Source organism: Caretta caretta, chromosome 9 (assembly GCF_965140235.1).
Source record: "Caretta caretta isolate rCarCar2 chromosome 9, rCarCar1.hap1, whole genome shotgun sequence".
Taxonomy (NCBI): Eukaryota; Metazoa; Chordata; order Testudines; family Cheloniidae; genus Caretta; species Caretta caretta.
Genome location: NC_134214.1, coordinates 6,298,689 through 6,442,867, shown reverse-complemented (window position 1 = coordinate 6,442,867; position 144,179 = coordinate 6,298,689). Strand labels below are relative to the sequence as shown.

The window sequence follows — 144,179 nt, the reverse complement described above, 5'->3', positions numbered from 1 at the left end:
TTGGGGTTGGTTACGATAGGAGCTTTGGACTCATAGGGCTCAGGTCACATGGAGCCAGGGGGATCAGTGAGTCTGAGGCTAGGCAGAAGGCATCAGGGCCCGGCACAGCTCATGACTGCTGCCTGGCTGGGTGGAGGGAGGCCACTGGACCAGCGTCGGTCCGCCTCCCTCCCCTTCACCTACGAGGGTGAACGAAAGGCCACTTCCATGCAAGCAGCCAACACTGAGGCCTAGGGACGGGGGCCAATAAGAAGGTCTTTTGGGGTGGTCTGGCCCACCCCAAAGCAAGGACATACGCCCCCTTCTGCAGCAGTGGTGGTTGGGCTCTGACCCCACTCTCACTCCCATGCTGGCCCAACTCATTGCCCTTTGCCCTCCCAGAGCCCTCGGCCAGGGCCCTCTTCACTGATCCGCTCTTTCCTCCCAAAAGGGCAGATTGCTCAAGCCAAGCCCTAGAGGCCAAACCTTCTCTCCCCCCATGCCCTGGAGGGGGGGGATATCACGAAACCAAAGCAAGCCCCCCCTCCTCCAGCCAAATTCCAAGAACCCTTAGAGGAGCCTAATCAGGAAATTCCCCCCTGGCCTGTTCAACCAGCAAAGGGAATAGAAATCCAGGGGAAGAGCTCTCAGGCCTATGTGCAAACCACCCTTGTCTGCAGGCTTGGAGGAGATCCTATTAGCATGTCCTGATTGTGCCCCTAGGCATGGGCAGGTGGGATAATGCTCCTTCAGCAGCATGGAGCCCTGACCTCATACATAGATTTCTCCCCTGGGGCAGGTGAATGAATGGACCTTATGCAAGAGTGAGCTGTCCCAGGCATTCCTGGCCTGTGAGTCACTCAGTAAGTACTTGTTCCTGAGCAGTCAAAGAATGGGGAAGACCCCCCCTGAATATCTAGGGGCTGCTGAGCCATGATGGGGGGAGATGGGGATTGACTACATAGTTCTAGGGAGGGGCCCACACACAGTAGCAGCGATGCAAGAGGCGTGACAGATCTCCAGCCTGTCACAAACTAGACAGGAGCTGGCAGTGCAGTGTCACTGCAAAAAAATCCATCTTAGCATGCGAGGGACACCCTTGGTCAGCAGAGTCGTGGGGAGAGCTGTAATAGTCTCCTGCAGACAGAAAAGTCTAGAGGACATATAAAGCAGGGAACTCAAATGAGAGAGGGATGGGAGGAGAAAATACCCATGGAAACACTGAGGGAGCTATCTGGATAGAGACTGGTCAGGATCACAATGTCTGCCTCTAAATGCATTCAGGCTAACAATGAACTGGTGGGTACGTTACTGCTGCCCTCTGCTGGGTAGAATCAGAACAGCTCAGCTGTGTGTCATAGGCCCTGTACTGCTAACAACTAATGGTGATTCTCCTTTAGCCTGAATGGGAGGGATCATGTTTAGGAGGTATTCAGGAGGCCGGCTGGTGGGAGAGAAGGCAATGCATTCTTGGAACAGCATGAGCAATCAGCTCAGACAGACTGGGGCTTCTAGAAACATCTAACTCACATCGGGCATGCTCAGAGGCTGAACGGCCACTGGCATAGCCACACCTAGGGTGGCCACCTCATGCATTCCCAGCATACAGGACATGCCAGTATTTCTGGGATTGGTGTGGGCCCACCCCCGCCGACATAACCCCCATTCCCAGCTGCGTGACTGAGCACGCATGACAGCACTAGTAATGTGAGTGAGGGGGCCTGGGCTTGTAGAGCAGTGCCGGGGAGCTGAGTTTGAATACTGACGCCCCAGAGAAACTTAAGCCATAAACTTCCTACACAGCCACCCTGTCCTAGGAAAGAGCCTGCTCAGAAGGTTGTCGCCCAAGCAGCCATGGACTGAAGCATAGACATGGAAATTCAAGGCTACGCATCACAGACAGGGTGGCAATTAACCCCTCTCACTGCAGTGCAGGGAATTCATCCCCTGAAAGCAAGAGCTCAGGCTGGAGGAAGCTCAGAGAGGAGCAAGAAAAAATTCACACTGGCTGGCATGGGGGCACGGCGGAAGAGAGGAATTGTTTAGGGTGCTTGAATGCGATGCAGGGAGGACTAAGGGGACGAACTGATGCCAAGGAAAACGCAGACAGGGTTTCTGGGCAAAGCTGCTAAGGGTGAGCACTGTCAGATGGGGGAAGCCCCCTTGCTCGAGATGTTTAACACTGGACGGTACCATGTGTAACCCACAGGCCTGCTAGGGGTGGCGTTCTGTCCCGTCTGTACCGAGACCACTTAGAGAGAGAGAGAAAATGAGTCTGCTCTACAGCCTTAGCGAACAGCCGGTTGGCTTTTAGCTCCTGCGGTCCCCGGTTTTAGCCCCAGAGGTCCCCGGTTTGATCCCACCCGCCGACGACCGGGGTCTGTCAGCGTTACACATGCACTATTAGGAGCAGTTCTGCACGGGCTGGCAGAGCGAGGAGGTGGCACTTGAGAGCGATTGAAGAGGGAAGAGACAGGATTAGTCACCGTCAGAGCAAGTGGGCTTCAGAAGAACCAAACACAGGAGTCAGTACAGGTGCTCCCAGCATGGCAGAGGTTTGAAAGCAGGTCAGAAAGGGCCATGGCAACAGCAACTGTGCGGTCGTCCGCGCTGCCTGACAAAGCTGACGAGAAGGAGTCGTGTCCTAGGTGGGGCATGATGAAGCAAGCAGTTCCGAGCTTATAGATGGGTTAACATCACATCCCACCCCCCACCCCCCCTGCATTTAGCATCACTCGTCCCCTTTGGATCAGACTCAGCTGAGAGGCCAAGGACCAAAAGGGCCCGTGAAAGCGGAAGTGCCCCCCTCCCATTGAGGGACGGCCCTCCCAGGTCTGGGCGGAGGCTCCGGGGGCGAGGCGGTGTGTGGACAAGGTTTGCCCTGCTGCTGCCCAGGCTGGGACTGAAGTCCCAGGTCTGTCGGTCGGGCACCTTTCTCTTCCACCACAGCACTGGAAGGAACGGCCAGGTTTGCAAGTGAAAATCGTGGCTCCCAGCAGAGCCACTGGGCCCCGATAGCCAAGGGGGCAGGGCTGACATCACCTGGGCCTTGGACCTCCCAGCTGCAGCCGCATGAGCAGAACCCCCATACCTGACAAAGGAGCGGGCCTGCAAACCCAATGCAAAGGCGGGGACCAAAGCTGTGGGGTGCTGTCTGAGGGGAAGGGCACTCCGCTTGACTTTGTCTCTCCTGAAGCACTTACATCCAGGGGTTTGGCTTGTCCTGCGCAGATCCTGGGGCAGGATGAGGAGAGGGGAACAGGAGTCTCCTCCCTGCCCATGCAGATCCCAGACAGAATGGCCACCCTAGAGCTCCCCAAACATTTGGGGGGATGGGGAGTAGTGCCCGAGCTATGCGCCGTGGCTGGCTTGGGGATTGCACATAGTGACTTTCCAGCAGCAGGTGCAGGGCACATTATACCGCAGGAGCAGGCCTGCAGCCACCCCACACAGGCGGAAGCCATCCAAGCTCCGTCACACGGCTGGCGCTCCTCCCCAAACCCACTCCGTGCTCTGGACAGAGGCACTTTGCCCGGGCGGGACTGAACCTGGAATGTGGCCACCACCGGCCTCGCCTCTTCAGAACTGGTTGGAGTGGTTCCTCCGTCCTTCACTACTCAAAGCAGGGGCAGTAAGTTTCCATGCAGGAATGTGGCCACCACCAGCTTTGCACAAACAGAATTCTTCTAAGTCACTTATTTAACCTCTTCCTCTGTGGGTCACCAGCACAGTCCCTTGGCCTTGGGGCCAGAGCTCGCTCTCAGGTCATGGCAGATGACGGACATACCAGAGTGAAGTGGCATTTCAACAGGTTCGCTTTCTCATGTAGCTCAAGCCCGCGCCTTCCACTTGGGCTAAAGGAGCTATTGGCAGTATAGGACCTATGACACATGGGTGAGCCGTTCCGATTCCATCCAGTAGAGGGAGGTAATGGTGTACACACACAGCTACAGATGCGCTCTCTCTCCGGTCTAACATGCTCTGGTACATGCAAGCATTTTCCAGCGTTTATGACCATTTTAAACTCCATTTATGTTTTCATTAATTAAAAAATGTTGACCTGGGGCTCTGCGATTTTTATCCACTGCCTCGCATCTTGTGGCACATGAGAGCTCTGAATTGGGCCACCCCTATTCCTGGGCCTAATTATGTCTTGCTTAATTTAAGTCTTGCTCTCCTTTCTAACATGGCTGGTGTTTTACGGGCACGCTCCCAATATTTCATACACTCTCGCATGCCCACCAATGTCCCTATTTATTTAGCTAATGCAAAGACCCGCATATCTGGAATTTAGACTTACTTTAATGTGTCTTGGACCTTCTGCAACCAGTGGCAATGAAAAGGCCTAAGAACGCCCCCTTGTATCAGCTTTATAGTTCTTAGTCTGGGCACCTTGTCAGCTGGTTCCCGGTTCGTGATGGCAGTGCCATGGCCATAGGTCCATGCTAAAAGCACAAGAAGAATAAATCTCTACATCTTTGTGCCTTTAGGGCAACACCTCACACTGTCCATCAGGTTCAAGCCTGTATCGGTTTCTTACAAGCCTCAGTGTAACTGAGATTCTCGATCCAAACCCGGACCTGGGAATCTGACGATTTGGGTTCTATTCCCAACTCTGCCTCTGTCTTGCCGCATGACCTTGGGCAAATCACTTCCCCGCTCGGTGACTCAGTTTCCCCATTTGCAAAACAGGGCTGGTGGTGCTCATCTTCCATTGCAAAGCACGTTGTGCTCTGGGGGGTGACAAGCCCTAGATAAATGCTCAGCAGCATGATTACTAGCTCAGGTTTGATTGTTACCAGGGGGCTCAGACGCCTTGGAATAACATAAGAACATAAGACCATAAGAATGGCCATACTGGGTCAGATCAAAGGTCCATCTAGCCCGCTGTCCTGTCTTCTGACAGTGGCCAATGCCAGGTGTCCCAGAGGGAATGAACAGAACAGGTCATCATCAAGTGATCCATCCCCTGTCTCCCATTCCCAGCCTCTGGCAAACAGAGGCTAGGGACACCATCCCTGCCCAGCCTGGCAAACAGCCATTGATGGACCTATCCTCCAGGAATGTATCTAGTTCTTTTTTGAACCCTGTTATAGTCTTGGCCTTCCCAGCATCCTCTGTGGCAAAGAGTTCCACAGGTTGACTGGGCATTGTGTGAAGAAATACTTCCTTTTGTTCGTTTTAAACCTGCTGCCTGTTCATTTCATTGGTTTCAGAGTAACAGCCGTGTTAGTCTGTCTTCGCAAAAAGAAAAGGAGGACTTGTGGCACCTTAGAGACTAACCAATTTATTTGAGCATGAGCTTTCGTGAGCTACAGCTCACTTCATCGTGAGCTGTAGCTCACGAAATCTCATGCTCAAATAAATTGGTTAGTCTCTAAGGTGCCACAAGTACTTCATTTCATTGGGTGACCCCTGGTTCTAGTGTTATGAGGAGGGGTAAAACACTTCCTTATTTACTTTCTCCACACCAGTCATGATTTTATAGACCTCTATCATATCCCGCCTTAGTCGTCTCTTTTCCAAACAGAAAAGTCCCAGTTTTATTAATCTCTCCTCATACGGAAGCTGTTCCAGACCCATAACCATTTTTGTTGCCCTTTTCCGAACCTTTTCCAATTCCCATATATCTTTTTTGAGATGGAGGGACCACATCTGCACGCAGTATTCAAGATGTGGGCGTACCATGGATTTATATAGAGCCAATATGATATCGTCTGTCTTATCTATCCCTTTCTTAATGATTCCCAGCATTCTGTTCGCTTTTATGGCGGCCGCTGCACACTGAGGGGATGTTTTCAGAGACTATCCATAGTGACTCCAAGATCTCTCTCTTGAGTGGTAACAGCTAATTTAGACCCCTTCATTTTGTATGTACAGTTGGGATTATGTTTTCCAATGTGCATTACTTTGCATTTATCAACATTGAATTTCATCTGCCATTTTGTTGCCCAGTCACCTGGTTTGGTGAGATCCTTTTGTAGCTCTTTGCAGTCTGCCCGGGACTTAACTATCCTGAGTAGTTTTGTATCATCTGCAAAACATCCTCCTGGAAATTGGGTTAGACGTCACCCTTGAGCTGGTTCTTCTATAACAGTCAAGAAGATAGATAAATGTTTCAGAAAAGATGTATGTATCTGCCAACCATTAAGGGCTCCATCAAACAGAACCAAAGCATGAGGGCCCAGTGCCAGCACCTCGTCCTACCAGTCCCTTCAGTCTTTGGCAAGGAATTATCTCAGGTCACAAGGCGTTGGGGGATGCATTTTTCTGAGTTTGGGGTGTTTCCATTCAAGCCCAGCTTGTAAGTGGCAGCAAGTCACTCGGAATTCCTCAAGCTGCATTCGGAGCAGGGTGTGGCCTGCTGAAAATCAAAGCAAAACCTAGCTGAAACCAACATGTTTTGCCCACTTTGGGATAGCCCCCCCCCGCCCTGAGTTTCTCAAAGGTTCCTCACAAAACGGATCAGAACTGAAACCTCCCTCAAACTCTGCTGCTTCGGATAAACCAGACACCCAGGAACAGACCCAGGCCTGGCTTGGGGTTGCCGTAGGCCAGGAGGGAATGTTACCGGCTGCGGAGAAGAGGGGAGGGGAGGGGTGAGGATGTTGCACTGCCAGGGGATGGGAGGCAAGACAACGCAATGGTGCTGTGCCGCAGGATCGGGGGGAATCGCACCGTCACAGGACAGGAGGAAGAGGGGGGGACATTGTGATGCCACAGGACTGGGCGGGAGGGGAGGGGATGTCATGCTGCCATGGGCCCTTCCTGAAACAAGAGCCTGCTGCAGACCGGTACCGTAAAACCCGTGTTATCCAACACTTTACCAACCAGAAAGTTCTAGAAACCGGCATTTCTGATCTTCATTAAAAGTCCGGTTGGTGCGGGGCCAGCATGCTCCCTACCTGGCTCCACATGGCTCCCCGGAACTGGCTTCCTGGCCCTGCTGCTCCGAGGCAGAGGAATGGCCATGGGGGCTCCATGTGCTGCCCCCAGCGCTGGCTCCACAGATCCCATTGGCCGCGCCTGCGGGCGGAGGCAGTGCGCAGAGTCTCCTAGCCGCGCCGCCGCCTAGGAGCAGTAGAGACAGGTCACTGCTTGTGGGGAGCCGCCCGGCCTGAGGTGAGCACTGCCCGGGTCCAGCACCCCGCCTGCACCCCCTCACATACCCCAACCCCCTGCCCTGAGCCCCCTCACACACCCAAACTCCCTCCCTCCATTGGTAAGTATAACTCTTACTGAACTGGAATGTTTGACTAACCAGCACCCCCCATTCCCGTAGCATGCCGGATAACAAAGCTTTTACTGTACTAGGAAACCTTGGCTGCTTCCCAAGCATTCACAGGAGATGATGAGCCCCAGGGGCCCCAACAGGATCTCCTCCCCAGTGGCTGGGCTCTCAGGCACTCCGTGTCTTGGCCCAGACCACCCCTTAACCTGAAGTGGCAAATGAGTTTCCCCCACTCCAGCATCTTGGGCAGCTGAGCAAAGCTCAGCAGGGACCAGAAACCTGACCCAAGACAGGATCTGCTCTGGCAAGGCAAGCCCATGGGAGAAGAGGTACCACAGAGGGTCGGGGCCGAGCTAGCCCAGCCCCCTCCTCAGGGAATGAGGTGTCTCGGGGGTTGGTTCTCCTGCATTCCCCCATTAGGGTTCCCCCTGATGGCAGGTGTGTTGGGGTTCCCGTCAGCATGCCTGCTCTCTGGGGGCGTTTCCCTTTGGGACACTGAGAGCCTGAGCATGTGGGGCCTGGCTTCCTCTCAGGGGGCCATTCCCCCTCTGCCTCCTTGCTCTCTTCAGAAATACTGACCCGGCAGCATTGTCCCTTTAAATCCCCAGCCTGGTCTGCAGCTGCGACTGCCAGCGGCCCTTGCAGCATACATTACGGACTCCTTTTATTCATTTTCCAGCGGCTCGCGGGCAGGGGAAATTGGACTCACATTGGCTCTTGGAGCACACACATGAAGCACTTCCCCTCAGACGGATCAAAATCAGCCCCGTGCCAGGCTAGTGCAGTGGAGAGGCAGCAAGGGACCGACACTCGGAGCAGCCATGGGAGCGCTGGATGTCAGCAAGGCCCAGTGCTGAGCCTAGAATGGATTCAAGCCAGGAGTTCTGGGTTGTCTTACCCGACTCACTGTGTGACCTCGTGCAAGGCAAGTGCCTCAGTTTCCCCCCATACAAGAAGGTTAACACCTAGAGCACCCCATGGGGGAGTTGTGAGGCTCAGCTCACTGGTGTGGGTAAGGTGCTTTGAGATCCTCTGGTGGAAAGTGCTCAAGCCAGGTGAAGCGTGGGACAAAGTAAAAGCCTTTCACCCTATAGAGGGGGTCCACTGACTCGTGTTTCAGCTACTGTGCGTATCTTGAGCCTCCTTCAACAAGAATACTGCATGCTCACTGGGGATATGTATACTGGGAGCTGGGGGGTGTTTCCCTGGTAAAGGACAAGTACCCACATGAGCTCTGATGGAGTAAGTTCTCTAAAAATAGAGCGGAGCGGGAAGGGCTGGGCACCCTAAGTACATACCCATCAGAGATGCTAGCTGTACTTGGGGCTGGCAGCCCGTTCCGCAGCTTCCAGACAGAGGGATGGGGCTGTTAAATACGACATTGTGGGCTCCCTGGAATGCAAAGAGCCAAAGCAATTGCCAGCGTGGCTACACACAGGGCAGGGTCCCCCAGCAACGGGAGGGTTTAGGCTGACCCCAATTCCCGGGGCTACAGCAGGCGAAGAAAAATATTCCTTCCAGGCTGTGCCATGCGCATAGTTCTGTCCTAGCCCACAGAACGGTTGGGGGTTCTCATTTTGGACTCCAGCAAAGAACAAGCTCGTGGGAGGCGTCAGGAGAAGGGAAGCCGAGAGGAACCACTTGCGGGTGTTTGTTAAAGAGTTGGGGCCCTGGGGAAAGGTGTTGAATCCACGGCCCTGGAATTGGAGTCTTCTGCATATGCACAGAATGACATCAAGCCAGCAATGGCAGCGCAGGGACCAGCCCCGGGGAGAGAGGGGAGTCCATTCTCCCTGGCCCATTCAACCACTAGCCGCTCAGCTGAGCCTACCAGCCATTGTGGTTGAGGGATTTTTGTGATGTTAGATCACTCTAGACCCTGGATCGAGACTTACCAAACGCATCATACACACATCGTTGAACAGCCAGCAAATGCTGCTGCCTTTTGGTCACTCCCTTCCAGGGCTGGCACTGAACCGCCGACCGAGGGATAAGGGATGATGTATTTCCATCGGGCAAGGGAGAGTGTGCAACTTTCTCATGAGTCAGACGGAAAGCCGGGCTCGCAAGTCACCTGAGCACCAAGGGGCAGCTGTGCATGGCCAGCTTTCCTAGTTAAGCGGAAAAATATACAGACCCAGCGGAGTGCCACTTCTGGCTGGGCCCCAGCCTCCCATGGCTGGGCCCCTTCCAGCTCCTTAAAACACAGAAATCCTTACCCTCCGCTTCCTTATTTGGCCAGATCGGTTTGCGAGAGAGGCGCGGGCAAGCAAGGGTACGTCCAGACGACAGCAAGCAGGAGCCGCAGCAGCGCGGGTCAGAGCCTGGGTTTACGGACTCGGGCTCATGCTACGGCACGCAAAATAACAGTGTAAACGTTGCTAATTTTAGTGCTGTCGCATGAGCCCCGCAAGACTGGGCCCTGAGACTCGCTGGCGTGGGAACTCACTTGCTGTGTAGACTTTCCCTGCGGCATCCCTGCGCACACACTGTATGGGGGAGCGGGGGGGCTACTCTCATTTAATTATCTTCACAGCTAATGCTCCGGCAGCCTCCTAGTGCCCGCGGCATGACACACCAGGCATCAGGAGAGGAGGTTACTTACCTGTAACTGGAGGCTCTTCGAGATGTGTGGTCCCTATTTGTACTCCAAACGCGGGGCCGCATGGGCCGGAGCCGGACGTTTTCAGCAGCCGTGTGCATTGACCCACACGGGTGCCTTGCGTTTCCACGAGCTCCAGGCGAGGTTATAAGAGGGCGTGCGGGGCAACGCGCCCTTGGTCTCCCTTTTACCACTGAATAGAGAGTCTGTAGCAAAGGGGATGGTGTGCAGGATAACGGCAGGGTTCGACACCCCCACCAAGGCCCGCTTCAACTGATGGCCTAGTTTTTGGATGGGGCTCGCATGTAGACAACGCCTGTTTGCCACCTGTCCGCCACATGCTTACGCACAGCGGACGGGACTCCCCGTGAGCGCTTCACTTCCTGGGCGCAACTCTACCACCTTCCCTTCCAGACCAGCTCCGTGCCCGTCATCCTGAACTAGAGCTCAAGAACTCGGGCCTTGCCCTCAGGTCGATCCGTGTCCACCTTACAGCACTTAGAACCTCCCTCCCTCCAATGGACGGACGGTTGGTGCTTACCCGCCCTAATACTACCCACTTTCTGAAGGGCATGACGAACTGCTTCCTGACAGTCCTTACCCCTACCCCACACACCCCCAGACCTTAATCTGCCCTCACCAGGCCTCCCTTCGAACCACTGGCCACATGTTCCCTTGCCCACCTATCCATGAAAGTCCTCTTCCTTGTGGCCATCACGCCACCGGGCAGGTCAGCGAATTGACGGCCACGGTGGCTGGCCCCTCTCATATATGAAATTCCATAAGAACAAAGGTTTCAGAGTAGCAGCCGCGTTAGTCTGTATTCGCAAAAAGAAAAGGAGTACTTGTGGCACCTTAGAGACTAACAAATTTATTTGAGCATAAGCTTTCGTGAGCTTATGCTCAAATAAATTTGTTAGTCTCTAAGGTGACACAAGTCCTCCTTTTCTTCATCAGAACAAAGTCTCCCTGTGCCTTCACCTCAAGTTCCTCCCAAATGTTGTTTCCAAGTTTCATCTCAACCAGTGCATCCATCCCCCGTTCTTCCATTCGAAGCCACATGCCACTCCTGAGAACAGGACATTGCACTCTCTGGATGTCCGCAGAGCACTGGCCTTCTACCTGGACAGGACCCACGCATTCTGCAACTTCCCATGCCCCTTCGTGGCCATTGTGGAACGGTCAAGAGGTCAGGCCCTCTCCTCCCAGCACATATCCAAATGGATCTCTAAATGCATTACAGAATGCTATGCACGCTCAAATGCTGCATCACCCTGCAGGATCACGGCTCATTCCACGAGGGTGCATGCAACCATCTCTGCCTCCCTGGCGGAAGTCTCCGTCCTGGCACAAGATCTGCCATGCGGCAATCTGGTGCTCCATCCACACCTTCACAGCGCACTAGGCCATCGACCAGTGGGCAGCCGCGGCCGTGGGCCAGGTGGTCCTGCCGCAGGCCTTACCTATCGCATCTTTGCATCCAGCTCTGAGCTGATTGCTGCTCTGTACTCAACCGCGTTTGGAAGACATACAGGGACCATCACTTGAAGAAGAAGGTATTTTGCTGCCAGGATCCTAGGCTGATGTTTGAATCGCTCCTGGAGCTGGAGAACAGCAGTGGGGTGGATCCACTTTGGATTGAAGGAGAGGGGCCTTCCATTGGGGTGAAGCCTTTGCAATGGTCACCCTTTTTGTGCCCCTTTGAACAGAGAGTGATCTACAAGAGGAAGTCTTTCCTTCACTGCCACAAATGGAGGCTCTCCAAGGGCAGAAGCCCTCAGGGAGGGAGAACAGATCCCCCAAGAGATCATGCAGCACACAGCTTTGAAACCCTGAAGGTTAGGGACAACCCCTCTCCCTCCCAGTAGATGAACCCTGGGAGGGCGGGGGGTGTGTTGTACTTGTGCTGAGGAAACTCCTGATTCCTCATAGTGGATCATGGAAGGAGGTGCAATGACAAACAACTAGCCTGTGATCTTCTAAATTCTTTCAGCCCTGAAGAAACCTTCAGGAGGGGAGAATGGAGACGCCGCACGCATCTGCATTCCTGAGGCTTGGTTTCCAGGGTGGGATTTTTCCTGTTGGCCTGGCCATGCAGTGAAGTCATAATGTGGGCTGAGACGGCCAGTGAGTTCATGTATGGACCCGATTCCTCCAGTGAGTCACTTCAGGCCTCATTTACCTCAGTTTTTATTTTTTTGCTAACATTGCCCGTGGTTGCTACCATGAATTCGGCCCAAACACTGGTAGCCGTAATGGGAGCTCTAGTCCAGACAGGGCGTCAGGTGGCTGCCAGCTTCTTACGTACTGTGTCAGCTAACCCTGCTCTCTGCAACACGGTGCTCAAAAAGCTGGTAGACGGCAGGCCCCGGTCCAGGCCATCATTGCTAAAGCCAGAGGAGCAACAACCGTGAGAAAATGTCCCTGTGCAAACAAGCCTTGGAGATGCATCCTGGTGAGAGAAAGACCCCAAGGGGGCGGGGACAAGAATCTCAGTAGTTCAATAAGAGCAGAATAAGGAGCGCGATGGATGCAAAGATTAAACCGACGCCGTCCTAATAGGCGAAGGAACAGAACATCAAGGAGGACGTAGTGTCTCACTGTGGAAGTTCCCCTGCCAGCTCACTAAGGAGAAACCTTCACACCCAGCCTACTCCACCCCCTCTCCAGGAGCCACCCCGATGTGCAGGCAGTGGGGTTACTTTGGGTTAGCTTCTCGTTGTTGTCCTCTTGGCTTTGCAAATGCTGCTGCTTTCCCGTCAGGGATCAGCCCCACCGGACTCACAACTCCGCGTCCGTCTCCCTCTGGCTGCCGAGGGCTGATGCAGTCAGGCGGTGGCTCCTTGGCTGGCAAACTCAGACCACTGCACCTCACGTCTCCTCTGCGCCAGCTGCCCAGTATTCGAATAACCAGCGGCCATCCTTGGCCCCATAAGGAAGCCATAGGCTTAGTGATGTAACGAAACAAGCTGATCTAGCCCTACCATGTTGTTAGGAACTAAACCCATTCCATCGTCTTCACAGTGAGGCATTGGCAGACCCAGAGCTTCTCTGTGCTCACTTCATCCCACTCGCTCCTCCCTCTTTAGTCCACTCATTCCCGATCCTATTCGGTGTTTCCCGAGCATAAAAACAAGGAGACCAAGTGGCATTGGTTGTGATGTGGACACTGGGACTGAGGTCAATAGAACAACAAGCTGACGCTGGATGGTCGTGACCTTTGCTCACCACTTGCTCAGACTGAATGAGAACAAGTGCCCTGGAAAGGAAAGATTCCCTGCCAGCCACCCCGTCTCTGGGGTAGGTCCAACATCAGTCTTACATTGCTCACCGCAGGGCATCTGCAGAGTACTTTAATGCTACCCAATGTGCCACGGTTGCACTGGCATTCTGAGGTGTACATTATCAGGGAGCACTCAAAGCCACAGAGAGGTATTTGGAGGTGCCTCTGGGGTTATTCTGATCTTTCCTTTGTCCCGTCCCCTAAAAACACTGGGCTGAGTTTGGCAAACAGACCCGTCCTGCTTTTGGAGGCTGGGCCATTTTGAGCACAGGATGCCTTTGGGACACCGCACTGGAGGCCAAGGTTAGGAGCACTGGGAGTTTAGCAAACTGGGCAGTGCACAGTTGTCTCTCAGCTCCCCCAAAGCATTCTCCCCGAGGGGGCTCACTCTGCCCTGCAGAGCGGCCATGCAAACCTGGCCATGCAGATAGGAGACCAAGTGCAAGTCACAAACACAGCTCAGCGAGTCAAACCCCAAAATGCCCCAGGGCAGAGCATGGGCCTGATCCTTCATCCACTTACTCCACTGGCTCCTGGTTTACACCAGTGTAAGTAAAAGCAGAGTTTGGCTCTACAAGGCTGAAGGGTTGGGACACGTGCAATAGATGTGGGGGGGGGTGTGTGCACGAGAGGGGGCGTGTAGGAGGCAGCTGTGTCACAGAATGCTGTTTAGGAAGCAGCTCCCACTCCCAGGGAGAACACAAATCCGTCTATCACCAGCGTGATGTCTTTGGTCCCTTTGGGAAAAACTTTAGAGGTACTGCTCTTAAAGGTATAAGCTGTGTGCTGTGTAGCCTAGCCACCGGTCAGCTGAGGTGCAAGAGCAACCAGAGAAGGGTGGAAACCGTCGAGCTCAGATCGGAGAGGGGCTGGGTGGCCGAGTCTCATGTGCCTGGGAAAAGTTCCTGCCCCTCCTAGAAATGAACAGGGAAAAGAAGTGAAGGTCGGCAGGCTGGGGGATGCCCAGCCCAGGTGACCTCTGCTTCACTAGACAGGGGATATTCAAGTCCCACTGGTATGACTGGAAAGCAGCCCATGGCATGGCATCTCCCTTATCCCAAGGCTCAGAGCACCCACCCTGGGGGGACATTTAGCAGAATCGCTGCTCTTCAATCCCTTTGACATTTAAATCTCCTGCAATCTGGAGTAATGGGGCTACAGGCAACTGGTTGCTGCGGGAGCCAGACTGCTCAGTGACTGAGCCGTGGGAAGAAAAAGGGTTTCTTGGCCTTTCCAGCCAGCTCCCTCTCACTTGGTCTTGACTCTAGGCCAGTGGTTTGGCATCAGCCACTGGCATTCCATGAAGCACTCTCCTGAGCTCATCTGCACTGCTCCCTTGGCTGAATGCTGCTTCTTCCCCCCCACCCCCACCAGCTCCCTGGCTCTTGCGGGGGCTTGGTGTCTGAATTTAGGTGCAATAGACGGGCCAGAGGTGTTAACATAACCCAGTCACTGGCCAACATTAAACTAGGGGTGGGGTTCGGTACCCAGAGACCCCAGCTGGTTCAGGAGTATGGCAAACACCTCACTAAAATCCCTTTAACCTTTTATTAAAGATAAAGAAAAGACGGAAACAGCAGTGAAAGCATTTGCAATGCAAGGCACGGAATAAAGTGAACAGTGTCCCTCGTTCCCAGTCCGTTCAGTGGGGAAGAGCTGTGGGAAGGAACTCTCCCTTGCGTGACAGTCTGTTCGATGGCCATAACTGTCCTTTTGGGGGAAAGAGAAGCCGTTCGGTGAGGCGGGTTGGAGCCGTTGTTATTGCTGCTAAAGTCCGACCCGTTTCATCCCCGGGGGTAGCCGGGATTCAGCAGTAGCATGCAAGTGTCGGAACCACCTGGGTCCCTCTCTCTGGCCTGGTCTGGCCTGGCCCTTGCTCAGGATCCAGATGACGAAGACTCGGGGTCCTAGGAGATGGTGGGGATGGCAGCCATGATGGTGAAGTTTGCACCAGTAGCCAATTCCCTTTCCCCCCGTGTCTTCACGGACCCCCAAAGGGAGTGGTGGGTGGAAGAGCCCATCCCCTCATTAATTTTCCACCAGTGAGGCCTAGTTTCTGACACACCAACTTTGGTTCACTGATTTCGGGTTCCACACTTTTCTTGCTGACCAGCCAGGACTGTAACCTAGGCCTTGAGTTGTACAAGGATGCCTTTTTGTTTGGACTAACTCCGTCTCTTGCCTCCCTGTTGTACCTTTCCCCAACTCTTGCTGTTCGATGAACGTTCACTCCCTCCTTCCCGCTGAGCTCCCAAGCAGGGGAAATGCGTAGGCCCAATGACCTGGCAGAGCTGATCTGCGGTGAGCATCAGGTGGGACGCCTTCCCTCCACGTCCGCTTTGCAGTGCACGCTGAGAAAAGTATGGGGGTCACGACTGACCCCTTGCTTGGGGCCACACATTGGCGGCTGAACACCAGAGTCAAATTAACCAGGTCCTGGAGCGTCCCCCAAGCCAGCTGCTGCACTCACCTTGTCCCCTCTGCACGGTGCCCAGCTGGGACCAGAATCAAACTCCTCCTTGTCCAGGGCAGCAGCTCTGCCTGACGAGCCCGGATGGAGCCCGACGGGTGGAGCTGGGCTGAATTTCACTCAGCTCGTGGCGATTCTTTGCATCACTCTATGGACTCTGAAAACATCCGTTTTTTCAATGAAAAGTCATTTTCAGTGTCAAACGGCTGACAGCTGCCTTGCACATCTGTGATGTGGTCCCAGGACCCCATGGTACTCGGCGCTATACAAATATATAACAAAGCAGCATTGGCCCCTGCCCCGGGGGGGACTACCGTCTAAGCACAAGATTATAGACAAGAACAGGACAATACTCATTAGCAAGATCAGGCACAGCGCACCAGCTGCCTGGCTATATGGGGGCCTGATTTGAAATCCAGTTATCAGAAACACAGACCCCAAACAAACATGCATTATACATCTGGGCCGGGATTTCTCTGCACAAGAAGCCCTATGGGATTGGCATTAGCTGGAAAGTCAGCCATAAGGAAGGGGTGGCAAAGGAAGAGGAAGGCAGCCTTCCCGAATCGTCAGCATTTGCCACTGCTGGGTGGAATTCACGGAAATCACCCCGCTGGGCAAAATGAAAGACTAGATCTAATAGAAAAGGAGTACTTGTGGCACCTTAGAGACTAACAAATTTATTTGAGTATAAGCTTTCGTGAACTACGCTCACTTCATCGGATGCATTCAGTGGATCCAATAGGTCCCAAGTCACCATGGGGTGGAGAACTCTTACCTCAGCTCCCTGCATGTCAGGTCACCGAACCACCACACAGCAGTGTCTGACTTTCTGAGGAGAGGAAGGATGGTCCTGAGGCTAAGTCACTCACTGGGCCAGGACCCGGGCCCGGTGACCTGTGCTCTGTTTCTGGCTCTGCTATGGATTTCCCTGCGTGACCACGTACAGGCCACTTTCGCTCTCTGCATCTCCGCTCCCTACCTGTAAAATGTGGGGGAATGATCCTTCCTGTTTCCATCTTACCTGTAAGCTCTGTGTCTCTGCCGTGCCCAGCGCAATGGGGCCCTGATCTCAGGTGAGACCACTAGGTGTCAGCTGCAAAGCAAACATCAAATAATGATGCTAATCTAAGCCTAGAACTGAAAGGCTTAACAGCCTGTGCTTATGTTCGGGGAACGTGTTTCATAGGAGACACCATGACTGGAAGTCCCCCACTAGGGCTGGAGAAGTCTCCACATTACTAACACTCCTTACTGCTTTTTGTCCATAGTGCTTCACGAAGGAAGGCAAGTATTACCCCCTTCATATCGCTGGGGAAACTGAGGCACAGCAAGGTTAAGCGACATGTCCTACACCACCCAGCAAGCCAGCGGCAGAACCAAGAATAACCCCCACCCCCTGATTCACAGCCCCGTGCCCCACCCATTGTACTGTGCTGCCTTCCAAAGCATGTGCCTTAAAAGTATTTGTTCCCACTCTCTTCATGCCCCTTGCCTCCCTTAATGCCATCTTCCTCCACTGGAGACTAATGATATTTGTTTCCCTGCAATTTCCTTGGGCTCCATTTCTTGCCATCCCTGCAGTGCTGCTCTGTTTCTCTGGCTCAGAGCTGGCTCCTGGCGCTCTCTGGATCTCACGCTGGCCTCGGTGACTCATGCGGGAACCCACACACTACATCCTTTCAGGCACAGTCAGCTCAGAACACTGCCCCAGTCTTCAGACTACAAGACCCTGGGGAGACACAAGCACATAATTCACACTAAGCCCTTTTTTCCTCCTTTCCCCAAGCTCAGCAATCCAGGGACTCCCTCCCTCCCCAGCCCTTGCTCACTTGGAACCGGATCCCATCCAAGAGGGCACGTGTGCTTTCCCAAAGAGTGCAGCTTTTATACCAGAGGGTTCAAAGCCCCTCCTGGTGCATTCTGGGTCGGGGCAAGCATCAGCCAGCCAGCCAGCCAGCCAACTAGCTTGCAATCTCACAGATCAAGGTACTTGAGCAAAAACCAAAAGTCTGTGAAAATATAGATTTTATAAAATCACATGCTCCGAATGGGACAATTCTTGGCTCAGGTAGGTGAAACGTGCCAGGTTCCCTTTCCATTCTTCTTCCTTCACCAAACTTTCTCTGGTCCATCCTCAACAACAGGGCTCTGTTCCAATTTTTGAAATCTGGGAATTCAGAACAGACTCTTCTGTTTCCCCTCTCCCAGCTGGCAGATGGATGGATGTCTCTGGTACAAACTGCCCCTCCTCCTCAAGGCAGAAAGCGATCCTAAATCCAAAGGGCAGCTGCAAAATGAGCTCATGGAATTAGTGATTAGGGGCCAGATCCGCAGCTGCTGTAAATGGGTGTAGATAAACCAACTTCTCTACAGCAGCATCCCTTGGACACCAGCTGAGGATCCAGTCCTCGGACGCCAAAGACCTGGGGTTTGCGTGATGCAGCTGGATCAGACAGGGAGCAATGGTGTCCTGGCAACCCAAACTGTTCAGCATGGTGCTCTTAGTGCGAAGAGTGAAACTGACCAGGGAGAAAAATAAAACTGAGTGGCCTTTTCCTCTGTCATTAATGTGCAACAAATAAGGAACCATCATGAGGGGTGAAAAGTCAAAATGTTTTTTTTAAGTTCTTCCATTTTCAATAATCGCAGCAGCTGACACTAATCAAGGGCAGGAAATGTGGCTGGTTTGGGGGAGGGGGGGCTATGATGTGTGTTTTAATCTGACAGGGACCTTCTAAGCTCCTAAAAGGGTGAAATGGGTACAACAAACTCGCCTTATCACATGGGACTCGATAGCTTTAGATGGGCAATTTGGGGTTATACGACCTGCAGTTCAGACAGCTTTGCTAGGTTTCAGAGTAACAGCCGTGTTAGTCTGTCTTTGCAAAAAGAAAAGGAGTACTTGTGGCACCTTAGAGACTAACCAATTTATTTGAGTATGAGCTTTCGTGAGCTACAGCTCACTTCATCGGATGCATACTGTGGAAACTGCAGTAGACATTATATACACACAGAGACCATGAAACAATACCCCATCCCACCCCACTCTCCTGCTGGTAATAGCTTATCTAAAGTGATCATCAAGTTGGGCCATTTCCAGCACAAATCCAGGTTTTCTCACCCTCCGCCCCCCCACACACAAACTCACTCTCCTGCTGGTAATAGCCCATCCAAAGTGACCACTCTCTTCACAATGTGTATGATAATCAAGGTGGGTCATTTCCAGCACAAATCCAGGTTCTCTCACTCCCTCACCCCCCTCCAAAAAACCACACACACAAACTCACTCTCCTGCTGGCAATAGCTTATCAAAAAGCTGGGAGAGTGGTCACTTTTGATAAGCTATTGCCAGCAGGAGAGTGAGTTTGTGTGTGTGGTTTTTTGGAGGGGGGTGAGGGAGTGAGAGAACCTGGATTTGTGCTGGAAATGACCCACCTTGATTATCATACACATTGTGAAGAGAGGTTTCAGAGTAACAGCCATGTTAGTCTGTATTCGCAAAAAGAAAAGGAGTACTTGTGGCACCTTAGAGACTAACCAATTTATTTGAGCATGAGCTTTCGTGAGCTACAGCTCACTTCATCGGATGCATACCGTGGAAACTGCAGCAGACTTTATATACATACAGAGATCATAAAACAATACCTCCTCCCACCCCACTGTCCTGCTGGTAATAGCTTATCTAAAGTGATCATCAAGTTGGGCCATTTCCAGCACAAATCCAGGTTTTCTCACCCTCCACCCCCCCACACACAAACTCACTCTCCTGCTGGTAATAGCCCATCCAAAGTGACAACTCTCTACACAATGTGCATGACACAATGTCACTTTGGATGGGCTATTACCAGCAGGAGAGTGAGTTTGTGTGTGTGGGGGGGGTGGAGGGTGAGAAAACCTGGATTTGTGCTGGAAATGGCCCAACTTGATGATCACTTTAGATAAGCTATTACCAGCAGGACAGTGGGGTGGGAGGAGGTATTGTTTTATGATCTCTGTATGTATATAAAGTCTGCTGCAGTTTCCACGGTATGCATCCGATGAAGTGAGCTGTAGCTCACGAAAGCTCATGCTCAAATAAATTGGTTCGTCTCTAAGGTGCCACAAGTACTCCTTTTCTCTTTGCTAGGTTACGTGCTGCTTATTTATTATTTGTATTCCAGTAGCGCTAGCAAGCCTATCTGGAATCAGGGCCCCAATTGTGTGAGGTGCCATCCATATACCTGGTGAAAAACAGAACACAAAGCTGGGGAGAAAGCAAGGATGATCATCTCCAGGTTACAAGGGAATGGAGACACACAGATCAAGTGACTTGCCAAGGGACACACAGGAAGTCTGTGTCAGAGGTGGGGCATGAACTCAGATCTCCTGAGACCCGGACCAGTGCTTGAATCACAAGACCATAGAGCAGTAGCTGTAGCAGGATCCAACCTTTCCCTCTGTTTGCAGGGGTTCACCCCTGAGATTCTGGTCTGAGCCCCTCTCTGAGTAACAAAGCTGCCCCAGTGTGCTGTGCTGTGGCCTTGCCCCCCAAGGAATGATGCTGAGACCCCACAGTCAGGGGCACAGCATTCAAAGTAGACACCTGGCCATCATCAGTGTTCTAGAAAATCATCAGACAGAGCAAAACAACAGGCCTGATCTTCCCCCAATGTGCCAAAGCTTTGTAATGGCCTAAAGTACAGTGCTTAAAAATGGGCACAAGCTTGCATATCTGAGGCTAAACATTCCATGGTAAACTGAGAGCCCAGTAAGTGCTCCGACTGGCCCAGATGTGGAACCACACTTTAAGGGTTCAGTTCCCGACACTCCGCCCAGCCCATGGTTCTGTACTGGCGACCTGCTTTGCCGATTTTCCAGGCTGACCTTCACCTGCATTGCTTCTCCGCTTCCCCCAAGGTGTCTTCAGGCAGGAAAGGAGAAAAATCCCTCTTCAGCGTTTGTGTTCTTTACTCACTTGAGAAAACCCTGAACAGGGAGGGTGGGGGGGAAGAACCCAGAGAATCTCTGGGTAGAGAGGTTTGACACAATGGAGCGTGCAGGATTCACAGGGGACGAACACAGCGCCGGGGGAGGGAAGAGCTGGAGGAGCAGGATGGATACTATGATGAAGAGCAGGTGTGTGGGAAGAACCCAGGCGTGTGGGAAGAGTCCTGGCAGATGGACAAGATTTTAAAAAAGAAAAAAAAGAAAGCATGGCACATGCCAGCCACAGAGCCCCCCACCCAGGATCTGCTCCCATGTGACATGCCAGCCACAGAGCCCCCCAGGGGTCGAATCCCACCCCACACGCCAGTCCCAGAGTCCCCCGGGGGTCAGGTCCCATGCCACATGCCAGCCACAGAGCCCCCTGAAGCAGGTTCCTCACCACACGCCAGTCACTGAGCCCCAGGTGGGTCCCTCACCACACAGTTCACATATTCCTGAGCGGAATTACCTTTAATTACATCCTGCTAACTACTTCCTTTGGGTAACAAACTTCTCTACAAGGGACTAGAGGAAAGATCTTCTCTTTGCTTTCCTTTCCTTTCCCTTTGAGACATGTTGTACCTAAGAGGCAGGAGGGGAGAAGATCCCTGCCCCCAGTTTGCAGAGCTTGATTTTTAATTTATTTCCTGTTAACTCTGCCAGTTGGCACCTGCTGTAACCCCCTCTCCTTCGCTGACCTGGGAATTACTCCCAGGGGGATTTCTCTGACTGAGAGACCAAGCAGCCCCACGGAAAGGAAAAGCTCCCAGAGCCAGCGCGCTTGTATCATTTCAGCAATCCCCCAGCAACATGCCTCAGGATTTCTGCTGTATCCCAGTGATTATCAGAAGAGGTGCTGCCAACTGCCCTGGTGAGCAACAATGAGCTGTTTTCCCAGACATGCGTCCTCCTTGTGCAAGGGCGAGGAAACCATCCTGTTGTATCCTTCCCTCTGAGGAAGGGAAAAAAAAGCTTAAGCAGTCCCAGAATTCTCAAATGAGTTCAATCCAAATGACCGGGTGCGGTGGAAGGGTCAGGTTCCCAGCTGGTGTAAATCAGCATAGAGCCATTGACTTCAGAGGAACGATGTTGATTTATGCTACCTGGGGGGCTGGCTTTACGGATAGTCTATTTACCTGAGGGTAGTGGTTCTTAACGCTTTGAACACTCAGGGACAAGACAGTGGCTACGCTTACACACCACAAACTCCTGTGATTTGACCACCAGTCTCTTGCTATTTGGGTTTTTCTGAAAGCCCCAACTCCTGGAGTCAGGTGATTACATGAGACTCACAGCTTTCATTAAAAAAGAAAAGGAAGTTTCTAGTCCTCGTGGTCAGGAATAAAAGCTTGAAAATATGATCCTTAAACTCAACAACCAGAAGGCAAACAGACAGGACCCGACCTTGGTTATTCTAGAAATTTCATGATTTTAAGCCAGTCTCCTGATTTGGCAGGGTCTGGTTTAGGAGTTTTGAACCTGAGGGATTGGTGATACTGCAGTCATAGCACGGAGGCTGTTTACTCTACAGCTCACATTGACATAAATCACCCACCTGAGTGATACAAGTTACATAAGCACTGGTGTGGACAGGACTCCAGCGCTGCTCTCACCAGCTCTCCGGCCAGGCTGCTCCTTGCATCTTAACGCCACCCTAAAAACATGAATACTTTTGAGAGGTCATGTGACAATCAAAGGATCCCTGAAAGAGTCGCTTTCTTCAAACACAACAAGGATACTTAGTAGATGCAGCCGATGAAGTGGGTTTTAGCCCACGAAAGCTTAGGCCCAAATAAATTTGATAGTCTCTAAGGTGCCAAAAGTACTCCTCGTTTTTTTTAGTAGACCAAGGATTTATTAAAACAGGATTATCCCTTCAACTACGTCACTCTTTGCTTTTGTGCAGGGCTTGTGTGCCTAGAATCTTTCCTATCCCCCTGGCTTCCTGCTACAGATTTATAAAGCACAGTTCACATATCCTCCTGATGTACAGAGGGGATCCCAGAGTCATCACACCCAGCCACATCCAGGTGCCAGGAACTAAATGGCAGCCATTTTAACCCATTGCATTTGAAAGGAGCATTTGCATTTGAGAAAATTGTCTCACCATGTAGTCTGTCCTCTACTTAAAAGTGACCAGTGAAAGGGTGCAGGGGGAGGGCGAAGTGTTTGCACTCTTCTTGGCTTTTTTATGATTTATAAAGGCGGCCTGGGAGGCAGAGGGGGATAGAGGGAGAGAGAGTCAGGCATGTGTTTCAAGATTTCTATTCTGCTTGCTTCTTAGGCCTGGTCTACACACAAAGTTGTACCATAAAACTAAAGGTGTGGATTTTATACTGGTTTAATTAAACCAGTTTATTTTTGTGTGCAGACACTTATGTTGGTTGCACCCTGCCTTACAGCAGTCTTATGCATGTAAATTCACAGATGTGGAAGCTAAACCAATATAATCAATTTTAAACCAATATAACAGAGTCCACACACAAATTTGCAGCAGTTTAACATACCATTTTAAGCTCATCTTCCATGCAGACAAGCCGTTCCAATAGGAATTTGGTCTTTTGACTTCCTTTTTCTTTTCTTTTTGTTGAGAGCTGGAGGTCTCTGTGGAGGACTGGAGAACTAGTGAGACCGTGGCATGGCAAGAGACTGAAAATGGAGGGACTGTGAGTGAAGGAAGGTTTAGACAGACTTATCCTTGTTGTAGCACCAACTGCTGCCAAAGATTCAGGAGAAAAACTCCCTTCAATACTCTGCCCTGCAACTCAGGGCTGAAAAAGAACACATGCCAGCCCTCCAGCAAAACAGGGAAAGGCAAGGATAGATAGAAGACTGAACAGACAGAGTTGATGGAATAGTGGAAACAGTTTTCTGTTGAGCTTTGCTGGAAAGTTTATTTCCTTTGATGTTTCTTTTTGACTTGGTTTTTTCTTGGTTTCTCCCCAACCATAGGACAAAATGAACAAGGAAATGAACCCCCCCGAAGATGCTGAATGGCAGATGAAAAGGCTGCCCCAGCTTTGCTCAGAGAACAGAAACACCAAAGGGCCCTAGGCTCTGTTCAGAGGTGCTGGATGTGGTTCCTTTCACACCTGCTGTTTGAATTGCTTAGGGGTTTAGAGAAATGGTCGGGCACCATCAGCCTTGCTGCCGGTCACTGGGAAGTCGGACTTGGGAAAGTGATAACTCCTGGTGCTCAGAGTCAAAGTGGAAGGAACAGAGTGAAGCCATGTTCTCTCAGGGCCCTGCTGAAGGAGGCTGAGTGAGTGCAACATTTGCTTCTTTTTCCATAACGCCAGGGCCCTCCACTGCTTGCACTCAGCGACCCAGAAAGCTATTGCGCCAGTTTCCATTTCAATAGACTCTGCTTCCATCCATCCATTTCCTTCAATGACGCTGAAAACCAGCTGTCCCCCACAGCGCAGGACGGACAAGCCCTCCTCCGCAGGATTTACTGAGCCCCCTCAGCATGCTCTCTGCATTGTCCAAATTGGGGGTGGCATTTCCCCCCTGCTCCAGGAACCTGATTTTCTAGCAAGGAGACACAATGCGTTCCAGGTACATAATACACCCATTGAGCAGAGGAAGATCACGCTCAAGGCAGTGCCGGCGTTCTCTGCATTGGCAAATCACACTGCTAGCCATTTTCGTAATGTTCAGTATCCTAATATCCATGTGCCACATGTCGCAGGCTTAGACAACATGATTTACAGTGAAAGACTCAAAGAGCTGAATCTGTTTAGCTTAACAAAGAGAAGGTTAAGGGGGGACATGATCCCAGTCTAAGTATCTACCTGGGAAACCAGTAATGGGCTCTTTGATTTAGCAGAGAAAGGTCTAACACCATCCAATGGCTGGAAGTTGAAGCTAGACAAATTCAGATCAGAAATCAGGCGTACCTTTTTAATGGAGAGCGTCATTAACCACTGGAACAATTTACCAAGGGTCGTGGCGAATTCTCCATCATGGACAGTTTTTAAATCACGATTGGATGTTTTTCTAAAAGCTCTGCTCCAGGAATTAGTTGGGGGGAAGTTCTCTGGCCTGTATTTTACAGAGGTCAGACTAGATGATCACAATGGTCCCTTCTGGCTTGGAATCTATGAATCTATATTGTCCATGGTCATTCTTAGGCTAACTGCTAAGGTCTCCCTGAGACATTGTCACATGGATGTATCATTTTAAGGTTAATGATTGAACTGCTAAGTATTTCTCAAGGCTTTAGAAACAATATTCAGGTTTCAGAGTAACAGCCGTGTTAGTCTGTATTCGCAAAAAGAAAAGGAGTACTTGTGGCACCTTAGAGACTAACCAATTTATTTGAGCATAAGCTTTCGTGAGCTTATGCTCAAATAAATTGGTTAGTCTCTAAGGTGCCACAAGTAAACAATATTCAGAGACTCTAAACAGGTGCTGTAAATGACTTTCAATCAAATGTTGGCATCAGAGATTAACAAAGGCTAATGAGACATTCCTATCTTTTCAGAAACACAATAAAGGAATGAAGGAGTGTGTGGGGAAGAATCTTGCACAATACTGTCTTGAAATAGAAACGCATTAGTTACGTATGAGGTTGCAGGGTTCAGATCTCAGCCCTGCTGTGAAATAGGTGTGAGCTGGGGTGCATGTTGGGTACTGGTGCATGCAAATGACACACTAAGCACCCCCCTTTGGCGCAGAAATTGTAGATCCAGGGTCTGTCATAGTCAACAACTTCTGCACTATCCTTAATCCAGGTGCTGGGCACATCAGCATGATGCAGCTCCTTGGAATGATAAAGGTGAGAGGAGTGGGAGGGAAGTGGAGGCAGGAAATGAACAAGAAGGAGGCACTCACCAAAGACTCCACTACAGAACCAAGAGCCAGATTTTTACAAGAGCTCAGCACCCAGAAGCTCCCATTAAAAACAGTGAGCACTTGTAAAAATCCAGCCTTACCTGCAGGCTCTGACTGGTGGAGAGCAAATTCTCTTCCGCCTGCCCCAGACTGAACAGAAGCACATGCCCTGGTGTGAACTTGCTCTGATCAGAATAAATACTGCAAAAGCAGGAGTGCCGGGAGTGAAGACGAGAGAGGAAAAGAGTCTTACATTCTGACAGAAGGATGAGGAGAGGCAGCAAAGTCCAATGACTAAGGCACTGCTCTGACACTCAGGAGACCTGGGCTCTATCCCTGGCTCTGTCACTGACCTGCTGGGTGCTCTTGGACAAGTCAAGTCCCCTTTCTGTGCCTCAGTTTCCCCTCCCACCCTTTGACTTGCCTATTTAGATTGTGAGCATTTGGGGGCCAGGACTGCCTTTCCCTAGGTGTTCAGGCAGCGCTCAGAACAATGGTGCCCTGATCTCAGTTGGGGCCTTAGTCAGTATTGGAATATTAATAACAGCCGCAGTAAATCATTAGCCAGGCACAAAGCGGGACACTGGTTCTTGAAAGCCGATTGGCAGACAGTCTGCACGCGGAAGTAATGTCCAGCTGGCGCAAGCAGCTTATCAAGTTTTACAAGTGGGAAACAGTTGCGTAAGCCACATGGACACATCCTTTAGATAAAGGTGTTGAGTGCTGGCTTCCACTTTAGATATCATAGATAGCGAGCCAGAGATTTTAGACACCAGCAACTCTTATTGATTTCAGGTTTCAGAGTAGCAGCCATGTTAGTCTGTATCCACAAAAAGAACAGGAGGACTTGTGGCACCTTAGAGACTAACAAATTTATTTGAGCATAAGCTTTCGTGAGCTATAGCTTATGCTCAAATAAATTTGTTAGAATCTAAGGTGCCACAAGTACTCCTGTTCTTTTTATTGATTTCAGTGGGAGCAGTGATTTGCTCAGCACCAGCCTCCATCAAATAGCCAGACTGGATGTTATGTGAGTACAGAGAGCAGTTGCATCTTCGCAGACGGAAATGTTTCAGAATCACTGGGGTAATGACCCCCATCAGAGAGAGAGAGAGAGAGATCCTTGTGAAGTTCCACCCTTCCCCTGTAAAGAATGGTCTTAAATTGTGATGTGTGTGATGGGTATTTAGCTACTGGGGGGGGGGGGTTAACCCTATGCGGAAAATTATTAAGAGCAAACATTATTGGGGTGTCAGAGACCCAGATCCAAATCTTGCAGTTTGATCTCTAGCGTATCGCAAAACCGACATAACTAAGAGACCACATGGCCCTTCAGTTCAGATCTGCGTTATTTACAATTATTTAAAATTCAATCACATCACTTTTAAAGGGTCAGAGGCCTGGAGTGGAATTAGGGGGTTTCTGTGAGAGAGGAAGTATGTTCAGTTTGACTTTTGGCCTGGCAAGCAGGGCTGGTCCTGGTCCAGTTTATCTCTGCTTGGATGGGATCTCTTTTAAGTCCCATTTTTGCCATATATCACCTCCTCACTTGGGCTGGAGCTGGGGGGTGGATGAGGAAGATGGTGGATGGGAAAATGCAGGGTGGGGTGAATGGATGGACAATTAGAAAGGCTACATTTTGCCCCAAGAAAACCTATGAGGATCAGTGATATTCTGTGCTGCAGAGGGAGCTCTATGGGAAAACACAGAGAAATGCGCGTACACAGGCTTTGCTGTGAAGCTACAAAAAGTCAACATCAGGTCATCCGCTTTCTAGGCGGAGATGCTCCTCTGGTGACTAAATTTAAGTTGGTCAACAATAAAGACCCACAGTCTCATGGTAAGAATCTCACTGAAAATAACAGCCCAGCTAGGAAGCGCGGGGTGGGGAGAAGAAGCCCAGTGAGAGGAGCTACCTGGCAGAGATTTCAGGGCCTTTCAGTCAGAGCTGACAGTCCTGTTTCCTGCTATTGAGATGAATTCCAAAAGCCAACGAATGCACGGACATTCACATAACAGCAGTTTGTTTTTGTTCTCAGGAAGCATTCTGCCTTTGCCAAGGTCAATCGACCTGCCAGGTTTCAGTTAAGGTCTTGGGCAAGGGCCCAAATGTGGCACAGTGCTGCTGTCTTCAGTCCTCAAGTCAGCTTGGCCTTATCTCACCAACAAGCTGGTCCCAGTAGCACTTACTCACATGTCTTTGTTCTTCTGAGGCTGAAGAAGTGAGGGAGGGGGGAGGGAAGAACATGGGGATAGGTTACCATCAGATAACGGTAGCCTTGGAGGAATTGAAAGGACCATTAGTTGGAGACATACATTTGCAGGACACCACTTCCAATGCAGTTTTATATACACTTTCAGTGCATGTGCACACACACACACACACACACACACACACACTTTCAGAACAAATAACATAGCCACATGGTAAGGGAAGAATTACTTACCATTACCCGTTTTTTGTCGCTTTCCTTTTCCATCAGCCTAAAAAAAGGAAAAGCATCCCAAACACTAGAATTGCAGAGGTCCGACAATACAATAGAATTCTATCTCGGGCTGTGGGGACAAATCAGTCCCCAGTGTTGTGGTTTATGAGGGCAATGCATCCTTGGATGACATGATTTCTTCAGAGGAACCGTGTTAGTCTGTATCAGCAAAAACAATGAGGAGTCCTTGTGGCACCTTAGAGACTAAGGGTAAGTCTACACTACGAAATTAGGTAGAATTTACAGAAGTCATTTTTTTAGAAAGTGATTTTATACAGTCGATTGTGTGTGTCCCCACTAAGCGCATTAAGTCGGCGGAGCTCTTTTGGGATTCTGGCACTCCATGGTCACCTCTGCTGACGAGATCTTCATGGTCACCTGTGCTGATCAGCTTGCCACAGTGGCCAAGCAGGAAATGAAATTCAAAAGTTTGCGGGGCTTTTCCTGTCGACCTGGCCAGTGCATCCAAGTTGAGAGCGCTGTCTAGAGCTGTCACAATGGAGCACTCTGGGATAGCTCCCGGAGGCCAATACCGTCGAATTGCATCCACACTACCCCAAACTCGACTGGTGATGTCGATTTCAGCCCTCATCCCCTCGTTGGGGAGGACTACAGAAATCGATTTTAGGAGCCCATTAGTCAATAAAAATAGCTTCGTTATGTGGACGGGTGCAGGGTTAAATTGATTTAACGCTGCTAAATTCGACCTAAACTCGTAGTGTGGACCAGGGCTAACAAATTTATTTTGGCTTTCATGGGCTAAACCCCATCATTTACCCAGTACATTGTATGCATAGATTGTATATTGAGTGTGTTTTACAATGCGCCCTCTCCAGCTTTAATGCTTTGCCTGCACAGATCACCGCTGGCTTCAGTTAGCTGAAGGATAACTGTCTTGGAGTTGTTTCCCCTGATAACCACTTACATCGTGACAGGAGGATCCATTCATCCACAGAGAATGCTTAGTGGTCTAACTACAAGTTGTATTTAGAAGCAATTGCCAGGACCAGCACTGACATTTTCTGCTCCTATACAGGAAAGACTTACATTTAATTTGATGTAATTTGATAAAATTCTCAAAGACCTTACTCCAGGGAAACAAACCAAAGCTGATGGTCAGTCAAAAAGAACAGGAGGACTTGTGGCACCTTAGAGACTAACCAATTTATTTGAGCATGAGCTGTCGTGAGCTACAGCTCACTTCATCGGATGCATTCAGTGGAAAATACAGGGGGGAGATTTATATACACAGAGAACATGAAACAATGGGTGTTACCGTACACACTGTAACCAGAGTGATCAGTTAAGGTGAGCTATTACCAGCAAGAGAGTTGGGGGGGGAACCTTTTGTAGTGATAATCAAGGTGGGCCATTTCCAGCAGTTAACAAGAACCTCTGAGGAGGGGGGAGGTGGGAATAAACACGGGGAAATAGTTTTACTTTGTGTAATGACCCATCCACTCCCAGTCTTTATTCAACTTAATTGTATCCAGTTTGCAAATTAATTCCAATTCAGCAGTCTCTCATTGGAGTCTGTTTTTGAAGTTTTTTTGTTGAAGAATTGCAACTTTTAGGTCTGTAATTGAGTGACCAAACAGATTGAAGTGTTCTCCAACTGGTTTTTGAATGTTATAATTCTTGACGTCTGATTTGTGTCCATTTATTCTTTTACAGTCTCTAGTAGAGACTGTCCAGTATGGCCAACGTCCATGGCAGAGGGGCATTGCTGGCACATGATGGCATATATCACATTGGTAGATGTGCAGGTGAACGAGCCTCTGATAGTGTGGCTGATGTGATTAGGCCTGATGACGGTCAGTCAGAGGCCTTATAATTATTATTGCTTAATGACTCCCACGTTTGAAATTCCTCACGTCTTTGAAACCCCAGCCCACATGAACTCACCCCACCATACATCCTCAGTAGATATAACTGAGTTCCACGCAGTTTGCTGCATGTGAATTTTTCAAATAGTGCCCGCACAAAACTACAAGATCCCAGGCCACTTAGAAAGAAAAAGTAGAGATTTGTTCCCATGTCCTGGCCAAAATTTCCTCTCCCTTGGCTACTACACAGGGTGCTGTGTACTAGTTCTGTTTCTGGCTACTTCAGCAGTCTGATGTTTAGAGGCGCTGAGTATTCAGTTCCCATTTGAAGTCCATCATTTAGGCTACAGTCTAAAATGTGTTACAATTCTTCCTAATGAAAGAGTATTCTTCCAGATGTTCCCAAGTGAAGTATTATTGCCAGTAATAATCCTCAAGATTATTTATTATTATTTATCCTCTAAAGCTTCATTCCCTTTATTCAGCAGTATTATAAATTAAATTATCATAGGTATTGTCACTAAACAACAAAACCAAATGGCTAACAAACCCTATTAAGCCAGGATGGGTAAGGAATGGTGTCCCTAGCCTCTGTTTGTCAGAGGGTGGAGATGGATGGAGGAGAGAGATCACTTGATCATTACCTGTTAGGTTCACTCCCTCTGGGGCACCTGGCATTGGCCACTGTCGGCAGACAGGACACTGGGTTGGATGGACCTTTGGTCTGACCCAGTATGGCCGTTCTTATGTTCAAATGAAACAATGACTGTCCTTTTTAAGATGAAAAACTTCAAGACAATGTGGAAGTCATTTTTTAAAATTAAATACATCTTCATACAAGTCAGGCCTCCCACTGAATAAAATAATTTACATTCCTTAGAATTGTGTAGTGTACATTTATTGATAATCATAACAGAGCAGCATTTCCACTCTATAAACACAAAACAGGCATCTCATGGTATCAGGTGGGTTTCCTGACATTTACATTTAGAGCCTTAGGATTTTCACGTTCCTGGGTGTAAATCAATACTCTGGAATTGTGCAAACTTGAGACATGTGCAAGAAGCGCTGATGGAATGTGGAACTTGTAGGAGGGAGTAACAAACTTTTCTGAAGCTCTAGAATGTGCCCATCAGAGCAAAGTTTGGAAGGCATGAGATCCTTAAAGGAAAACAGTTTGAATCAGGATGCTACATTAGACATGATATAAATGTATAAGGAACACAAACCCTCATGCTTCAGGGCATAAAATAATCTTTAACTTCCTGGCATTAGGAAAAATCTTCATTTGGAGCATCAGGTACTGACCGCTGACAGGACACTGCACTAGATAAGCATTGGTCTGATCAGGAACGGCAATTCCTAGGCTTTTGATCAGGGTAAAAGTGTAAAGCTCCGACTGAACTCCAATTCTGCTCTGGGTTGCAAGGATGGAGGTCTCACTCACACGGTTTAATGATTATATTTAAAACGAATCTCTGCACAGATCATGTAGCTGTTTACAATTCATCCCCCCTGCCCCGCTGAGAGGCACAATACAAGAGCCTGAATAGACAACAACTGTAACCCTGGGCCACCTGACAACTTACCAGGCACACTTAATTAACACAAAGTGAAATAGATGGTTGCCACTCTTCTTTTCAATACAGTAGGTGGCCCAAGGCGACTGGATGCCTCAACAAACAACACTCCATCCTCCAGTCTCCGGGGGCTGCACCTCCACAGGGAAGATGAGTGTGGCAACGGGCTGATGATCACCTGTAGCCCAGCAAGGGCAGGAAGCAAATCACCTGCATGGGCAGATGTTAAAGTGAGGTTCAAGGGAGCAGAGACACATCAGAGGCTTGTTGTTTCTTCATTTTTCCGCCTGCTGCCACAACTCGGTAGCAGATTTGAAACAAGACACTTTGGCCAGAATCATCAGATTGTATTTTTGTTTTTTTTTTTAGTCTCCCCAAACACACTGTGAGTTTCCCCCACCTCCACTCCACCAAATACCCTTAAAGCCACAGTCCCTTTGAAACACACATTTATAAACAGAGAATGGGGATTGGGTGGGGGCAGAGTTAACCGGGTTTCTATTCAGTAAGTATCAGTGCTGCCTGAAGAAGTCTGCATGTCTCTCTGAGGCTATTCAAATGCAACTGTAAAGAATGTGGCACTTCCTTGTGAATGGGAATGTGGCACTTCCTTCATCCGCATACTACGCCCTATGCCATGACTTACAGTATGAAGTGTGAAAAGAAAAGGAGGACTTGTGGCACCTTAGAGACTAACCAATTGATTGGAGCATACGCTTTCCTGACCTACAGCTCATTTCATCGGATCCGATGAAGTGAGCTGTAGCTCACGAAAGCGTATGCTCCAATAAATTGGTCTCTAAGGTGCCAAGTCCTCCTTTTCTTTTTGCGAATACAGACGAACACGGCTGCTACTCTGAAACCTGTCAGTATGAAGTGTGGTGGAATGTTCCCGATCACCTTGCTTCAAAAAAGTCAGCAGGACGGGAGGTAAAGGCTCAAAATACAGGCAGCAAAGAACAGTCCCCCAAATTCTCACTATACCTCTAATTTCTAAATCCACCATTCTGCTACCAAGAAAATAACCTCCCTGACAACAAACTCATGCCATAAATGGCTTGCAGTACAACGGCCCGGAACTGCCCCACTGATATACCAAATTCCCCCTGCCGGTGCTCACTTCAGGAATGCTGCTGCTACAGCGACTAAGGGCATGTCTACACTACGGGCGCAACAGGGGCACAGCTACAGCAGTAATGTCATACTGTGAATACGTTCTATAGTGATGGAAGGGATATTTCTGTCAATACATGTCATCTACCTTCCCAAGTGGCAATAACTAGGTCAGTGGAAGAATTCTTCTGTCCACACAGCTCTGGCTAAATGGAGGACTAGGTTGGCTTCACTGTGGTGCTCAGGGTTTGAATTTTTCAAGCCCCAGAGCACAATAGCTATGTTGATCTAACTCTTAAGTGTAGACGTGGCTTAAGAGCTAAATAAAAGGGGGCCATGTTTGTCACACAGATGGTGCAAAACACAGCAGGGAAAGTGGTTTTCTCAGCAGTGAAATGCAGGGAAATGTAAAAACAAACAACAGAAACTGACCAAGCAAACCAACAAAATGAATTAAGACTATCCATTCAGAGGTGAACAGCTGTTTTCAAAACAAGTGTAAATCCAGAAGCCCTCCATGCAGAATTTAAACATTATAGACACACTGTTTTTATTGTATATCTATATACACACACACATATATACACTCTCTCTCTCTAATGATAAAATTAGGCTGAAGCTATAACTTAAAGGTTTCAGAGTAACAGCCGTGTTAGTCTGTATTCGCAAAAAGAAAAGGAGTACTGTGGCACCTTAGAGACTAACCAATTTATTTGAGCATAAGCTTTCGTGAGCTACAGCTCACTTCATCGGATGCATACTGTGGAAAGTGTAGAAGATCTTTTTATATACACACAAATCATGAAAAAATACCTCCTCCCACCCCACTCTCCTGCTGGTAATAGCTTATCTAAAGTGACCACTCTCCTTACAATGTGTATGATAATCAAGGTGGGCCATTTCCAGCACAAATCCAGGGTTTAACAAGAACGTCTGAGGAGGAGGGGGCGGGTAGGAAAAAACAAGGGGAAATAGGTTACCTTGCATAATTGTTTTTTCCTACCCCCCCCCCCCAAAGGACGTTCTTGTTAAACCCTGGATTTGTGCTGGAAATGGCCCACCTTGATTATCATACACATTGTAAGGAGAGTGGTCACTTTAGATAAGCTATTACCAGCAGGAGAGTGGGTTTGCGTGTGAGGGGTGGGGTGGGGTGAGAAAACCTGGATTTGTGCTGGAAATGGCCCCACTTGATTATCATACACATTGTAAGGAGAGTGATCACTTTAGATAAGCTATTACCAGCAGGAAAGTGGGGTGGGAGGAGGTATTTTTTCATGCTTTGTGTGTATATAGAAAGATCTTCTACACTTTCCACAGTATGCATCCGATGAAGTGAGCTGTAGCTCACGAAAGCTTATGCTTAAATAAATTGGTTAGTCTCTAAGGTGCCACAAGTACTCCTTTTCTATAACTTAAAGTAGACTCACAGCCTTTTGACCCCAGAACGCTTTCCTCTTTTCATATGTGGAACTGCTGTATTAGCTTCCTGTAAACAAGAACACAGCTGGTTTAACTAAGCAATGAAGCACTCAAGCACGGTATTCTCCACTGTTCTGATTATGGATTTATCGTGGGCATGTTTTACCAACCAGCAGCCTTTCGAGAGCATGTGAAAGTGACTAACTTCCTTTAGGCATGAGGTGCAGAATTTATTGCATGCACGTTATCCTGTTCCCTCTTTTACTATCTGGCTACTTGTAACCCTTTATCAACAGCAATACTTACATTTATGAGACTGAAAAAGTTCTGCCTGCATGATTGACATTCCAACTTTTCCACAGAATAAAGGTACTTTATCAGCCTTTAATAGGAATGGCACTGCTGAGAATGTAGTTTAAACACACACACGGTTTCATTGCAAAAATGGATGGAAAATTGTCATATCTAGTCAATTACTTAGGTGGACTGAGGGTAGCACAAAAACAGTCTGATAAAGTCTGCAAATTATAGATTGACACTCCAACATGTCTAGTGGCTCAAAGTGGGGAAAACTCCATAAAGTCCTCACTTGTAAAGGCCCCTGTAAGAAAGAACTATTTCTCCCCTCCCCGGCTTGTTGATTTGGGCCCAATTCTGCAAGGTGCTCTGTGCCCTCAATTATCCTGACCCTTAGTTGGTGTAATTCAGAGTAACTCCACTGACGGTCATCGATTCCAAGCTAGAAGGGACCGCATTCTGACCTCCTGCGCAACACAGGCCTCAGGACTGTGAGTTACTTTCTGTTTGAACTACAGCATATCTGAGACACGCAAAGTGGGTGTGGTGATATCTTTTACTGGACTAACGTCTGCTGGTGAGAGACAAGCTTTTAAGCTTACACAGAATTAAGATTGAAACTTCTCTCTTTCACCAACAGGAGTAGATCCAAATAAAACGATATTAACTCATCCACCCTGTCTCTCCACTATCCTGGGACCAACACAGCTACAACAATACTGCAAACCATAGATCTTTTGAAAGACATCCAATCTTGATTTAAAAGTCGCCAGTGATGGAGAATCCACCACAACCCTGGGTAAGTTGTTCCAATGTTAACTGCCTCATTGTTAAAAATTCAAAGGCGTTACACTAGATTTCTGCACCAGCAAAGGATCGGGCCTGTTAAGTTTAATAAAATACAGAGTGCTCAACCCTTCACAAAAGCTGCTCGCATCTCACAGAAGCAGGCCCATTCTTTCTAAGGTCAACCCCAGCACTGCTGTATAATAAAAAAACGGAACTGAAAGGGAATTCTGGGTATCAGGAAATGCAAATGCACATACCTAGCACCCCATTTGTAACAAGTAGTCTTGATATTTTACATTGGAAAAAGATAATGCTTAAGAGGAAAAAGCAAAGCTAGCTAGACTGACACTTAACCCCATCAAACCTCCACAGAGCCACCCTTGGGATGTTAATATTCTGTCTGTCGCAGCCTTCTTAGGAATCAGCAGGAATTTTCACCTGATGGCATTTGCCTCTCCCAAGTAAAGATGGGGAGATCTGCATAAGGAGTTGGATCTCCCCCTCCCCGAGTTTTTTCTCTGGCATAAAGATTTTTAAAGAAAGTTTTAAAATGATAGAGGACAGAGGTCAAAGAGGACCCACAATCACTTTTGGTCCTATGCAGATATGGAACTATGTAAGAACGGCTGATTTCCTGATTACTTTACCCTTCCTGTGGACAAATTAAAATTACAAAGTGATCTGGTCTTTGTAAATTGCAATATTTCAAACCCATCAGTATTTGCCCAATTCCAAAATGAAGTCTAATGTCCAAGGGTTTGGGTTTGTTCCTCAGCCCCATTCGCAGTAAATCGGCACAGTTTCACTGTGCTCAATGGACTTAATGCCAATTTGCACCAATTAAGAACTGACCCTGACTATTTAATATCACCCTAGGCTGAAATTTGCCACCCAAGGTCTAAATCCAAGTGTAAAACTTTCTTTCCGTTCAGTATAAGCCATCAATGACAATTCAACCATTTCTTTCCTATGGGAAAGTGATGACATTTTTGTTTCAAAGGCAGTGGGCCATTTAAACCACCATCAGGTTCATTCTAATTTGCAAATGCTCTCAATTCAGTGTTGCTTTATCATGTCTAAGGTTTTCGACTTGCTTTCCTCACATGCAGTAATCCCAGCACAAAAGGCCTCAACTCCCCTCTCTCTCTCTCTCCCTGCACCCCGATGTTTGGTTTTGAAAAGTGAACATGTAAAAAAGTGAAAAAGCACTGGCTGTCCCATCCCTCTCCCCCAGTCAGCAGCCAGACTACAAAGGCAGATTGTGCAGGATTTGGAAGAGGGCTTCTTGTTTTTGTTTCCATCAGTGCTGACACCTGACGGGATATTACTGAAAAGCCAGTCCCGGTGGCTATTGCAGTGTTTCCTGATCGCTGCTACATTTAAAAGAATGAACAACAAAACAAATTTCTGCATCATAAATCACTGCTAGGATTAACTGCTCTAGTTCTTATTCAGTGATTGACCCACTCACCTTCCATTTTACATTTACTGAAGAACAGCTCAAGTCTATTTTGAGAAAACCGGTTCCTGCTAAGATTTCACAAGAAGATGTAACAGATCATTGTTCAAAGTCAGATGTAAGGAATGTCACAGAGGGTGACAAAGGGTCAAGGAAGGATACCCAGGTGCACTTTGGAGGGTTGTGTTAAGGAAGAATTGCTCGAGACTGGCTCAGGGACTCACAAGGAGAAAACAGTTCTTCATCCCGAGTGAGAAAGCGGATTATTCATTCAATGGGTTTTAAAAACAGGATGCATGCTCCGCAAGGGTCGGTGCCCTCAGGGAAGGCTGCTGAGCAGATCCCTACTGGAAAGCACTGCCACGCATTTGGGCAATGGTGAAATATTGCTTCAGTTGCCACCGGTCGCTCCTTTGCCCATTTTATATTCTTCAGCAGAATGGAGCAGGTCCACACGCACCTTCCCGGTGGAGGAGTCGGAACACTGCCTGCTGAGTACACACCAACTAATACCTGCAAAAGATTCCCCCCCATACCTCAGACTCACACTTCTCAAATAAGGTGGATGAACAGGGATCCTAGAAATCCATTTGCCACGGAAAAACGCACAATTGGCGTTTTTACAGAGAAGCTTCAGCTTTTACATTTTGTGAAAAAATAAAGACATACACTTTAGCGGAGCCTCCATTATCCAGCTGTCCATCATAACCAAACTGGAGCTGTCAGCCCCGGGCGGCAGAGCTTGGGCTTCAGCGGATCTGCCACCATTCCAGTTAGATCAGATAAATGGGGTTCCACTGTATAGAATACAGACATAGATGTATCTGGTATATGCAAGAAATACAAATTGCAATTCTATTCATTTTATTTTATTTTAAGGACTGATGGCACTGGTAGGCTTTGAACTCGCTTACAAATTGTAAATATACCAATAAAACATCGTGTTCAATTGATACCTATAGATATGGTGACTTGGGAAACGAAAGTTCTGTGTTTCATTTTCATCACCTAAAAAGGTGGATTTTTAATTTTTTTTTATAGGAGAATTTTGGGGTTTTCATCACAGAAGACTAGGATCCCTGTTGATCAAGCACCCAGCACACATCTCAGCGGGCCAAATTCAGAGCTCACTTACATGCATGTAAGTCCCATGAAGTGAACATGATTGCATGAGGTGTTAGCCTGCGCAGAACCAGACACATGGTCTTTCTTGGCTGCTGAAGTTTCCCTGTACGTAGATGTTCCATCCCCTCAGCTCATAAACCAAGGGCCAGTTTAAAAAGCAGGTCCAGAAATTGGTCTAGCGAACAACATGTAAACAGTACACTTCAGCAAGCTCATTACATCAGCCCTATGGACCTTCTCCCCAGGGCAGTCCCTAGGTGGAGTAGGGGGAAGGCACACATACACACACTATTTAATGCTATTCAGCAATGTCGCTTCAGGAATAGTTGGATTGCGTACATCTACCCAACCAGTCCTCGTCTGCTGCTGGAGCGGTGCTGCTACCCGAATCGTGATTCCTGAGAAGGTCTCTTGTTTTAACCAGGAGGGGACACATCCCATCAGATAATCCCTGAACCACGTGCAAGGCATATGCGGTGGAGTGTTGATAACCTCACTCTCCTCTGGGGCCGCTGCCAGTGAAGCTAGGAGTCTTGTTACAAGATGCTACCTGTGTCCTTAAAGGATAAGCCAGGTGGTTGCTGAAGAAAGGAACTGTTCTCACTTCCTAGAGGACTGGCTGCCTGCAGAACGGAAGTAAGAAAGGGAATGTCAGCTGAAAGTAGAACTGATTATCGGATGGTCTCTGCCTGTGGGGAACACCTGTTCAACCTGGACACCAGCACAAACAGCACAGCAAAAAATACACAAAGGAAACTTAAATCACAAATGTTACAACTTGAAAATGTGGGTTTAGTCTTGACAGGCATTTACACTTTATCTGAGCTTTCACCTATTTGCCAGATATTACTGTCACCACTTCTGGACAATGGGATGCTGTTTCAAGGGCTGGTGTTTCCACAGATAAAATAACCCTTTCCTCCTCTTCTTTTTGTATTACAGTACAGTAGTATCCAGTTGTCCCAGCCAAGATCAGGTGCAGCACATATACATAGTCAGAAAGCCCCAGTCCCAAGGAATTCACACTCAGAATAGCCAAGACAGACACAGTGGAAGAAAGGAAGGAAGGATTCTTCTCCTCATTTTACAGAGGTGGAGCTGAGAACAGATTCGGTGAAATAATTTACTCAGAGTGTCTGTGGCAGATCTGGGAACTGAGCACAGATCTTGAATCTCAATTCAGTGCCTTAACTGCAAGCCCATGTGCCCTCTCTGTACAAGCCTGTACAAGAAGGAAACTAGCAAAAACCCCAAAGCTGTTGGCTTTACTCTGAGGGGGCCTAGTTTTGCTTTATGTTATATATGTGCAGTGAAGTCCCAATGACTTCACTACTGATGCAGGACTCAAAATGAGGGTGGAATTTGGCCGAAGGTGTGTAGATACCCCCTTGCTACCTGTGCATACATAAGACAAAGTCCACGTGCCCTCAGTCACCCCAAAAAAGAAACCCATCTAGTCAAAGGGTATGTCTACACTAGGAACTCAGCTAGGGATAGGAGTCACAGCTTGTGCATCCACATGCTAAAAACAGTCGTGTAGCCAGAGTGGCACAGGCCAGCCCCCTCAAGTACGTAGCCACAGCAGGGGTCAGGAGGGTTTGTATTTGAAGCGGCTAGCCAATGCCACCACTTGCTGCTGTACGGGCTACCGTGGCTATACTGCTATTTTTAGTACACTAGCTCAGTGAGATTTTTAGTACACCGGCTCAGTGGGTAAGGAATGGTGTCCCTAGCCTCTGTTTGTCAGAGGGTGGAGATGGATGGCAGGAGAGAGATCACTTGATCATTACCTGTTAGGTTCACTCTCTCTGGGGCACCTGGCACTGGCCACTGTCAGTAGACAGGAGACTGGGCTGGATGGACCTTTGGTCTGACCCAGTATGGCCATTCTTATGTTCTTATGTTTCTCCATTAGCTGGGAATCACACCCCTAGCTCCTAGCGTAGACGGAGTCTAAACTGGATTTCTTGAAATGTGTTGCTGTTTTCCATAAAATACTAGTCATATCGTTAACAACAGGCTAGAGACTCCAGTCTACGGGATTACACTGGCTATATAAACCGTATCGGACAATCATCTTTCTCTCCTCATCATGACCAGTGCTTGGCGCTCATAAAATCTATATGTCACCAAAAACTTGCGACAGACAGACAAACAAATCAGCCTGACCCACAGGTGTCTGTTGGGGGGAACTATAGTCCCCCTGAGCATGCAAAAATGAACAGGCCTAGAGGTCTGAGCAGAGGACTGGGAAACAGGAACTCCCATGCCCTCATCACAGTTGCCAACTTTCACATGGTAAATAAGCACCCCGACTTTCACAATAAGCCAAAAATCAAGCTAATCCCATTTCAAAATAAGCCAATCCCCAAGAGCCGCAACACTCTATGTGACTAGATCCCCCGAGCGTGCAGTCTAGGACTGCGGTGCACCTGCTGTGCACCCCTGACTCTCTCCCCGCTCTTGCCCCTGCTTGCCCCCCCTTGCCTCTGCTTGCTGGGAGCCGATAAAAAAAAAAAAGACGCAACAAGCTACAACAAGCAACAAGCTAAACAAGCAAACTACAAGCCAAAAACTAGCCAACAAACAACTCACAAGCCAATTAAGCCAAAATTTCTGTGGTTTTTTTTTCACAGGTTTAGCATGGCTGGCCCTTATCCTTGCTGACTCACACTGTGGGTTGGTTGCTCATTTAAGACCAGATTTTTAAAGTATTTAGGTGCTTCAGAAAATCCCAGCAGACACCTATCTGCCTCTTCAGACACGTTGGCCCTTAACCTATGTACCTCAATTTTCCCCTCTGTAAAATGGGGACAAATTTTGCGAATGCAAAATGCTGTACAAATGACAAACATATTGAAAGTAATGTTTATGGAAGACACCGGTCTAAAGCCCCTAGACTGCTTTGAAATCTCAGCCATTACTAACAAGATAATACAGTAAACAGTGAAGAGTCTCCTATTAATAGCAAATATGTGATCAGATGTATCCATTGTGCACATAATCTTAAGATGCACACCCAGGGCAGAATTAATAGATCTACGTCCCGGTGAAGTCTGAAAGTTCAAGTAGCCCAGGAGTCTGGGCTTGTGGATGCACATACCGAGCCTATAGAGAAACCCCAGTGACTTAAATCTCTGATCACATTCGGTTTTAATGTGATATTGATACAAGCTGCACTGTACACTGTTTCTTTGGATACGGGACTCCCTTCAAAGCCCTCACTGAGCACTTAGCACAAGACTGGGTGTAGAGAGCACGGATCAGGACCGATCTTTCATCAAACACATGCACCTAGGAGCATGAATTCACGCTCAGCTCCATGCTCCCTGGAGAAACTGGACATGTGGACAGCATTTCCTTTTGTGTGTGCATGCTGCACTTTTGCCTTTTTCAGCAGCGCTTCCCTTTAAACAGACAGTGAAACAGGAACCAGGGAAGGATTCTTGGCTATTAACACCATTATCGATCCAGTCAGGACAGTGCTCGTATTACAGGAAACAGCAAGCACTGATGTCAAAGCTAAAGAGAGGGTGTATGCAGCAGGAATACAATGGGGTCAAGCTAACAGACCTGGCAGCATGATCTAGGGAGGGATGAACATGGGACTCCTCTCCAGAAACGTACTCAGTTCTAATCCTGGCTCTGACTGACTCACTATGTAGAGTCCCAGCTCTGCCACCGATTTGCTATGTAACCACAGCCAAGTCACTTCACCTCTGGGCCTCAGTTTCCTCTTCTGTAAAATGCGGTTAATGATACTTATGTACCTGATAGTGGGTGAGGCTTAGGGGCATTGTGAAGCTAATTAATGCTTGTAAAGCACTCCAAGATCTTCAGATAAACTGCTACAAAAATGCAAATTCCGATGATGATTATGACACGCTTGTAATAAGTACACAGCTAGCAGGTGCTTTCATATTTATTCATGCTGGCTCCAAAAATAATTGCCTGCATATAGTTGAGTTTTGGAAAAAATGTCTAAAAACGTCAGGCCTTGTCTTCATTGCAAAAGACAGATGTGTTCCTGAGTTAAAATCCTAACAAGGACAAGGCAGTTTGTAGTTTTCACATGAGTTAGCAGGTGGAGACACAGAGAAGGATCCCCCATCTTCAACTCAACCTGCGGACTCGTATGAAAATCACAAAGTGCCTTGTCCTCACTAGGATGTTAACTCGAGTCAAGAACACACCTTTTCGCCGAGTGAAGAGACTGCCCTTGGACTCCTTTACAGCTGCTGACAGGCCCTGACTGCTGTGTGAGTATTGGGGACGTCAGCTGAGGCACTTACAAATTGAGAAGTCAGAAGGGCTAAGAATATTATAACAGGCTGGAAGCATCTTTCACTTCCACCTTCTTGGCCATCACACCCCTTTTCTAGCTCTCCTTCTCTCTTCCAGAGCCTGGGCAAGCGACACCAGCTTAGACTTCGTTAGGCTCACCCTTGGTAGGCCAAATTCAACAATGATTCACAGATTATAAAGCCGGAAGTGATCATTTAGCTGGCCACGCAAGTTACACATAAAGTGGGTGCGAGCCACAGGAAGTCTAAAGGATTAGACCGAAAGTCTAATTTGGGGGCTGGAAGAAGGTTTAAGTGTCACTAACTTAGATTCACCTCTGAAATTGGGCCACCTTCTATACCAAAAGCAGGAAGGATGTTGGATCTAAATGCTGACACGAGAGTCTAGAATTATGAGAAAAGGAGTACTTGTGGCACCTTAGAGACTAAAAGGTGCCACAAGTCCTCCTTTTCTTTTTGCGAATACAGACTAACACGACTGCTACTCTAAAACCTAGAATTATGAGCAGTGTGTTCAGCAGGATAGAATTTTATGTGTGCGTATCCAGCAGTGGATAACTACATAGTCATACAACAACATTTACAGCACAGAACACCATTCATGGAGACTGCTGTAAAGCTTCCTTCTTTCCTCCCTTAACACAGACAACTTGAAGAGTGAAAGTTTTTCACTTACTCTGCCTGCTTCTTGTAGATGATCCCGAAGAGCTAGGCCGGCTTGTTTGCTGCGGTCCAGACTGTGAGAACTGTGGTGCAATGGTTGGGATCTTTCCCTTTCGAGGGCTGGGACTCTGCACTTCGGGAGTGCGGGGGACCCTACGTTTGCCAGTGAAGGCAGAGGAAAACTCGCTGCTGGAAGAGAGATGGAAAGAGTTAGAATGTTCATGTTCATGGTTTTACATCAAGGGACAAAACAGGCTGCAGAACATGGGGGAAATCTAACAGCCATTTGGACACCTACAATCAACCAAATCCCATTGCACATCCTCACCAACACAGTGTTACACACACTGGCCAAAGTCTAGGGAGGTCACGGATGGAAATGAACATTGTACTCCCTCAACTGTACCTTACAAAACACACACCTCATTAAGGACCCACATTCCCTTCTGTTTCAGAGTAGCAGCCGTGTTAGTCTGTATTCGCAAAAAGAAAAGGAGTACTTGTGGCACCTTAGAGACTAACCAATTTATTTGAGCATAAGCTTTCGTGAGCTTCTTTGGATCTTACAGTCTCCACTGTAAGAGCATAAGAATGGCCATACTGGGTCAGACCAAAGGTCCATCCAGCCCAGTATCCTGTCATCCGACAGTGGCTAATACCAGGTTCCCCAGAGGGAGTGAACCTAACAGGTAATGATCAGGTGATCTCTCTCCTGCCATCCATCTCCACCCTCTGACAAACAGAGGCTAGGGACATCATTCCTTACCCATCCTGGCTAACCGTCATTAATGGACTTAACCTCCATGAATTTATGTAGTTCTCTTTTAAACCCTGTTATAGTCCTAGCCTTCCTAACCTCCTCAGGCAAGGAGTTCCACAGGTTGACTGTGCGTTGAGTGAAGAAGAACTTCCTTTTATTTGTTTTAAACCTGCTGCCCAATAATTTCATTTGGTGACCCCTAGTTCTTATATTATGGGAAGAAGTAAATAACTTTTCCTTATTCACTTTCTCCAAACCACTCATGATTTTATATACCTCTGTCAAAAAGAAAAGGAGTACTTGTGAACCTTAGAGATTAACAAATTTATCGTAGCTCACGAAAGCTTATGCTCAAATAAATTGGTTAGTCTCTAAGGTGCCACAAGTCCTCCTTTTCTTTTTGCAAATACAGACTAATACGGCTGCTACTCTGTAACTAGTGTTGGTGGACACTCTGGAGGCACCTGGCCAGTGACCCAAGCGTTGATCCATGGAGTATTCTTGCTTTTGGATCTATATTCAGTTATTACTCTAGCCAGCCATACCTTTCCTAACCAGAAAAGACCAAACTGAAACAATTTCAGCATGAAAAGGACAATCACCTTTAGGAGGAAATAAAATTAGAGTCAAGAGAAGAGACCCAAAAAGTGCCAACCAGCAATAGGTAATTAAAGTGGTAGCCAGAGGGCCTCTTTTGCTTCATCAAAAGAAGTCATTGTGACTGGTAGGAAGAGTGATTAGGAGGATTTGAAGACATCTAATCTTCTACTCTGGATGGAATGCTGCTGGGTTGGCAATGATTAACTGCTGCTTCACCTTTTGCACAGCTACCTTAGCAAACATTTCTTTTATTTTTTAAATTACATTAATTGTCCAGGATTTTGCTTTTGGAAACACTAGCTGTAAGTGACACAGACTTGTGTTAAAAGTCTGCTCTGAACCATCTTTATAGCAAGATCTCTCTCAGGTAGTTGTTTACTTGCCTCTCTTTTATTATTCTTCCTTATCATTTCAAAAGATCATGCAGATGATATCCAGTGTAGGGAAAAGGCATTTACAAAAGAGGAATCCGACTGGCCAAAACAAAATTCCAAGCCATGGTACTATTACAAAAGATCACAGGGATTTAGAACCAACAAAAGCGATTTAAATGTTTCTGTCCACAAAATAGTTTCACTGTCATCTGCTGTTTGCAATTTTTATCACTTGGTTTCAACTTCTTTAGTTTTTGATATTCTAGTGATGTGCTTCTTACAGTTCTCAGATGTAGATAAAATGCTAATGACTACCAAAAACAATCCTTAAACAAGCTTTGCACCATTTGAGCAGAAAGTGAGCTTTCCTATTCCTCAGTCCCACATACTTAACAACAACAATCTGGATCTAAAATTCTGCATGTTAAAAAGCCATTGCATGGCTAGTAAGGATCTCCCTGAAGATTAGCTATAGAAGCCTAAATAGCTATACTGTAAAAAGCATACTTAGAGACAAAGTAAAACAGAGCAATCAGAATTCAAGTCTTTGCAAAAGCACAAGTGCAGGAGGACAGGGAATAAACATGAAGTGAGCATAGTACCTAAGGTACAAAATCTCCCATGTTGAAGGTGAAATACATGGAGCATACGGCAAGTGTTGATAGTAGACCCCTAGGTGCCCAATTGTACCTCAGCCATGTATCAAATATCAAATATCCAAAACACAATGAAAACAGAATTGGCCAAAGATCTCCCGTTGTCTAACATAGCAACCGGCTGCTGTGTGTAAAATAATTAGAAAAGGAGTACTTGTGGCACCTTAGAGACTAACCAATTTATTTGAGCATGAGCTTTCGTGAGCTACATGCTCACGAAAGCTCATGCTCAAATAAATTGGTTAGTCTCTAAGGTGCCACAAGTACTCCTTTTCTTTTTGCGAATACAGACTAACACGGCTGTTACTCTGAAACCTCTCAAAATAATTAGAGTTTAACTAGAGAGGTGCTGGAGACAAATATGTCATGGGAAAATATTCAGCAGTGCTGCCTCTTTTGTCCTATAACTCCAGAGTTGTTAACTGGCCTCTTCACCTTGAACAGTCTCTTACAATGTGTGTTAACTACTTATGCTAAACAATTTGTTCCACCTTGTATTTAGCTGCGACACCCACCCTGAGTGCCTTTTCCAGACCTCATGGAAGAGCTCTGTGTGAGCTAGAAAGCTTGTCTCTTTCACTAACAGAAATTGGTCCAATAAAAGATATTACCTCGCCCACCTCGTCTCCAATAGGAGGAGTTATTTATGACAACATGCTGCCATGCCCAGAGAGTGTTCATCACCCTTAGCATTACATCAAAACTTAAATCTTTATTTAGAAGAAACAAAACCATTTGCTTTCCCAGTAACAGGTGGCCTGAAGCCAGAGACATAACTGGAGAAGAAAGACTGCATAATACACTTAATGGTCAACCAAGTGATGTGATAGGGTTTGAATGCAGAAGATTAATTAGGACCTTGTTTTCATAGATTCATAGATATTAAGGTCAGAAGGGACCATTATGATCATCTAGTCTGACCTCCTGCACAATACAGGCCACAGAATCTCACCCACCCACTGTCAACATCCGTGAAAGCTGCTCCCTAGATCACTTTCCAAAAAGAAAAAGGAACTCAACTGACATCCAGAGAGGAAGTGCACCTAGCTGTTCTTGTCCAATCTAAGATATTACCTCACCCACCTTGTCTCGCTAATATTCTGGGACCAACATGTCTACAACAATATTGCATATAAGTCTGCCATAGACACATATACCCTGAATATAGCACTCCCGAGGAACTACAGTTGAATTTTTAGATAATTTCACTAGATAGTTAAAAACATGACATTAGGGAGGTATCCAAACTTTCTCTCTTTTCTGCAGGTGCTGAATGAAGCGCCTGAGATATTAAAATACTACTGCACTTGCTCTTAACCAAATATAAATATCACTTCAGCCAGTCAAAAGCCAGCTTATTTACAAGTGTTCAGTATACTACTCAATAAAGACAGGCTTTATTATACATCAATTAGTTTTTGATTGGCTAAAACCACAACAGGCCTGTACTCGGCCAATCAGAATGCTGCAGATCAATAAAAGTACAATGGGCAATTGTCACTCCATCATTTACTAGCTAAAATGATAATTTGTTGCAGCGGAAATAAAGTCATTGCAATATGAACTGTCAGAGTCAGTGGGACTCATTCGTTTCTCAGTTTGGTTTAATACCAGTGTAAATTCAGTGACTTCAATGGAGTTATTCCAGATTTACATTGCTGTGAGCAAGAGAGGGATCAGGCCCAGGGTCCCTGGCATTGAACCAAAACAATTCTGCTTCACCTCAGTACATACTTTCCATATGCGCAGCAGGGAGAAGATTGCTTACAGTGGGCAAAACTAAGGTGGAAGCAACAGTCCATTCGCTCTGTTGTTCATTGTCGGAACTAGTTCATTTAAGTATTTATCCAACAGAGGAAATGAGACATTGGAACAAAAGGCACGCTTGGCTACTGTAGAAGCACCATATTGACTTAGCACCTCTGATGCAGAAAATCCAGTACATTGTTTGCTTTGCAAATGGCTACATTCCAATAGAATACCTTTAGAACAGAGAAAACCTTTTGTAGTTGTAAACACCCATTTTTTCATGCTTTGTGTGTATAAAAAGATCTTCTACACTTTCCACAGTATGCATCCGATGAAGTGAGCTGTAGCTCACGAAAGCTTATGCTCAAATAAATTGGTTAGTCTCTAAGGTGCCACAAGTACTCCTTTTCTTTTTGTGAATACAGACTAACACGGCTGCTACTCTGAAACCATTCCAATATCCATAACTTTAGGCAGCTTTTGTACATTCAAATCACTGCAAACATGGGGAAAAAAGAAAAATCGCCTCCTGGGTGAGATTTCACTTTCCTATCTCCATGTAGAGACTCCTCTGAAACAAGAGCGGTACATCAGTGAAGAGAGGAATACCCTAGTATTACAGATCATAAGCCACTATACGGAGCTGGAGAGTTATTTCTGGTGACTCAGTAGACCAGGTGAGCCCTATTAGCTTCAACCCAAGAGGATAAAAAGGGGCCAGGTATCCCATAGAGGCAAAGGAAGCTCAGGAAGAGGTTTGCTTTTTTTTTTCCTGGTTATTTATCAGTAAATGCAAATCCCAGGAAGGGGTTAAGTTTGGACATTAACACAGACCGTGCGCACGTGTGTGCGTGTACACATTGTGCTGAGAATGGGGTGGGGATGCTGCCAGTTCACAACTAGCTGCACTCCAGAGTGACTGAGAAACAGCCAGCTCTGTCTGACACAGGGGAGGAAACAAGGATCCTCTCACATACTTCTGACCTACTGTTCGTGTTTGTAATGTTTGCTTAGTTACCATGGAGATGGGCAATTCAGAAATAATAATTTTATTAAGATAATGTTGAAATAAAAAGAAAACGGTACAGAGTTTAAGCACAGAAGTTTCTGGTTATCAGGGAATAAGGTACAGATTATCAAGGGGTGCGGAATTCGGTTTAGGAATGGGTGGCGTAAGGGATACATAATCTGCAATCTCCCCGATTGGGCGTAAAAGTTTAACCAGTCAAAGTACAGACATTGAGATATGGGGGTATGTTGTCCATATAATGGCTATGTTCAGGTGTGGAGTATAATGAGTGGATATGATGATGGGGATGGATCTACCCTCATTTGGTGGGATTTAATGTTCAGTGAGTTTATGGTTCCAGTTCATATGGTCCAATGGAAAAAGTCTCTCAGTCCCTTTCCCATAGTGGATGCACGATGTCGTACCGGCTCACACCTCCTGGTACTGTCGGTGGCCGGTGATCTGTTCGATGTAGATGTCCCTGGACCATCGGATGGTGTCCGAGACCAGCAGGCGCCGCATGAGCGCCGCATGAGCCTATAAATAATGCTGCTGCTGGACCACTACACCCCTGTCCCAGAAGTGCTAACTTGTTGGCAACACATAATTTCTCATCTCGCAGCAGGGGGACAGTGCAATTGAGAAACTGGAAACAATAGGGAGATGTATGCAACAGAGAAACAGAAATCTCTAGCCATGGAGCCCAATTCCCAGAAGGGTGAATACCTGCAGCTTCAACTGAGGTCCACGGGACCTGAAGGTCATCAGAACCTCTGAAAGTTGGGTCCCGATAGGCTTGGTATATCTTCTCCCCAACACATCCACACCCGGCCCCATTAAATTAGGCTTGAATAAAGACTGGGAGTGGATGTGTCATTACACAAAATAAAACTATTTCCCCATGTTTATTTCCGCACCCCCTCCCCCACCATTCCTCACACATTCTTGTCAACTGCTGGAAATGGCCCACCTTGATCATCACTACAAAAGGGTTTGTTTTTGTTTTTGTTTTATTTCCTCTCCTGCTGATAATAGCTCACCTTACCACTCTCATTACAGCGTGTATCGTAACACCCATTGTTTCATGTTCTCTGTGTATATAAAATCTCCCCACTGTATTTTCCACTGCATGCATCCGATGAAGTGATCTGTAGCTCACAAAAGCTTATGCTCAAATAAATTTGTTAGTCTCTAAAGTGCCACAAGTCCTCCTTTTCTTTTTGCGGATACAGACTAACACTGCTGCTACTCTGAAACCTATCCTCATCCACTCCATAGTCTCTTTTGTTTCTGAGTCACTGCTTCAAATCCGCCCCAAGTCAGACATCAGCAAAAGTTGTTGCCACCCAATGGTTATTTGAGGGAATCTGAAAAAAGAGAGTGGGTCTCGGGGTCCAGTTCCTAGTAGACAAGGATCCTCAACCAACAAAACAGCATCACAATTGCAGTTCCATGACAAACCCTTGTGGGGAGGCCAAGCAGTAGTGATCCCTTCGGGTTAGGGATGGAGCACACCGATGGAAGAACTTGTCCTGCTGCTGTCTTTGGCTATCCCTCAATGCGAGGATGGTGTCTGCCAAGGGGGTTCATTGGTGCGTTTTTAAGTGGCTGAGGAGCCCAATTCATGCCCTACAGATTTTGCCACAGAAGTTCTCCATGGATAACTCAAGGACTTGATCCCTGTCATGCTCCCAATGGCTCTGGCTCCTGATCTATGTAATAAATGTTTTTTTTCTGCACAGTAAGTCATCTAAGGAAGCGATCAGGATTTTTTTTTGCAGCTGACAGTCTTGAGGCTTATGTATGATGTTCACTAATGAAATCTGTTTGCTTTAGATTTCTTCTGTTCTGGCCCAGATTTTTAAAAATTGAATAGCTGCCACTGGCAGAGCTAAGAGTATTTTGTTTGGCAAGCATCATCACAGCTATGTCACACCACACTACATCATACATCAATTGGCTTCACAGTAGTATGGAATTAGCTGGTAACCACCTGGACTACTTCCCCGTTTCCTGATATTCAGCACTTTAAAAATCATACCTGTCTGATTGCCCATTAATTTTGTCCTGGACAAAATCAGTGGATCGGGCACACAGGACTTCAGTAACTTCTGAGACGTGTTGATCCGTTCTGAGACCCACTGAGAACACCTGGGATGAGTCTGTTTCAATTGCTGTTTGAAAAGAGGTAACGTTTCAAGGCAGAGATGTCACTTTACAAATTACAAGTAAACGCTGTTAGTCTGTTTGAGTCCCCCTCACATATTATGAACCAGGCCAATGGGAAGTCACTGGTGACAAGGAGCAGCCACTCAAAGACCCCACTGTCAGTATCATGTTATGACATTTGCTCATGAGATCAGATTGCCCACCCGCTGCCTAGCACTAGTGTAGAATGTATAAATCAGACTTGTGCATGAAAGGATAAGTCTGCTTTCTGAAAGGGGCACCGGGGACTAAGACACGCGAATCCAACTGGAGTGAGCAGACACTGGTGGCTAAGTTCCCTCACTTAAAAAACATGCCCCTGAAGCATTTCCATTTGGTGCTCTCATAAAAGTGGACTACTCTCATGTGCTGAAACACGGACACAGACTGGGACACTTTCAGACAAGCACCAGACCAGCTGGAAAGAGCTTTCTATTACTGTCTCATGTTCTGTGAAAGAAGTGCAATGATCAGACCTGGAGAGATCACAGGGTCTTCGCTTGAAGGTTGCAAACAGGTGTCAGAGGGTCCTGGCCACCTTGTCCTTACCATATTGCTAAATGGAAGGGTGGTGGTCCGAACTAGATCCTAATTAGATAGGAGTGGGATTCCCAGGTGGGTGAAGGTCCAGGTATGGAAGAGCATGAGAGGCTGCTTTAGGTTAAGAAAGTGGTCAAAGGTTTGTTGGGGCAAGGGCAGGCACTTCCTTGTGACTCTGATTTGAGAAGCTGGATTACATTGATCCAACTATTCATCTGAAGCTTTTGTCTCACCCAGCCCTTCACTCCTGGTCAATCCCTGATCATTTTAGAACTCCATTGCATCAAACCCAATGACACCCCCAACTCTGGGCTGTTCAAAATGAAGCTGGAAAATGACCAAAACTAACATGATTAGGTTTCCAGTACACCAAGGGCAAAACTTAACTAACTAAATGCCCTACTGCAGAACAATATTATTGGGTGACAACAAAGCTTCTAGAGGGAGCACAATTTTTATCACACACACATGGAAAAGTGTTACAGGGGAAGGGACAGAAGTGTTTTGTACACTAAGATTTGTAGGTTGTTGTTTCATGTGATTATTCTACATTCTGAATCCCAAAGATCAGGGGAGAAATGGATGAGCAATCATTTATTTTGCAAGATCTGACACCTCAGGCAAACCACTGGCAACCCTTATCACAACAATATTGGACTAGTTGCATGACTATTAAAAAGAACCATGTCTTGGCTACACAAAAAGGAATTACTTTGCCCGCAAAAGTATATTATACTTATAATATATGTGCATAGATATATGTGTAACACGTTCCCATTTAGTGACCTCCCCTCCTACAAAAAGAGATGCTGCATCTCATGTAGTCCTCTTGATAAGCCCTATATTAAATACAGTCACATACACAATCTGGATAGAACCTACTCGTAGATTTTGGCTTAGATGAGACACAGTACCGAGGCGATACTTATCTGTGATGATTAAAGCGTTAACAGCACTTTTTCCAAGGGTAGGGGCATTAATTCCATTATCCTTATCAAATTAAAACAATAGCATTTACATTCTGCTCTTCCCTAAATTTCCTGTTGTTTACCATGTCCCTGTTAAACTGCTGTATAGCATCACTGGCAAGGAATGGCTGCTGCATTTCCACGCCAGAGGTGGCTGCATTTCAGGGGTGAGATAATATCTAAACACACAGTTTATAAGACGCTCTGGGCTCCTTCGGACTGAACTGTCCCTTAGAAATAGATGGATTATTTCTCAGAAACTGTATCCAACAGAGGGTTTCATCCTACCAGACATTTAAAATCAGAAAACAGCAGCACTTTCGATGTCTGATTTGCTTAATCTCCTTTACGAAGTTTGAATATTTAAAAGATTGGTTTTTCCTCAATATAGGAAAACTGCAGAGTCAGCAGGTTTCCTATTAGCTTATAACGTCTGATGTTCTGAGCCACTGTTTCTGGCCAGCTGATCTCTTCAGAATGTTTTTGTTCTGTTCCTATGTGCTATTGTGAAATCTGAGGCTTGAAGACCCTGCCTCTTATTATGGCAGAATATACGGAGTGATCAAATGCTTGCCTTGAGCTGGAACTTCATCTGCTCCTATTGTACCCCTTGCCTTGGGTTAAGCCTATTATATCAGCTCCACACATTATGCAAGCAGATTCTTGTCTGTGAAACCTAGGTTACTCTTCTCAAAATCCCTTTCATTTCCTTTTGGAAATTTAAAAAAATATGCCATTTCTTTACTGATTCAAAGCATATTTTTTTAGCGAAGCAAAGACATCTTAGTCTTTGACTTCCTAAATAATTCTGCACTGCCAGCTGCAAGACACTTTAACTGAGATCCCAGCACATTTTGCTGTTAATCCTTAATTTACACTCTTGAATTTACCCCTGCAAATAGGCTGGTACCCCACTACCTTGGTCAGTAAGCTGCGTGCCCTTCCCCTTCTCAAAGGCAGGCCCGGATGAGTTTGTGCTAGCTTCCATTCAAGTTGCAAGGAAAGAATCTCTAGTAGTGCCTTCCATGCTGTTGTTCTCTACACCAGGGCCCTTGAAATGCTGCCCAGCTGAGGGCGGCTCTGGCAACTTGCTAGGGACCTAAGGGCCACAGATAATTTAAATAATATGGAACAGACATACAGGTGTACCCACAAGGGAGGAGATGAGGGGGATATGCTGCCCTCTGCCCTTCCAAACTATTTTACTATCCTGTTTATGTCCCTCCCACTCTGCAGCTATAAACTTAATGGGTTCCCATCCTCAACCACATTTTATCATTTCAGAGTAGCTGTGAAGGTGACTGCAGCTGCCTTCCATTAGAGAGGAGACGACAGATCCCAGCAACAATTCATTTAGGCCCAAGCAAAGAGCTTATTTGAGGACAATAATAATTGCCTGCTGGAAACTGTAGACTCTGTGGATGGCAGTTCCATTTGATTCAAGATGGAGCATGGCTTTCTGGGACCTGTAGTCTGTAGAGCACAGCTTTATCCAGCTCAAGATGCCACAATGCATACTGCGTTTTTGGGCCCCATCTCTTTGGGTTGCAGCTCCGCTTGGATCAAGATGGAGCACTGAATGCTAGGGGCTTGTAGTCTGCTCCCGCATACCAAAGAATAAGTCAGCGGCAGACCATATTTTAGAACTCCACAGCCCAACCACAAGGCATCCCCTTCTCCAAATGCCCGACCCAGTTAAGGAACAATTAACAGCAGCATTCTCAGAATATCCTTACATGCAGAGGAAATGTAAAAGTCAGAAGTGCTGGACCTGCTACCGCTCCGAGTGGGAGGACGACAGTTCTGCATAGACTGGAATTTGCCATCCCTGCCATGTGAAGAAATGGCATCATTTTCTGGCCTGGAGGAGAAATGAGAATGCAGGGTGATAAATACTTACAGCCTAAAAAAGCTGCATGAGAATTACCATATAATTTCCTGGAAAGGTACAGAAGAAACAGAAAAGTGTATTTTATGTTGCAAGCTAGTGCCAGGGGCACAACTTAGTAGCATTTTGACTGTACAACTCTACCAGGTTCCCCACATTAAGCTTTTTCAGGAGCGTAAAATTTGTTTCTGAATATTATGGGGGTTCCACATGATGCAAGATCAAAACAAAACACAGTATTTTAACTTAACAGCTGTAGAACTAGTTCTCTTAACTTCTTGGATAGGGCTGGTTGTCAGGAGGCAAGACTTGCTGAAAGAGAGAAGAGAGGATAAGATTGCTTGGTAATTCAGATGGGGTGAGAGGAAGCAGTGAGGGTGTCTTACGTGGACAAAGCAGGGGGCTGGGAGGAAAGTTACCCTGAGCTGAGAGTTTCGTTGAATATTCATGGCAAGATCAGGCTAAGAAACATCTAGTTAGAAAAGGGCCTTTCCAAGGAGGTGGTTAATAATTAGACCACTAAATCAGTTTCTAAGGGAACAGACAGAGGAATATTAAACAGTTTGTCCCTCCTGAGTGATCTCATAAAGTAGGAGGTCTTTAAAAAGAGCTCTCCAGTATTTCCTGGCTAGAGCATCCCCTTACAGTGTAGACTGAGGGCTTGCCTACGTGGGGACAATCAGGAAAATTAATCCAAATTAACTAAACACTTAAAATTAAGGACGATTGGTTAAACTGTATTAAGTCCCTATAAGTACATTCTCTTTCAGAATTAAAGTGGTCTTAATTTGGTTTAGTTTAATTCACTTCCAAAGGCCACTTTAATTCTGAATGGGAGGGTCCATATAAGCGTTCAATGCAGTTTAACTAATCCACTTTTAATTCACACCTTTAGTTAATTGGAGGTAATTTTCCTGAGTGCCCCCCGCTCCCAGCCAAGCTGTAAACTGAATGAAGGCCACACTAATTCTGAATAAGAGTGTCCAATTTTAATGCCATTTAATCCACTTTAAATTTATACTTTTAGTTAATTTTAATTAATTGTCCTGAGTTTTCCCATGTAGAAAAGCATCAAGGGGTAAAACTTGTCATATTCCACAGCAGTTTGATACAATGCAGTCACTAGTTTACTTAAGTGATTTATAATCAAATAAATATAGCTCAAGCCTTTCTCTTCATGTCTGGACTGCTAGGATGTGATCTGTGAGCAAAGCAATATAACTGAAGGGCATCCTATTAGTTCTTATCCACTAGTAATCAATTTCATTTGCTAAAATAAGCTAGCTGGGTATAAACTCCATTAGATCTTGCCCTTTTCTTCTGTAAATCCACTTTTCTGGTTATTGTCTTTCTACTCTAGTTGTTTTCTTGCACAGGGAAGTTAGCTATAGAGGGTTTCACTGTCAAATGCAAACCTCTCATGCATGCTATTAACGCCTGCTTTCCTATTTAACTTGGTTGGCGCTTAATAGTGTTCACACTGGTTTTACCATCTGACTAAAATAGTGAAATTTAAAGTTCACAGTTTTTAAACCAGCAAAAACCTACAGAAATTATTTGCAGTTTTGCAACATGGGGCAAAGAAACAATCTGCAGAGGCTGCTTTGCATCCTCATTATTCCAGTGCAGGAATAGGTCCCTCAACTATCGTAGCTGCCTGTACTCAGTGGGTTTCTGAGCAATCAGTCATTTAGTTACATTGTGAGACAGGAGCAGGCTGCAAGGCACAATTCACACTGTGTCACAGTCAGCCCATGGCGTGGAATCAATATCAGGTAGAGAAGCCTGGGAAGCCTTGATGAAATCTTTAGAAAGGAATCAGTTCTGGGGTATTACTTTTGTAACGGACATGAGTTATTTAACCTCATCTAGGGAACAGCTGTGGCCTCGAGAGGAGTGCAGTGGAATGGAGTCAGGAGACCTCAGGTCTATTCCCAGCTCTGCCACTGATTTGTTGCATGGCCTTGGGGCAAGTCATTTCACTTTTACATGTTTCATCTTTCCCATCTATAAAATGGGATAGTGAGGGTCAGCCACCTTTGTGGCATTTGAGAGCTACAGTTGAAAAGCACTAAATAAGCATTACATTACAATGACTGTAGACTCCACAGAATGAATCCAGGTTTTCTAGCTTCCTGCAGGTAGCAGAAATTACAGGGGAAGGGGAAACCTTGAAGGCATTTGATGGTGTTGGCCAGTAGCAAAGTGGCTTTGGTCTGATGTTCAGCAACATGTTCGATAGATTCCATCATTTGGGTCTGTAGCTCTTTTGGGGAAGTGCAAGGAAACCAAGAATAAAAAGATCTGTGCGTTACTGATAGCAGCCCCACATTATTACTTGGTCACTCCTCTCCAGCCATATGTAGATGGTTTGCTAAGATTTGGGATTTTATGGATATGGAAAAATGGACCATGCTGAAGAAAGGTTCTTTTACCATATGCTTTAAAATCTGTACCCCACTTATGCTGTGAAGAGGAACTAGATTCTATAATAACACCTCAGCCATTTTCTTCATAAATTTACCAATAATAGTATATAGGCAAAAATAGGACCTTGTAGGCCAAATTCTTCCCTGGGACACCACATACATTTCCCATGTCAGAACTGGGGTCTGCTTGCTTTATATACCATGCTCAATTTTTACATCCTGAAATGGGGAAAGTGTTATGCACTCAACTAGAAACTGATTTTGTCAAGGCTCTTGTTAGTGTCTTTGTAGATATACAATACATGTACAATAAATGTTGTCCTCTACCATTTTCCCCTACTTTCTGCTTTCATATTTTACCTTTGTAACTGCATTTTGTGACAGTTTGTATAAAAGAAACTATACAAAAGTCATATTATAGTCAAGTATCACATGGAACCTACAAAAATAATTTGTATTAAATGAGGCTTTAGCTCATACCAAAGTGATTTTGACTTTTGGGCTTGGTGCAGTACAGATATTGCAAATAGTCTTGTTGCTTATTGAAAAGGCAATTTTCTCACTGGATTCTATGCAGTAAACCATTCTCTGTATACAGAAACTCAGTGTAAACTTGTCAATCTACGGATATTACTCCCCAAACTTTGTGAGTGTAAAGGCAGCTTTAAAAGAAGTGGTCACACCTTGTCTGAAAATGCTACCTATTTTTACAAGTAACACCTAAGTTCACTGTAAATGAAATATTTTCTCTGTAATTTCTCTGTTTGTTTACTTTGTACATTTGGCAGCTCTTTGTGTTTAATCAGTTCCACTGTTTGCCAATTCAGAGTCAGTTTCCCTATTTGTGTGGGTCTTCCACATGTAATGGGAAAGAAAAGCATTTTAAGAAAGATGCGCAAGTAAAACCAAAAAAAAGGACTGGAGAACTTAAAGGCAGATATAGAACCTGAAACTGAAGGTAAGTCATTTTTTAAGAATGCCCAGATTTCAACCTGACATTTTTTCTTTTTAATTTTTGAATAAAATAAAGTAAGTAAAAAGATATTTAACTATGTTGTTGATCTAGTGGCTTTTGAGGTACCATATTCCATCCTAATAGGAATGGTTGGTAGTCTCTCAGTTTGAAAAGTGCACACAGAAATGGATACGAGAAATCCTCAAGACAGACTACTCCTCAACCCTGCACCATGGCTACTTGGATTTGGTACAATCCAAGACTGCATGCACCTGAAAGAAGAAAAATTGGTTAAACTGGTTCTTTGTTGTATGATAGGACAGTGTCAAATACTCTACCTCCCCCATAATGGAGATGAAGAGGAGAAATCCCATCTCAAGAATGAACTAGGTAAGACTTATTTTGTTTAAGAACAGAAAGCTTGATAAATACCATGTCTTTAGGGTTCTGGAAGTCTCTTATTTCCAATTGCAAAACAATATCCTACCACTGACTTCAGCTACACGTAGAGCTGCAACCAGAAGTCATAGATCTCCCTTTCACAAGATCCCTTTTAGTTATCATTTTAAGTAACTAGCGCATTTATCACATTTGTAATCTTTGTCTGTCTCAATTTCTGCTTTCACGTGAGGGTAGCAACTGTCCCTAGAGGAGATTACATTTTCTGGTTTATGAAGTGGAAGATCCACTGGTATGTCAACTGCTGCAGGGACCTCACCCACAGAAATAAAATTTTTATTAAAGCTAATGTTAAAAAAATTATATAATACATAGATTGAGAAAAGAGTGTCTGTACATCTGCGTATAGTGCTTAGATTATTCACAGATACAAAGTTTGTTTTTAACGTCATACGATACATAGAGTAGATAATTAGCAATAACCCATATTTAGGTGAATAGATTTAACAACACAGTTTAGATATTAGAATCTGAATATTTGGGGTGGAGAATATGGACACACAGGATTTACTGCAAGCTTAAGCCAAATGACTCTGTAAACTTTCATTCCATTATCCCAAGTACATGACTTTGGTCAATGGACCCGTCTTTGACTGCAGTTTTCCTTCCCTTTCTTTTTCAAACATCCATTATTTTAGGTAAAAAACCTGTAAAGAATGACAATGGCAATGTACTTTCCAATATGGAGGTTTTATTTTTTGTATATTCAAGTTACATTATTTTGGAGTAAAATTCAAAGTTAAGAACAAAAAATCCAACTTTTTGCCTCATTTGCCCAGACTTACGTTGGGTATGCAGCTCTGTGATAGCTTGGGGTGACTGGTCTCTGGAGAGGCTCATCTATGCTCTGATGGACACCAGGAAACAGCTTCTTCTTCACTTTTGGTGTATGGGTCATTATCTAATACACAGAAGGAGAAAGAGGAGGAAAGAGAGGGGAAACTGAAGTCATTGGAACAGAGATATGAAGACTATCTGAGCATCAACCTAGATTTGTATCCTAATGTTACTGAACAGGATTTGCCATGCTTTACCGCATGTCTACACTACAGCTCTTTCTGTTCCGAGCCGGCTCAGTAAGGATGCCAGTTTGCCTTTCCCAAGCCCATCTTATTTCTGCTGGATAGAAGTTCCTCAACAGATAGTAAGGGATTGGGGCTGAGTAGGTAGGTAAAGAGTTGAGTCTCAGCCAGCCTTATATGTAGCACACAGAAAAAGACAGCTGTTATAATTAAACCTCTGGGTGTTATATGTCGATTGAAATGTTGAAATTAAATACCTAGCCAAACAAATTCAGTATTTTAGAATCCCAACGAGTGGTACTTACTCCCAAATACTCTGTTGTCAGCAGCTTCTCTCCTGATAGCTCTCCCAGCTGAGGTTGTAACACCTCATCTTTGTCCAGATCAGCCTCCATTGTATGACGGTCCTCCTGTTACAATAATATACCTCGATTATTTGAACACAGACCCTTGGGCAGCTTTCAGTTCCAGTCTAAGCATTTAATTTTCATTCCGGCAGTCACTTGTGCAATACGCATTTAAAACATAAATGACTCTTGCTACTAGGGCTGCACATGTGAACTAATGTTTGTGTGAATTTTTATGTGTGTGTGTGCACATGCGTGTACATACACCCTTGTCCAAGCATTTGATTCAATCAGAAATAAATACAAATAATTCCTCCCAGTAGCTGCATAACCTTAGCAAGGCTGAAGGAAAAAAATTATAGCCCTGACGGGCTGGTTGCCTTGAAATCTCAAATCCCCAAGTATTCTATGCAGGCTCAATAATAAAGAACATGGTGTTAATATTCATTACTTTCTAACGAGAATAGTTCTACTCCATCCTCCAAAGAACATGACAGATGAGCACCACACTAGAACTAAAGGAAAGGCAGTTTTGTTTTTTAAAAAGGTTGCAACAATAAAACATTGTACGGAAAAGTAAATTAATCATTCTAGGAGAGGTTACTTACTTTCTATCCTAACTGCAGTTCTTCAAGGATGTGTCCCCCTATTGGTGCTCCACATTAGATGTGCATGTGCCCCATGTGTCTTTGATCAAATATTTTTGGTAGCAGTGCCTATTCAGCCTGCACGCACACACCAGACCTCCTTCTGTCCCGTACTGAGGATATATAGAGCTGTACAGGCAAAACACCCTCGGTTCCTTCTCCATTGCTAAGAGCCGTGAGACGAGACTCAGAAACAGAAAGGAAGGAGGGCATCTAGTGGAACACCCATAGGGGAACACATCTCAAAGAACTACAGTTACTGTACAAGGTAGGTAACCTCTCCTTCTTCTTTGAGTAGTGTCTCTATGGGTGCTCCACTTCAGGTGACTCCTGAGCAGTACTCCTGGAAGGAGAACAGAGCTTCAGAGTTGTATCTAAGACTGAAGATAGGACTGCCATGCCAACAGCAGCATCTGACTTGGAAGTGTGCATCAGGGCACAGTGTTTGGAAAACATATGAACTGATGCCCAAGTTGAGGATTTGCAAATTTCTGCAGTTTTCTGCAGTGCCATGGATGTACATTGGGATCTTGTAAAATGGGTTATTATTCTAGAAAGAGGCTGATCATTAGCAACCTCATAACAAGAAAGAATACTTGTTTGTCTGTAGGCAGTACAGTAGCTGGAGTCTGCCAGATGATCTTGGCAGGTTCAATTAGAGCCTTATTCACCGGCAAGAGCACTTGACCAGAAGTTGTCACGTGCAGAATGTCTAAAAGCTTATGCTGCAACTCTTGAACCGCCTCCAAGGGGATCTGGAGAGTGTTAGCAATCTGTTTCATAAGTTCTTGAAACTGTTTAAAATCATCAGCATAAGAAGGTGGGGAAGGCATTACAGCCTCATCTGGTAAAGATGAGGAGATACTGGTTTGTGGTGTCACTTCCTTGCCTCTTGCTCCTTGAAAGCAGGCCGAGGTCTCTGTATACCAAACCCCAAACCTTGTTTAGTATTTTTAATGTTGGGCAATGACAGGGTCATGTTAATACCTTTGAGGTTTTGGGTCCATATCTGCCATCTAAATTAATACAACAGATATCCCTGCCCAGAAATCTGGGAATCTGAGGAGATGTCTTCAGCATAGTCCAAGGGAGGAGCAGACTGAAGGCGGAAACAATGTTTATCTGCCTCATCCTGAAGGTACCGGAAGACTAGGGGATACTGAGGAAGGGGAAGGTCTCCGTGACCTAGAAGATCGCAGTATTGACAGTCCTTTGGTATCCATTAAGAAAGGAGACTGTGGCTTATCTGAGACAGACAAATCTGTAGAGAATCTAAATTCCTGCCATACCAGGTGATTGTGTGCTGAAACTGAATGAGGTTCTGCAACAGTCAGCAGCGGTACCAAGGATACTGTTTGCTTCACCGATATTTGTCTAGCAGACAGAGATGATACAGAGGATGGTGCTAGCTTTGGAGGAACCAATTAATAATCTGAGACACCTGCTTATGTACTAGCCATAGCACAGAGAGCTCTGTAAACAGTACCAGCTTCCTTGACGCAAAGTGTTTACTTACTCTCTGTGGTGCAATCTGCTTAGACTGTACTGGAGATGGGTTTGGTACCAAGGCATGCTTGGTACTGTGATTCTTGAAAGAGCCCGAAGTCTTTGACTAAGACTCCAGGTATTGGAGAAGCCTGGAGCCTCAGCAGTACCCTTTCTGGAACACGGGGTCTCTGAAACAGTCTATTTCTACAGTGACTGAGGTCGATGGGGTACCGTGGTCACTCAGCAGCTGATGTACAAGGCAGGCATCTGGGCCTGAATCCAAGGCTGGTCACAAGGAGGGCTCCATCATGAGAAGCCTAAGTTTAACCTCCCTATTTTTCCTAGATCTACTCCTGAAGGCCAAGCAGATCTTGCACTTACACAGTATGTGCGTGTCTCCAAGACACGCTGGCAATGGACATTGCTGACTGGCATAGATTAACGGCAGGTGAAGCAGTGCTTGAATTCCAGGGATCCCAGAACACCATGCAGACGACAATCCCGGAGGGAGAACCCCTGGGATGGGGGTGGGAGAGGAAGGGATGTCTAACGGAAACAAACTCTTAGTTAACTAGAAGAACTACAAAACTATACACCCAAAAGGAGCAAACTGAAGTAGACTTAGAACCCAAATGAGCTAAAAGCTAAAGGTTAAGCTTGAAGCGGGAACCTATAAACTCCATCTCAGGCCACAGGGCAGTTGAGAAGGAACTGAGGGCAGTTCACCTGTACAGATCCATATCTCCTCAGTACAGAGCACAAGAAGGTCTGGAGCACATGTGTGGAACAAACAGACCCTGCTACCAAAAACCTACAATCAGAGGTACATGTGCTTCTGAAGTGGAGTGCCCACAGGGACACTACTTGAAGAAGAACTAGCTACTGTTATGAAACATAAAAAGCCTGATCCAAAACCCATTAAAGTCAATGGTGACTATCTATTGACTACAGTGGGCTTTGGATCATTCCCAAAGAGCATAAAAGGAGAAAAAGGACAGGACAAGCACCTTTACATGAGCATGACATAAAGTGAGGGAGTAGGCTTCAGTCAAGCTGGGAAATAACTGTCATGGGATGGCCCCAACAAGAGCACCCTCCTGGGTAGGCTGTGGCGCAGCAGACATGTCTGCCTCAGTTTTCCCTTTCAGGGGCCCCAGAAATAGTCCGAATGGTCTTCCTGAGTATAAAATATAACCCTTGGGGAATTTATTTTAGAAGTCCAATGCACATAAGCCATAACAAAATAAGTCCCAATACCAAGCCCCGCAATCATAGTCCAGACAGTACATCAAGCAGAACCCCGGCGTCCCTCATCACACCCCAGCTCTCCAGCCTTCTTCCTTCTCTGGCCCTCTGGCTTCAGCTCTCCAGCTCCAAGAGCCAGGAGGCACCTCCCGCTGCTGCTGTCAGCCTTCAGCCCTCTCCAGCCTTCTTTTCCTCTGCCTCAGGAAGGACAGCTGGCTACCCCCCTCCCCTGACTTCCTAGCCCTCAGTTCTTTTCAGCCTCCCAGCATCAGCTTTGACTCTTGAAAGTCAGCAGGCTAGCCTCTCCACTGACTACCTGGTAATTCCTCCCTCTTTCCAGGGAAGGCCTGCAGACTTAACTCACCAGGTTGTTCTCTCACTGGGTCTCTCTCCTCTCCGATTCTCCCTGGTCCTTTATAGCCTCCAACAGATACTACCATCCCCCTTAAAAGGCCAAATGGGAACAACTGCTCTGGCACAGGGGAGCTGGACCTACTTCATTTAATGGGTCAGCCACCTTATGACACTTGGCGACAAAAATCATCCAAATGTCAGATGCTTATGCAATCTCAAAACAGGTTTAGAAAGAATATGCTTTATAAGTGTGCGTATGGGAGAGATTTCATGTGGCACATGTTGGCTACAGATACCACCACCACCCTCAGTAGGCCTTGACTTAATGGAGCTTCGCGGATTCACAACAGCTAAGGATCTGACCCTATATTTTTCTGCTTGCACCTTTATCTATTTAGCACTTATTTAATATTTTAAACAAAACCATAATCTTTGCTCTGATATGGCTATTTTGTTTCTTACTAGCCCTGCTACCATGGGCATCAGGAGCATGTGAACATACTTATGTTACAGGCGTTAGGTTATAGACATATTGCTTATATGCCACAAAAATATTCTATGGTTTAAAGGAAAAGCCTTGGAATGAATTATTGTTTCATGCAGGGAATTAAGAAAGCACCTGTTAACTTAATCATCTGGGATGAATTCCAGTTTGCAATCACTAAAAAGGAAGTGGGTTTAGTCTTTACTCATTTTACTTTCTTAATTATATTTCCCCAAAATAATTCCAAAAAAGACCAACACAGTCATTTTTCTCAACAAATTGGAGACATCATTCTTCCTACCCCTTTCTAAAATGGTTGCATGGCACTTCTAGTATAGAATGGCTGCTGTATTATAAGAACTACATATCAGTGGTAGGCGTGAAAAGCTCAAAAGGCTTACCTCTCTCACCAACAGAAATTGGTAAAATAAAAGACAGTACCTCACCCACCCTGTCTCTGTAATACCCTGGGACCAACAAGGTTACAACAACACTGCATATATTAATTTTAATGAAAGATACAGTACATGTCTAAAACCCCTAAACTGCATTGAAAATATCAACCATAGTCTATAAAGCAATTTTGCAATTATTCTGGATGAAAGCAGCAAGAAAAATGTACCATCAGTGGCTTTCCTGTTATTTATCTTATAGATTCATAGATTCATAGATTCATAGATATTTAGGCCAGAAGGGACCATTATGATCATCTAGTCTGACCTCCTGCACAATGCAGGCCACAGAATTTCACCCACCACTCCTAAAAAAGACCTCACACCTATATCTGTGCTATTGAAGTCCTCAAATTGTAGTTTGAAGACCTCAAGGAGCAGAGAATCCTCCAGCAAGTGACCCGTGCCCCATGCTACAGAGGAAGGCGAAAAACCTCCAGGGCCTTCCAATCTGCCCTGGAGGAAAATTCCTTCCCGACCCCAAATATGGCGATCAGCTAAACCCTGAGCATATGGGCAAGATTCATCAGCCAGATACTACAGAAAATTCTTTCCCGGGTAACTTGGATCTTACCCCATCTAAAAACCCATCACAGGCCATTGGGCCTATTTACCATGAATATTTAATTACCAAAACCATGTTATCCCATCATACCATCTCCTCCATAAACTTATCGAGTTTAATCTTAAAGCAAGATAGATCTTTTGCCCCCACTACTTCCCTCGGAAGGCTATTCCAAAACTTCACTCCTCTGATGGTTAGAAACCTTCGTCTAATTTCTAATCTAAATTTCCTAGTGGCCAGTTTATATCCATTTGTTCTTGTGTCCACATTGGTACTGAGTTTAAATAATTCCTCTCCCTCTCTGGTATTTATCCCTCTGATATATTTATAGAGAGCAATCATATCTCCCCTCAACCTTCTTTTAGTTAGGCTAAACAAGCCAAGCTCCCTGAGTCTCCTTTCATAAGACAAGTTTTCCATTCCTCGGATCATCCCAGTAGCCCTTCTTTGTACCTGTTCCAGTTTGAATTCATCCTTCTTAAACATGGGAGACCAGAACTGCACACAGTATTCCAGGTGAGGTCTCACCAGTGCCTTATATAATGGTACTAAAACCTCCTTATCCCTACTGGAAATACCTCTCCTGATGCATCCCAAGATGACATTAGCTTTTTTCACAGCTATATCACAGTGGCAGCTCATAGTCATCCTATGATCAACCAATACTCCAAGGTCCTTTTCCTCCTCCGTTACTTCTAGTTGATGCGTCCCTAGCTTATAACTAAAATTCTTGTTATTAATCCCTAAATGCATGACCTTACACTTCTCACTATTAAATTTCATCCTATTCCTATTACTCCAGTTTACAAGGTCATCCAGATCCTCCTGTAGGGTATCCCTGTCCTTCTCTAAATTAGCAATACCTCCCAGCTTTGTATCATCTGCAAACTTTATTAGCACACTCCCACTTTTTGTGCCCAGGTCAGTAATAAAAAGATTAAATAAGATTGGTCCCAAAACTGATCCTTGAGGAACTCCACTGGTAACCTCCCTCCAACTTGACAGTTCACCTTATTTATCTTCTTTAGTATGCTTACAACGTAACAGCTAGACACATGCCAGGAGTTAAACTGGATGATCATAACATCCTTTTTTACTTTTTCCATTGGCCTGACAACAGTTTCACTTCTAAAAAGCTTTAAAGCTCTTCACAGATTGGCTCTCTTCATCGTGTTATCTATCTTAACTAGATATCTAAGGTCCTCCAGTTGAGGCTTCTATTTCATTCTGCACACAAAGTTCTAGGCTCTGTTGGAAAGTGGGCATAAGAACATAAGAACGGCCATACTGGATCAGATCAAAGGTCCATCTAGCCTAGTATCCTGCCTTCCAATAGTGGCCAATGCCAGGTGCCCCAGAGGGAATGAACAGAACAGGTAATCATCAAGTGATCCATTCCCTGTCGCCCATTCCCAGCTTCGGGCGAACAGAGGTTAGGGACACCATCCCTGTCCACCCTGGCTAATAACTATTGATGGACCTATCCTCCATGAACTTATCTAGATCTTTTTTGAACCCTGTTGTAGTCTTGACCTTCACAACATCATCTGGCAAGGAGTTCCACAGGTTGACTGTGTGTTGTGTGAAAAAATACTCCCTTTTAGTCTCCATTCTAAATCTTCAGAATCTCACAACTGCCTGAATATTGCTTAATGTACGAGGTATCTGGATCCAAACATATCCACATTCTAGTCCCTTGTACGGAGTACATCCCTTACCCAAACATCATTCCACTACAACCACAACGCAATGATGCCCTGTTCTACCACCACACAACAGCTGCAGCAGACCACAGCAGTGAAGGTGTTAATGGCTTGAAGCCTAAGGCTTGGTCTACACTGGAAATTTAGGTTGGTTTAACTATGTGAGTCAGGGATGTGAAAAATCCACACCCTTGAGCAGCGTTCCTAAGTCCCCATGTAGACAGTGCTAGGTAAACTCTCCCATCTACATAGGTAGCATCTACACTGAAATGTATCAGCTGTGCCACTGTAGCACAATCCCGAAGATTAAGCTCTTTTCTTTTGATGTTGCTTCTAGCTGAGCTGTATTTTCACACTGAAGGGAACTGATTTTATTGCCAGGTGCCGAGTGACAGGTGGATCAGAAGGTATCCTATAAATGTCTGTTGTCCAGTTATCTAATAAATCTCAAATTTACAAATTAATTTAGAATTAGAGCTAGTATATCATGTATTTACTTTTACACACTGCTTTTAAAGACTGTCCAAACCCAATTAAAACCACATTTAAAGATTAATTATTTAAAAATAAATACTTTATCATATCTGCTACTACAGGGCATAACAAATACACTTTTGTGCTGACATGAGTATGCTTTGCTGAAATAGGTGATTTACTCTGTTCTTAAAATAATAAGGGGCATATAATCTGTCTCTTAAGCAATAAATCCTGCAGTCTTTATTTCTGTGGGGAGTCATATTGACTTTAATGGGGGTCCTGATGGGAGGGTGCACTGCAGGAGCAGGCACTAAAGATATATTAAAGGCATAAACTTTTAAATAATGATTTGTGCCTGAATAAGATAGGAAGTAACATGACATGGTATGCAGTTAAACTAGGTAAATTCACAGTTTGGGTGTGTTGTGAGACCACCTATTAGATTATCTGGTAAATCTGTACTAATTAAAGAGTGCTGCTGTTTTCAGTAAGTGTTCTTTCAAAACATGTACATAAAATGAACCAAATAATTGTATTGCAAGAAAGGCTCTGTGTAAAGATACTTTAAAGATGTGTAGACTTTTCGTATTTTTTTCTTGGAGAATTACAGACTTTTGGATTCCTAAAGCGTGCCAATATTCTTTGTTCTCAGCCGGTAGCCAGCTATTGAGTCTGGCAAGTCATAGTTCTAACTCCCAGATGGTGACGGACTTTCAGCTCCTGTTTCTGTGGGAAATGGCTGATGGAATTGTTGAAAAAAAGGTCTGAACGTTTTGAGATCAGCCACCATGTACCTTTTTTCACCCTTGCTTTGCATCTGGTGAGCCGCTGTCTACTTCCACCGAGAAAAGTAAAAAGTAGGCCAGCACACAAGTAAGACTCCCACTTAACGAAAGGTGCTGGAGACAGCCAAAGCCCCTGCTCTGTTCTCCCAACAGGGACCACAGAATTCAGAAGCCCAGAAGACTCTAACATCTGCTGTACTTACAGTTTGAGGGGAAATGCAAATTAGACTCTTTTGCCTACTATTTTTATTTATTTATAATTTTTTTTAAAGTTTCCTTTTCTCAATAGGCAGATGATTTCAGGGAGGATGTACTGACAAATGAAAAATCGAGTTTATTACACTGGAGGCCTGCACAACTGGAAGCTTTTCCAACCATTGAAATGTCCACATTTCACAGTGTCTATATCATTTTATGACGTGTAAGACTGTGATGGAATCCACACCTATGAACACAAATAATGGTGCAATTTACTGTAATGAGAACAGGTTTTATTGCAGTGAAAAATAATTTTTTTTAAACCCATCTGTTTTTTATAAGAAATGTAATTCCTAAGAGCTGGACAAAACCCAGCAGTTTGGTTAAAAGCTTGGAGTTCTGTTTGTTTATTTTAAAGAAACATGAGCACGTGACAGGGTTTAAGATGCTACAAGAGGCTAAAGCCTATTGTTGTTATAGCTTCTCAGACATGGGCTGTTATAAAAGGCCTTTCAGAAAAGCTGCATGCAATATCTGGAAAGCTACTTTAAAAAAAAAATGATCAGACACAAGGCTTTGAAACAGACACACAGCTCCAGCTTTTCTGAAAAGCCCAGATATTCCTCCATACCGCAGTAGCATCTACCAACTCTTAGCGGAGTAGTTTAGTCTTAAGTGGTCACTACCGTGAGATCTGCTAAAAGCCAACAAAAAATCAGATTAATTTAAAATTAAATACAGAAATAGCAAAATATAGAAAGCTAATGGTAATTGGGGGAAATCTTTGCATAAACATATTGCTATAATGGAAGGCGATAGGGATGTGCTGAGGAAAATGGGTGGTGAGCCAAAAAAGCCACTTCCCTACAATGCTTTTTTTGGTGTTTGTTTTTTTTAAATAGCCACTAAGCTATACACATTTGCAGCACGATGGTCACTAGCATATTATAAAACAGGCAGTCTGTGTTAACAAACAGCTAATATGTATATACCCTGAAATGCATCGATTTTGTGACAGTTTGTAAAGTTACTTCAACTGGCACTGTTGATTTGAGTGTGTACTAATAGACTTTCTGTGTATAAAACTTTTCCAAACTCTCCCTTAAGTTGGTTTGCCAGACAGCTCTGTAAAATCAGATATAATCATGGAACTCCATCTCACCATGGAGAACAATTACATTCTGCATTCCATAAATACAAAGGTCTATATCTGTGAGGCAGTGAGTGAACAAATCATTGGTTATTTACAGAAACAATAACCTGCATGAAGTTAGCATATCATTTTATTGCCATTTATTTTGGCATATATCTTTGATACCAATTTTGTAATCAAGGGACTGGAATAGGCCTCCATTTGATAACAGAATAAAATTACAGTTATCCAGTGGCAATGATCTAGCTAAGGGCCTGGCAGTATGTCAATAAGCCCCTGGAAATAAAGATTTATAACTTACCCTTAACAATTAGGATTGACTTGAAAGTTGGCTTGCCTGGAAGCAAGTTTTTAAAAAATGGTCTTGGGAGTTTTTTCTTTTATATAAAGGAAAGGCTTATGTAACACAAAAATATAGATCTTTATTTGTTTCAAAGATGGAACAGGACATGGAGAATTAACTCCCCTTTTACTCCTGAGAGCGGCCCCTGAAGAACAGAGTGCTCAACACTTATGAAAAAAGAAAAGGAGTACTTGTGGCACCTTAGAGACTAACCAATTTATTTGAGCATGAGCTTTCGTGCCACACCGTTCTTGAAGTGGTCTCTGCATCACTATACATCACAAAAGATCAAAGCCATATCAAAGTATCCCTCAGAAACAAAAAATGCCAGAGACCAAAGGAAGATTTCGCCATCTTGTGCTGTCACAGCGGACGCAAGGCAATCACTGTCACAGAACCTCACCTCTAGCAATAGCTGCTCCCCTAATAAGGGGTTTTATAAACAAGTGATGTAGGTAGCAGTGAGAGGTCATAAAGATGAGCTCCTGAAATAGGGTGACCAGATAGCAAGTGTGAAAAATCAAGACGGGGGGGGAAGGGGAGGGGGAATAGGTGCCTATATAAGAAAAAGCCCCAAATATCAGGACTGTCCCTATAAAATCAGGACATCTGGTCACCCTATCCTGAAATACCCTGAATGTGCCACATCCATTGCTTTGAGGGCAGATTACTGGACATTCATGTACTTAAAGATAACTGGAAATTAAGTAGTTATAATAACTTCATCCTATAATGAATCAGTTCTTTGCACCACCTAGGGGCTAGACAGCTGAGAATTAACATTCTTGCAAATGTAGATTCAAATATGGGGAAGGTCAAAGGTGGAATCAGTTTGCTGGGTTCAATCTAGTTCCCAGTGGACATATGTTCATCACCATCTCATTAATCCATGGTATGGACATTGGCTACCAGAAACCCAATCGCTTCAGAACTACCCAACCACAGAAAACAATGCTACGAAAGGCCAGATGCTGTGAGATGCTGAAGTCAATGGGCTCTGAGGGTGCCCAGTAGCTCACAAGTTTGGGACCTTTGCAATGTTTTTCTAACTTCACAATGAATCAAATATGGGGTAGGGACCATCTTTTTGTTCTGTTTCTATACAGTGCCAAGCACAGTGAGGTCAATGACTAGGTTTCATAGGCAATATGGTAATACAAATAAATAATAATATTATTCATTATTATTATTAAAAATAAATTACTTTGAAATGTACATTCAGCTGTTGTTACCCTGTAGTAAATAGACTATAAAGGGGAGTTTGGTTTGTAGCAAATAAGTTCTCTGCAGGAATACCCACCTGTTCATTGGTGTCTGTTTTCTCCTTTAAATTCCATATGATTTAATTATATTGCACTCTACATTTCTTAACACAAAAAATTTGCAAAAAAGTTGGTAATTTTTTCTCATTTAAAAATAAAAGAACAGCTCTGCTAAAGTGCTATAGCGATACAATTAAGCACAACTGCTGTAGTAGAGAACAAAAGGAGTGCCTTGAAGTTAGCCCAGTATCTGCATGACTTGAGGGATAACAAAACATCTGTCCCTGGACCTGGTGAATACAGGACTAAGTGGCATGCTGAACTTTGAATTTCCTACTTTTTGCAGGTTTGGGTCATATACTTAGGTGTTGTCCATAGCTATTCTCCAGGAATTTTCACAGTACAAAGTGAATTTGTAAAGAAAGACTAAGCATGATTGCTAGCTAGCAATACCAAGGGCCATTTTAGAACATATATATATACACACACATACACACACAAAAACATATATACATACAAATATATATATATACACACATATACATACACACACACACTTGTCTATTGCACTATATAGTATAAGCCTATAAAATATCTTCTAGCTGTCCCTTTAAATTGCTCATGCATGCAGCACTTTTTATGTAATAAGGGTGCTCTATGGAGGAACTCCCCTCTGGCTGTCTACAGTATTTTTCCAGGAAATCTCCTACTGTTGCACTTGCACAGATGTTGCAATGGCAGCAGTGCTAAGAGCAAAGGCATTTTTACCACCACACCATTCTATTCTGCTGGTTTGTTTAGGTAATAAAATGGTTAAAAGGCCTATGTGCTGTCTACATGAGGGCTCCCCCTTTTGCTGTGTAGGAGGTTTCCTGAAAAACACTAGCATAGAAAAAGCTTAAATTAGCAGAGATTGCAATGCACACCTGACTAGTTCTTATCTGCCCAAATTGCAGGCTGCCTGCACATTCTGTCCACTATTCTGATTCAACTTTTTAAGGGGACTGATTTTCCAAATCAAGAACCACATTTGTTCTGAATACATCCGATGAAGTGAGCTGTAGCTCACAAAAGCTTATGCTCAAATAAATTGGTTAGTCTCTAAGGTGCCACAAGTCCTCCTGTTCTTTTTGCGAATACAGACTAACACGGCTGTTACTCTGAAATTTGTACTTACTGGTTTGCTAATTTTACATTAACAGAGTTAATTAAAAAGATTTTAAAATTTCGAAGTAAGAAAAGAAGTCACACCTTAAACAGCTGATGATGCCTCAAAGAATAAACCGGTAAACATTCAGTTTACACACTTCTGCTGGTGTTTTTGGTCATTTGCTTCCTTTGTTTCTAATTATAAGGACATCTGCATGAAAACAGGATCTCTGCTGATATAACAGCTCCTCTGTTTTCCTTACTTTAAATTGTAATCCTTTGTTATGTCATCATAGTTTATTGTTGTGATGATTATGATGCCATAAGAAAAGGATTAGGACTTCAAATGAGGAATAAGCAGCAGGAGCAGAGGTCCTCTTTTTATGCAAATATCCTTGGTAATGAAATTTAAAACACACCCCACAGAAGAACAGACATACAAAATCCCCCACAATCAGCACAACTGTTCCTGAATAGAATGTTAATCAGTTTCCCAGGAGATGTCAGCAGGCCTTTATACTTACTTCATCATCTTCATCCTCCTCTTCATCATCAGACTCAACACTATCATCCAATGGCTCTTCTAGAAAGAAACAAAAGAAAAAATACCAGCGTACGTGACCAAAGATGAATTAGTCTGTGTCCATCCCATCAGAAACTCTAGCTATTATCCTCCGTCCTGAAAAATTTAGCTTGACAATATTTATTATGCTAGTTCTTTCTACAGCAGCTCTTGGACTTTGTGCTAGTATTCTGAGAACAGCAACATTTTTAGAATCACCAAAAATCATCTCTTAGATTCCCCGAAGAAGGCAGAAGCAGAAATACTTAGGAATAGTTACTTACTCATGATTATACCCAGCTAGTTAAATCCTCATATTTACAGTATGATGAGGGGATAGCAGGCACACAAAGAATTAAACAAATAGTTTTTGAATAATATAATTTAAAGATGCCCCCACAAGTAAATTACAAAATGAATGTTATTATCGGAGAGGCATATTTCACGAGAGCAAACCTACACCACGGTATTGAAAACAATCTAAACTCTCAGGCTCTTCCTGCAGATCTTCACACTCAGAAATGTTGCCCAACAGTCACATATCCCCTTTCAGAATGCCATTTTCACAAACAGAGCAGCAAAATATTTTTCTATATCGACAACACCTTAGCCCAGCAGTTCTCAAACTGTGGGTTGGGACCTCAAAGTGGGTCATGACCCCATTTTAATGGGGTCACCAAGGCTGGCGTTAGACTTGCGGAGGCCTGGGGATGAAGCCCGAGTTTCTCTACCTAGGGCGAAAGCCGACCCCCACCACCAGGGTCCAAAGCCGAAGCCCAAGGGCTTCAGCCCTAGGTGGTGGTGCTCAGGTAACAGGCCCCCCAGCCCTGCCCAGGGCAGTAAGGCTCGGGCTTTGGCTTTGCTCCCTCCACCCAGGGTGGTAGGACTCAGGCAGTCTCAAACTTCGGTCCCCCATCCTGGGGTCGTGTAGTAATTTTCATGGTCAGGGGACGCGGTGCAATGAAGTTGGAGAACCCCTGCCCTAGTCAAACACTAACTGCATGATACTCAATTTGTTCTTTTCCACATTGTGGCCATGTCTACACTAGAAAGCTTACAGCGGCACCGCTGTCGCCATCCAGCTACGCTGCTGTAAGATCACCTGTGTCACCTCTCTATGTCGACGGGAAAGAACTCTCCCGTCGACATAATTAAACCACCCCCAAAGAGCAGCGCTGTCCCCACTGGCATTCTGTCGGTGTAACTTATGTCGTTCAGGGGGGTGTTTTTTTCACACCCCTGAGCAACATAAGTTATACCAACAAAAGTGCTAGTGTAGACATAGCCTAAGACAGGAAGATTCATTGCCACCTCTGCTCCTTTCCAAAGTACAAGAAGACAACTGAACAAGAATTATTTTTAGTTAGCAGGAGGATGCCTCCTGAATTCACCCTTGTTTGCTATCTTTATTTCTTCTCTCTCCAGCCACTTCCCTCCAGCCACAAAGGCCAGAACATAACTTGTCAATTCCACTTCAGGTTTGGATTGGGATAAGGAGAGGTCACAGACACCAAGAACTTCCTGTCCTTACCCAGCTATGAAGCAAGAGAAGAGCAAGACTGAACCCTGTGCCACTGTACTGTGCTACCAGTAAAATCGCCAGCTTATTCAAGCATTGTACCTTTGTTTCTGGGAGGATAATGCCCCAACATAACCATCCAACGTCACGCTGCACATGGTCAGAAAGCTTTGGAATTTAGGTCCAAATGTTTCTTTTTGAAACACAAAGGAAATTTTAAAACACATTTGACACTGAAATCCTCACGTTCCCTCTTTGAGCTCTCCCAGTCCATCACCCCGTTGTCATTCTTTGTAAGTTCCCAGTGCCATATAAAAACATGAGCTTTTTTATGGGCTTCGTGAAAGATTTACAGCCTGGATAATAGCTGCATCTGTTCCCCTGACCTGAATTGAGTTGCTTGATAATGAATTCAATTTGCCGGATCATCTCGGCGTTTCCTTCCTTGATGAAGCACCGCAGAATTTCTTCCATTCCCTGGATACATTGGAAAACATTGCTAGGTGAGTGTTTCATGCCACTAGCCCAGCACAGGTCATCTCACTGGCTAAAATTATTGTTTTGTTGGGAAGAGAAAATGTATAGTGAAACTGCTGTGTACAATTATAAATATTCCATTCTGTCCATCAACTGCCCAGAAATTAAGGAAATCTGCTACCACACTTGAACACAGAAGCCTTCAGTACACGCAATATTCACAAATTTCCATAGGAGCTACTCCTCTGCTTTCTAAACTCAATACATACTGGTTCATTAAAAACCTCTCTCTGTAAGGAAAAAGTATGAAAAGATTTGTGCAGGCTTCAGAGGAAAGTGGGAGGTGAGGGGGGCCTGATTTTCATTCTCTCCTTAAACCCACACCATCTCTTTTAGCAACTGTGGGATCTGTTTTGTGTCTGTAATCTTTTAATGCCATTTAATGTCCAGCTCCATATGTTGGGTAGCAGCTCACGGATTCGTCAGGGCAAGGCACCTAAATGACAATAATTGTGCCTGCAAATAAATCAGTAGTGAGGAATGAAAGTGGCTCAGCTCCCTCGTACCAACTTTCTTTGTCCTCAGAGACCCTACTCCCTGCTTCTCTCCTCTATTACCGCACTCATACACGCCAAATGCCCTCCTTGGCTTCACATAAACTAGGATAAAAAACATGTTTCAGAGTAACAGCCATGTTAGTCTGTATTCTCAAAAAGAAAAGGAGTACTTCTGGCACCTTAGAGACTAACCAATTTATTTGAGCATAAGCTTTCGTGAGCTACAGCTCACTTCATCGGATGCATACTGTGGAAAATACAGAAGATGTTTATATACATACAAACCATGAAAAAATGGGTGTTTACCACTACAAAAGGTTTTCTCTCCCCCTACCCCACTCTCCTGCTGGTAATAACTTATCTAAAGTGATCACTCTCCTTACAAGGGGGCCATTTCCAGCAGAAATCCAGGTTTTCTCCCCCCCCCATCTTTTTTTTTTTTCCCCACACACACAAACCCACTCTCCTGTTGGTAATAGCTTATCTAAAGTGATCACTCTCCTTACAATGTGTATGATAATCAAGGTGGGCCATTTCCATCATGTGCCAGCAATGCCCCTCTGCCATGTACTTTGGTCAAACTGGACAGTCTCTACGTAAAAGAATAAATGGACACAAATCAGATGTCAAGAATTATAACATTCATAAACCAGTCGGAGAACACTTCAATCTCTCTGGTCACACGATTACAGACATGAAAGCTGCGATATTACAACAGAAAAACTTCAAAACCAGACTCCAGCAAGAGACTGTTGAATTGGAATTCATTTGCAAATTGGATACAATTAACTTAGGCTTGAATAGAGGCTGGGAGTGGCTAAGTCATTATGCAAGGTAACCTATTTCCCCTTGTTTTTTCCTCCCCCCCCCCCCCTTCCTCTGACCTTCTTGTTAAACCCTGGATTTGTGCTGGAAATGGCCCACCTTGATTATCATACACATTGTTAGGAGAGTGATCACTTTAGATAAGTTATTACCAACAGGAGAGTGGGGTAGGGGGAGAGAAAACCTTTTGTAGTGGTAAACATCCATTTTTTCATGGTTTGTATGTATATAAACATCTTCTGTCCTTTCCACAGTATGCATCCGATGAAGTGAGCTGTAGCTCACGAAAGCTTATGCTCAAATAAACTGGTTAGTCTCTAAGGTGCCACAAGTCCTCCTGTTCTTTTTAGGATAAAAAAGTGCGTTGTTAGAAGGTGTTAGCTAATACTTTCTAACTAAGGCCAGGTCTACACTACAGACCTATATTGGTATAACTACAACAGCCAGGGATGTGAAAAATCCACCTCCCTGAGTGATGCAGTTACACCCACCTAACCCCGTGCAGACAGCACAACAACAGGAGAGCTTCTCGAGCTGACATAGCTGCCATGCAGATGGGAGAAGCGCTCCCGTCAGGGTAGCAGCGACTTCACGAAAGCGCGACAAGAGGTGCAGCTGCACCGGTACAACTGCACCGCTGTAGCACTGTACGTGAAGAGAAAACCTAACATTTGAAAAGTCTGTCTTCACACAAGCTAAACCTGTCAAGTTAAAGCCTCGAGGCAGCCTATGGTTAACATGATCAGCTTAGCGTGTGTGAACATCTACACCGCCTTGTCTATGTTCACTTTTTCAAACATGTCAGTTGGATCGTGTTAGCTAACATGTTCTAAATAACACCTTTAAATCCTAATTTAGACAAAACCCTTGAAACCCAAGACCCTGTCCCTTCCTCCTTAGTTGGCCACCACAATGGGTAGAAGACTAGCAAGCTGCTACCCCCATCGTATATGTGAATACATGGGAGACACCCACACCCAAAAATTGTGTGTATTAAGGGGGAGATTTTCCAAGGTACAAAAAGCAGTTGTGTGTCCAACTCCTACTGACTCTGAAAAATCAAACCCAAGTTGTCCTTTAAAATAGATCGCCAGTGCGGGCTATTCCTTAGGAGCCTTGCAGATGCAGGGAAGCGGCCTCTCATCCTAATTATTACGAGTATTATTTAATGTGGTATCACCTTCCCCAGCTAATGCTGGAAGAGCTGATAATGAACAGCTATTTTTAAACCAAACGTTTAAACATGAAAACGCAGAAAACGGGGTCTTCAGAGATGCCTTTTGAATAGACTTAGTAAGAAAAGAATGGCAGGAAAGGAGACATGCTGCCCAGGTTTACATTTAAATTGATTTCACATAATAAAACAGACAATGTGAGCAAGTACAAATTAGACCAGATACAAGCCTCTGGCTGCTGGCTTGTGATGGTGCATTGTTATCTCCTCCAAAAGATAGTGACAGCTCTGCAGGAGACCATTCATCACCTCAATTCCTTCATCATCACCGGCTACAGGGATGGCAAATTCCCTCTTTCAGAACATCCAGCAGTTCCATTTTGACCATAATTTCTCACAGACTACTTCATAATTGATGGAGCAGCTCAGCCTAGACCACACAGCTTTGTAGTAGTCAATAGGAACCAGTGATTCAAACTCAGCCTGGGTATAAGTGGATGCAACTCCACTGACTTCAGTCACGTCAGAGCAGCTTGCATCAAAGTGGAATTTGGCCCAATATCTTCCCAAAATAACATGACATACTCTGTGACACAGCCCAGACAATAATGGAAAATGTAACATTACCTACAGTTACTGTAATGAAATTACATATGGGGAGGGGAGGGGTTGCAGAAGTAAAATGAGAACTCCAAATATGCATTTACAGCATGGTTTGAAGTGTAGGTGTCAGAAATATGTCTATGTAGATATGTTACTTCCTTACTCAATCCATTTCTTCTGATTTCTTTTCTCTGTATAATCCGATGTTCCTTACCATTGCTCTGGCTTCTTCTCGTATAGAAGGGATAGCAAGAATGCTGTACAGCGCTCCATTCACATAGGGCTGTATCTGAGAAGGAAGAAAATGTGCCAATGGTCAGTGCACTTTTAATGATTCCAACTCTTGAATTCTATCCAATTGCCAACAGGCGAAGCCTAGGTGGAAAGGAGCCACACACATGGACTCTGATGCCACTCACACAAAAGTTTCCCTGCTTAGGATAATGCCACTTGGTGACCAGTAAACTTTTAGGAAGGTGATCAGAAGGCCAGCTGGTAATCAGGAGCCTTGTGTGGGGGCCAACTTTAGCTACATGTGGATTCCACGGTTTTTGGCGCTCTCTGCATCCCCTGAAGAATATAAACAAGGTGGCTCATGTAGATTTAGACCAAGAATGCAACAAATATGTGAAGGTCCTAAACACTGTTCCTGGCAAGACTTGCTGGTTCTGTTTACTGTCATGGGGGGTACTGGATAGTTTTAAGGAAAAGTAAGCTAAGCTAAAGTCATATATCAAATTTCTTGAGACAAGAGGTGACCCAGATGATCCCAGAGGTCTCTTCTTCAGCCCTACCACCTGATTTTGTTAGAAGGATTTTTGTAGGTAGGTCCAGATAGTGCAGGTATATGCAGGAAACTACCTACCATGACCCATAGTTGCCTCTCATGATGAAGAAGGTTGGGTCTCGCTGTTCTACGCATCTACTTTAAAAATCCATGAGGAATCTCTTCAACACAGGACATTATAACATAGTATATCTAGATCTCCAAGACACTTGTGACTACTAGTTTGAGAAAACTTCAGAAAACTCTCCCATCATCCAAGGGCCTCATCCTACTGCCATTGACTTCAATGTCAAAACTTCTATTGACTTAAATGGTGCAGGACTGGGCCATAAGTGGACATCACCATGCACTGTACAAACCACCTTCAAATTCACATTGGTCACAAAAACAAGGCTAACAATACAGTCCAACAAAAGGTTTCAGAGTAACAGCCGTGTTAATCTGTATTCGCAAAAAGAAAAGGAGTACTTGAAGTGAGCTGTAGCTCACGAAAGCTTATGCTCAAATAAATTGGTTAGTCTCTAAGGTGCCACAAGTCCTCCTTTTCTTTTTTAGTCCAACAAGAGACTCCCAAGATGAATCTTAATTAAAATAAAGTAGTACAGACGTGCTGAGCCACATCACACCGTGGATTTTTATAAGACACAGAAGAAACACACACGTTGCTCAGGAAAATTGTCTCTACTTTCAGTTTCAATAAGGTAATAAAAATAAAAAGATGTTTAAAACGTAGCTCCCATTGCAGAATGGGATATAAAACTGTGGGCCCAACCACTGGTGCTCATCTAAGGTTCTAAGACATTTTCCATGAGAGTCAGGGACTGAATCCTGATGTTCTCGCCGAAATCCCCAGTCTGATAAATGACATTCTGCCTCCCCACACTCCCTTTAAAATTCACACTGAAGGCAAATGCTGTATCCACTTTCTCCTGCCCTGAACTGCTGGGCGTAAAATGGCAGCCCACACGAAGCAGCAGATGGAGAGATATTTGGAGCGAAACACTTAGGGCCACCCAGCTATTTTTATAGTATTCTTTTTAAAAAGAAAAAAGAAAGAAATACTGGTGGAGGTGACTTGTTTGCACCTGATGCTTCGCATATGTCTGCATCACAAACAGTTTTGTATCTCCCGATGTAGTAAGGCTTGGAAAGATTTGGTTTTAGATTACTTTAAAATAATCCCAGGAACCTGCAGTTTGGAATGTGAAAACCATACTGCTACCAAACATTCATTTTCAAATTACCAATCATACAGTTGAAGAGAGAGAACAAAATCTCGAGGGAAAAACCCCCATAGCATTCACTGAGCCCAGATGAGTTTACAGGACTGTGAACTTCACTGAAATTCCATGTGATTTATTGCCAGGGTACAATAGCAAAGGACCAAGCAAAACACACCTTTTTTTTTTTAATCATCAGCTTTACCCTTCCCTTGCCCAAACAGAGGAATATTTGCTGTACAAGTACCTCATGGTTCTCATGGCCAAGGAGATCAGAGAGAACTTTGAGCACGTGGTTTGCAACTTTCGCACACATTTTCTTCCCTGCAAAGGCATAATTTTTTTTTTCAAATACAGAGAAGGAAATTAAAAGAACCAAACTCTTCTTTCTTTCCTAAACATTAATACAATGCAATATGCAATGGACGGCTCCCCACTCCTGCTAAATTCTGCTCTCAGAATAACTCTACTGAAGTCAATTGAATTACTCTGGTTTTAGACAGGTACATCTTCTAAAATATTTACTTTCAAAGTCTGAGACATTGATCCCACAACAGTTTAACAAAGTTACTTTGATGATCCCAATTGAGGGCTATTGTGTACTTATCTGGGTTTAACTCCACCCCCCACTTTTTTTTTTAATTAAAATCTCTTAAGATTGTAAACTCCTTGGGGTCACAAACTGTATCATTATATTATCATGAGGCTCTCTGTGTCATAAGAGGACTGTTGATCGCTATGGGTCCAATCCTGCAAGGTGAGGATGGGGCCGTATTGCATTATTGAATAGCTCAGCTCTAACTGGCTTTTATAAACAGGCATATTATTTGCTTCGGCCCAGTCAGAAATCAGGTAACTCATTCTAGCCCTGAGGCAGACAGACTGTTTTTGCTTGAAACGCTCCACCCTTTTAGGTGATGAACATGCTGGGAAGGGGTTAAATGAGTTTTGCTGACTCAGTGAGGTCAGGTGGGTGGCTCCTCACATCACCCCCCCCTATATAAAGGAAAGTGGGAGTGGCTCTCTATAGAGAGGACCCAGGTGTAGATAGAGCAGTTCTGAGGGGAACAACCCTAAGTACAGACAAGCCAGGGGAGGACTGAGCTGAACACTAATTTAATTTCTTTGGTAACAAGGCCAAACTCCAGCAAGAAGGTGAGTTTTGACTCCCCACAAGGCGTGGATTTTGTTTCAGAGCAGGTTGGAAAAGACACCTGATCAAAAGCACCATTTATGGAGCTCAGAGTCTACAGTGGTGGAGGCAATTTAACACAGATAAATCTTGATAAAAACAGACATAATGCAAAATCACTTGAAAGACCTCAGTAATATCAATATGAAAGGTTCAGGGTCAGGGTTTTTCCCCACTCATTTCCCAACAGAAAAATTACATCTGTAACTGTAAGAGACCTGAACTCCTGAGACAAAGATTCATGAGCAAGGCGACAGAATATTCCAGCGTGTAATCTGACAGGCAGTCCGTATCCTTTAAAACATCAACCAGCCAGAAAATGAGCCCATCATTGATCATAGCTGACTGCAAGGCACGTCTAGGATATAAAACAAATACATTTTACACTGTTTATATGTATTTCAAATAAGAGTGCGGTAAAACTACTTCTCCTATTTCCTACATGTTAGCCCTCCAACAAAGAGTGTAAATTACACTTTTTGGCACAGGCAGAGAAACTAGAACATTAATAAAACCCAAAGACGTGAAGAGAGAGACAACTGTAGGATGCAAACGTAGGCTATGGCTACACTAGGGAGCTTGCAGCTGCACCGCTGTAAGCTCTCTAGTGTAGTCGCTGTCAGCCGACGGGAGAGAGCTCTCCTGTTGACTTAATCAAGCCACCCCAACAAGGAGTGGTAACTATGTCTGTGAGAGAAGATGCATGGAAAGTTGGTCCCCCCCCCATGCCCACCTCCAATTTAGCAAATATTATCTTTGCTTAATCCTATTTACTCTTTTCCCTGGAAAGATTCTTGGTTCATTTAACTCTCTTCTCACACAGAGTTACCCCCTATACAATACCACACTGAATATTTGAAGGTTCTGCTAACTATAAGGGTGTCTGTTCCCTGGCAAGGCACAACATTCATCAGAAATTCAAACCAGGCTGCAGAACTCATTTTACCTGGTGTCTGAGCCTGGATTACTACAAGATGTTGTTTCGCTGGTGGAAACTTTGCGGTGAAGAGCTCATTACCTCCATTTTATCTAATACCCATGGCACTTTAAGCCTAATTCACAGGTCGACCAAAAATAATCTTCAATGAACAAAAAAGATGTATTTCTATTATTATTAAAAGGCCAGGCAATTGATCCAGATAGCCTCTCCCCGCCCCCAGAGAAGCTTGCTGCACTCACAGATTGCCAAGTGGGTTTGTGGCATGGACTGGAGCAATATCTGGGGAACATCTGATACAAACAAAAATGTCTTCATATGGGTTATCTGTAGCAGTCCTTGCACAAGATTAAATACTAGTGGTAATAATAAAGTATCATTTTAAAATTTCTGCAGCCTATTGCACCATACCATGCTTAGTGCCAAAAGAATACTTAATAAATTCCCCTGCATTCTTTATAACTGCATTTATAGAAATCTCTTTTTCTCTAAGAATGGCATCTGCTTTTTTTTTCTGGCTGGGACTCCCAGCAGTATGGTACAGGTAACAATTTGCCTGATACCACAAAATCTAGAATGAAAGAAACTGTGTTGAGTCTCATCTACCCCCACTCAGGTAGGGCCTCTCCCTTACGGTGCATGCAAATGGTTTCTCCAGTCAAGCTTTAAATGAGACAAATGTAAAAAACAAAAACAAACCCACAGTCTTCACAGGCAAACTTTGAATCTTGATTTAAAAGAGAGACTGTAATTATGCAAGACTGATCCCTTGCTGCTCTCCTGTGAGAAGAGGGGACTTGGATGGAGAGTGACTGACTCAGGAGGGGGTGACATCAGCTACCTTCCTCCAGTCCCAAGAGAAATTCACTGCAGGAGGCACTGGCAGCAAGTTTCTATGGTAGAGCTGCTCTCATAAAAGCCAAAGGAGAGACAGTGTCTGAATGGATGGCTCCAGACTCAAAGGTCGAGGATGAAAACTAGCTAATTCTCTGCAGAGAGGGCAAACCCTGACCCCCCCTTGGCAGATAACTGAATGAGAACGCACAGGTTTTCTTGTCCCTGTATAGATTTTTGGGACTTTCAGGATACGGGAGCTGTCCTGATATAGTTTCAATGAGACTGTGTAATTAAAAATACATATTAAAATGCACAGACATTAATGTGCACAAATTCACTTGAGTCTGACAACTGCCAAGAAATCAGACTAATTCTGCCAGCAGAGTTGGGTCTTCCTCCAGTTATCAATGGCACTTCTTTCATCAGCCACAGTGGGTTCTGATGATTGTTGTATGAAAATCAAGTGCTCTTCTTTCCGCCCTGAACAGAGCCTGCCTAGTTTGCATTTCCCCTCCTGCTGTCACCACTGCCTGCTGAGCTGTCATCACCTGAGGCTGAATTTCTGCAAAGCCCCCAGAACATTCTCCCGTGTAAGGGAATCCTTGTGTTCAGCTTTCAGCCTTTCCTCCAGCACTCGCAGCAACTTTGGGTTCTGGGAAAGGTAGAGCCGACCTGGTGCAAACAGTGATGAAAGAATAGATAGTGAGATACTAGCCCACGACAGAGAGCCTCCCTCCCATTTTGCAAAGAAAGATGGCTTGAGCCAACTTTCTCTCTCTAACAAGGCAGTAGAAACCCTCAGTAGAAACTCACAATCTGCACAAAACACATCACTTTTAAGATAGCTTCCACCCATTTGGGGCAACTGTACCAGTTTACCAAGCTAGTACTTTGGCCGTACTAGCCAGACCCCCGCTACCTCTCATTTAACCATGTACTTTCTACCATATTGCTCAGGGCGATCTTACACTTACATTTTGGATTTCCAAAGGGGCCTAAGAAAGTTAAGTGTCCAATTCCTATTGACTTTTAATGGCAGTTGGGTACCTAGCTCTAATAGGCCCCTTTGAAAATCCCAGTCCGAGAGACTAAGGTTTGGAGCAAAGCTCCATCACAATTCAGCGTGCAATGGCCTGAGCAGCCGTGATACATAGAGGCTGATCAAGGTCGAGAAGAGGAGGGTACAGGACTAGTCACAAAAATCTGCTGTATCAGTCCTAGTACACAGCCCAGGGGCCGGGACTCTCTGTAGGACTCTGATCATGGGCCAGTTTTTTTGGCTAGTTTTTTAAAGGTGCATTTTCAGAACATTAATGATGCAAGATGGGAACGGTTACAGGTTCGGTTCTGCAAGGTGCACAACTACTGTGATTGAAGAGCACACTTCACTGCCCCATGAAGGGACTGAAGACATAACAATTATAACGTATAGTGTGGATATTAGAAAACCTACTGTTAACGGCCTACAGAGACCAAGGGAGGCGTGGCACATAGGCTGGGGAAGGCTGTGCCTTCCCAAAAACAGCCCAGCGTGGCCCCACCCACACTACTTCCCCAGCCCCCTCCGGCTCCTGCTTGCCCTTCCCCCTTGGCCCCAGGTCAGGCAGGCTGCTCCTCTTTTGGAAAGCCTATTGGGGCTAGGGCGGCCAGGACTTGGGGTGGCTGGGGCCACTCAGTGCTGGGGGGCACCCGGGCACTGGGGTCGTGCCACCCAGCGCTTGGGGGAGGGGGGACTAGAGCACTGGGGCTGCCCACCTGCCTGGCGCTCAGGGGGACTGCTCGCCGCCCACCCTGTGCTCAAGGGGCGGCTACACACACTACTGGCCCACCTGCCCAGCGCTCGGATGCCAGGAGGGTAGGGTGGGCCGCGCAACACTGGCCTACCTGGCGCTGGGGCTGGGGGGGGCTGGCCATGGGCTAGCCTCCCCCAGCTGCCGGTTCACTGGCTGCCCATGACAAAGACCACACGCTATAAAAGGTGAGGACTGAAATAACAAAAGCTGAAATAAACTGTCAAAGTGGTAAGTGGCAACTGTACAGACACTGACAATTCTCGACCTTGGAAAAACAGAACATAGGACAATGAATGCCCAGAAGCAGGATGTATTTAAATTTCCACACCCAAGGACAATGAAGTACCTATAATGTGCCAAGGTACATGAAGAGGACAGCCCTTTGCAGTGCATCTCTTACCTTCTGCCAGCGAAGCAAAAGCATTGATAAGCCTCGCCACATACTGTCGGACCACCTCACTCTTGGAATGTAGCAATTTTAGCACATTTCTCTGCAAGAGAAAGCAAACATTTATCAAAATAAATGAAGCGGAAAATTCTAACACAGGCTTATGAAATGTTTAAAGGCATTATAAATGATGCAGAGCAAATATCAGAACTGTACAAACAAAAGCATATTAACAAGTTGCTAACTTGACTTTAATCTTCCATTGTATGGGTGAAAAAGGTGTGGAAACAAAATAGAACAAGCTTTAATGTGCAGGGTAAAGTCATAATAAAGCAGCACCCTAGAAAAGGAAATTAAGTTAACTAAACTCAAATTAATAAAGTTAGCATCTTTGAATAAAACATATATTTTGTAGGGGGTTTGTTCATTTCTGACTAAGCATTAATGCTACTTGGAATAGGGACATTTGCTGCTTGACAGCTATTAGCATGTTTAGGTGCAAGGGAACCATTAACACAGTCTGAACAGCAGTGCTTGGCTCACAAAGCACAAATGCAAGTCTCTGTTAACTTTAGTCTCAGTTCTGGCATTTCCTATACATCACTACCCTTTACAGAAAGTTTCAGATATCAAAAATAGAATTTGATTGTTCTGTTTTTGGGGGTTTGTTTTTTTGTTTTTTCCTAATTCCTTGATATTCTCATAAGCAAACTAGGGGAATATGGTCTAGATAACATTATAATAAGGTAGGTGCACACCTGGATGAAAAACCGTACTCATTGAGTAGTTATCAGTGGTTTGCTGTTGAACTGGACGGACATATCAAGTGTGGTCCTGTACAGGTCTGTCCTGAATCTGGTACTATTCAATATTTTCCTTCGTGACTTGGATGAAGGAATAGAGAGTGTACTCATGAAATTTGTAGATGTTAAGCTCAGAGGGGTTTCAAGCACTTTGGAGGATATGAGCAGAATTGAAAATTATCTTGATAAACTGGAGAATTGGTCTAAAATCAGTAAGATGAAATTCAGTAAAGACAAGTGCAAAGTAAGAGGTTTAGAAACATGACCTATGAGGTAAGGTTGAAAGAACTGGGCATGCTTAGTCTAGAGATGAGAAGACTGAGGGGAGACACGATGTAAAAAGTAAAAATATGTAAAAAGTAGTTATAAAGAGGACAGTGATCAATTATTCTCCATTTCCACCAAGGGTAGGATAAGAAGTAATCAGTTTAGGGTATGCCTACACTATGAAATTAGATCGAATTTATAGAAGTAGTTTTTTTAGAAATCGGTTTTATATATTCGAGTGTGTGTGTCCCCACAGAAAATGCTCTAAGTGCATTAACTCGGCAGAGTGCTTCCACAGTACCGAGGCTAGAGTTGACTTCCGGAGCGTTGCACTGTGGGTAGCTATCCCTCAGTTCCCGCAGTCTCCGCTGCCCATTGGAATTCAGGATTGAGATCCCAATGCCTGATGGGGCTAAAACATTGTCGCGGGTGGTTCTGGGCACATATCGTCAGGCCCCCGTTCCCTCCCTCCCTCCGTGAAAGCAAGGGCAGACAATCCTTTCGTGCCTTTTTTCCTGAGTTACCTGTACAGACGCCATACCACGGCAAGCATGGAGCCCGCTCAGCTCACTGTCACCGTATGTCTCCTGGGTGCTGGCAGACGCGGTACTGCATTGCTACATAGCAGCAGCAACCCATTGCCCTGTGGCAGCAGACGGTGCAATAGGACTGGTAGCCGTCATCGTCATGTCCGAGGTGCTCCTGGTCGCCTCTGTGAGGTCAATCAGGAGCGCCTGGGCAGACATGGGCGCAGGGACTAAATTTGGAGTGACTTGATCAGGTCATTCTCTTTAGTCCTGTAGTCAGTCCTATTGAACCATCTTATGGTGAGCAGGCAGGTGATACGGATTGCTAGCAGTCCTATTGCATCATCTTCTGCCGGGCAGGCAAGAGATGAGGATGGCTAGCAGTCCTATTGTACCATCTTCTGCCGAGCAGCCATGAGATGTGGATGGCATCAGTCCTTCTGCACCGTCTGCTGCCAGCCAAAGATGTAGAAGATAGATGGAGTGTATCAAAACAAGAAATAGACCAGATTTGTTTTGTACTCATTTGCAAATCCCCTCCCGCACCCCGTCTAGGGGACTCATTCCTCTAGGTCACACTGCAGTCACTCACAGAGAAGGTGCAGCAAGGTAAATCTAGCCATGTATCAATCAGAGGCCAGACTAACCTCCTTGTTCCAATAAGAACAATAACTTAGGTGCACCATTTCTTATTGGAACCCTCCGTGAAGTCCTTCCTGAAATACTCCTTGATGTAAAGCCACCCCCTTTGTTGATTTTAACTCCCTGTAAGCCAACCCTGTAAGCCGTGTCGTCAGTCGGCCCTCCCTGCGTCAGAGCAAGGGCAAACAATCGTGCATCTGAGTTGAGAGTGCTGTCCAGAGCAGTCACAATGGAGCACTCTGGGATAGCTCCCGGAGGCCAATACCATCGAATTGTGTCCACAGTACCCCAGATTCGACCCGGCAAGGCCGACTTAAGCGCTAATCCACTTGTGGGTGGAGTAAGGAAATCGATTTTCAGAGCCCTTTAAGTCGAAATAAAGGGCTTCATCGTGTGGACGGGTGCAGGTTTACATCGATTTAACGTTGCTAAATTCGACCTAAAGTCCTAGTGTAGACCAGGGCTTAGTTTGCAGAAAGGGAGATGTAGGTTAGATATTAGAAAAATCTTTCTCATTATAAGGATAGGTAAGCACAGGAACAGATTACCCAGGAAGATGATGGAATCCTTCTCCTCGGTGGTTTTAAAGAACATTAGACAAACACCAGCCAGAGAGGTCCAGGTATACTTATCATGCCTGAGCATGGGGGTGGGGCGGACATGGACTAGATCAGTGGTTCTCAACCTTTCCAGACTACTGTACCCCTTTCAGGAGTCTGATTTGTCTTATGTACCCCAAGTTTCACCTCTCTTAAAAACTACTTACTTACAAAATCAGACATAAAAATACAAAAGTGCTATTACTGAAAAATTGCTGACTTTCTCATTTTTACCATATAATTATAAAATAAATCAAAAGGTACATAAATATTATAGTTACACTTCAGCCTATAATATTATAGAGCAGTATAAAACAAGCCATTGTCTGTATGAAATTTTAGTTTGTACTGACTTCGCTAGTGCTTTTTGTGCAGCCTGTTGTAAAACTAGGCAAATATCTAGATGAGCTGATGTACCCGCTGGAAGACCCCTGGCTGAGAACCACTGGATTAGATGACCTCTTGATGTCCCTTCCAACCCTCCATTTCTATGATTTCTAGGGTACCTGTAGAGGCAACAAATGCATCCTCATGAGGACAACAGGACTTACTTCTTGAAAATTAGACCCATGGCTAAAGAATGAAACCACTACTCTGGATAAAATTAATTATTATTAATAAATATAAAAGTCATGACTTTGTTAATGACACAGTTGAATTATCAATCACTGAAGACCCCTTCCAATCAATATGCAGGCTAGAGCACTCTGCTAAAGAAAAAGTTATAGTAAGTTTTGAATGTACTGAAATGTGCTTTTAAAAATGTGATTGCAGGTGCTGCATAAAAGGATATATTGTATAAACATCTTAAGAACAAAATCCTAGTTTAATTCTTATTCTGGGTCACAAGAGAAATGAATTTAGTGTATTAATTCCAGTTCTGCAGTTTCTCGTTGGAGTCTGTTTTTGAAGTTTTTTTGTTGAAGAATTGTGACTTTTAGGTCTGTAATTGAGTGTCCAGGGAGGTTGAAGTGTTCTCTGACTGGTTTTTGAATGTTATAGTTTTGTGTCCATTTATTCTTTTGCATAGAGACTGTCCGGTTTGGCCAATGTACATGGCAGAGGAGCACTGCTGGCACATGATGGCATATATCACATTGGTGGATGTGCAGGTGAACGAGCCCCTGATGGTGTGGCTGATGTGATTAGGTCCTATAATGGTGTCCCTTGAAAAGATATGTGGACAGAGTTGGCAATGTGCTTTGTTGCAAGGATAGGTTTCTGGGTTAGTGTTTTTGTTGTGTGGTTGCTGGTGAGTATTTGCTTCAGGTTGGGGGGCTGTCCGTAAGCGAGGACTGGCCTGTCTCCCAAGATCTGTGAGAGTTAGGGATCGTCCCTCAGGATAGGTTGTAGATCCTTGATGATGCGCTGCAGAGCCGTCACCTTCAGCCCCCCACTAAAACCTCTCCAGCGCATCATCAAGGATCTACAACCTATCCTGAGGGACGATCCCTCACTCTCACAGATCTTGGGAGACAGGCCAGTCCTCGCTTACGGACAGCCCCCCAACCTGAAGAAGATCCCACAGAATCACTTATAGAAACTGTTTCAGGGCCTCGTCTATGAGGTGCTTAGCATCTCCTGTGAGTACCATGTGCACCTGACTCCCACTTACCTCAATGGGAGTCAAGAGCACTCAAAGCCTAGCAGGACTGGGCCCTCCTACTGCATAAATGATAAATATCACATTTTGGCTTATGGAGACCCATTAAGAGGTCATCCCACAACACTGCAATTAGGATGAAAAAGGTCAGCTCCCAAAAACAGACAGACCAGCCCTTCCCAGACAGAGAATCTGTATTAGTGGTCAGTGTATTCTGAAACGTATGCCTCAACCCAACAGATCATGTACAAATCGGTTTAATTATTTGTATGTTGTAATAGACAGAGTTTTCTGATCCGCACATTATAAAAATAAATAATATCACACACAAACCAGAGTAAGATCTACTCTTGCTGACCTGGCTACTGTTATGGATATCCAGTAGGTCATTGCTGATATAAGCCTGCAGGACGGTGTCTCTCTGCTCACCGGGATGAGACGTCGTCAAGCGCTATAAAAAATGGGAGGATGGGAAATTAATCATTCACATAAATTAATGCTAATATGAGAGTGTGTCTGGGAGAATTCTTTGGGGAGAATTAATCCTCCTCTCACACAGAGGATGAATTCAACTTTGAGGTCTGACAGCAAGTGAAATGAGTTTAGCGCTCTCAGCTCAGTGGCCAACCAAAAAACTGTCATTCAGAATCTGTCAGCATCTGCACAGGACTGACCTGGTACGGTAGACAGGGAAGAGACCCACCACAGGGTTCAAGTCATTAGTACGATAGGGTGTGAAACTTTACACAGCATCTAGCTGCTTTATATGATCATCTTTCTTGCCGGTCATTTTGCCCATGTCAGCCTTCCTTTTCAATCCCTCCATTGGCTTCCCCTCTTCCGTGGCATGAAGTTAAAAGATTTTTGTTGCCACCTTCAAAGTTTTGCTAAAATATGCTCACAGTTTTCCCCGAAAAAGGAAGGTTCAAGACTTTGGCAGTCTCTCTCCAATTATTGCCCTACCAAGAGACAGTTCCTTGAACAAAGACACACAATCACTTCTTTGGATTGGTCTACATTACAGAGTTAGGTCAACGTAAGGCAGCTTACATCAACCTAATTATGTCAGTGTGTACACTACAATGCTGCTTCTGCGGAAGTAAGTGGCACACTACACTGACATAGCTCCACCTCCATAAGAGGGATAGTGCTTACGTCGAAATAGCTAGGGCAATACAGTGTCTGGTTACACGCTGCATTACTTACATCGCCTGTTGGCTGTCAGCCCCAAGTGGAGCCCTCCCCCACTAGCATTGACACCCTGAGCTGTCAGCAAGGTGCAAGCTCACAGCTAGGACCCCCTGCCACAGCACTGACAGCTCTGGCTTTCAGCATTGGGGCAGGGAGAGGGGGCCAGCTGTGAACCCCATGGCTGCCTGGGGCCAGCCGTTAGTGTCCCACTTCCATCAGTGGAAGTGCTCCTGGTGAGGATACATACTACCAAAGGAAGGAGCAAGCGTGGATGTGAACCACTGCTGTAATTACAGTGGTGGCTGTACATCAACTTAATGTAAGTCGACTTAATTTTGTAGTGTAGACATGCCCTCTGAAACAAAAGGACACTTTACCCTCCCTCAGGCATCATTCCAATGAAGGTTCCAAAATCTTCCAGTTGGCCTTCATCACCCAGAAAGGCCACAGATGTAATTCACAAGGCACATCCTACACTTTCCTCAGCACCTCCAGAGCCTCAGCAAGTGTCACTGACTGAAACTCAAGCAGAGAAACCTCTGCATTCTCTCTCCGCCCCCCACACACCCTATTATGGAGGAAGACACCTCACTCCAGATGTGAGCCCTCTTGTCTGCAAATTAGATTTTAGCTCCAGCTCTACTGAAAGGGCCTAGCACGAGATCCTTCTTCACTTGTAGTGAGACCATTTCACTTACCCAGCGCAGAGCCTGCAGTAAGAAAGCTTTAAGACGATCACTCCCACTGATCAGATCTTTCTTCAGCTTCTCATAATCCAAAGAGGGTAACAATGGCACTTCCTGCATTTTCCTACATGGCAGAAAGGAAACCTGACATTTATTAATACCGCATCCAACTCCTTCAACGGGAGCTGTTGAGGCTACTGAAGTGAGGCAAGTGAAGAGAGCAAATCTGGTTTCAAAAAAGCAACTTGCACGTGTCCTTCCTTTTAAAAGGAAAATAAATCTCACAATTTTTTGACTTATTTCCTTATCTCGATTACTCACATCAGTTTAGAATAGTAGAACTCAAAGGATTTTTAAAACTGGGTTTTTCATCATTTATACAGTTTACTGGGTACATTTTGCTCAGGTTGGACAGTGAAAATCAACTGTTAAATGTAATATGCATTGCTAGTGAGGGTCGCATTCTATTCTCATGCACTAACACAATACTGCTTCTTAGCACAACACTGCAAGGGAATGGTGACTTTTTTAAAAGCTGCCTTCACTAAACTGTTTTTGGTTTAAGTACTAAAATATACGTTTTCTGCTAAAATCACTCCTACTCATATTAGGTTCCCCAAACACTCACCACACTGCCCTACTCCCTTTTCAAACAAATTCTAAATTCTGAATTTACCATAAAATCACAGAGACCCAGATCCTCAAAGGTATTTAACTTCAATGAAAGTTAGGCATCTAAAAACCTCTGAGGATCGGGGCCATTATCCCTTTAAGACAAAATCATTCAATCACAGAAAAACTTGCCATATAATTATTATTCCTTCAGGGACAAAGTTACTAAATCCACTGCAAAATTGGTTCTAGAAATACACAACTAAGTTTACTCGGGGTTTCCGTTCCTCCTGGATTTGTGGGAACCTAACTACAACAGGACTGTAGTGTCTATAGCAACTGAGGAAAACACAGCCACTGAATCACAGTTGGTAAAATATTGTGCAGCAAGCCATATTAACAGGGCTAAAAAGAGTTTGCTGAGATCAGAACGTTAATGATCCCTTTACATCAAAAATTCACAAAAGTCACGTGGGCCACATTGCATTCACAGACAACAGTTGTTGGTAACCATACACAGAGAGGCAAGTGATTCTCATTAGTAACCAGTTAGTCAGTGCACTTCGGGGTACTGGCTGTCTCCTCCCACATACTCTCTTTACAGATAACCAAGCAAAGCTCAGCAAGAAACACTTACACAGGGGCTAAAGATGCTCTTAACATTGTTGATGCCTGGAGAAAAGGAAAAGGAAACACAATAGGTTAATCCAAATTTTACGTAGGCAGTGCTTATTAATCCGATTCACAATATTCTCGCTCATCAGGGTTGTGAGGTTTGGCGTCTACCACTACTACCACCATGGCGTACTTAAACATAACTAAAACTGGACGTAAGTGACTGCTTTTACTTCAATGGGAATTGGATCAGACGCTAGCTCCCCAGTAAAAAGGCCTTTAATTATGCTTCGGATTGACACTTCTCTTTGCAGACGTACCCCACAAATTACCTGATGAAGATCCAGGCATTTCAAAAAGAAAACAAAGAATGGTAACAGGCAGCAGGGAAAACAGGCTTGCAGCCAGTGTGCTATCCTAAGCAGTGAGGACTGATATTTCATAAGAATCAGCTGGGGTCAGAGAGCCCCTGAAGGAGATGAAGGGCCACTTGGAAGGTCTTCATTGACTCTAATACTTTAAAAATACCCTTTACGGCTGAAGGGCCTTTTTTCTAAATATAGTTTCCAATTCAGATACAAAATAATAAATAGGAATTGTATCTAGGGAGCTCTGTCCTATGCTTGGTGTTGTACAAAACAGAGGAAGGCATAGTCCCTGTTTCAAGCAATGTACACAAACATGACTGTCAGCAGAGCACCCCATAGCAGCAACGCTTGTTTCTGGTCCTGCCTCAACTTAATTCGTTTAAAATCTCATTGTCTCCCCTCTCAGCAGCCCTTTTTCAGTGATCAGAGATGAGCACCCATCAAAAGACTGACTGGTTAATGTCAGCATTGCATGTAGAATTATTTATCTATTTTAATAAATGGTCTTTGCTAAAGATGGCTGTGGGTGGTCCTGGGAAAAAACCGTTCTGGCATAAGAGGGTTCCTTGGTATGTATTCCACTGATGTCACCTGTGTGCAATATTCACAGAATATTCAGTGTCTTCCTTCTATGAAGATTACTCCAGCTCACTTTCTAAAAATCTCTCATTACCACTTATGTTTTTAAAATTGGTCTTCTTTTATAACCAAGCTCTTTCAAGAGAGACCGTATAATCAGTGTCTATTGTCCGATTTAAAACTGGGAAATTTAGAAGACAAAAGGCAGGAATCACCGCAGAGAATATTGAATGACTATCTCACGTACACTTAGGTTTCACAATGGTCAGAGGTATCCCTTACTAATACAAGGAACATTTCTCTCACAAATGGAATGGGCTTATAGTTGCACTAACTGTCATTTTATATGATGTTTATTTCAATGAAGACTATACACAAGAGCCAATTAATGGTTCTTAGGCCTTAAAATTAACCTGTCTTGACAGCAGCTCTCCCATGGTGCAGGAATTACTTTTCACCGTGGATCAGGTCTTTCAAATGTGTCATATTATATATAAACATTCATTCCATTTGCCTTTCAGTTATTTTTATTCATTTTCCTTGATGCTTTTGTAAATATTAAAAGGTAAGTTTTATTTAAACAAAGCTTTCCCCTGACCCAAAGCCATTGTCTCCTACCTGAGCTGGCAATGAAATCACAAATCATTTCTAGCGCCTTAGGGCCTGTCTACACTTAAAATGCTGCAGCTGCACTGCTGTAGTACTTCAGTGAAGCTACCTCTGCTGATGGGAGGAATTCTTCTGTCAGTGTAGATAATCCGCCTCCCCAAGAGGCAGTAGAGAATTCTCCCCTCAACCTAGCACTGTCTACACCCAGGGTTAGGTTGGTCTGGATTTCTCACACCCCTGAGCGACATAGTTATACTGACCTAATTTCCTAGTGTAGATCAGACCGTAGTCAGCTCCATGACAATAAACTAGCACAACAGTGACCGCACTGCATGTTCAAGCAAAAGGAAAAGCAACATGAGTGAGCTGGAAGGGGGAGGAGGATGGAGAAATGACACTGTTGGCAAAGGAAATACATCAGATCGCTAGCAGGGTATTTGTACCCTTACGTTCATCCTTTTTACAAGACTAGGATAAATGTTGTACAAAGTATGCCTTGTGAAGTATCATTTGAAAACTCACAATCTGCTGAACATTACTATCCTGCTAAAATGCGTGTGGCAACTTTGTATGTAAAGTTATAAAATTCTACTGTATAAGGCATGTTCTAAGTCTAAGGAAACAGCTTCAGTCCAGTTCCTCAAAGACAAAAGAGTAGCCAACACCTCAGACAGGTGTCAGCATAATTAAATGGACTATCACCTGGTTAAGTGGCCATTCTTTGGCAGGAAAAAGAGTGAGAAATTTACACATTGGCAAAGAAGTAGCTGGAAGTTCCTGTCTCCCCAGACTTCCTGTCTCCTGAACCCCACCTGGAGATGATTCTCAAAGAAGAGGAAAAGGATAAAAATGAGGAACAGAAGCCTCAAATCACTTCTCTCCTCCCTCCCTCTGCCCAGGACATCCACACCTGAAGGACAAGGAAAGGAACAATGGACTAGGGGAGGGGTCCGGGCTGAAAGGCATCCAGCCAGTAAGATCGCGAAAGAACATGTGGTGAGAGAGACCCTTTTGCTTTATGGTCACTTAGCTTGTTAGGTTAAGCATTAGTTGGCATTTCCCTTTTACTTCTTTGTAACCAATTCTGACTTTTATGCCTCATTATTTGTAATTACTTAAAATCTTTCCTTCTGTAGTTAATAAATTTGTTCTATTGTTTTATCTAAACCAGTGCATGTTTGAATTGAAGTGTTTGGGAAACTTCATTTGAGATAACAGGATTTGTGCATATCATTTTCTATTAATAAAATGACGGAATTTCCATGAACTTGTATTGTCCAGAAGGAAAGAGCTTGGCAGTACAAGACACACATGTCTGGGGACAAGTCTGGGACTAGGAATTTGCTGGTATCACTCCACAATGTAATTCATGGGTTCCTGGCTAAGCACTCATAAAGTATAGCTGGGAGTAATTTACATGCTAGAGGCTGTATCAGAGCAGGCAAGAAGTGGTTGCTCTCATAGCCTAGCAGTGTAAAAGGCACACCAGGTTGGAGAATTGAGGGGACACATCTGTTCAGAAGTCCCGACTGTACCCTGGGTAAATCACAGTATAGAAAACATCTCTATTTCTCATTGTTGGCCCTTCTGGAAAGACCTTCTTTCCAGCATTTCCGTTGATATGCTGTGAACACACAAACTTGACTTACCATGTGTCCCCTGTAACCAAAACAGAGGACATGCACTAGAGGAAGTTACACATTTTCATCCACACTATTTATAATGGGACACAGAAATGAGACACTCTGGGAGTTTTTAGAAGAGTTTTGATTTTTTAAATTTTGAGCTACAGAAACTGTGGGTTGGGAAAATTATTACATGGTGGGAATTGTTAAGGTTAGTCTGATAAAGTGAGACAACTAACAAAGAAAGTTCATTGAAATACCTAACAACGTGGGGTTTTTCCTGAGGCAGTTTGATGGGACCTGGCAAAGAGCTTGCTCTGGACTGGCTCCTGGCCAGCCTAGAGACTCTGCCTCATTCCCAAAGTGCTGCAGGACAGTTGAGGATACTCCCTATCTATATCTGAATGTCGAGGGCAGGATGCTCTTGGTGGAGGGCTCTAGACTCTAGCATTCACTTCTCTGACAATGCCAGGCTTTCTTGATCTCTAGGGCCTGCCCTGTAAGGCCAATTTCTTTTTCTTAGGCATTTGCCTGTGGTATGATTGTAGACAAAGTATACAGTTTATTAAGGGCCAAATTCTGCCATCCTTAACCACGCTATTACCTTACTCCAGGAGTAGTCCCTTGAAATCAGTGGAACTACTACTCATGGAAGAAGCTATGGCTCAGTGTAAGCAAGCATGGCAGGATCTGCTCTTTAGGGACAGGAGATGGTTTACAATATTAGTTAATGTACTGATGCACATTTTTCCCCTGTACCTGTTCTCAGGGTCAAGTGTGATGGGCTCATTTTATTCACGCAAAAATAAATGCCCACTTCTACATAACTGCTCTGGGGTTAATGTTATATATTCACTTTTACCACATTCATGGTGATTTTTGCTTTTGAGTCTGGCTGCACATAGTTTAAAAGCATCAATGGCAAATAATGGAATCATTCAAGATGCCATGAAGAATTTAATCTTGTCACAGACAGCGGATTCCTCGTGTCCAGATATATAACTACTTAGACAAAAGCCAATTTGCAACATTTCAATGTTGCCTAGTGAAAAGAGCACTAGGGACTCAGGAGACCTGGGTGCTAATCCTGGCTCTGCCACTGGCCTGCTGGGTGATCTTGGGCGAGTCACTTCACCTCTCTGTGCTTCTGTTTCCCCATCTGTAAAATGGGGATAATGATACTGGACTTCCTTTGTAAATTGCTTTGAGATCTACTGATGAAAAGTGCTAGGCAAGGGATGGGTACTGCAATAAAATTAAATGAATGCTCCTGGCTGTTAAATAATGCACAAGCAGGAAACAGACAGTGTTTGACTCTGCCAGAGAACAACACTGAAATTAGGTTAACATGAGTTAAAATAAATAATTATAATTTTGCAACAAATGTGTTTTATTTTTGGAACTTGTTGGGTCCTATATTTTTAAATAACTTTATGAGAACAAGAATAGCAGTAAAACATTGCTAGTAAGTTATTTGATTTCTACAGAAAGCCATTTGAAAACTAGCCAATGCTGTTACTAGGACACTTATGGTTTATAGGGCTATACATTCAGTTTCCCTGATGCTTTCAATTGGCCTTGGACAAGCAACATAGCCCTGGTCTACACTGGGGAGGGGATCAATCTAAGTTACGCAACTTCAGCTACGTAGCTGAAGTCGACTTACATAGATCCACTTACCCCAGTGAAGACACCACAGTGAGTCCACTGCTGCTGCTCCCCCGTTGACTCCGCCTGGGCCTCTCACGGAGGTGGAGTACAGGAGTTGACAGGAGAGCGCTTGGGGGTTGATTTATCGCATCTAGACTAGATGCGATAAATCAACCCCTGCTGGATCGATCGCTGCCCACCGATCCAGCGGGTAGTGTAGACATACCCTGATTGAGGCATACTGTATGCCTTTCCATACTGTATGCTGAGGGACAGCTGTACATCACTGTGTTCTCAGGCCACAGCTGATTAGGTCTGAAGAGCTCTTAACTGAAATCTTAATACTGTTCTATGTCTTACATTCAATTTTGGAACAACATATTCTGGTATAAGGCCACCACAGTTTGTTTTTTTTAAAGTTGTGGCCATCTCTATGAATAAAGACAGAATTTACTGAGAACTCTGCAGTCTTCTTCAACAGGGCTTTATAACCAAAGAAAGAACTGCAGAGCAATCAATCATTTAAGTTATAATATTCCAATTTTAACTCCTGTGTTATTACTCAGAACTCCATAAAAATGCGGTTCCCTTAGCTACAAGGGATAATGCATTCAGTGGGACTAAAGGGGTACTGGAGCCCAATTTGGCACTAAAATTTTTGATCCCTTACAGTCTATTGAATCCTCTTTCTTGATTCTTATACTGAAGTCGTAATACTGAACTATTGACAAAACAGTTATTTCTATGGCAACGGAGCAAACTCTGATATCATAAGCATAGGGATTTTGAATGTATCATGGGTCTAGCAGAAGGGGAAACTGGATTCTGGAGGAGAACTGGACTTATTTAAAAACAGATATCAGAAATAATTGTACGAGAAACAGCAAAAACATCAGGCCAAGTATTCTATAAATACGTTGCCCTTCCATTCAAGGATCTCAGAGCATCTTATAATAAACTAAGTCTCATAAAATCCCTGTGATGCTGGTAAGTAAATCCCCACTTTGCAGCTAGGGACACTGAGGTGCAGAGAGGTGAAAACAAAAACTGCCTGACTCACAGTCCCTATAACTTAAATTCTAGATCAGTGGTTTTCAACCTTTTTTCATTTGTGGACACCTAAAAAATTTCAAATGGAGATACAGACTCCTTTGGAAATCTTGGACATAGTCGGTAGACTTCTAGGGTCCGCGGACCTTAGGTTGAAAGCCACTATTCTACACAATGCTTCCCCTCAGGCTTTCAAGTTTACCCAGGGTAATGTTGCTCTTTAGCTACAATTAGCTAACATTAAAAGGACTCGCCAGGCCATTTTAACAGCCATCTACTCACCCTGACACCATGCACCTGATCTTTCTTTGCATGGGACAGGCTCTGATATATTTTAACCTTTTGAATAATAGTATTTGCAGGCTGCCAGTTGATTAAGAGGAACATACAGTATATAAATGTATCTGTGACATCATAAGGGCTCATTCTGTACAAAAGCCCACACAAAATATGCCTTGCGGCCAGCCAATTTTTCAACCCTACACAGCAAATGGAGAGACCAGGTATCTTTAAATAAGGAAATAAAAAACCAATAGCCCAAGCACAGCTCAATCTGGCAGGGTCATAGGCCTATGACGAATGTAGCTGTGTTAGGTCTTGCCAAAGCCGATCCAGTTGCCATATTCATCTAAGTAATTCTGTCACAATGCAAAGTAGCTACAGATGGCAGCCCTTCATTTCAGAAAGAAGTGAAGCATGAATGTGACCAGGGTTGAATAGAAAAGAAAAAAAAATTTCAAAGGGAAATCAATGTTTATAAAAGAAAACAGACACGTCATTTGAGAGCCAAAAACCAAAGATGATGCAAATACTGCAGCTCTGCAGCCATCCAACTGGCTCGTCTACATTATTTTATGTAGTATAGCCCAACCTGATGATCACTTTAGATAAGCTATTACCAGCAGGACAGTGGGGTGGGAGGAGGTATTGTTTCATATTCTCTGTGTATATATAAAGTCTGCTGCAGTTTCCACGGTATGCATCCGATGAAGTGAGCTGTAGCTCACGAAAGCTCATGCTCAAATAAATTGGTTAGTCTCTAAGGTGCCACAAGTACTCCTTTTCTTTTTGCGAATACAGACTAACACGGCTGTTACTCTGAAAGCTGAAAGTCAGATTCTCATCTCATTTACTAGGCTGAAAAGCCAGTGTAAAACTTGCAGGTTCTCTAAATTTACAGAGGTGTAACAGAGGTCAGAATTAAAAATGTAGGTGCCTGGTGAAGATGTAAATTACAAGAGCAAAGTTCAGACTGATTCAGAGGTGGGCAAACTACAGCACGCGGGCCACATCCAGCCCACAGCACCGTCCGGCCCGGCCCTTGAGCTCCCGGCTGGGGAGGTTAACCCCCGGCCCCTCCCCTGCTGTCCCCCTTCCCCCACAGCCTCAGCACGCCGTGCCACCAGCGCAGGAGGGAGCTGCACTGCAGGGGCAGGGGAGAGGAGGAAGGGAGGCTCACCTGCAGCCTCAGGGGAGCAGGCGGGTGGTGCGGGTGGCGGGAGCGCGGCGAATGGGAGCAGAGGACTCCGGAGGAGCACCGGGCGGCCGCGCAGCCGGCCAGAGAGAAGCGGCACTTTGAAGGGGAAACTGTCGCTTCTCTCTGGCGGCACCTGCTCCTCCTGAGTCCTCCGCCCATGTTCGCAGGGCTGCATTCTGAAAGGGGCTTTAGAGGTGGAGTCCCAGGGGGGCAGTTAGGGGCAGGGGGTCCCAGGAGGGGGTGGTCAGGGGACAAGGAGTGGGGGGGTTGGATGGGTCGGAGGTTCTGAAGGGGGCAGTCAGAGGTTGGGAAGTGGGAGGGGGCGGACAGGGTTAGGGATTGGGGAGGAACAGCCTTCCCTATCTGGCCCTCCATACAGTTTTGGAACTCCGATGTGGCCCTCAGGCCAAAAAGTTTGCCCGTCTCTGGGCTAATTTGTACAGCTCACTGGCACCCCGAAATATAAACAATATACCTACAGTTTGGATGCTGAACTTGTTCATTATTCACAATATGCTGGTGCCAGCTCGTCTGAAGTAACTGGAACTAGGCCAATTTACATGATCTGAAGATCTGGCCCATGGTCAGTTCCTATAATACTACAGGTATTTTCATGTACTTGGTCTTATGCAAATTTCTCTTTTCTCATACAAAATACATCCTCTAAAATAGATCACTTATAAATGAATCAAAGTGCAGTGCAAGATTATCATGGTGCATTAGTGTGATCCCACTAAAAGGCGGCCTCAGGTACCAGCATATTAGAATGTATACAACACATGAGTAAAGAATGGAAATATTGTGTGGTAACAGTGAGAGAGAAAAAAAGAACCACCCCTATGACCTTAAAAAATGCCATCTAGCTGGAGGACAATGATGCTTTGTAGATAGCTTTGAAAATAAGTGGATTCTTTTTTAATTTGCATCTTTCCATCTATCTTAAACTAAGATCATCAACATAAAAAGCAGTACGTTTCTCCAAGGGTCCTTTCACTCCTGCTAATTCCTCACCGGAAATCAATCCTTCTTGTTAAAACCTCACAACTGACTGCTGCAGAAGTGAGTGGAATGTCAAACACCAAGTGAAGATCATGATAAACAACCATTCAAAGGATCAACAGAAATGAGTTGCTTAATGGAGACAGAAAAGGAGTACTAGTGGCACCTTAGAGACTAACCAACTTATTTGAGCATAAGCTTTCGTGAGCTACAGCTCACTTCATCGGATGCATCTAGTACTAGTAAGGTGCCACAAGTACTCCTTTTCTTTCTGCGAATACAGACTAACACTGCTGCTACTCTGAAACCTGTCATTAATGGAGATAATCTTTTAGTACAGGTGGGCCTGGCTTGTACTCAGTGGGTGAAGCTCAATGGAGGTAAACCAATGTTACATTTTGCCCCGTGCATTCAGGGACACTTTGGGGCAGTTTCCTAAAACAACAAGTTATCTACTAAGGGTGGGTTCTACAGGTTTCACTGTATTTTCAGAGGAGGAATACAGCAAAAAGCAGCAAATGGTGGAGAAAAAAAAATAGTGTTTTATGCAAACATCCTTAGTAAAGACAGGAATAGTGCAGGGGGGGAAATACACACGATTTTCTAAACAGAACATTGCATGACATTTTAAAAGGAGGTGTCAGTAGCTCTTTATGGTTTGATTTCGTACTAAATTGTTTAGCAGACCAATATCCTTTCTCTGCAAAGAATGCACTGACTATGGGCAATATCAGATGCTTATGTTGAATGTTGTCAGAATACAAATGCCCATCTGGGGTGCAGAAGGCACAATCACCACTCCCTGAACTACTTTGTTTTTGTTTTTCTAAACGAAAATGATGTGGTATTTGATCATGTTTAGAGCACCAGATCTCAACTGGTGATAAAAAAAAAATACAAGTATCTCTTCTGGGGAAAAGAACGTGAATCTCGGCCATGTTATCTTAATTAATTTATCGACTTACTGAACAGGGTGTTGCGGGGACTCGCTAATGTTTGCGCTGAACTTTGAAGATGCAATGTGTTATTCAAGTGCTAAGTATTAAGGCTCACAGCTCAAACAGACTTCTCCTACACTTTATAAAGAAGCTGTGGTCGGGTAAGAGCTGTACTAAATGTAGCAGCCCTTGAGTCGAGGTGCTTTGTGTCAAATGCCTTGTGCAGAAGGAGTTCCATTTGCTCTCCTTGCAAGGATTCCCCAAACCCTTGTATAGGTTTAAAAAAATAACTTTGTAATGTCCATAACAGTCAGTGACTTGGTATGAATGAAAACAGAGCAAGTGAAATTATCAAACAGGGGCAAGAAGAGAAATACAAAATGTGACAGGCTGCAGCAGGCAATGTGAAAGATATAAAGAAGATATAGAAACTTACATATCCATCATCACAAGGGCTCAGAGAGTAATATCCCTTTATGGACAAACAGGCACACATTAAAATAAAGAAGATTAAAAAAATAAGTTAACAGGAATAACTCACAGAGAAAGCAAGTAAAAAACCCCAAAACAAATCAAATTAGTTGAAGACTACAGACTGTTGAGTGTGAAGAGCATAATGTAAATTCCTTCTCCTTCTCTAAATCTGCAATAAAGTTATTAGTACCTATGGCTGTGGGACTGAGAACGGAGTAGGCCTCTCGCTACCATTTGCATTGTTAAGCTTGCTACAGACACACCTGGTCTACACACACTTTTTGTGCAGGTATAATTAGTTTGGTTATGGATATGATTTTTTTAACCAATATATTTTTATACCAGTACAACCCCTAATGTGAATGCAGTAATACTGGTATAAAAAGTGCCTTCTGCCAATATTCCTTCCTGTACAGGAATAGCTATACGGGTATTAAACACCTTCACACTGGAATAACTGCATTCATACTAGGGGGATTGTATTGCTGTAGCTATAGTTAAAGCAAGAGATACCAGTGAGCCCACTCGTGACGGGATGACACCACAATGCATTCACTTGCACTGCTTGGGACTTCTCACAAGCGCAGCGTGACAACTGTGAGAAATAATACAGGGGGTGGGAGGGGCGGGATTTGTCTATAAGCAATTTCCTACTGAAGGCAGCTTCAGAGTTGAACTGAGGTGAGTTCCCAGAGGTAAAAGTCAGAGAATAGCTACACACAAACTGGAATCAAACTAACTAAAGGTATGTCTACACTTACAGAGATTTTGCGCTGTAAGTTTCACCGGTGATAGGGAACCGGTGAAAGAAAAGCGCTGGTTTGTGTACTCACTTCATTCCTCAGGCGTCAGAGAGCGTTTACACTGGCAGCACTTCCAGCGCTGATGAGAGCAGCGCTGTAGGGCAGCTATCCCACAGGTTTTTTCAAAACCCCCTGCTGTCTGGCTGCTTTCCCCACCACATCTACAAGCAAAGGGAAAGGGAGTTTCAAACTTCCTGGGGCTTTCAGGGGGAGGGGCGGATGTCCATTTACTTGGCGTCAGAGCAGCGGAGATGCTTGCCAGAATGGTCACTTTTGGAACTGTGGGATATCCTCCAGAGGCCAAAAGGTGTTTACACAGGTAGAACGTGTCTTCACTTTCACAACAGCGCAAAAAGAACAGTGGAAAGAAGTCTATGCCTCTCATGAAGGTGGTTTTCTTTTTGCGGTGAAACTTCTGAGTTTCACTGTAAAAAGTCATTAACAAGTGTAGACGCTCCCACGGTTTTAGCACAAAAAAAGGGACATTTTGCGCTTTAAATGGCGAGTGTAGACATAGCCTAAATTAATTGTAATTCCAACCTTCAGGGCATGTCTACACTTACTGGTAGATCGGCACTGCTGCAATCGATGCAGCGAATGTCCATTTAGCGGGTCTGGTGAAGACACACTTAATTGATGGGAGAACACTCTCCCATCGATTTGTGTATTCCACCTCCCTGAGAAGCACAAGGGAAGTCTCCCGTCGACACAGCACAGTGTAGCCACCACGGTAAGTGGATCTAACTACTTATTCAACTAGTTATTCACGTAACTGAAGTTGCGTAAGTGAGATCGATTTACTGAGGTAGTGTAGACCAGCCCTAAGCTATTACAGTACAAATCTGCTTGTGCTCATTTCAAATTAAGAATGTCCTTTTTCAATTTAACTTAAGTTGTTTTTAAATTTAAATAGGACATTCTGAATCCAAAATAAGAGTGTTCACAGACTGGCTGGCACCAATATAACTAATGATAAAAATGCAACCACTTGGTTTATTTTGGTTTTAGTTTGTGTGTAGAGGAGCCCTCAGTATTTAGTTACTCCTGCCTTAGGGTAACCAGATGTCCCGATTTTATAGGGACAGTCTGGATATTCAGGGCTTTGTCTTATATAGGACCTATTACTCCTCAGCCCCGGTCCCCATTTTTCACACTTGCTATCTTGTGCAGACAAATAAGTACATAGGAAAATGCTACAATCTGCAAGTCCCTCATTTAAGTAGCATCCATACTGTACTATTCCTTCAGTTTAAGTAAGGAGACAGGAATTTTGCTTCTCTCCATCATGATTGGGATTTGGGAAATAGCATTTCTTGTGTTTGCCTGTGAAACCAATACCTAGACCATTTGAGGGAGGAGAGAGGGAAATAAGATGTAGGAGTCCATGTTTCCTCTTCCCTCCAGAATTAAGACATTTTATTCAAACATGAAACATCTCCCCTACCCTCAGCGCAGAGGGTAGTTACACATGAAATGCACACCATACTCTGCATCATCAGCTGGAAAGCGTAACCTGTCTTTGTCTGGAATATAGAGCAGTTTTGTTTCTGCATTATCCAAGATCACATATGAGCATTTTTTTCTGCACAGGAGTGGGGAAGACAGGAAAAGGTCTATTTTGTCCTGGGACACGTCTACTGGAGGCTATTAGTTGACATAATAGGTGTTTTTGTTTTTAAAATGACAGAAGTACACCCGCAGAAAATTTAATGAGTACATTCTGGAAAGCTAAAAACAAGAATTCTACTATTGTACCGCCTGGGTTTGCGCCAGTAACCTGCTGTAGAGAGCATTTTACAAACAAGAAAAGAACACTCGCTACAAAGTAGTTACTGTTTAATGGCACATTTACATGAGCAAAGAAGGTGTGCTTATTAAGGAAAGGAAGCAGTGGAAGACCACAAGAAAAGGGAACTTACTATGCTAGGTTACACAGTAAAGAAAACAATCAAAACCCAAAATCCCAGAGGCTCAAGACAATAAATGACCTTTATGCAGTTATTAAATAAGCACATTAAGCAAAAGCTGACGTCTGACAAGAGTGTCAACATAAAAAAAAACCAAGGGTTTTTCCTCACAGACCTTTATGAGCTATGACAAAAGATATCTACCATTTGCCAAATGGACAAGTACAACATAAGTAGAATTATGGTTTAGTCCCCAAAAAGGTAAACAGAACGCAAGGGAACAGCAAATAGCCAATGGCAGAGAAAGAATGTAATACGCTTTTTTAGAATAAAAGACGAAGGACTTTACAATTTAATATAGATTCAACATGTGTTGTCAACTATTTGGATTCTTAGTCATAATGCAATCCCATTAAAAGGGCAATAACTGAGACACACCCAGGACTCTAGATACAACAGGCTCCATCAAGGAAGTAATTTCTCTTCACTTTTATACTTAGAAGTTTCACTGACTGAGTATTTTGTATTTCATTGTTAATATTTTGTATTTTAGGTGCTTCATTGGCTTCTATGGGTTTGTGTTTCAGCGTTAACATATTTTAAAATATGACCTGGAAAAAAAAAGTAACAATAAGGGCTCAATGCTCCAAACTGCCATGATAAAGTCCCTGTCTAGAATAAGATAAAAGGTGGTTTTAAAAAAAAGTTTTCAGTTTTGTCTAGACAAGGATAAAAGGGATATTGTAAGCATGCATTAGCTAACAAGTGCTAACGGAGCTGGAGGTGATAGACATATCTGTATAGCTCAAAATGAACTAGCACGTTACAAACAGCAAGAACCTTACAAACAGTGGCACAAGCTAGTCAGCTGAGTACTTACCTAGACTCTTGGCCAGGGTTGTACTCAGGGCAGCGGGTCTGTACTGCCATGTCATAGCTACACTACTACGTTTAGTGCACCAATTTGACCAAAACTAGCACCCAGGCATCTATCTAAAATGGAAATTACACTTCAGCTACAGTGTAGACATATCGTAAGGTCTTTTGAAAGTTGAGGCTTCTCCTTCAGCCTTGTCTTCACATGGAAAAAAACTGGATTAAAAAAATTTTTTTTACAATGTATTTACTAGCATGTGGCAAATAACGTGATTAAATCCTCAAGACAAAGCTATTACAATTCTAACTTGGTAGCTGGTCAATATAAATGCTAGGCTTCTCCTAGTTTTGTTGCATGAATTGCCTTGATTTTTAAGGGTTTTTTTATTTTCAAATAACTGGGAAGACCATTTTTCATCAGACTAATCTAGGATCAAAACAGAAGATAACCAGTGGTCTAAAATACAGTCAAGTGGGCTAAAATTTAGAGGCCAATCCTGCAGAGACTTAAGTATGAGAGTAATTTACTCATGCATAATCTTATTTGAGACTACTCATGCTTGAATCTTTGCAAGATTGGGTCCTTAGTGTGCAAATTAAAATACAGTCTGCACTTATAATTAAACATTTTAGTTAGAGACCTTAGTTTTCTTCTGCCAAATAACTGTTGAGGGGACTATGGTCTGAAAAGCTTTAAAAACAAATGTATTTAAACTTGTAAAATTATTCCTTCAACTGAGAAAATGTTTTAAAGTGTTCATGAGGCTGACACCTTGAATGTCAAGTTTTAATCCAAAACAAATATTTACATCTGAATTATAAAGGATTAACAATATGTATTTATTATGCAAAGGCTATCAATCTCACAAACAGGAAGCATACCCCATACTGCAATGTAGAAAGTAGTACGGGGCAACGAGTTTTACTCAGCTGAAGACCATGAGCTTGATCCTGCAAGATGCTAAGCACACTGGTTCCAACCTAGCAAAACCCTTCAGCATATACCTAACTTTAAGCATGTCAATAGTCCTAATGAAGTTAAAGGGACTATTCATGTGCTTAAAGATAAGCATGTGCTTAGGAGCTGTGCTGGACTAGGTCAGAGTGTTCAGCACTTTGAAGGATCAAGCCCCACAGTGTCAAGTAACCAGAAGCCTGTTAGCCATACCTTGCTTGCATTAAACAGATATGACTTCAGAGATGGCAACCAGGGGTACATCTACATTGCAATAAAAAAAAACCAAAAAACCAGACACTGATTCTCAGAGCCTGGGTCAATTCACTTGGGCTCATGGGGCTCAGGCTAAAAACTGCAGGGTAGACGTTCAGGCATGGGCTGGAGCCCCCACACCCTTGCAAAGCTTCAGACCCCAAGCTCCATCCCAAGCCCAAATGTCTACACCGCAAGTTTTAGCCCAACAGCACAAGTAAGCTGAACTGAGCCAACCATGGCTGTGCTTAGGGTCTTTATTGCAGTGTAGATATACCCTACCGGTCCTAGTCCATTATTCACAGAGGACTTTAGTATCGATGAAAGACAGTTGTTACCCAGGGAACACCTAATGCCCCAGTTTGATCCACGCTCTATATTAAAAAGATGAGAGCCTTATTATGGAACTCTCTGGGCAGCATTTGGCAGACAGGCCACAGCACAACCAGCCCTGGGGCGGGACTATATATATATATATATATATATATATATATATATATTTTTTTTTTAAAGTCAAATACATTCATTTTTAAACTTACCCACCAGCTTACTGAACTTCAGAAAGTTAGGAATTTGATCATCTCTTTAAATGCTTCAAATCCATCTTTGCTTTTTCAGAACTGCCAGCACTCCTGCTTTGACTTCCCATTCTCAGATCCAGACCCCTTCGTCCACAGCATTGCCCTGACCTAACTCTTACGCTTGTCGAGACATCCATGCCTGAATCCTGGAAGTCAGTCCAGTGGGAACATCTAGCTTTTAGGTTTACTCCTCTGCTTTGGACTCCTTTCAGTGATGGAAGGATAGGCTTCTAACCACACTATGATACATTAAGATGTGTATTCTTGTGTGATAACAGTACACTCAACAAGCTGACACACTCTGCCTTTGATTACAATTATATGACCACCCAGAGACCTCAGAATTTTGTATTCCACCACAACACTTTCCCAACCCATAAAATGACTCATTTAAAAATATCATGTTGCCTCTATATAACTCCATGGTATGCCCACCATACTTGAATACTTGTGCAGATGTGGTCACCCCATCTCAAAAAATATATTTTGAAATTGGAAAAGGTTCAGAAAAGGGCAACAAAAATGATTAGGGGTATGGAACAGCTTCCCTATAAGGAGAGATTAATAAGACTGGGACTTTTCAGCTTGGAAAAGAGACGGCTAAGGGGAGATATGATTGAGGTCTATAAAATCATGACTGTTGTAGAGAAAGTAGATAAGGAAGTGTTGTTTACTACTTCTCATAACACAAGAATTAGGGGTCACCAAATGAAATGAATAGGCAACAAACAAAAGGAAGTATTTCTTTACACAATGCACAGTCAACCTGTGGAACTCTTTGCCAGAGGACGCTGTGAAGGCCAAGACCATAACAGGGCTCAAAAAAGAACTAGATAAATTCATGGAGGATAGGTCCATCAATGGCTATTAGCCAGGATGGGCAGGGATGGTATCCCTAGCCTCTGTTTGCCAGAAGCTGGGAATGAGTGACAGGAGATGGATCACTTGATGATTCCCTGTTCTGTTCATTCCCTCTGGGGCACCTGGCACTGGCCACTGTTGGAAGTCAGGATCCTGGGCTAGATGGACCCTTGGTCTGACCCAGTAGGGCCATTCTTACGTTCTTATGTCCAAACTGAGAGCAACGCTCAATGAGCGGGGAACAAAATAGAACAAACAAAGGAAATCCTTTTTTAAGAATGTACTCCAAGGTATACAGCCTTATTTCTTTTGTACAACAGAGAACTGTCGTCTACAGCATTAAGACTCAATTCTGCTCTGACACTTGAGTTCATTCATGTATGCTGTGTGAGTAACTTATTTGAGAAAAACACAAGGCACTGCAGTGTATTTGAGGGCAGGACTGAGCCCTTTGTGACAAAGGAGAGGTCAGAGAGAGCTTTATAAGTGGGGGAAGACAGTTACTGATGGTTTGTCTACATTTTGAGTTAGTGCATCCCAGTGGGGATGTAAATTCTAGTCAGCATCAGTGTGTCACACATTAACTGGCCCATGTGGACCTTGCTGGTGTGAACTATCTGTTCCCTCGTGCCCGTTAACATAGTACCCAGGACTACATTTACACACACTAGCATGCCACGCCACCGGCAGGGTCCACACTGGTGCGTCAGCACATGGCACAGTGATGTGGACTAAAACTGACACCCCAGAGGTGTGCACTAATACACCATGTAGAAAAGCCCCTAGAGTAGCTGGAGAGGCCATATTTTGGTCTCTTTGACTAGTTTAAAGTAAACAGTGAAGTGAGCTTCCAACACATACCCAGCACAGATGTTACAGGTTCAGATTCTGATGGCTGATTCTGGCCTATATCACTTGGGACACAGTGCCTCTAGCTTTATTCCAAAGCTTATGTGAAAAGCTGAAACTACTTAAGGACAGATAAAACATGTAGTTGCATAATAACCAGTTATTTGGAAATTTTGAAAGAAAGAGTGATAGGCTACCATAGTAGCTTTTGTTTCATGTTCTCTGTGTATATAAAATCTCCCCACTATATTTCCCACGGTATGCATCTGATGAAGTGAGCTGTAGCTCACGAAAGCTTATGCTCTAATAAATTTGTTAGTCTCTAAGGTGCCACAAGTCCTCCTTTTCTTTTCACAGCAGCCTTGTGACTAATCTGCACTGCCATGCTGGAGACCTGGATTTGATTTCTAGTCCTAGTCTTTTCTGCTTTCCGGGTCAGCAAAGATTGGGAGTGCTGCAGCATACCATAGAAATGGACAAGAAAGAAGTCCCTGACTTTGTGAAATGCCAAGTTATTTCAGCTTTATCTAAGAAAGTGGACTGGGCTGGGCAGGTCAGGTTTTAATTTTTTTACATTACTATTCTTGTTTGAGTTTCTAACTATTCATTGTTCACACACCTAGAGTGGTTCTGAGAGGCTCACTGTATAAATTGGAAACAAACAAGAACTCTATCATTCAGAAGGATGAAAGCACTGAGTCAGAGGAGCTGCTTGCTATGTGGTTAAGATCTGCCGGGCAGACTCTAGTTAACCCTGTCCCCAAATCTTGGCTAACCTTGGTTGACAACGTGATAAGATCCCACCAACACTACAAATTTGAATCCTCTTGTAATCAGGCCAGGTGACAATTGTGTTGTAACTGGCTCTCTTATAGCTGTGGTCATAGTCACAGCTCAGGGACTAGAGAGTGAGGAGTAGAGCAGGAGGAAAGTAGTGGGATCCACCAGAGATACAGTGTTTTCACAGTGGAGAACCTTCAGTAGAACTGAACACAATATCATACACAGAATAAAAAAATATTGTAACAAACAAAAACAACATCTGTACAGTAGCCTCCCAAGTGTCCATATTGCCCTCGGGCATCACGGTGTCAGAACCAGGGTTTAAATCATCTAAAGAAGGGACAAAGAAAGGAATCATTTGCCTTTCAGGCTGGGTCTATGCTAGTCTTGCATGGCAAGTTACCCACTGTTGCACTGCTGTTCGTGGATCTGTGCCAACAGCAGTAACAAGGGAGCACAAATGTAGAAAAGACACCTGCATTTTATCACTGTCATCTAACCCAGCTCAGAGTAAGTCTACAATGACAGGATAGTAAATATTTGCCTGTTCGCATTAGCACTCCCCGCTGTTGCTGCCACTAAATGAGCTGCACCAGGGGAACTATGGCAGTGGAAGATTTTTTTGAAAAAGGCTAGTGGAGGCACAGTGTTTTATATTGCAAGTCAGAGAAAGCAACCCTGACCACTATGGCACACTGAGGCAAAGGGCATCTAACTGAGCATGGTGATCTGTGAGGTGTACTCCATTCTCCTAAACAAAAACTCAAAAAAGGGTATGGAACACGTAAACAATCCTCTCCTCTTCGTACAACCAACTAATCTATATATTGTCATTACAAAGATCAGCTGGAATGGCAAATGAAACAGATCAGCAAAAATTCTTGCTTCCTTTTGTTGTTCCTTTTACATATCACAAACTATCACTATACCGTGAGGAAGGCTTGGTGCAGTCATGGCCCAAAAAATGGGAAAAGTCATCATTTTAGTTTACGAAAGACAAAGTCATGGAACACAATATTTTAATTAATATTAACGTTGTCACAAGAAACGAGAAAATTCAAGTACATAAAACAAATGTACAGTTAAAGTTTAAAGCCATTCAATAATATTTACACGTTAATTAAATACCTCACACTTCAGTGTCTTAGATATTTAGAGAGCCAACATTTCAATGGGAGGTACATGCCTAACCTTCTTCGGTGCTTTTATAAATTCCACTAGGCACCTATCTGCATCTTTAGGTGCCTAAATACCTCTGCAAATCTAGCCCTGACTCATCATAGAGAGGGACAGAATGGGAAAACAGCACTGTAGCTCCAGTGACAGAGTATGACTGAGAGAATGAGTTGGGAAAGAACCATCAGGCCTTCCAGGGAGTCCATCGACAGGAGCTAAGGTATTTACCCACAGAACCTGGATGCAGGCCTACAATGGAACTAAATGAGACAAAGTATGTCTGTAGATTCTTAACAGCAATGTGGTTCATCATGTATTATAAGATAAAGATGCCTCAGAAGCCTATATATGAGGCTGCAATTCCATCTCATGGAACTGGCAATATAACCATGGTCATCAGAAGCCCAAAATGTAATCATAACCTTATGTCAGCGTGGTGTACATTACTCCTTACATTTTACACACAGGGTCATAATCTTACGTCCCTGGTGCAATATACGTAGGCTTGACAGAATCTGATTTTTTTAATAAATTCAGTGGATAATTTTGATATATATTTTTAAGCATTTTTAATTTTTTAAATCATTTTAATTAAATAATTGTCTGACCCACCCCATAAATTTAATGACAACAGACACTGAGATTCAAAAGTTAAAGTTTTATAACCAGTAAAACACAAACTGTCAACATCACATGTCAAAATATACAAAGTAAATATCCATAAACTGAACTCTACTAAGTTCTCAATCAGCATTTTTCTTATTTTGTCCATCTGCATATTCCTGTCATTGATGGAAATATTTTTCATTTGTGTGTGTATGTATGGCAAAATTGACATTTACCAATGAACAGCTCATCCTTCCAAGCCTAAATATACAGCTTAATGAGTATTGTATTTTAAGATGGCTACAGAGATAAGAGCAAATTGATTGTACTTACAGTTCCAGGCCTTGTGAAGTCAATACTATGTGCTATACTTTGTCTCATTTGATTGCTAAACAAACGAACACAGACACTTTGAAGATATTCTGGTGTGATCTAAAATAAAGAAATAAACCAAGCACATGAAATTACATAACATTTCCATTTGACTTCAGCCAGGTACTTGTACAGGAAGTCAATGTTTCCCAACCTATCAGTGGGTCACAGGAAAGTTCTAGATGGGTCTTGGACCCGGTGTGGAGGTGAGACCCTGCATGTGGAGGAGAGGGTGGGAAGGGGGAGCAAACCTGCCCCGTAATCACGCTGCAGCAGTGGCTTCTCTCCCCAGGGGCTGGGCCCAGTTCTGGATTTTGTGACCTGGCACATGGAGTCACAGCCCACCCACATTTGTCCCAGCCACCGTTCATGAAGGGGGATGGACAGGACAAACTTGAGTGGTGCTGCGACCCTTTGCACCAGATTGCAGCACCACTCACTCAAATTTGGACTCATTGCCCCTCCATGACGGCAAACCTGAATAGCACTGCGACTCTGTGCACCAGGTCACAATGCCCAGAGCAGGGAGCTGGGCCCAGCTACATGGGATTGGAGCTGTCTCTGCAAGGTGAGCGCAGGGTGGATTCACTCTCTACCACCCTACCCTGGGGCTTCCCCTCTGCACTAGGCTAGGATTAGGGTCGCAGTACCAAGGTGGCCAGTGTCTCCTTGGTGGGGCACCAAGGAGCAGGAGGAAGCAAAGGATGCTGGCCTATGAATTTGGGGCCTCCTGACTAATCTGGATCCTGGTGGGGGGAGGAGGATGTCACAACAAAAAAATTAAAAAAAAAAAGATAAAATGGAGTTGGTGGGTCACCTTAGATTTGGGATAGCTCAGTGGTTTGAGCATTGGCCTGCTAAACTCAGGGTTGTGAGTTCAATCCTTGAGGGGGCCGTTTGGGAATCTGGGACAAAAACTGGGGATTGGTCCTGCTTTGAGCAGCAGATTGGACTAGATGACCTCCTGAGGTCCCTTCCAACCCTGATATTCTATTAGTCTATACATGTTTTGGGAAACCACTGCAGTAAGTGGTTTTACAAGGAAGCGCCAAAAATGAAAATTCAACACATTAAAGTCTATGTACAAGTTTTCTTTTGTTAAAAGGGAAGTTAAACCAAGAATAAATACTAAAATGGCAATACTGCTGAGAATTATGAGGTAACAACTCACCATAACCCTGCCTAAACAAATGATAGATCTCAAAGCATACACAGACAGCTATCCAGGAGAGAGAGTAAGCGCATGTCACGTACATATACATTTTTGTGCTTCATTTCATACAATTCTAATGTTGTTTACAGTGAGCTTTAGGGTTTTGGGAAAATAAAATCACAACAGCTCTGCCTCCCAGGGAAATGGCCATATGCTTCCTGGATATCGGGGGATTTGAGGGTTGGGATGTTCACACTTCATTCCCCCTTGCTGAGTATAGGGGCTCCTGGACGGGGATCTACCTGCCTCAAAGCTGCTGAAAGCTCTTCAGTAGCTGAGAAGCCTGCTCTTTCCTCTCCAGGGAACCCCAATTCGTGATATCTCTTAGACCCCGCCTAACAGCTGCAGTAGCAAGGTTCCTGAAGCCCTCAAAGTGTAAAACAACATTATTTTAAATAGTCCAGTTTGGGGCCACAACTGTATTGTTTGTTTTTTTTACGAAGTGATGGGCAGGGACACACCAATACTTTCAATCAGAACTAATATACTTCCATCATGATTCTATTCAAAGTTCAAAACCACCTTAAAAAGAAAAGGAGTACTTGTTGCACCTTAAAGACTAACAAATTTATTTGAGCATAAGCTTTCGTGAGCTACGGCTCACTTCATCGGATGCTTGAAGTGGAAAATACAGTGGGGAGATTTTATATACACAGAGAACATGAAACAATGGGTGTCACCATACACACTGTAACAAGAGTGATCAGGTAAGGTGAGCTATTACCATCGGGGGGGGGTGAACCTTTTGTAGTGATAATCAAGGTGGGCCTAAGTTAATTGTATCCCGTTTGCAAATTAATTCCAATTCAGCAGTCTCTCGTTGGAGTCTGTTTTTCAAGTTTTTTTGTTGAAGAATTGCCACTTTCAGGCCTGTAATCGAGTGACCAAAGAGACTGAAGTGTTCTCCGACTGGTTTTTGAATGTTATAATTCTTGACTTCTGATTTGTGTCCATTTATTCTTTTACGCAGAGACTGTCCAGTTTAGCCAATGTCCATGGCAGAGGGGCATTGCTGGCACTTGATGGCATCTATCACATTGGTAGATGTGCAGGTAAACGAGCCTCTGATAGTGCGGCTGATGTGATTAGGCCCTATGATAGTGTCCCAAAACCATCCTGAAGTCAGAGCCAGGGTAGAAACATTGATCTACAACTCAGGAGCACCACCAGCTGGACACATTTGGGAAGGATCAGATGATGCACTTTACTGAGCTTTGAGTGCAAAGGAAAACAAAAGTCAAAATAATAGCTCCTTAGCCTGACACAGCTCCATGTAAGAACACAGGGAATATCACTTTGGACAGCACTGCACCAAGCTAGGGAATGGGAGCAACGAATGACTGGACATTTACTCCCAACTATTTTCAAAGCTAGTGTGATCAGGCACCTTTCCCATCCTGTTCTACAGCAAAGTCCACACACTGTGGCAGATCATAAATTCCTTTCATGGTGCCACTTTAACACTGCTTCGTCAGCAGAAAGCAACCCTAAACTCAGAGTCACCACAGCACCGGATTAACTCTCCTGTGGGCCCGGGGCTATTAGATTTTGTGGGGCCCCTGTATACAAGTCTTTTTCCTAATTTAAAACAAAATGATCACAATTATGGCACTGAGGCTATTAACGTTATACTAAACTTGCCTTTTAATTAACATAAAGCCAGTTTGCGGTTACATTTCAGTCTTAAAACATGTAGAATATAGTTAAGTTAATTCAAAATAGCCTACTTCTTACCTTAGAACAGCTGTTATATTAGTTTCTTTCTGGGAGGGAGTTTGGGTACAGAAGGAGGCTCCAGGCTAGGGCAGAGTGTTGGGGTGAAGAAAAGGGTGAGGGGTGTGGGATCTGGGAGGGAGTTTGGGTGCAGGAGGGGATTCTGACCTGGGGCAGGGGTTTGCGGTGCAGGAGGGGGTGCGATGTGCAGGCTCCATCCACGAGGCGCTTACAACAGGCAGCTCCCAGCTGGCAGCACAGCAGGGCTCAGGCAGGCTGCCTGCCTGCCAGCCATAGCCCCACGCTGCTCCCGGAAGTGGTCGGCTGCTGGCACGTCTCCGTGCGCCCCTGGGGGGAAGCATGTCTCCATGCGCTGCCCGTGCCACAAGCGCCACCCCCACAGCTTCCATTGGCTAGTTCCTGGCCAATGGGAGCTGCAGGGATGGTGCTGGGGGCAGGGGCAGCGCATGGAGCCGCCTCCCCGCCAGGGCCGCAAAGACGTGCCAGCAGCCAGCCTCTTCCGGGAGTGGTGTGAGGCCATGGCATGCAGGCAGCCTGCCTGAGCCCTGCTGTGCCGCTGGACTTTTATGGGCCTGGACATCACGATCGACTGGCAGAAACTCCAAGATCGACCAGTTGATCGCAATCAATGGGTTGGTGACCTCTGAATTGTACATAATTATGGATTTATTTTTGCAGAGGCCACCCTTAGCCCGAGACCCTGGGCTGCAGCCCCTAAAACCCCTGCATTAATCCAGCCCTGGTCACCAGCCACAAGATGTTCACCCTAGTGTAGGGGGATCCTTCAGTGGCACAGAGCAAGTGTAGCGACTCCAACCTCCGCTCTCCCACAGCCAGCAATCCATGGCTACCTTAACAGCCCCTGGAAGCTACCGGTAGCCAGCATAATTAAGAAAAACCTTCAGGCTGTTCCAAGTTATATTGGAAGACTAGACCAGCACAGAGTCAGGCCTTGTCTATACTACATAATTAAGTCGACCTAAGTTTGGTGGCTGTATGTCGACCTCAGTAATTACTACAGTGGTTCATGTCCACATTATGCCCTCTCTGTCGGTGGTGTGCATCCTCACCAGAAACACTTCTACCGACTTAACTTTGTAGGGTACTGTGGGGCTCTGACAGCCGTGAGCCCCGCACAGGGCTGAAAGCCAACAGGCAACGTAAGTAACGTAGCGTCTAAACAGACACTGCCTCACCCTAACTACATTGACCTAAGTGCTACACCTCTCACGGAGGTGGAGTTATGAGGTCGGTGTAGTGGGCGAGTTACATCAGTGGGAGCAACACTATAGTGCAGACGCTTACAGAGTTAGGTTGAGGTAAGCTGCCTTACATTGACCTAACTTTGTAGTGTAGATCAGGCCTTAGGCCAGGCTGAAGAACAGAGACAGACTTTCAAGGACAACTTCTACCCGAAGTTGGGCTGTGCATTCCTGAGTCACAGACAGAGATCTGAGCCTCTTTGCACAGAGACAACTCCCCTTCTTCGTGGGAATTTTTCTTTACTAACTAAGTTAACATAACACAAAGTTCAGCTTGGGGGATGGAGGGCAAACACCCTTGCACCACCCAGATCCTGGGTTAGCCGGGAGACTGGTATAAACTAGAAACGCTCAGGGGGTGTCTCTAATTTAAAGCAGCCTCCCAAGGGCTGTCATGTGCTGTGCCACAGTCCATAATCTCCATACAATTGTGCGCTATAGAGATTCCCCCTTCCTACCCCTATGCCAGAGCCCACAAGGGGAGCAGCATAGAAACAATTATGCTTGCAGTATACTGTTCCCGAGCTGGGGTAATTCTATTCCAGCCCTTTGTGGCGCCTTTATCCTACCAGAGCAGCATGCAGGGACAAAGGGAGAATCTCTCCCCAAGATTTACGTTTGTCTATTAAATGCATGCTGTACTTACAGAAACACTGAGCTACCATTAATCTTAACTTGCACTTCAGGCAGGTTCTACTTCCATTTCCTAAAGCAGAACCATGTACACACTTGGGGCTCATCTTACCATCTTGCCATTGATTGTGGCCTCGAGGGAATCCACCAGCTCAGCAGTGACCCCGATGAGATTGTGATAGTCTACCTGGATTTTATTAAACCGTTTAAGGTAGGTCATGCTCCTGTGCTCAGCCTCCACCAGCTGCTGATGAAGCTGCTGCAAGATTTCTATGAAGAGATTAAAAAAGAAAACAACTTATTCTTCTGATCATAAAAGGCAGAAACACAGTTTTATTGCTTTGCAGGACAACAACTTTGCCTGCTGCCATAGAATTTTTTTAGTCCCAAGATGGAGTTAGAACAAATTCACTTGTAGCTGTGGGCAGTTCCCTCTTGTTCTATCCATTCAATGAAGCTACTATCACAATTACTTCTGCAGTTACAAGTTCTGTCACCACAAATAAGGCATTGTAATCCCCTGGAAGCATCAGGCCAGAGGATGCTGCTTAAAATAGAGGTGTAAAGAGGGGGAACCTGTTTCTATGTAAAACCTCCAAATAATCAGAAATTAAAGGAAATTCAGAACAAAATGCGTGACAAAGTGCAGCACAAACTTGATTCACTGAACTCTGGTTATCAAAGAATCATAGAACTGGAAGGAACATCGAGAGTTTCATCTAGTCCAGTCCCCTGCACTCAGGGCAGTACTCCTTCCTAGGTAGTCATTTCCCATTTTGTATGTGTGCAACTGATTACTCCATTTAGGAAGAAATACTTTGCATTTGTCCTTATTGAATTTCATCCTATTTAATTCAGACCATTTGTCCAGTTTGTCCAGACCATTTTGGATTTTAATCCTATCCTCCACAGCACTTGAAACCCCTCCCAGCTTGGTATCATCTGCAAACTTTATGAGTGCACTCTCTATACCATTAATGAAATTGTTGATGAAGATATTGACCCAGAACTGATCCCTGCAAGACCCCACTCGTTATGCCCTTCCAGCAGACTGTGAACCACTGATAACTACTCTCTGGGAACGGTTTTCCAACCAGTTTTGCACCCACCTTATAGTAGCTCCATCTAGGTTGCTTTTCCCTAGTTTGTTTATGAGGTCATGTGAGACAGTGTCAAAAGAAAAGGAGTACTTGTGGCACCTTAGAGACTAACAAATTTATATGAGCATAAGCTTTCTTGAGCTACAGCTCACTTCATCAGATGCATTCAGCTTTACTAAAGTAAAGATATAACATGTCTACCACTTCCCCCCATCCACAAGGCTTGTTACCCTGCCAAAGAAAGTTATCAGGTTGGTTTGACATGATTTGTTCTTAAATCTATGTTTATTTATCACCTTATTATCTTCTAGATGTTTGCAAACTGATTGCTTAATTATTTGCTCCATTATCTTTCTGGGTACAGAAGTTAAGCTGACTGGTCTGTAATTCCCCGGGTAGTCCTTATTTCCCTTTTATAGATGGGCACTATATTTGCCCTTTTCCAGTCATCTGGAATCTCTGTTTGGATCGTTTTGTAATTTGCATCTGCGTGTTGCGCTCTCCAATCCCACGGCACAGTGAAGAGGCTTCCAGCTGGCTTCAAGTATCATGGTCCCATTGCATCCAGCCAGCATCTGGTCCTTGCAGCCAGGGTTCAAGAATTCAGAGCAGAGGAAGACTCAAAATACAGTTTAGTCCCAAAGGATGTGACCCTTTGTTACCTCAAGCTTAGACCAGTGCTTCTCAAGCTATCTGGTATGGGGACCAGCAATTTTTTTTTCCAATGTGCGCGCAGACCGGCAGCCAACGTGCCGGTCCGCGGACCACCACTTTGAGTAGCACTGGCTTAGACTACAATGCGTAATTCAAGTTACTTGAAACAACAAGAGGTAAAACATTTTCTAACAGAAGGGTTATTTTGAAGTTGGAGCTGTCACTTCAAAGACAAAACCAGCAAGAGGTGAAGGAGGACCCTTAATTGCTAACTCATGGAGAGCCATGGTGCTTTGGCGGTAACATGAATTAACTAAGCATTTCCTGTAGTAAAATGACTATTTTTGTAAATACAGATGTGCAATGCTTTTTCTCTGTCCTAAATCACTATGCATTCTAGACTTAAAGAAAAAATGAATTGTACAGACTATAATTTTAAAAGCCCTCTCAAAATATCTAGTCATCCTTCTACATTACAACATTCATGGAATTTTACCAATTCCCCAATAATTCCCTGCAACTTCTGCCTTAGAAGCCCCTGGGGTGAGGGTGGGGGGGGGGGGGGAATTTCACCATGTACTTTGGCAGATAATTCCTCTGTCTAATGGACTTGGCAATTAGCAGAATTTGCAATTACAGTAGAACCTCAGAGTTATGAACGCCTCGGGAATGGAGGTTGTTCATAACTCTGAAATGTTTGTAACTCTGAACAAAATGTTATGGTTGTTCTTTCAAAAGTTTACAACTAAACATTGACTTAGTAAAGTTTCATAGCGGTATTATGCAGAAGAAAAATGCTGCTTTTAACCATCTTAATTAAAATGAAACAAGCACAGAAAGTTTCCTTACGCTGTCAAATCTTTTTTTCAACTTTCCCTTTCTTTTTTTTTAGTAGTTTACATTTAACACAGTACTGTACTGTATTTGCCTTTTTTTTTTTTTTTTTTTGGTCTCTGCTGATGCTTGATTGCATACTTCCAGTTCCAAATGAGCTGTGTGGTAGACCAGTCAGTTTGTAACTCTGGTGTTCATAACTCTGAGGTTCAACTGTATATCGTACCCATATTGACCACAGAAAATAATTCCACTTTTTCTTTTATTTATACTCCTTCTACAACAAAAGGGATAATAAGGTACATTAATGGGTTACATTTCTGTTACATTTTGTTCTTTCACATCCAATTGCTTTTGGGGTAAACAGAACACCAATACAAACTAAACAACAACGTTATTTTAAATTTTAGTTTTCAAGCCTAATCCCTAGATCCCTGCTCTCCAGGAACAGCAGCAATCTGTATCACACTACTGACTACCAATAATGGCATAAACATACAAACAGAAGATGGGAATTTGAAATTGCATGGCACAGTGGACAGGGTCACGAGCCAACAAAAGCTATAAAATCTGCTGGCGGGCCACGAGACAGTTTGCTTACATTGACCATCGGCAGGCACGACCACCTGCAGCTCCCAGTGGCTGCGGTTCGCCATTGCCCACCAATGGGAGCTACGGGAAACGGCGGACAGCACGTCCCTGCAGCCCGCGCCACTTCCTGCAGCTCCCATTGGCCGGGAACAACGAACCGTGGCCACTGGGAGCTGCGGGTGGCAGTGCCGGTGGACAATCAATGTAAACACTGTCTTGCGGCCCACCAGCGGATTACCCTGACAGACCGCAGGTTGCCCACCACTGCCTTAAAGGGAAGCAGAAGAACTCTACAATTATTGCTGATGTTTTTATTTGCTAGAACGTATGTTTTAAAGTAGCTAGACACTCAGCCATCTTTGCTCCTACGGTATGAAGATGGCATCTTACTTATCTGTAAAACAAGACTGAATACTTACTGTGGAACTAGCTGGTGAAAAATTCCCAAGGATCAACTTTACTACAGCACATTTAACAGAACTAGGACTTCTTTTATCAGATGTCAAAGTTTTATGGAGTGGCAGGAATGCATTCAATCCCTCCCCCAGTATGAAACAATGCAGCTTTAAATGAACGCATGGGGAAAAGCACACACAAGTGCTTAAGACACAAGACCAGGAGTCAGAAGAACTAGATCCTATTCCCTGCTTGATAAGAGACTTGTTCTGTGATCTTGAGGAAATAACTTTGCCGCCTTTTGCCTCAGTTTCCCACTCTATAAAATGGGGATAATACCACCCTCCCTCACAGGGGTGTTGTGAACGTGAATTGTTGTTTCTAAAGTGCTTTGAGATCCTCATTCGGAGGGTAGTACATGCCTACACTGTATATCCCAAGCACAAATTCTTAGGAAGTTCAGAACACTACAGTTACTGTGACACCTGATCTCAGTACCTTCCAAGCCATCCTTTGCAGTCCCAGACCAGTTAAATTTTGAGGCGTTATGGGCCAATTGTGAACAAAACTATCAGATCATTGTATAGTAAATTATTTTCTGACAAAACTGTTTCACCAAACATCATAAACTACATCAAACTGTCCAGAAGGACAATACTCAAACTGAACTGCTCCATAAAACTTTCACTATCAATGAAAAAAAAATACAAGTCACTATGTAATCTTTTTTAAAAAGTCATTCAAAAACTTTTGGACATACACAGATAATGATGAAAATGAAATGGAGCATGCAGAGAAGCTGCATTCTCTTACTTCTAAGCTGTGTTTTCTGCAGTTTGTGAATAAAAGGACAATTATAGTATGCTCACAGTTCTCTTTCCCCTCTCCCCAAAGAATTGCCTCTTTCTGAGAGTCACTTATAATGAATCCTGGAGATGCAGAACGCTGCAATTTGTGACTGCATCTTTGTATCCAACTGCAAGTCAAGCCATTTCGGGGATTTTTTTCTAGAGCAGATAGCCAGAAACTCAGTGGGAACCAATAACAGCTGATCTTTGGGCAAATCATAGATCAAATACGTATCTGGCAAAATAAAGAATCATAGAATTGGAAGGGACCTCAAGAGGTCATCTAGTCCAGTCCCCTGCACTCGTGGCAAGACTAATTATCTAGACCATTCCTGACAGGTGTTTGTCTAACCTGTTCTTTAAAATCTCCAATGATGGAGATTCCACAACTCCCTACGCAATTTATTCCAGTGCTTAACCACCCTGACAGTTAGGAAGTTTTCCCTAATGTCCAAACTAAATCTCCCTTGCTGCAATTTAAGCCCATTGCTTCTTGTCCTATCCTCAAAGGTTAAGAAAAACAGTTTTTCTTCCTCTTCCTTGTAACAACCTTTTACATACTTGAAAACTTATGTCCCTGCTCAATCCTCTCTTTTCCAGACTAAACAAACCCAACTTTTTCAATCTTCCCTCAGAGGTCATGTTTTCTAGACCTTTAATCATTTTTGTCGCTCTTCTCTGGACTCTCTCCAATTTGTCCACTCCTTCCTGAAATGTGCTGCCCAGAACTGGACACAATACTCCAGCTGAGGCCTAATCAGAGTGGAGTAGAGCAGAAGAATTACTTCTCGTGTCTGGATTACAACACTCCTGCTAACACATCGCAGAATGATGTTTGCTTTTTTTTTTTTTTTTTTTTACAACAGCATTACACTGTTGACTCATATTTAACTTGTGGTCCACTATGACCCCCAGATCCCTTTCTGCAGTACTCCTTCCTAGGCAGTCATTTCCCATTTTGTATGTGTGCAACTGATTGTTCCTTCCTAAGTGGAGTACTTTGCGTTTGTCCTTATTGAATTTCATCCTATTTATTTCAGACCACTTCTTCAGTTTGTCCAGGTCATTTTGGATTTTAATCCTATCCTCCAAAGCACTTGCAACCCCTCCCAGCTTAGTATCGTCCGCAAACTTTATAAGTATACTCTGTGTGTCATTATCAAAATAATTGATGAAGATATTGACCCAGAACTGATTCCTGCAAGACCCCACTCGTTATGTCCTTCCAGCATGACTGTGAACCACTGATAACTACTTTCTGGGAACGGTTTTCCAACCAGTTTTGCACCCACCTTATAGTAGCTCCGTCTAGGTTGCATTTCCCTAGTTTATTTATGATACGGTCATATGGGACAGTATCAAAAGCTTTACTAAAGTCAAGTATACCACTCAACCGCTTCCCCCCATCCACAAGGCTTGTTACCCTGTCAAAGAAAGCTATCAGATTGGTTTGACACGATTTGTTTTTGACAAATCCATGCTGACTGTTACTTATCACCTTATTATCTTCTAGATGTTTGCAAACTGATTGCTTAATTATTTGCTCCATTATCTTTCCAGGTACAGAAGTTAAGTTGACTGGTCTGTAATTCCCTGGGTTGTCCTTATTTCCCTTTTTATAGATGGGCACTATATTTGCCTTTTTCCAGTCCTCTGGAATCTCTCCCGTCTTCCATGACTTCTCAAAGATAATTGCTAATGGCTCAGATATCTCCTCAGTCAGCTCCTTGAGTATTCTAGGATGCATTTCATCAGGCCCTGGTAACTTGAAGATATCTAATTTGTCCAAGTAATTTTAACTTGTTCTTGCCCTATTTTAGCCTCTTCTGATCCGACCTCATTTTCACTGGCATTCACTACATTAGACGTCCAATCACCACCAACCTTCTGGGTGAAAACCGAAACAAAGAAGTCATTAAACACCTCTACCTTTTCCACATTTTCTGTTATTATTCACCCCTCTCCCCACATTGAGTAATGGGCCTAACCTGTCCTTGGTCTTCCTTGTGCTTCTGATGTATTTGTAGAATATTGTCTTGTTACACTTTATGTCTCTAGCTGATTTGATCTCGTTCTTTGCCTTGACCTTTCTAATTTTGTCCCTACATACTTGTGTCGTTTGTTTATATTCATCCTTTGTAATTTGACCTAGTTTCTACTTCTTTTAGGACTCTTTTTTGATTTTTAGATCATTGAAGATCTCCTGGTTAAGCCAGGGTGCCCTCTTGCCATACTCCCTGTCTTTTCTATGCAGTGGGATGGTTTACTCTTGTGCCCTTAATAATGTCTCTTTGAAAAACTGCCAACTGTCTTCTATTGTTTTTCCCCGTAGACTTGCTTCCCATGGGATCATACCTGCCAACTCCTTGAGTTTACTAAAATCTGCCTTCTTGAAATCCATTATCTTTATTTTGCTGTTTTCCCTCCTACCATTCCTTAGAACCATGAACTCTATCACTTCAGGATCACTTTCACCCAAACTGCCTTCCACTTTCAAATTCTCAACCAGTTCCTCTCTATTTGTCAAAATCAAATCTAGAACAGCCTCTCCCCTGGTAGTTGTCTCCACCTTCTGAAATAAAAAATTTCTCCAATACATTCCAAGAACTTATTGGATAATCCGTGCCCTGCTGTGATATTTTCCCAACAGATGTCTGGGTAATTAAAAACTTCGAAATGGACAAAACTTCAAAATAACAACACGGTAAGCAAACTTACAGAGGGAATCTAATTACACAATTGCCTAAACTATAAAATATTCATAGAATTACAAAAATGTAGGGCTGGAAGGGCCCTCGAGAAGCCATCAAGTCCAGCCCCCACACGTTGAGGCAGGACAAAAAAAAAACCTAGACCATCCCGGACAGGTGTGTTTGTCCACCCTGTTCTTAACCTCCAATGATGGAGATTCCTATTTAAGACCATTTCCATTGGACATATCCAAAGACAGATGTTCACACAGAGAAAACTTTGCAACATATTACTCATGAAACATATATCCACTCACTGTTCATTTGCTTTTCGTAAGTTTGATGGGGAACATTTTCAGTGATGAGAATAACTCTTGGAACTCTTGCATCCGATGAAGTGAGCTGTAGCTCACGAAAGCTCATGCTCAAATAAATTGGTTAGTCTCTAAGGTGCCACAAGTATTCCTTTTCTTTTTGCAAAGACAGACTAACATGGCTGTTACTCTGAAACCTATCTTGGAACTATGGTCAGCAGGAAAAACTACACACCCAAATGCCTGTACATCCCACGGAACGTATTTAAGCATCTCAACATTTAAGAATTCTTTCCACACATGCAGACCACACGATGCTACAGAAATTTTATTTTATACACTTTGCACTGTGCTGCTTTGTATTATCCGTAGATCTCATTTTTTAGGAATTAACCATTGTCATCTGCTGAAAGGTTTACTAGCTTTCAAACTAGGAACCTGGACATCTTGGTAGCCTTCCAAGTTCAGTTGTTTTTGTTTTTCATCTGTCAAACTAAATCTCCATTTCAGAAGGCCCCACATAGTCTTCACATCACAGAATAAAACACAATACATCATAAGAAAAATCTATGCTATGAGGTTATAAAAATGGATTCATGGGTGTGAACCTTGCCACCGTTTTTGTCAACAGGAAATACAAAAGAAAGCTGCTAGTCAATCTCCAAAGATGCTATTTCCTCAATTTTCCTTTAAGTACCCAGGATACAAGCAAAACCTGGGGGCCATAGATGCTGACTTTTCGTTTTCCCTGGGGGTACTCCACCCCCCCCTCTGTCCTGAGGCCACACCCCCATGCCACCCCTTCCCCCAAGGCCCCGACTCTTCCCGCCCCTACTCTGCTCCACCTCTTTCTGTTCCCACTCCATCCCCTCCCCGAGGCCCCCACCCATTTGCTGCTCTCCGCCCCACTTGAGCCGCTGATCAGCTCTTTGGAGGCATCACTGAACAGCTGTTTGGCGGCACCCCTGATTAGCTGATCACGGGTGCCGCCAAACAGCTGTGTCTGGTAGGTTCTGAGCACCCACTGTTTTTTTTCTGTGGTGCTCCAGCCCTGGAGCACCTACAGAGTCAGTGCCTATTCCTGGGGCTTTGCTTGTACAGCACCAACATTTTGTAGTTCTTCAGATCTGCCTAATCAAACAAAAAACCTACAGGGGAAGTTGTAAGGTAAGCACACCACCCAGACAGCTTTTAAAACCATACAGGTAAAAAAAGTCTTGTGGCAAACAGGTGAGGAGCCAGAGCATCCAGTAGGTTAATCAGGAAAGGTAAACGCTCTAAACTCTCCAGTACATCCTCCAGAGTATTTACACCATCTCGTCTAACCTCAAAGTGCTTCAGCATGTCAGAGACTAATGACTGGCAACGGTTTACAAAAGGCTGTGTTCAGAACTCTTTGCCATGCTACATTTCATTCATGTGTCCCTTATTAATTTTGTTTGCATTTCTACTTCATTGATAAAGCAAACACTCACTCATGTCTCCAACAGTGAGCCTGTACTATGGATCTCACTGTGAGTCTTCTGCAGGAGATTTTGGAAGCACATCACAAAGCTCACACCTCAGACCCAATTCCCTTTAGATGAGGCAGGCCTCAGACAATCTTTTTTAAAGTCTAAACAGACCTAAATTGTAAGGAATAAAACAGAGCTACATATTAAGGCCTGAAACTGCCATCAGAGCTACACAGGCACACCCATGCAGACTCATAGCCAAAGTCAGGAGAACAAATTAATATTTCAGAAAGGAGTAATTTCCTCAGTACTCTCACTTTTGGAAAAGTACAAGCTAGAAAGATGCCTCTATTACTTAATAAAATCAAATGCAACACAGAACACAAAATAATGAAGCAAATGACGGAAACGTCCAACATTAGAAGACAAACCTCATTTGTTTTAATAAACCAAATTAGCAGAATACAAAAAATAAATCCTCAGAGTAAAATAAACCAACATAATATAAGAGAACATAGGGAAAATGTTCAGAAGCAACTAAGTTTCATTTTCTGAAGTGACTTAAGCACTCAGGTGCTTAAGACCCACTGACATTCAGGGAAACCTAGGCTCCACTCCCTTAGGGTATGTCTGCATTGCACCTGGGAGTGAGCCTCCCAACCCGGATCCACAGACTTGTGCTAACAGAACTTACACTAATGCGCTAAAAGTAGCTGTGTAGAGGCTGCTTTTGTGAGGCACTGTATCTCAAAATAGCACCCCAAAACCCCCATATTCACCGCTATGATGATATGTTTTGTACAAAGTATGCCTTGTGAGGTATCATTTGGAAAATTATAATCTGTTGAGCATCATTGTTCTGTCAAAATGTTATGTATCATTAGGAGATTTTGCTACATGTTTGCTACTGAAACATGTTAAGAGTCTGGGAAACACCCAGAGACTAGCTCTTCAGTAGCACTCTAGGAGTGACCAACACCCAGCCAGGTGTCAGAGTACCATCACCAGCCATGCACCAGCAGGAGAGTTGAAAACAAGAGATTTACAATTCACACACAAGACAGTTGCTGGAGCACGTACACCATAGGGCTGCCTAAGCCCCAGGATACAGCAAGGATCTTTCCAGCACCTGGAGGAGAGTATAAATAAGGGACAACGACATTACCATGTCACCTCTTCTCCCTCACGTACACTGAATGTAATAAGTTCTTTTGGAAGATTTGTAGTGGGGGGGAGTGGTTTCCAGTTAGCACAGACTGCTGTAACTTTTTGCATAAGAGAAACCATCCACTTCAAATTTGACTTAGCTTGATAAAGTTTAGGAATTAGACTGGGATTTTATCTTTTATTTAGAGCTGTCAAGTGATTAAAAAAATTAATCAGGATTAATCGCACTGTTAAACAATGATAGAATACCATTTATTTTAATATTTTTGGATGTTTTCTATATTTTAAAATATATTTATTTCAATTACAACACAGAATACAAAGTGTACAGTGCTCACTTGATATTTATTTTTGATTACAAACACTTGCACTGTAAAAAAGAAACTTCAATTCACCATGCTGAAGTACTGTAGTGCAATCTCTTTATCATGGAAGTTGAACTTACAAATGTAGAATTATGTAAAAAAGAATAACTGCACTTAACAATAAAACAATGTAAAACTGTAGAGCCTACAAGTCACTCAGTCCTACCTCTTGTTCAGCCAGTCACTCAGACAAACAAGCATTCACTGTTGGGAGAGGACAGGGAAGGGGGGAAGTAAGCAATGATTTGTGCAGGAGGAGGTTCTGGGAGGACAAGGGGTACCGATGTGTTGGGGGGGGAGCAAGCAATGACTTGGCACAGGACAAGGGTGAGGAAGGTGTTTTGCTGCTGCTTCTGGAAGGGTAGTTTCTAGTACTGGGCTCATCAGGCTCACCTCCTTTTACTGAGCTAGGTGGGCTCCCTTCAGCTAAGTGAGTCCTTCTTTGCAAGGGAGGGTGGATTTTACCTCGGGGACTCATCATACTGCAGGGGAGGAGAGGCTGGTACAGGGAGGCTGAGCTCACCAGGCCCATGTTCTCTATGGGGTACCTCCGGAGCAAACAGCCCGTTAAAGGGAATGGGGCACAATGCAGGGGGGTTGGTCCCAGGAGTGAGGGGCCAGCTGGGAACAATAGGGCCCGGGCTGGCTAGGGTGCCGATACGTCCTGTTTTGGCCAGGACAGTCCCCATTTCCAGCTCTGTCCCTGACGTCCTTACTTCTTTGCCAAACCTGGTTATTCGTCCTGGCTGCAAGGCAGAGCAGAGAGAGGTGGCTGCCCGGGGATCAGCTAAAGGCAGCACTGCCCAGAAGCAGGAAAGTGGAGAAATTTGCTGCTGGCAGGCAGTGCTGGCTTCAGAGCTGACCCCTGGGCGGTGCAGAGCTTGAGTCAGCGGAGTGGGTGGGGGAGAGGATCAGCCTCAGCTTAGGGGGCGTGGAGCTCGCGGCGGGGAGGCTCGGGCGAGCCCCTGGCGGTCCTGTTCTTACTTTAAAAACGCCGGGATGAGAACCAGGTTACTTTCTCTAGCCTCTTTTCTTCCCGCCCTCTGGTGGCGGCTTGTGTTACTGCGTCTGACCAGACAGGCTCTCCAAAGCAGCTCATGCTCCCCTCCCGCCCAGAGGGTCTGCGATTAACCCACATTAAAAAAATTAACACGTTAATCCTGCTCTGCATTAATTGCACACGTTAACGGCAGTTAATTTGACAGCCCTAATTTTATTTCTTTTTGCAATCAATTCTGAATTTCTATGCCTATACCACTTATAAGTCTCTTAGAACCTATCTTTCTATAGTTAACAAACTTATTTCAGTGTTTTACCTAAGCCAGTGCATTTTTGGCTGAAGTCTGGGGAGTCTACTCAGGTTATAAAGGCTGGTGCATATCTGTACCCTTTGATGGCATGACAAACTAATGAGCTTACTCTGACCTAGGGGGTCTTGAGCAGTGTCAGGCGCATTTTTGGGGTGCAAGGCTGGGACTAGGGATATATGAGTGTCGCCCTATATGTAACTCAAGAATGGCTTGGCATAGCACTCTGGAATATGTCCAGGGATGACCTATGTGCTAGAGGCTGGGGTGAGTGAGCAGAGTGGCCACTCACACAGCAAGGCAGGGCATAGGGCACACCAGACCAGAGAGTTAAGGGTGCACAACCATCCAACAGTCCAGATTGTACCCCGGGCAGGTCATAGCATTGACGCTGTAATTTGACCTCCATCTTAGACTCTTAAGCCCACCTCCTCCTTGAGAGGACCTTGAGAGCCCAAACTCCAGCCTGAGCCACAATGTCTACACAGTTATCTGTAGCACACTAGCGCAAACCCTGGTAAACCAAGTCTGTTAACCCAGGCTCGCTCCCAGATGCAATGTAGACATACACTCGGGTGCTTCTGAACATTTATAAACAAAATATGACAAGAAAATTACTCCAAAATTAACACATTTTTATCAGGGTTAAACCAATTGGTTCAATATTAGGAATCTAAAGGAAAAAACCTGAAGGGGAATTAAAGACAATAAAACTCATTGTTTCTCTGCAAACCCCTGCAACTTCCAGAATAACTGACTTAAGATTTGAGAGCAGAGGATCTATATATATACAGCTATAAACACATACTGGAGAGGAATTCTAGGAAAACTGTATCTAATCAGGATATCAACTTAATCTAACTTCATAGAATCATAGAATATCAGGGTTGAAAGGGACCCCTGAAGGTCATCTAGTCCAACCCCCTGCTCGAAGCAGGACCAATTCCCAGTTAAATCATCCCAGCCAGGGCTTTGTCAAGCCTGACCTTAAAAACCTCTAAGGAAGGAGATTCTACCACCTCCCTAGGTAACGCATTCCAGTGTTTCACCACCCTCTTAGTGAAAAAGTTTTTCCTAATATCCAATCTAAACCTCCCCCACTGCAGCTTGAGACCATTACTCCTCGTTCTGTCATCTGCTACCATTGAGAACAGTCTAGAGCCATCCTCTTTGGAACCCCCTTTCAGGTAGTTGAAAGCAGCTATCAAATCCCCCCTCATTCTTCTCTTCTGCAGGCTAAACAATCCCAGCTCCCTCAGCCTCTCCTCAAAAGTCATGTGTTCTAGACCCTAATCATTTTTGTTGCCCTTCGCTGGACTCTCTCCAATTTATCCACATCCTTCTTGTAGTGTGGGGCCCAAAACTGGACACAGTACTCCAGATGAGGCCTCACCAATGTCGAATAGAGGGGAACGATCACGTCCCTCGATCTGCTCGCTATGCCCCTACTTATACATCCCAAAATGCCATTGGCCTTCTTGGCAACAAGGGCACACTGCTGACTCATATCCAGCTTCTCGTCCACTGTCACCCCTAGGTCCTTTTCCGCAGAACTGCTGCCTAGCCATTCGGTCCCTAGTCTGTAGCGGTGCATTGGATTCTTCCATCCTAAGTGCAGGACCCTGCACTTATCCTTATTGAACCTCATCAGATTTCTTTTGGCCCAATCCTCCAATTTGTCTAGGTCCTTCTGTATCCTATCCCTCCCCTCCAGCGTATCTACCACTCCTCCCAGTTTAGTATCATCTGCAAATTTGCTGAGAGTGCAATCCACACCATCCTCCAGATCATTTATGAAGATATTGAACAAAACCGGCCCCAGGACCGACCCTTGGGGCACTCCACTTGACACCGGCTGCCAACTAGACATGGAGCCATTGATCACTACCCGTTGAGCCCGACAATCTAGCCAGCTTTCTACCCACCTTATAGTGCATTCATCCAGCCCATACTTCCTTAACTTGCTGACAAGAATACTGTGGGAGACCGTGTCAAAAGCTTTGCTAAAGTCAAGAAACAATACATCCACTGCTTTCCCTTCATCCACAGAACCAGTAATCTCATCATAAAAGGCAATTAGTCAGGCATGACCTTGCCTTGGTGAATCCATGCTGGCTGTTCCTGATCTTGTATCTAATCAGAATAGCTTAAATATGCACCTTTTACCAAATCCTCCATATGATCTGTTTTTAAGTAAAAATGTCACTAAAAACAAGCTGGAAATACAACCTCTGCCATTAGGCCCTTTGGCAAACTGCCTCTGGAATGTCCCACTGACTTCAATGCAGTCCTTCCTAGAAGAAGTTGTAGGATTGGGGCCTTAATTTTAAGCCATTTTTTGCCCAATTTCATTAGCTTTCCTCTCACCCTAGGCCTATCCTCCTCTCACAGTTACAGCTGCTGGTAGTATAAACCTTCCCTAGCAAATCTGATCATTTACCTTTGCTGCAGTGTCCATTCTCCTTCTGTAGTAAGAGAGAGAGTAGTTCAGGAAAACATATCTCCATTTAAGGGGTATTCAGGATAGGGACATAGACCAATGGACTGAATCAGTATGGCCCAATCAAGTCCAGTGTCCCTACTGCTTCTGGCATTACTGCCTAATGCTTTGGGGGAAAAGAAAAACCCCACAAAGCACCTAGCCTGATGTGTAATGTTGCACAGAAACATGAGAGAGCCTCTTTTCTTATTCCTGCAGACATCATTTTATGCTCTGAAGCATGAGTTTTGATAACACTAATCTTAGCATGCAGACACCAGGAAAAGGCTTCAAACTCATGTTATAAAACAAAAACTGTATCAAATATGAACTGATGACATAAGCTGTGCAACTGGTTTATAGAAAGAAATGTTTCCTACCAAAGAAACTCATAGAACTCAGTCATGAGTCAGCCTATGCACCCATGCAGAGGAAGAAGCAAGCATAAGATGCCCACTTACTCCTCTGTGTGGGCTTGCCACATGAAGAGTCATAACATGGGCAGTGATCACAGCTCTCCATCCAGCCAAGCAGGCAGAGAGTGAAGGGGCATTACCAGAACAGAAGGGGCATTACCTCCATGCCCCCACTACAAGGACCAGTGGAGCCACGTTGGTTTGCTGGGGGAAAGGAAGCTGTACTAGGAAAAGGGATGGTGCAACTCATGTTCACTGAAGCTAGGATTTGTAGAGTCATAATTTGGTCCCTGTTTTGTTCCTGAGGCTACGCAACTAGGTGCTGCCCCTTACGAAAGGCTGAGAGGTACCAGTCTAGCCATGAGTGAACTGTGCTGAGCAAAAATAGGGCCAGTAATCTTGTCAGACCTCTGTTACTATGCAGATTAGGCCTCCCACTGCGGCTTAAATGATGCTGCTAGAGAAATGATGATGCTCTTTTAAATAAAATAAAGCATGTAGCATAATTTGTTTAGTAAAATAATTATCTCTGGGACTCCTGAAAGCTCTGAAAATATTCCACTGAAGTGGGCTTCCGAGAAAGACCGAGGATTTACTGGTTGCCCAGAGAGAGGTCACGTCAGAATTGTGCCTCAGACAATGATATACTATCCACATTATATTAAATAATGATGATCTGGTAAACAAGCAGGTTAGTAGGTACCAAATATTTAGACTGCTGTCCTAACATTTGGTATAACTTTTTTTAAAACGACTTTTCTGAATGTGGTGTGTCAACATTTCCCAGGGTAAGTAATACAACTTAGTAACATTACGGTGATTACACAGCAAACAAGCAGCATGCTGCTTCAATAAAATTACTATAAAAAGGGCAGTCTAATTTAATGATCTTTAAAACATTTTTCAAAAGGATACATATAAAGTGAGAAGCCTTGGGGCATGACTGGCTTTGAGAGTCAGAGACAGGAACTTTTCCAACCTCGTCTTTAACTCCGGCATCCAAGAATCCTTGAAAAGAAAAAACAAAAAATTACAGCTGGAGTCATAGCAACTTCCAGCAGCAAGCAACACAGCCAGCACTGCAGTGAAAAATTGTGCCTCTAATGGTATGAAAGCTAGCCTGCTTGATGAGTGGCTCATACGCATGCAAGAAAATGACAAGTCAACTCAACGATAATCCTAAACATTTCATGTATAATATTTTATTTTTATTTTATTATTTAGTCATATATAATATTTTATTTCAATTTTAAAATAGCTACCCAAAAATAGACATACTGAATGTGCATGGAACACAAGGCATTAAGTTGCAAAAATGAAAACAAATCAGGCCAAAAAATTAAAGCCGAATGAGAAAAGTTCATTTATTTGTAATGGAACATAAAAATGAACCCTTGCTAATTCTTCAGCTTTAATGAACAAAGCTATAGAAATCATCGTATTAATTTTTCATAGTTGACTCAGTCTGGAATTTAAGTTTACGTTTTGTCATTAGACTATCAAAGGCCATGGCCTTACGTCAGTGAATCAGAATACAACATTTCTATTAGAGGTTTGGATTCCAAGAACTTGTAAGAAAATTGGACTAATCCACGAATCATCCGCTGTTTGGAATGAAGTTTTCTTTCTGACAGATACATCTTCCCCTAAACACCAGAAAACATAGTGAATCGGGGGGAAAAAAAAACAGTCTTTGTTTCTTAAAAATTCCATACCAACTATCCATTTCCTCAGTCATCACCCTCCATCAATCGGGTTTCTGCTTGCTGAAAAGGTACCTAACAGGTGAACAGCTGATATTTTTCAACAAGCAGCAAAAACTTCCTGAGATTTGCTATTCTGTGTGTTCAGAGCTGCTCTTACATCTCAAGTTTCCCTGGGTTTCACCAGGTTGGAAACGATACAGGATTCACATTTGCCAGGTTTGCGAGTCTGAACTCAAGACAATGATGCACCATTGAATACTATACAGTATTGCCAGGTATACAATATGTGCTTACATACCTTTCGGCCTATCACATTTCAATATATCTCACACCAGAGGCAATATGCGGGGGTGCATGTAGGGTCACATGACCCCCTCAGGTTGCTGTGAGCACCAAGCTGCCCTTGCAGGGCTCAGAGTGAACTGACCCTGTGGCCCCACAAGAAGCCCATGGCCGGGTGCTGTATGAAATGCCACAGAGGCCCAATGCACCCCCTTCAGCTCCTGGCCCTTTACCGCAGCTCAGCGGGCCTCTCCAAAGCTTGCTCTGCTCAGCCTGCTGGGGGGAGGAGGGCTCTGTTCTTCTCACACTACGCCCGACTAGTTTCCAGCTTGCTCGGCTCCTCACCCCGGCAGCCAGACCCAGGTGGGAAGCGGAGGGAGCGGGACAGAGCCATTTCTGCCGGGTGAGGATGGCCACTCCAGGTCACTGCTTCTGTGCAGCATGCGAGAGCCCGGCTGGGAAGGCAGTGGCAGGGGTCCGCACAGCAAGTAACGCTAGCGGGGCGAAAACAGCAGCCCCGGGTCAAGCACGGGAGGGGGCTGGAGCGTGGTCGTTGGAGAAAGCACCGGGAACAGGTTCCCTGTGCTCAACCAGAATAGGGGCATTGCTCATTCTCCTCTCCCTGCTGAGGTATCCATGAGGGTGTGGAAGCTCTAGGGAAAAATTTTATTGCTGTGAGGTCCCCGCCCAGGGCCCAGGCTGGCCCAGCAACTCATGCTCCCCACTCTTGCGGCCCCAGCCCCCAAAAGCCAGCGTAATTGGCTGCCCTGGCTCAGGGAAGTGAGGCTGGAAGGTTCCTCTATCCAGAGGCAACGCACTGGGCATTCACTTGCCCCCCCAACCTTTAAATTGGGCCCTCCTGCTCTTAACACTTACATGTCGCCTCTGCGAGCACTTTAGACAATACATTTAGTCCTTTTCCAGAACAATAGGATTCTATTTAAAAAAAATCTGGTCTCTATCATTAACAATACTTAGTGACTCTTTTTTGTTTTTGTTTGTTTTAACTTTGGAATTGAGCAACTGACTTGTTTTCAAGGAGGCATGTGAATTGTATGATTCCACAGAAGCTGTGAGTGACTAAGCATTAAGATCTTGGACAGTGAGATCCTGGAGATAAATGAAATGTTTCTCCTAGAATAGCATGCAAAAAGGCTGCTGAACAGAATTCAGAAAGTAATCAGATCCCATCTCTGAAACCAACTAGCCCTTTGCCTTTTCTCATTATTTGCAGCAAGTCCAAAAGGAAGCGGCAGAATGTTCCTTTTCTGGTTTCAACCTGACTTAGCAGTGGATAGCGAGTTGCCAAATGCATGCAGTCTGCCCAAGGGTCAAGCCAGCACCACTAGCGTCATCTAGACATCCTTTCCTAACCATCAAGCTGGGCAGGTACCTGGAAGTGGGTTTACATATAGGCTGTCTCCCCGCACCCCCTCTATTAAGTCAATAGGGTAATTGCTGTAAAAGCTCCAAACTAAAAGAGATGCAGAAAGATCAAATCTACCCATGAGGTTTAACCCTAATCCCATTCTTATTTTCTTCCCACCTTGCCTCTGCAGTGACAGAAGATGTAAATTCTGAAACAGCCATACAAGGGCAAAGGCCAAACATGTCTAGCTGACAAAGCACTCTCAGGAACGACACGGGTATGACAAAGTTGTTAAACATAGCTACAGAGTCTCAATTTTTTGGAAAGGAAGTTCAATATAATGCTGCTAGAAAAGTCATAGGAAATGTTGGGGGACAGCTGCATTATCATCATTTACTGGAGGGAGGACTACTTATGAAATAGAGTTTTCCCTCTTCTCCCCATTCACTAAGGAGGCTTGGGTTCGTTTCTCAAAATGTATTTCCAACAGGCTCCTTACACATAAGCCATGTCTACACTACCACTTATAAAGAATCCGGTGGCACCTTAAAGAGGAACAGATTTATTTGAGCATAAGCTTTCGTGGGTAAAAACCTCACTTCTTCAGATGCATGGCATAGAAGTGAGGTTTTTACCCACGAAAACTTATGCTCAAATAAATCGGTTAGTCTTTAAGGTGCCACCGGACTCCTTGGTGTTTTTGTGGATACAGACTAACACCGCTACCCCCGATACTTGACTACCACTTTTGTCTCTCAGGGGTCTGAAAAAAACAAACAAACAAAACACCACACCCCTGAGCAACATAAGGTTAGCCAGCATAAGAGGCAGTGTGCACAGCGCTACGATGGCGGGAGAGCTTCTCCGGCTAACACAGCTACCGGCCCTCGTTGAGGTGGTTTTATGAGGTCTACAGGAGAGTTCTCTCCCATTGGCATGGAGCGGCTACACAAGCTGTCTTACAGAGGCGCAGCTGTATCAGTGTGCTACTGTAAGCTCGCTAGTGTAGACATGGCCTCAGTTATCAGGCTTTTCACTGAGCTTTGGGACCCAGAAACAGTGGGTTTTGTCGGGCAGCAACGCAAAAGTAGTATGAAACATAGATCAGTGTTCCCACATTGTTCCCCACAGGTATCTGCATTTCAGAGGCAAGTGGGACAGTGATCCTATTTATGAACACACCATCTGTAAAACACTTTGGGATCATTCAGTACACAAGCCTATGTAAGTGACTGGAAAACATTACTACGTTATTAACAGCGCTTATACTGCATCTCACCACAAATATCCTTTTTATGGTTTACAATTTTGGCAGAAGGAAAAAATAAAAAGCATTACCATACTAAACAGTACTCAGCATCCATCCACCCTGTGAGAAAAATCATTATTAACAAAATCTGTGCAAAACAAATATTTACCTGAAAGAGTTCTTTAAATGATGGGTGGACCATGGGGTTGGGAACAAAAGGCAAAGCATAAAAGGGGAGGAATTCTGTGGTCTGGCTCAGTGCAGCCCCTTTCGTCTCCAGGTATGTTTTAAAGTGAGAAATCCTTTCATCAAAGTCAGCTTTGTCCTAAGAAACAAAGAAACAGGCGTCATTATTTAGAAGACAACTTCAATGGGTGTTTAAGGGGGCTGGCAGCTACAAGTGAAGACGAAATTCAACATCAAGCACTAATTCTCCATCCCACAGTACCTGCTGACCAAGTACGGCTAAGTGCTTCTCAGTGGCCAGCCCAGGGAACAGCACTCAGTCTAGCTAGTCAGAGAGCATTTCACCTGGTCACTTATCCAAAAGGAAAAGGCAGAAGGGTTCTTCCATGTTAGGACAACGGAGCCAAGAGAAATAAGGAGGGCCACTTGCTTTATGAGCAAAACAGTCTTGAGCACTTGGAGCAGATTTCTGCAGGTCAAGTGCCATATCCGCATTCAGCAAGTGGAGAGGAAGTCACTACTTGATTTTAAACATGTTAAATAAGCCATCTCTTGTATCTCTGGCAAGCATGGTATAGTGAAAGCCACACAGGAACAAAATCAATGGGTCAAAAAATCATCCTCAATATCACATGGAATATATTTTGCTGGTAGATATTTATTTCATAAACTGCTTTAAAAAGAAGCATTGTGCTAAACCTAGAAGAGATAACTGTTGATTAAAAAACACAAACATTTTTACTAACAATCATTCTCACTTAAGCCACTAAACACCACATTAGTTACTGACAGAATTTTTAAAATATAATTTACTTTTCATGGACTTCTCTCAGATTGATTGGACAATTAAAAATAAAAAAATAAAAAAAGACTACTCAGTTTCATCTGCTGGCTGCTTGCACCATTGCACTTGTGCATTGTTTAGAATAGATCATACACAGTGCCTGAGACTATTTGGGGATGTCTACACTACAAACACACACCCATGGCGGACCCACGTCAGCCGACTCAGGCACATGGGGCTTGAATTACGGGGCTGTTTTATTGCGATCCCAGAGTCCAGGCTCCAGCCAAAGCCTGAGTCAGCTGATACGGGCTGGTTTGGGTGTTCAATTGCAGTGTAAACATACCCTTTGCTTTTTATACATTTTTTCCAGATGAATATATTTTAAATTCTTGGGAACATCTCTATTAGAATTAAGCATTTTTTAAACACTTACATTTCAGATCAAATTTTACCTGACAGTGTCCAGTCATAACAAAGCAGAGAAGAAACAAGAGAGAACGCAAAGGCTCACACAGTGGGACATTTATTCTAGCAGATACCAATTCTCACCTATTAAACACTGTGGACAGCTTTGTTAACACTAGGTGGCCCATTTAAACTGACCTTTCACAATCTGATGTGCTACTTTTCCATTGTGTAGTTACTATACATTCCCCTGAAGCTATTCCTATTATAAAGTATCATTACTAGGGTCCAAAATAAATTAATTCTACTATATTATGGTGAGGTACTACATAGTTAAGGTTAAAAATGATGTTTACAATACAAAACTGGATTTCGGACCACATTCTAAAAGCTGCAGAAAAGGTCATCTGAACCCAAAATAACAGAAATGGTAGATGAAGCTAAAAAAAGACTTTTTTCACCAAAAAAAAATTGAGGTGTCAATCAATCTTGAAATATGGAAGTTTGACATAATGAGGTGCTTTTCCTGTTTGGTAGATTCTGTTCATTAATTTGGTGGTCATATCTTATTTGCCTTGTAGGTTACTGAATGTCCACTGGAATAAAATAAACTCCCATGAATTCAAGGGCAAGATTTTAAAGGTAGACCTCCTTTTGAACTCTTTGGAACTTGACAGTACTCAGCACCTTATAGGATCAGGTTCAAATGAATAATTTCATCTCCACACTTCACTAGCTCAAGGGTCTGCTTTCAAGACAAACTCAAATATAGCCTGCTGTTGAAGGAATGGATTTGCCTGGGAATACCTAAAGACCAATCCATTCTAATCCATTTTGTTTTGGCAAACACCAAGGTTGGAGAAGATACACACAAAAATCAAACTAAGTCCAAACTGAAAAGCAAACCTACAGGCTTGCCCACGGAGTGCTTCAAGAGGTAGATGGCAAAGTGGATGTGAAGATAAAATTCCAGCTTCTGGGCAAGAGGCTCATTGTCTCGGAGTGAAGAGGAAATATGCTCCTCCCAAAGTTCAAAGAAAACTTTCTGCTCTCCATCTTCAAATGCTGTAAGCAGATCCTTCTGCAAAGAAGAAGAGAGTTCATTCAACCCCACATATAGATGGGCAACATTTTCAAAAGTACCTGACTTAGAAGCTTAAGTTCCATTTAAATCCATTTAAATCTCTTAGCTTTTTTGAAAATTTTACCCAAAGCCTCTCACAATTAGATACAATTAGAGCGCGGTCACAGCACTGAGAGATCACCAAGGAATCAATGCCTGCGTGGCAGACACAAAACCCACTTCAACGGGCTTCTGATCTTGTGACTTCAGCCAATGCAAGTGTGTCTGCATCTTATTAAACTTGCCCCCTCCTCAGATATGGCTCTTTTCATTCATTTTCTTTTTTGGTAGCTTCTCCTTCAGGGGTTTGTTTTTCTTAACATCAGCCTCTCTTGTCACTTCTATAGAAGTGATCCACAAATGTATATGTCCCCGGACTTTCTCTCTGACTCTCCTTATCCCCCAGCTATCTTCATGTCTTCACTATCAGCTCCTGGCTGTATGGTAACTACCCACTATGAAATATTTCTAAATATTAGAGCAGGGGTAGGCAACCTATAGCATGCGTGCCAAAGGGAGCACAGGAGCTGATTTTCAGTGGCACTCACACTGCCCGGGTCCTGGCTACCAGTCTGGGGGGCTCTGCATTTTAATTTAATTTTAAATGAAGCTTCTTAAACATTTTAAAAACCTTGTTTACTTTACATACAACAATAGTTTACTTATATATTATAGACTTATAGAAAGAGACCTTCTAAAAATGTTAAAATGTATTACTAGCACGTGAAACCTTAAATTAGAGAGAATAAATGAATGAAGACGACTTGGGACACCACTTCTGAAAGAACAGGAGTACGTGTGGCACCTTAGAGACTAACACATTTATTAGAGCATAAGCTTTCGTGGGCTACAGCCCACTTCATTGGATGCATAGAATGGAACATATAGTAAGAAGATATACATACATACAGAGAACATGAAAAGGTGGAAGGAGTCACACCAACTGTAAGAGGCTAATTAATTAAGATGAGCTAAGGTGCCACAAGTACTCCTGTTCTTTTTGCGGATACAGACTAACATGGCTGCTACCCTGAAACCTGTCACTTCTGAAAGGTTGCTGATCCCTGTACTAGAGTCCTCTGTTTTTGATGTACACTCACCTTACCTTAGACCCCCTACCCTACTACAATTAGAAACCTTGGGAGTCATCCTAGATTCCAAAATTGCCCGTATCTCTCTGCTCTCCCTGATGAATAAATTTGTCTATCCCCACCTCTAGAACACAACTTAGCTAGAATTCACCCTTACCATCTCCCAGTCTCTGAAAAATAATCCACATTCATGGTTCAATTACTCCTCATCACAATTAATTCAATTTATGGTCTTCTTAAATCCTTATTTACCAAACCTCAGAGAGTTCAGAACACTGCAAGCCTCTCTCTTGTTCTAGAAAACTCAGTCATAACAACCTCTTTCCTCTATCACCTTCACTGGTTTCCCAGCCATCTCCAGATCCAATTAAAAAAATGCCCTCCTGGTTTTCAAAATTATTTGTTAACTTCCTTCATTAAACCTCTTGGCCTTCACATTATCCTACACCTCCACTCACCCACTCTGCTTCTTCTTCATCTCCTTACCATAACCCTCCAAGGTTGGGAGGCCTTCACATTATTTCCGTTGTCCTATCTCACTCAAAAAAATAATAATAATCACACCTTAAAATCTCTCTGTAAGATGGATATGAAACTCTGCCCAACTTTCACTCACTCCTCATCATTTATCCTTCCCCTTTCCTTCTCTAACTATGATTAGTGTGCAAAAAAATAATACGGGGGGTACAGGAAGAAACATTAGATCTAGACGTATCAGTTTATCCATGTCTTCATAATAATGAGGTAGAGTCCCAGGAGCAGAGGGAGTACATAATTCCTGGGTATATTTTAATAAGTTAACATGATGGATGGATGTATTTTGTTTTGTAAAGTGTGCCTATCCTATATTCTAGAGCACATTTACAGATAATTTTATCCAGAAACATTCAGAATGTTTCAAAATATTAACAACATCATCCTCCCAACCATTTGGAATAACAACTTTGCAACAACCCACTCCTACCCTCCTCATCAACTTGAGACATAACATGACCATCAAGGCCTGTAGCCAGACCATAGTGTCTCGTGATTTTGAGTGCCTCAGCTTTGGGCATCCTATTTGACTTGTCTTAAAGATGCCTGGTTTAATGAAGGTGGGAGTTCAGTAGCGGAGCATGGAAAAAAGCAGATGTTTTGACTCGCTGGCAATTCCGAAAACACAGGAAAGGAGTTCAATGTTGGTCAAACCAAAATGAAACATTTTCCAAATATTGAAACAAATTAAAAATTAAATTAGAGAATTTTGGAACAAAAAGTCATTTTGAACTGAAAAAAATCTAAACGTTTTGATTTTTTCAGAATTTCTTTTTTTTTAAAACCCCAAAATAATTTCACAAAATTGACTGGAATTCATGAAACATTTAGGTGTTGCTGACTCATCATTATTTGCCAAACAAAAGTTTTGTATGAAAAGTTTCACACAGCTCTACTGAAAATCAGACACTTCCAATGAGAGTCAATCTGGAAACCCAAAAACTGAGCCACCCAAATTCATGAGTCGCATTTGAAAATTTAGACCTTGAGCTCTGTAGGACTCTGGCTCCTGATGGGGTGAATTTCAGCTGAGATTCTTTCACTGAAAATACCCTGCTATCAGCCTACTCCTGTTTAAACCAAAAGTTAGCTTAAGCATTTCAGATTATTTCAACTGATGTAATAGTACAGTGCTCTCTACCTGTTCTGATCATTAGCTAGTCAAACCAAATATAAAAGATTTGTTACCTGGATAATCAAAGCCTTTGAGTCTCTCAAGGAACCACCTGCTGTTTTAGGTAATGGCTTCCCTTTTATTTTACATTCCTTTGTAAACGTTTTCACTGTGTCTTCAAACTCTGCAAAGTCTAAATACTAAAGACACAAGAACACACATAGATAACAAACTCTTAAGCTTTTTAATGTTTAAAACAGTGACCAATAAATAGGCAAACTTATTTACAGATTTGCTACAAAGCTTTACTATAGTCAGTTGATTTTTTTTAAATCAAGAAAGGCAACTAATAACCAGTAATGCAACAGTTTTTTTAAGCTTGGTTGAACAGATAATTACAAGAAAGTTATGTGACTAACACTTTCTGAAGGTATCATCATCTACAGGTAATGGGACCTCTAGCTTCAAGAGAATCAGACAAACGTTGTGGCTGAATTTTAAAAGATCTGAGAATTTTACCATCACTCATAATATCTTAACTTAAGCAAACCACATTCTTCAGGCCAAGCTGCAAAAGGTCCAGAAAGATTTCTCCCTCCTCCATCCAAAATGTACAAAACTAGCCACATTACAGGTTTTGGGGAGATTTGCCTGCCTCTGAAATATCAGCCAGTGTTAGAGGCAGGACACACATTTGGATGTACCAACAATCTGGTGCGTCCAATTATGGAAAATCCTGTGTTTGGCTTTACCATTTCATGAGAAATTCATAAAGTACAAATATAGACTAAAAACTGTTGGTATGAAAGTGTAAAAATAGAGAAACCAAATCACAAGAGTGGAGCCTCTGTCACCAGAGTAAGGAGAAAAGATATGTCAATTACGTGATGAAGCAAGTTGTATGTACTGTTTGTGGCACAGGGCTAAACAGGTGGCTGTACCACAGCAAAGCCTTAACTTAAAACTAATTTAAAAGAGAAAATTCTTATCTGTGTTATTGATACCGAGAAGATTAAAATTTAAATAATGTATGTTGATGTTTCACCATTCATGCTGTTTTCTTGTTTGTTACATTTTGGATATACCCCAATCCTATAAAGACTTATACACGTTATTCAACTTCATACACTGCAAATAGTCCCAGTGAAGGCAACGGCACTAATCACAGTGCATAATGTTAAGTATATATTTTAACTCTTTGTAGGATCAGAGCCTCACGTTAGACAATAACAGGGGACTGGTACATTTCACTTTCTAATTCTCAGGTACTAATATATTTGGTCTGTGAGTCTAACACCACAGCGAAGGATTAAACAAATGCTTTTCAATGTTTATTTTAAAAATTTCATTAACACAATTCTATTTATATTATGTTTTGCAAATCCTTTTTAAAATGAAACCTTTTGGGTCCAAAGTTACTTGATAGTGTTCCTTTAACTAAGGTCCTGATTTTGCAATGAGCTCCATGCAAGCAGTGAATGCCCCATCAGTGGGACTCCATGCAGCTGCAAGCATCTACTCACATAGAGTAATGGCAGCATCAATGCCTAACAGTTACAAATTTGCCCCTTCCCCCATCCCTAAATGCAGGCACCAGATGATTTCTTCTTTTTTATTCCGTAGTAAACATCTACCTCTTTCACCAGCCCAAGTAACTCGGCTTCATAAGCTAGGATGTCTCCCATCATTAAAGGTTACTGCTGAATCTCACTGAAGACAGACCTACAAGTCATCAAAACACATTGAATTATTAACACCACTAGTTATCTATCATTCACACGTTATCTATCAGAGTGTTTCCCAAACACTGGGTAATGGCCCAGGGGGTCACCAGAAGGTTCTAGATGGGTTGCAGGCCCAATGCAGAGGGGAGGCCCCAGGAATGGGGGTTCGTGGAGAAAGCGCCCATCCCCCCAGTCATCAGGAAGCAGAGGCTCCTGTCTCCTGGAGCTTGGCCTGGCTCCCCACTCCAGGCATTGAGACCTGGTACACAGGGTTGCACCGCCACTGATTTGGCTCAGCCAAACCTGAGCGTCACTGAAACCCTGTGTGCCAGGTCCCAAAGCCAGGAGCAAGGAGCTGAGCCCAGCTTCATGGGACAGAAAGTGCCACCATGGGCTGAGTGCCTGAGTGCAGGACAAGCTTGCTCTCCAACCAACCAATCCACCCACCACCACCCCGCAGCCTCCCTTCTGGACCAGGCCATGATTAGGATTGTGGTAATGGGATGGAGGATGATGCTGTGGCAGGGTTGCTGGAACAATTTTTATAGTGGGGGTGCTGAGAGCTGTTGAACCAAACTATAAATCGTGTGAATAATAGAAACCACTTCAAGCCAGTGGACCCCCGCCCCGCACTGCAACCACTTCAAGTTGCAGCGTTTCCTGCTCCCCTAGTTCCAGCATCTATGGGCTTTGGGGTGACCTGTCAATGCCCCATTGGCAAGGCAAGAAGGAGGTAGCAGACGGGAAGGAAAAGGATGTTGGCCTATGATTTTCGCCCCCAGCCCCGCCATGAATTTGGACACTGGGTGGGTCGCATAAAAAGATAAAGTACAGTTGGTGGGTCACTTTAATAAAAAGTTTGGGAACACTGGTCCACCTTATTTCCAGTAATGCTCCAAAAAGGAATTCTGTAAATACATCTTCTTGGTGCTCCATATTTCAGCCCCAATCCTGCAAAGAACCAGCTAGCCCATCTCCTTGGAGACCCATTGACTCCAATGGAGAGTCTCACAAATGCAGGGATATGCCTGGCCAGCGCGTTAGCAGATTGGGGGCCTAAATCTCCATTAAAGACCTTCATACGAAATTAGATCAGTTTACATCAGCACAGCAGGTTCAACCGGAAACTAGCCGGTGCTAGTAAATCAACATCACCAACGATAAATGGGGGCATAAGAACATAGGTGGCGGTTTTGCCAATGGCACAATAGTGAGAATCTTTATTGGTTCCTGTTGTACAAAACGTAAATGTGTGCGCGCGCAGGGAAAAGCACGGATGCCGTAGCCGGCTGCTAATGGAAGAGTAAAGCCTGATTGAATATTCTAGGCTGGCTGGGCGTGCGGTCACCTGCGGCCAGCGACGCTGTGGTGCCAGCCTTGACCGCTGGTGCTGATGACCCACAAAGCAGAATATGAGCTAGACCCCCCCCCCCGTACCCCTCAGCCTGGCCATTATTAGCCACCCCCTTTCCCACAGGCAGGGCCGCGGAGCTGGAGCCTGGGAAGAGACTGGACGGAGGAGCGGGGAGAGAAGCGGGGGAGAAGCCCCATTTCTGCTGCACCCCCAGTTTGGCTAAGGGCTGGGCTTGATCCTTCCGGGGGAGGGAGGGAAGGAAGGGGAGCCCCCCCCCCTACAGCCACCCCACCCCACCCCACGTGGGGAACCCCTCGCCACTAAGGCTGGGGGGGGAATCCCCATCACAGCCACCCACCCCAGGGCAGGCAGGCTGACCCACATCCCCAGAATGGGGGGGCCCTCCCATTAATCCCACCCAGGATGGGTGGGGGAAGCCCCCTCCCCAAGAGCTGGTGGGGGGAGCCCGCCCGGGGCGGGCCGTCCCCCCATCCCTGCAGGCGGGGAGGTCTCGCTACCCGGGGGCCGGAGGCTCCTACCTGCTCCGCTTCGGGTCCCACCAGGCCGCTCCCCGGCCCGCTGCGGCGTTGCCTGGCAACGGCAGCTCCCCCTCCCGCGCTGAGGCCGGGGTCACGTGATACCGCGCAGCCAATCTGGAGGTAGGGGGCGTGGGCCGGGATCATGTGACAGAGAGGGGCCGGGGCGAGAGTGGGCTGGACGCTTGTGGCCGGGGGGGCTCCCCCGCCCCGCGCAGCTCCCCCTAGCCGAGGGGGGCGGGGGAGCGCCGGGCCGGGCACCGCCTGTCCCAACCGGGTGTACAGCGCCTAGCACGGCCGAGCCGGGGGGTTCAGTGGCGCCCGGCGCTGCCCGTGTGCGCAGCCCCGCCC

General features: G+C 44.3%; 1 protein-coding gene across 11 annotated transcripts; it reads right to left on the bottom strand.

Moving 5' to 3' along the window:
* Positions 1–30,557: 30,557 nt before the first annotated feature.
* ARMC9 (armadillo repeat containing 9) lies at positions 30,558–143,908 on the bottom strand. Of its 11 annotated transcripts, none has more exons than XM_048864645.2 (26): positions 143,832–143,908; positions 141,849–141,936; positions 140,289–140,414; positions 137,263–137,433; positions 135,144–135,299; positions 131,284–131,376; positions 129,914–129,938; positions 115,866–116,023; positions 110,873–110,971; positions 100,850–100,885; positions 91,141–91,175; positions 89,904–90,015; positions 88,373–88,465; positions 83,586–83,676; positions 81,941–82,064; positions 79,837–79,976; positions 78,674–78,750; positions 76,634–76,708; positions 73,170–73,260; positions 71,227–71,285; positions 58,356–58,460; positions 57,814–57,929; positions 53,034–53,158; positions 49,623–49,755; positions 42,447–42,622; positions 30,558–31,471 (listed from the first exon to the last, which is right to left on the bottom strand). In XM_048864645.2, exons 2-26 carry the CDS (start codon positions 141,900–141,902, stop codon positions 31,284–31,286), a joined length of 2,658 nt encoding a protein of 885 aa, XP_048720602.2. In that variant the 5' UTR covers positions 141,903–141,936; positions 143,832–143,908; the 3' UTR covers positions 30,558–31,283. The 11 variants fall into 11 exon arrangements, with proteins under 11 accessions (XP_048720602.2, XP_048720603.2, XP_048720604.2 ...); XM_048864646.2 differs by having other exon boundaries at positions 42,447–42,619; XM_048864647.2 differs by having other exon boundaries at positions 58,356–58,457.
* Between the last annotated feature and the right edge of the window lie 271 nt (positions 143,909–144,179).

Bases quoted from the DNA above. Each gene is read 5' to 3' on its own strand.
- ARMC9 (XM_048864645.2), bottom strand. From the start codon at position 141,902: ATGATGGGAGACATCCTAGCTTATGAAGCCGAGTTACTTGGGCTGGTG. The intron at 140,415-141,848 runs GTAGATGTTTAC...TTGTGTCTTTAG, and splicing joins TACTTGGGCTGGTGAAAGAG to TATTTAGACTTTGCAGAGTT. The intron at 135,300-137,262 runs GTAGGTTTGCTT...TTTGTTTCTTAG, and splicing joins AGCACTCCGTGGGCAAGCCT to GACAAAGCTGACTTTGATGA.